The following is a 101725-nucleotide window of genomic DNA, read 5'->3' as shown; positions in this document are numbered from 1 at the left end:
CAACTGACCCCATGTTACAACACTCCCCGTCTCCTCCTATACGAATGGCAGTAGTTCTGTTATTCTGAATCGGAAACATGGTGTAAGCCACTTTTTTGAAGTTTCAAGGGGAATTAGGCAGGACTGTCCCATTTCACCTTACCTTTTTCTTCTCGCAGCTTAGCATCTTTCACATAAAAGCCAGTAATCTGAAAGGAAGAGCTATTGTTAAAGGAGAGGTGATCATCAGTCAGCTTGCTGATGATTCAACCCTTTCTTAGGGATGCTATGCAGATCCCTCTGGCAATAAATATTACTGATTTTTTTTCTCCAGATCCTCAGGCCTGCATTTAAATATGCCAACATGTGAGATTTTGGCCATAAAAATATATTTATATTTTAAAAAAACAAATATGCAAGGACTCCTTTATTCATAATACTCCAGTGAAAGAAAAGGACCGAAATAATAATAATAAAAAAAATATATATATTTTTAATTTTCAACCACTTATGGATAAAATTCAGATAAGGTTTAATCAGTTGCTACAAAGAGATCTCTATTTGAGAAGGCCTCTCAAGGCTTATTTATGTTGCACAATCTGTTCATTTGGAGCCAAAATTTGGTAAAATTATTGAACAGATATTCTGAAAATCTGTTGTAGGGTCCTTCTACAGAAACATCCACTTTTGGTATGGCAAGGTCATGGTCTTAAATGGTCTTAAAATGTATTTCTTTTTCTAACATTTAAACTTAGACCACATTATTAGATTACCCTTTGACTTTATGAATACATATAAATGACAGCTTAATGAAGCTTAATGATTTTTTATGTTTTTTTTTTGTGTGTTTGTGTGTGCATTTATTTAAAGACCGCATGTACCATTTTTGTCACTGGTGTTATCTTACTTCTCTGGTGATTTTAAAGGTTTTTATGAAATATTATTTCTCAATTTTTCAGCACATGCAGCCAGAATTACAGAAAAATAATGATAATGCAAAAAATGAAGAGATTATGTGTTTTTTATTTTAATCAGGTTTGTTAAAAGTGTGATTGAATGATGTTAGTTCATTTGCGCAAACATGTATTTGCTATAGCAATAAAAATACTTGAAAAACAGTCGTACCAATGAGTTCAACTAAAAGCTTCATTTGAAATTATGGTTTTCTGATTAAAATGTCTGATAACTGAAAAGAGACTGGACTTTCCATGGGCCTTTCTTCATAGATCTTCAAGAAATAGGAAAAGGGAAGTCAAGTGATGTCATCTTTGTATTTTTTATTTCAAAATAAGAGATTTTTGTTAAATGGAAATACCAGTGACACAACTGAAGGGGTCCACTACATTCATTATATATTTTATAATATTTTTTATGTTATATATTTGATATTGTATATTAAATGGCAGAAAAACCTGTTTCTGGCCTCAAAATAAAGCACTTTTTCTCTGTACATGACTGTGGGGACAAACACTTACGTGGTGCTTGGAACTCTTATAATTAATTAAAAAACAAATATTGCCACATTGATGGCTCAAGAAGGTGTAATTGTTCAAATAACATATTGTTTCATTTTAAAATATAACAAATTGTAATCCTAAAGTGTTTTTCAAGTGTAATATTTCTGTAAAGGCTAGGGACAGAAAAGTGGACGTTTCTGTAGAATGACCCTGTAATGAAAATTTCAAAGCTTCGAATCAAATGAACCAATTGCTTCTCAAAATGATTCAGTGTTTCGAAGCGTTCGAAACGCCACACGCTGGTGACCCCTGTTGGTCAGAACAGTGTAAATGCAACAAAAAAATCAGGCAGAACATGCATAAAACACCTTTTACAAACCCATTGCAAATGTTTTATTGAAAGTAAAATTTGTATATATATTTGAAATAAAAGATATATATTGTACTTAATGTCAGCTTGCTTATTTTTACAAGAAACTATGCTTCTAGCCAGAGCCGTTGAAAAAAATTCATTTTGGGAGCGATGGCTGAATGTATTTTTAGTAAAATGCCTGTATATAAGATAAATATTGGCAAAGTTTAGACTCTTTCATATATGTGAATCAACTTACTTTGTTGTGTATTTTCATCAACTTTTATACTGATGGATTAATTGCATTTTGAAAAAAAAAAGTGTCATGGATTTGTATTTTGGGAAAAAAATACGTTTTTTTAATAATTTTTTTAAAATCAAAATGTAGATTTAAATTTTTAAAGTTTTTATATCCAAAAGATGCTATGTGAAAGTTTGAAACAGAAAATAGGGGTTTTCATCTTGCAACACCTTTTTACTCAAATTAATCAAAATGTTAATCAAAGAGTTATTGCGTTTTGGAACCAAACTCTTCATATATATATTTAAAATATATATATATATTATATGCATGAAATATATATATATATATATATATATCACATCACACACACTTATATTACATACTACATGCATACACTTATGTTTGTATGTATGTGTGTGTTCTGATGAATGGTTTAGCCTATGTTTAGGGAAGGTTATGATGAAGGGGTACATCAGCCATACTGAAATGCGGCGAGATCAAAGAGTGTCGCAACTCTCATATTTAACGGCTCTAACCACAGCTCGAGAGCTGTCCTTCCAACCACACAAGTTGTTTGTTGTTTGTAAATGTTAGTTTGAACTGTGATTTCGGGAAACACCTGATCCCTGAACTATATGTTAGTTAGCTAACGATGCTTTTGGGAAACGCATCACAGGCCAGTATGAGACTATTAACTACTATTACTCCTTTTAAATTATACAAATGTCTAATTAAAACGTCTACAAAAATGTATAAAAATGATCAGAGATCAGGAAAAACCAGAGACTTGTACAATGGCTCGCCGCTAGGGGGCGATCTCAGTCAATTCGCAATGACTCATGCGTTCAGAGTTTTTGATGCAACTGATTCATGTGGTTAATTTTTTAAAATAAAAAAACAAAAAGGGAATGATTTAATATGGGACAGATAATACAATCGAGTAACATAAGTTTGTATATATTCTTAATGAATATTAGCTGGTTATTTAAAATGATTTGAAATGAAATCAATATTTAAGGAATGACTTGATAGGTAGTGTAGAACCTACTGTTTTGTTCATGCCTATCCTAGTATACAAATAAAATATAATTTTCTTTAATCATACCCTCATTCGGGGGCTGAGCTCCCCCAATACTAAAATCGCCCCTGCTTGCAGTTTAGACATATTCAGTGATTTAGTTTTGTTGCATTACTGATTGTGTAAAGGAGGCGTGACATGCGAGATGCACAGTACGGATGTCTCAGTGTTATTGTTCAGCTCTAACAAGATTGTGACAGTTCACTTAGCTAGGTTTAAAAATATATCCAAGTCTGCAAGTAACAAAAAAATAAAACTTTTTCTGAACAAACTACTCCTATGACTTGCATTTTTGCATATGCAATCTTAGTAATTATAACTGGAGCCTGACAAATACCACAACCAACCGCAAATTTACTCCCTTCTGCTTCACCATATTTATTTGCGAGCCATATGCTTTACTGTGGAAATGCAAAATCTTCAAACGGGTCCCAAACTCTCAATTATTATGATGGAACTGCATATGATCCATTAAGGGACATTTAGTAAACAAATCAACCTACTGGTTTTTCAACACATTTGACTTTTTAGTGGCTACAGTCTCGGTTGCCATTTTTACAGCTCCGCAATTTAAAATATTGCCCTTTGTGAGGGCAGTTTTTGCACTCAAGACCAACACATCAAAGGGGCAGATAACAGTAGAGGATAACAGTAGTTATTAACCAAATGTATTTATTTCTGCAACAACACGTTCTTGTCCTCCCCATTAGCACGCTCACACACACACACACATACACGCACATCCTTGCAAACTCCATTTAAATACATGACGTGAGAGCCAGCATTACCTCACTGTTTGCTGCACATGCTTTAATAAAATGATACACATATTTACAGAATCCACAATTTTTGAATTTCTCCTCATCCCCTCCCCAGCAAAGACAAAATATTCTTCCAAACTCGTAGTTCCCCTCTCCAGAAGAAAAACAAAATATAACACTTAAGGGTGGATTTGAAAATTACCCACAATTAAAAATAAATTTAGCAGAGACAAAAAAAAAAAAAAAAAAAGAGGGGAAAAAGAGATGGAAACAAAAAGAAAGAGCAATGGATCTTTTGGCCAGTACAACACAGCAGTGCGTGGAGTTTAATAACAGCGCAGATATGGCAGTAACACTGAAATAGCTCATATAGTCTATGTACAAGGTCACGATAATGGCGGTCAAGCCTCCCGTGTCTGATTCGCTCACAAACGTGAACACGCCTCGTCGTACGAACTGTGAGGAAATGGAGGGGAAAGATGCCTTGGCTTCTGAAAAAGCCCCTACGAGCAGATAATGTGGAAAGGGCAGAGCAGAACATTTTTTATCTTTGCGTTTTCTCCCTCTGGTTTTCATACCTGTAGCTTTCTACATCTCTTGACTATTCTGTAGTAGACTTAAACGGAAATAAGGCACAATAACTACGCTGACTGTTTCATTAACAGGGGGAGAGTTCTGTTGACCGACGAGCTGATCCAATTCAACTACCCTACTGATCTTCCCTTTTCATCCCAACCAGCCATTCAGATTCATACATTTCAAATAAAACAACAGTTTTATGGCGAGAATGCTAACGAGAATGCCCAACCCCCCACAAACATTTCCCATCCCTAATGTTTTACAATCACATTGTGACAAAAATCGCTACACACTAGTGGTGCACACAATACAAAAATTGCTAAGAGCACCCGCCCGCCCCAGACCCTCCCAACCTTTGGATTGATTGGCTGATGGCAGACAATCTGGCTTTTGGATTGTTTACAATTTCCGTTCGACATTTACTTTGATTTAAAACGACAACGTTTCCACAGTCAACGAATAAGCATGAGATTTTAATGCTCCAGAAGTGTTTGAGACGTGTGTTGTGGTACAATAACTACACGTACAACAACAAAACAAAAACAAAAAAACAAATGGAAACAAAAAGAATTAAAAGAGACCCCAGTTGCAGTTTTTGACCTGTTGTGTACTGAACTCCAGGCATCTGCCCTGCTCTATGTACGTGACCTATGAGGTCATGAATGAAGTTCCCAAAGAAAATGAATGTGTATTGAGTGTTTCCTCCTTCCTCCTTTTTATTCTTCTCTTCACATTGTCAGTCCAAGCCTGAACACACAAATGTGCAGGATGCTATAAAAGCCTCAGGCCGTTTCACTTTCCATTGGACTGTAGTGTAAATGACGGAGGATTTGGGGTTTATACTGCATGACTGATGATTTAGGTATACAGTAGTGTTTGATGGTATTTATGCTTTAAATTGATGCGACAGGAAGATGGAGGGGGGCAAGGACAAAGGAGCTGGATTAAGGAGAAGTATCAAGAGCAGACAAGAAGAGTACAGGAAACTCTGACAGGCTATTGGTCTGTTTTGGTAGAAGAACAGTCAGGACAGCAGGGGCTTTTAGACAGGCGCGTTTATCTCCGCTGTGATGGAGCAGTAGGGGGACACCGTACGACTGAGGTAAAGGGCAGATTCTGAAGGGTTTTTCTTGCTGGGGTTTAACAATTCTGGATGGTGGCCTTCTCAGTCCTGGGCTTCAGCTGCTGTAATAATTCAGCAGATCATTCGTGTTTTTGATGATCCTTCATGTCCTCCTCATCCGTGTATTCGGACGGCTCGTCTCCCGGCTTCAACAAACGGCCAACGTAGTCATATTTCTCTGGGAGAGACAGAGGGAAGAAAAATAATTCATTAATGATGCTATTTTTAATATAAGATTGCATTCATGCTATTTCTTGTTCATGCATTGTGCATATTTTAACTTTTATCATTTTTGGAAGGATCTGTTAGCCCCTGTTGGCTGTAAAAACAATCTGGCTGCAGACCATCTTTCTCCATCCATGGTGTTAATAACTAAAACCAAAACTAAAACTAAGATTTGTTTGTTATTTGAAATAAAGCTCAAATAAAAATATACATTAAAAAAAAAAAATACTAGATGTTCCAGAATGAGTGATTGTTTTATAGGGCTTTTAACCATGAACTCCTCTCTGGTAGCAAAGAGGCAAACAAACAGTTTGGTTTGGTTGAAAGTGTGAAAAAGTTGTGTGCTTTATCATCAGAGAACCTCATTTATCAAACAGCATTAATCTGTCATATTACAGCCCTGCTTTTCCCCACAGGCGAGTGACAGGAGAGTCAAGCAGCTTATCACACATTCACTCATCTCACATGGCAAAACAAACAGATATGAGACTGTGCTCGAATCATTCTAGATCAGCTCAATGTAAACTAGGGCTTGCTTGGCATTTCACATTTAAATTTGATTTCAATTCACAAGCTTGCGATCTGATTCCATTTCAATTAAATTTGATTCAATATCAATTAATTGGGGACTATCAGGTACAGTACAAATTTTCACAAGGGAAAAAAAAAAAAAAAAATCAACAAATGCTGTAAACTGTACAGGGAACATCACTCATTTAATTTGCATATAAGACAGCATTATAATAATACATTTTTAACGACAATTAAAAAGATATTTTGAAGAATGTCAGTAAACAAACAGTTGATGGGATGGAAGTCAATGAGGCCCATCAACTGTTTGGTTACCCATATTCTTCAAAATATTCTTTGCCATGTTTTATGAACTCTCTCTTTAAGTATGAGCAGGTCAGCAACATGATTTGAGGTCTTGAGCAGTCACGTACGCTGCAGTATTTTTAAACCTGTTTGATACCACCACATGATCTTGTAGTGTATGCAATGCAAAGACAAGATGGAACTAATCCAACCAATCACAATGCAGATGGTATAAACAGAAGATTTTTGAGAAATCTTTTTCTGCTGTTGGTCGGGACTGCCTCTTGACCAAATGTCTTGTAGTTTGAGAACCTCATCACTGTTGTGTTGTGTAGTATGCACGCTGCTGTGGCAATGTTTTGTAGTGTGAGCACCACAGTCCTGTTGTGCGAGCTTGCCTTAAACAGTTAAGACAACGCATGTGTACAATATCAGCATTATAGATCCATACATTGCCTTAAAGTGACAGCAAAGTGCTGTGGTCTGTGTTTTTAATGGTAATCAAACAAAAGACACTTTTTTTAATTTTAATTTAATTAATAACATGAACAGATTGATTAATTAATCTAACTGCACATCAAATTTAGGTAAGAAATTAGCCCCAAAAATATAATTTAAAGTCATTATTGTGTTAAAGGAGAAGAGCATCAAATAGACATTACAAAAAAGTAGTTTTAGAAATATTTCATTTGATGCAACAGACTATTACACAAACTTTGAGGCAGCAATGGCCATGATTTTTTTCAGAAGCTACATTTGAATTGGTATCTAGATACATTTACAGACCAAAACAGTTTGGTTACCAACTAGGGGTGTGCACAAATAGTCGAATATTTGACCTGTAGTTAATATTAGTAAAATTAGAATAGTATTTTTATTTTTCTATGTTGCTTTGCTGGCCATAAATGCAGTGAATCCATGATAAATCCTAAGCACTAAAACTCGCAGTTATAACTAAGGCTACGTCTACACTAATCCGGATATATTTGAAAACGGAGTTGTCTAAAAATGCTCTGCGTCCACACTATCAAACGTTATCCAAAAGTTTCTCATCCACACTGAAACGTATGAAAACGCTTACATCCCCCAATACTGCGCATGAGTAAAGCTTCGACCTGCATCATTCCGGCTAGGCGTTTATTTACTTTCCGGCTCTTTGAAACTTTGAGGCAATGTCGAGGAAAGGCACTGAGTTTTTTTTAATGGACCGACAGTGTGGTGGAGTTGTTGCTGCAAGTAACACAGGAGTATAAAGTGGCCAAAGCAAGCGAGAATGTAGACTGGGAGACGTGTCTTGGCTGAATTGGTCATATGACTGCATCACATGACTAAAAATGCGTCATCATATTCAAAAGCCTCCGTTTTCACAGTCCACACTACGTCGCGAAGATGGCATTTTCAAATGTATCCGCTTTGGAGAGCGTTTTCCAAAAGCTATGTTTTCGTTGACTTTAAACGCCGTCTCAGTGTGGACGGAAGGCCAAAACGGAGAAAAAAAATATACGTTTTCAAACGAAAACATATTAGTGTGGACATGGCCTAAATGCACCCGGTGGCGCTGTGGAGCATGTTTAACAAGTTCATTTTAATTGATCGTCACAATGTTGTCGTCCTCCTCGCGAAGTTTGGAATTACTTGGATGAAAATGATCTTACACAATTAATTTGATCAAAAGTAATTCAATTAATGAAACTGAGTTATCGTAATATCACCACCATAATGAGAAAGCACATGAAATCTAAACACCCGTCAAATGAGGAAAGACAGCTGTCCCTTAACTTACTGCATTCACGACAGTTAAGTGCAGCTGTAACCTGAATGAGTCGATAAGAACTTATCTGATAGCAAAATGATTGAGACATATGCTTCCTTTGAGTTTCGTCGAGGGAGATATATTTACTAACAGAAAACAAAGTGCTGCTGTTAGAAACTTAGCTTAGCATACCGTTATGTATTATCGTTATCTTGTTTCTGCAATGTCTGTTGCGGCTCGTTTTCTCACCTGAGGATGTGGATATTCATATTGTTTTTCTGAACATGAGCATGTGAAACAATATGAAAACGATAACCATACCATAAAACGTTACTGACTCCAGTGTATTATGAACGTTTGGTACGATAACTGGTGCTGTCTGCCTTATAAGCGTTTTTCCCGTTTGCGCTGCTTGAGCTTAAATGTTTTTATTCTTTATATATAGTATATATTTTTTTGTTTACACATTGTTTAATGCTTTGAATTAAACCTAATCGTATGCTTGTTCAGAAATGGTTACAAAATCTTGAAGAATTAAAAAAAAAATAATAACGTCCTTCTCATTTATCCTTATTTAAATAAACGAATATTCGAATATTCGTTTTTTACGAGCCCAAATATTCGAATACAATATTTTGGAAAAATGCCCATCCCTATTACCAACATTCTTTAAAATATCTTCTATACTGTTCTGTAAAATAAAAGAAAGTCATACAGGTTTGAAACTACACAATGATAAGTAAAAGGTAAAATTTTTTTTTCATTTTTGGGCAAACTACCCACAAAATAGGAAATTATTTTTATAATCATACACCGATTGGTCTGCGGCTTCAAGTCGAACACCTTTAATGGCCCTTTATAAATGGGCCATTGAATCATTGGTTTATCTAATTGATTTGCTCAAAATGTGGATTCATTCAGAAACTAAACAGCTGCGTGCTGCTCTGAGACAACAGTTCTGCTCTGGCTTTATCCACATTTTTCCTGCTGAGCCTACTGCGTTTTAGATTATAAGGAGGCACTTCTGTTTTGGGTTCCACTCAAAAAGACTAAAATCATTTCAAATCATATGGTTGCATTACAAATACTCCTTATCCATCAGTTTGACTGAATGAGCTGTAAAATTTCCTTCATGTTCTATTTTCAGAAGTCAGGAGAATAGTGTAATGCTTTGTATTTTAAATGCAGAATGGTGTAACAAGAATATTAATGGCAAGAGCTCTTTTCAAACACTGATTTTTTCCTCCTGGATTATTTTCTATTTTTCTCTTTCTCCCCTTTGTATTCTGCTGTAACAGTATGAAAAATACAATATACGGTGCATTCATGGTCTGTTCTCCCGATTTAATTTACGATATTTCCTATGAATGTTTCACTGGAATGCACTAAGGATCTTTCGTTTTCTCCCAAATCCTCACCTCTCTTTCCAGGTTTGTTTTTGCTTTAAAATGGTTCTGGTTAGGCCAGGTAAGGATCCCATTAGAAGTGATCAGAGATGTTTAAAAATCCCTGCGGTCAAGTCCAAGTCAAGTCTGTGTTTTTAGCTAGTTGTTATTGTAATTAACAGTGTATTTATATGTCAAAACAGATTATTTTTATTTTCAAATTGTCTAATAAAGCACACAAAATAATACTTTTTTTATTTCTAACTTTATACAAAATTATACCATTTAGAACCACTGCAAGGAAAAAAGTGCTGTGTATTTTGAGCTATATGAGTTGCCGTAGTTTGCTGTAGATCTCAAGCAATGCTGGAAAATGTAGTCTTCCAGTAAGCGCTGGCGGTAACAAAACCTGTGTATAGACAAGCGTTACAGTAAACAACACGACGAACAACATTTACTTTTGTGTGTCTCGTTTGTGATAAGGTGATATAATAACGCACTGTGACTTAATAAACCGATCTGTGGAAAAAAGTTGGACGGACAGGGTCATAAAATGCGCGTGCATGGAAGTGCTCATTCTAACCACCCAAATACAATTTAACATGGCAATCCGGATATTATACGCATTATTAAATACTTGGGCAACAATAAATAAAAAAAATGAAAATGACATGTACTTCTTGAAAATTGACCACAAGCAAGCCTCTGCAGCTGTGCAATATCGTAGCTTCCCTTCATATGAATTGATTGCTTCTCAAATGAAATTACAAAGTTTATCACAAGGTAAGGCTTGGCTATATTGGTAATATTTGTTTTCTAATGGGTGATGAATTCGTGTGCCTTCAAATGCGTCACACGCTCGATGGCTTGGTGTGTTTAGAGGTGATTTGTGATATTGACTATCCCATCGTGTGGGATAGTCAATAGAAAGCGTAATCGGGAATGTCACACCAAAAGACTTGTATTTTTCACAAGTCTCTGTCTTCAAGTCCAAGTCAAGTCTCAAGTCAAGTCTCGGGTATTTGTTCACAAGTCCAAGTCAAGTCGCAAGTCATGTTTGTTTATATAGATGACAAAAAGCAGAGGGGATAAAAGACCCCCCAAGGGAACACTAGCTGGAATTGGATAGGAGTTAGACACAGGATCACCACTTCACACTTTGCTCTATTACTCATAACTCCTTACAATGAGCCAAAGGGGATGTCTGATATGCATGTCAGCCAGAGCACGAAGCAATTGACAGTGCGTGTCAAAAGCTTGAGTAAAATCAAACAAAACAGCATGAATGTTCATTTTAGGGTGGCTATTAGTTGCTTAATGCCCGTATTGCAGAATCTGAATTGGAGCAGTGTCAGTTGATCTGTCCACCATAAAGAATGTCATCTCTGAGGATTGCTTCATATACTTTTCCAACACAGCTGATTAATGAGACCTGGCAGTGATCTACTGGAAAACTGGGTTTTGCTTTTTTTTTTTTTTTCTGGGAACAGCTTTAAAGGTGATAAAGAGGATCTTTTCGTCGACTGAGAAACCAAAGACTGTTAGTGAGTTTTTGAAATGAGCGCATGCGTAAGAACAGCCCCCCTCCTTCACAGCTCATTTAGAGGGAACGCCTCCCAAAACTCATGTTTACCACCGGCATTCGCTCTGTTGTGTTAGTGGATTCATTTTGTCGGACTCACCGCAGGTAACTCATAATCTGCAGTTGTTACTCCCGTCTCCTGACAAAAACATTGCATGCGGCGCCTGTGGAGTGTGGAAAGTTACTGGAGCACGCAGCCGCGCTCGTCTCTCACAAGGAACGTCACGACAGTGATTGACAAGCCGGAGGGCCAATCGTTTATGCGATGATCGCGTAAACGATTGGCTGATGTTTTTAAGGCCCTACCTCGTGCACAGATGATGTATATTAATATTATTCCTTTCAGTGCACCTAATAAATAGTCTTTTATCAGTTAGTAAAGACATTTTCAAGTAATATTGCAAAAATGTATAGAACAAAACATCCTCTTTAGCACCTTTAAAGGATTAGATCACTTTCAAATTAAAATTTCCTGATAATTTACTCACCCCCATGTCATCCAAGATGTTCATTTCGACTGAAGAAAGAAAGACATGAACATCTTGGATGACATAGGGGTGAGTAAATTATAAGGAAATTTTAATTTGAAAGTGAACCAATCCTTTAACCATAGCCTACTTCCATTGTTTTCTTCACGAGAGAGGTCTTTAAGAGCCCAGGAGGAATACAGTCGAGTCCAGCAACCTTCGCTGCATTCATTTTGTGAAGTCTCACTTTAACTTGCCCAATACTCAGGTGAGGTATTCTACCATTTGACAGCTTATGAGTAACATCTTCCTCAGAGGGAGAAGTGAAAATCATGTGATCCCACACGGAAGCAAAATGCTGAGCCAAGGTGTCACACTCATGTTGCAAGATGTTATAATCCTGAGCCGCCACATCTCTCCTATCTCCTTCCATACCCATTAATGCCTTCACAGACTTAAATTGTTTTGGCTTAGTGTAGCATAGTTCCTCCAGTGGAAATAAAGGCACTAACCTTAGCCTCAGGGTCAGTATGAATGAATGTGGGAAAAATCAGTAGTATTCAAGAGAAGGCCAATTTGTCTTTGTTTTTACAAAAGAAGTAATGAGTGGACTCGGATTTGGTGTCATTTACTCACACTCAAGTTGTTTCAAACCTGTATGAATTTCTCTATGTTTAGTTACAGAAATTCTTCAAAATATCTTTTGTAGTGAAGCTAGTTGATGCAAAACAATGCAATAAATCTAATTATTTTTGGCTTTATTTTGTGGTACCCACTAAACAGCCTTTTTTATCTCATCTCATTAATTTTAGACTGTCTGGCATGCCACCTCTGAATAACGGTGCAGGAAACACTGATAAAATATTGCCATATATTTTCTCAAGCAATTAAATGTTACTGTCACTCTTTTAGAGAATTTATACTGTAAACCATCAGCTTTATACTATAAATGCATCAGCTATCAGATTATAGTACATATACAGGGATGTGACGATACACTTAGCTCACGAGATTAAATGCGAGGTTCATGAAAACAAGACAAGATTTTTAAGAAACACTATTTTATCTATATTGTATCTTCAATGACAAATTTTGACTGGAAAAAAAAAAAGTTAATCGACAAAGTCACAAAATGAAAAAATTCAATGCATTTTACTTATTTAACTAATCTAGGGCTGCCATTAATGATTATTTTGGTAATCGAGTAATTGGTCAATTATTTTGACAATTAATGGAGTAATCGGATAATATTTTTTGTTGTAATAAAAATATACCTAAGTGAATACCCTTTAAAATGACTTAAAATACATATAAAATAAAATCAAGGCAATAATAATTTATATAAAGTATCAAAAGCAAGAAATTGTATGGTTTTATTAAACAACACTGTTATAATACATAATGCATTATACATAATATTATAAACAATCAACTTATGTACATTATGTATTATAACTAGGGCTGTCAAAATAACGCGTTAAAAAAATTAACACAGATTAATCCATCCCGTATTGACCTTTGAACCTGGAGCGCGCGAGCTCTCCGTCTTCATTGTCAGCACTGTCTTTGCTCCCTGTCTACATCACATATGATAATCTAAATCAACTGACACAATGCTAAAAGTTCATGAGACCGAATCCATGTTTCACAAGGTGCACTCGGACAATGTTTTTCCTGAATAACCGCTGGGTGTGAGCTCAAAAGATCATCACCTCATCTTCTCTGACAGGCGCCCTGCACGTGCAGCTGACATAAACCACACTTTCAGTAAACAAAAAGAAAATCCTATCCAGTGATGAAGTGTTTTCTGTGTTAACAAATCTTTTGTGATGTCCTAATAACAGTCGAGATTCACACGCAATGCGTCAACGTCCGCTAATGTCCAATTCGTGACCTAATGACTCATTTGAACAGATTCGTTTTAATGAATCATGACAACAACTGATCGGTCCACACGGTCTATAATGAATCCTTTACTCGAACAACTCTGAAATGAGAACACAAGTGTGCTTACCCCATTTAGCAAGAGTGGTTAGTAAAAATAAGCCTTAATAATCCACAATATTTTCAGGTTATTTAAATGTCAATGTGTAGTAAATTAGGCCTACCTATAAAATCAGTTAGTTTAGACTGGAGTGAGGTGAAACCAGAACAAAGCAAGTTGTTGTTAGCTAGGTGCATTCAATTGTATATGGTAGAAAATTATATTATTAGTTAATATAACTTCTAAATGCTACTTTTTATTACTTTTCAGGTTTAGCAAAAAAGCATCTTCTCTTACAAAGCTATAAAAGCACTTTTTTTTTTGCAAAGAGGGCAAGAAAGAATTACAGTAAGAGTGACGGGTACTTTATTGTCAGTATTGGGCTCGCAGATCACTTGGGTAGGACAATTTTTACTGTTTGTGTGGATGACCATGTCTGTCACTACCGAAGACCATTTTTGACCTAGAAAAAACCCTGCATTGATTCATTTGAATTGAAATATTTAATACTTTCACAGCAAAAATTAAGTATGCGATTAATTTAGATTAATTAATCACAGAGTATGTAATTAATTCGATTAAAATTTTTAATCGATTGACAGCCCTAATTATAACAAATGCCTGCAGAGGGTGCCAATGGCCTGGTGATTGTTGTTGTTACCCTTTACAGCCTGATAAAAACCTTGTTTAAAGCTGCAGTCCGTAACTTTTTTTGGTTAAAAATGATCCAAAATCAATTTGAGCAAGTACATAAACAGCCAGTGTTCAAAACTATCTCCTTACTTTAGCCCAATTCACAACAGTAAGCTTGTAATAATGTTTTATAATAAAATTATACTTGTGGATTTCCAAGGGAAATTCGAACATGCTGCAGTTCGTCTTTGCGTCATTAGGTACCAGCTAGACTATGCATATAGGATGCTGCTGATAGCGGATCATTTATAGCCTTTTCTCACAGCAGCTGAAATAATTAAACTTATCATTTTGATGGAGGACTGTAATCAAGAAAGGTCCAAATGACAATCATCAGTGACAACTGGAGATTCAGCCTTCAAAAAGCTAAAGACTTCGGACTGCGGAGTGGCTACAGAAATTGAAATCTACAGGTAACTAAATAAATAACACACTAAATAACACAGTCACACAATGCTGATGTTGTTAACATTAAAGGGGTGGTTAAATTTTTTAACTTTGGTTAGTGTGTAATGTTGCTGCTTGAGCATAAACAGTATCTGCAAAGTTACAGCGCTGAAAGTTCAATGCAAACGGAGATGTTGTCTTTTAAAGTTCAACGACTGGTTTTGGACTACAACGGGTTGGTGACATCATAAACCCTGCAAAACACATCCCCGGGAACACGCAACAAAGTGGGCGAGGCCACGTGGTGCAGCATGTGGAAGCAGAAGACGCATTGTGTACACCGGACGTGAGCGACGCGGCGCAGCGTGACGCATCAAAAGATAATAGAACCCATTATAATCTGTGATATTTTCTACACTGGATGCGGCGCGGAAGACAGCTTCCTGAATCTACACGAGTTTAATGCTATTACTGAATGCACAAAGGCTATTACTGAAAGATGAAGCAGTTCCCACTTTAAAAGCAAAAGCTGCTGTTTATTGGCTTCAAACTGTAAGTACATTTTATTGTTTATACATGTCTTTTAAACGTATAGTCCCGTTGCTATTTTTAGTTGCATCAAGGACATATACAAAGAGCAACTCGGTTTTGCTTCACTAGCCAGTTAGCTAAATTCTACAAACACCAACAAACTTCTATGTTCATAGACAAACAGCTGTTAACGCTATAAATTAAAAGCTACCTTTACAAAAATGCGACTACTCAGTCATGTATTCGGCTACAGTAAAGCTTTAATCAGAATAAGATTGTATATTGAAAGCTAACAAACAGCAGTGACAGCATCTAAACACTTTGACACAAATACAAAATGAAATACCATTCATAAACGTCCTTTAAAAGCCGTGATTGCAGCTTGACCCTCTTCATCTGGGTCTAATTCGGGCTCAATTTGATACAGCAATATAGACGCTATTTACATTTCACTGAAGCAATGAATGGTAAGGGGCGTGTCATTTCCGGACGCTTCAGCGAATCGCGATACACTGGGCCAGCTACCAACCTGCTGACCAATCTGAGCACACTGCGTATTTCAGAGGGAGTGGCTTCATAGAAGCAGGAAGTCAAACGAGCCGTTCATATGACAGTGGAAACAGAGGTGTAGAATAAAGATAAAATATATAAAAAATACAGTGTTTTCAAAAAAACGAAGCATTAAGACATGTTAAACTGTGCCCCAAGAACACAATCAAGCCTAGGAAAAAAAAAAAAAAACAAAAAAAAAAACACAACCACCCCTTTAACAATTTGAGAACAAAGTATTACAACAATAATTTGTAGGGTTTGATGCAATATGAGCAAATCAATCGTTAGATTTAAATCACGGTTGGCAGTGCGATTTATTGTAGGCTAATGCTTTTCCCCTCAGTTGGACAGAACAAAAGTGGCAGATATGTTACTTGTTCAGATGACATTTTCCAGTGAAAATTCCTACTTTGGTCATACTTCAAGACTACAATCTGTGATTCACAAGTACAGTATCCACACCGGTCTGGTTACTGACAGCAAACATAAGATTCATCCACGCTAAGGAGCTGTGCCGATGCACAACGCATGTAAAGATAATTCCGCATATCACTGCAATTGCAGGTTGCAAACAGAGATGGTGAAAGAGAGGCAAAACTTAAGGACTGCAGCTTTAATATCAGCAAAACATTTAATTCAAGTTTCCATTTAATATTAAATATTTGACCACTTCTTTTGGATATAAATGCTACAACTGCTGTAATTTCTCAAACAAAAACATGTGGACATCAAATCATGCAAATTCAGAGCGAGGGTTTAAACTGAACGATGAACAACGATGAACAACAGTCCGCATCAGAAACATACTGATGCATTCACCTGTGTTCGTGTAGGTTTATAAATGATAGCGCTATGCTATATTATGATTTTTAAAATTGTTTAAATATATCATGCAGCCTTAGAAAACTATCTAATAATGCGGTTCATGGATTCTCATCCGTCGAATGCGCCACTTCCGGTATTTAATTGTAATGAAGGTTACTTCAGTTCTACTTTCTGAGTTTGAATTATCATATGCTTTAAAAGACAGAACAATATAATGCAAGCACTGTAAAAGATTTTGCCACAAGCTCAACTCAGTCATGCTGATATCGCAAGACAGCTTTTCACCTCGATGAGAAAGTCACATTTTAATATTGCAAGATCTTGTGGCACGAGAGCTCATCACATCACTAACATGTACAGACCAGCCCTAACCAGCACAACAGGTAACACATGCAAAGCTTGTGGACAAGGAGGAGTGAGTGATAACTACCAACATAACTGCATAACTGTCCAACCTCCGTCTATCCTAGAGGCCCAAAACAATTCAAGACACTGTTAAGATTTTTTTTTTTGTTGTTGAGTAAACTACATGTTTTCTTTCTGAATTTACAGAGGAATTCTTTTGCTTACCCATGAACTGCATCTCCCATTCTCGAACACTTTCCATCTGTACAGCATTCAGGTCTGAAAGGTCATCGTACTCGTCCCGTAACGCATCTTTCTCTAGGCAGAATGTTGCCAAACCCCGAGAAGCATCACGTCCCGCAAAGATCCCGTAGGGGCCCTCTGGAATGACAGACATACCACGGGTATAAAGATCAGCAAGACAAATTTAAGATCCTCTACCATTATAGGTACAGGGACCAGAAATGAAAGTGCAATACTGGCAGGGCTCCAACAATTATTGTTTGATCTGAAATTATTTTGATGAATCTGGGAAAAATACGGTAAAGCTAAGCTATATGTCCCTCCCACATTAAAATGTATCTTTATAAAGAATAAAGCAAATTAACTTACATTTAATAATTATTTTACTGTCTTTGCAATGAAGTATGTAAATTAATTATTACTCATAATAAATAATAAACATTAACAATAAGGATTATTATTAACACTACTAATCAGTAGTTGTATTGAAGTAGAATTAATGAAAAATTAGAATTATTATTCAATAAGTATGATAAAAAGTTAAAGAACCCAGCTGAATTTCAATCAAAACAAAACAGCTGAGGGAAAAAAAAAAAAATAGAAAAAAAAAAAAAAGGTTTTTGAGTCAGTGGGTCAGACAATCCCAGACAAGCTGACACCAAAGCAGAGTGTTGCCTCAAAAACAACCATACAGCTGGGATGAATGGAGCTACTCACGCAAACCAGAGGAATGCAGGTATACACAAAGGTACTTCAAAACAGATGTGAAAGACTCTGTAAATAACACACCGCGCTGAATAAGGAAATGTATGTGAGGCGTCATGACAATACACAACACCACACCAACAAGAATCAACTCCAGCTGTGCAGACCGTTCAGGCCACACCTTTCTTCCCAAACCTGAGACATGAGAAAGCAGAGCACAACAGACTCACGAACTTCAGTCACCTAATCGAGATGAGATGATGTAATAAAAAGACAAACAAGAGGAAGTGCACGTCTCAAAGACTTGTTTTAGTTCATATAAGCTCCTGAACACGAACTAGAATCCATGATTTATAAATAATACGACTGCCAAAGCCAGATCAGGCCTGACGATGACTAGGCTGCTTCGGCATGTGCAATTTCTTCTGTTCGCTTTCATTTCATTGTTTATTCAGAACAGAAGGCAATAGAAAAGGAAAAAGGCCTCTTTCGATATTTCTTTTTTTGGTTCATCATCTGATCTTCATGTGCAAAAGCATGCTAGCTTTCCCTCTCACACACACACACACACACACACACACATTCTCTCTCTCTCCAGCAGTTGAGCAACAATAGTCTAACAAGGTACAAGAGGTCCAGCCAAACATTGACCAAAAAGATCAAGCTGCCCTATGGTCCAGTGATAATAACACCACGTCTGCCTACAAAGTTCAAACCTTTGCCACAGTCTCATTAGGTTATAAATGAACGCAGCAACAGGTAAATAAAACTGATATCATTTTCTGCCTGTGTGGAATGCACAAGTGTCTAGATGAATGACGCACTGGTCAGAGTCTTGTCTACTGCTGACACCACACCTTGAATGCCCGCGCTCCTCCATAAACACCACAGATGGTCAGATAACACCTCGTATACAAATATAGCCGAGGGAGATGTGAAGCCCAATCACGGGCCCTGGCTTGGACTGTGAATCAAAACTTGGTAAACGCAATCAAAGGCCATGATAATCCAGATTTTATGTGCACTCTCAGTTTCACTTCTGAGCTGGCTTTCCAAATATAGACTCCAGACAGACAAAAGACTGCTGTTCTGGCATTGAGGGCAAAATATTTCAAATATCATCTGCAGCAGACAGCTGTTTTGCAAAGCAGCTGCAACTCTGCAAACCACGCTTAAAGCACAGGGGAAAGAAACACGCAGGGGAGGGAGAAAGGAATGAGGCTCAGTGCTTGATTTCTTAACCAAGGATACTGCTAAACTTAGCTGACCTTATATCCGTCATACCAAATCAAGCTGTTCACTACACAGGTTTAAAATAAGCATATTGATTATTGTACAAATGAATGTGGTACCGGGTACAGTACATACCTGTTGGGTGTGCCAGCACATGGCTCTCACCCTGTTTGTCCACATCACATATGGCGCTTGTTCAAAAATGCACTGACATGACAGGTTGATGCCTGGGAAAGAGTTCACCAAGGCAAAATAGATGAAGGTGACCGCAGTTATGAATAAGACAGAAAGGACCCGTCAAGAGGTTGGCAAACTCCGATAAGACATCAGACCAAAGTGTGCATCACACCAAACTGTGCATCACAACAGAGGTCCCTGGGAGAAAGAGGCTTTGTGTGACTTTACTCTGACCAGTATTTACCAGTATGAGCTGCTCATTAGCTTTCCTCTGACCAGAGTATTGGCAAATATAAGCTGGTTAACACACAAGCTCTTCACCAATGAAAACCTTCAATTTCTGAAAACCTACCAGTATTTACTTTTATGTTACTATAGTAAATAAGTATTTTCAGTAATCTAACTGTATCTTCTACTATTTCACTTGTACCCACTGCAATATTGATAAGTATTTATTCAATATATTCCTTAAAGGGTTAGTTCACCCAAAAATGAAAATAATGTTATTTATTACTTGCCCTCATGTTATTCCACTCCCGTAAGAGCGTTGTTCATCGTCGGAACACAAATTAAGATATTTTTGATAAAATCAATTGCCTCAGTGAGGTCTGCATCACCAGCAAGACAATCAACACTTACATTGTCCAGAAAGCTACTAAAGACATATTTAAAACAGTTCATGTGACTACAGTGTTTCAACCTTAATGGTATAAAGCGACGAGAATACTTTTTGTGCAGCAATAAAACAAAATAACTTTAATCAACAATATCTACTGATGTGCGATTTCAAAACACTGCTTAATGAAGCTTAACAAATCTTTTGTTTCAAATCAGAGGTACGGAGCGTGAATCAAACTGCCAAAGTTATGTGAACCATTGAAATTTCAAAACACTTATGATGCAACAAAGCCTCGTTTGCTGAAATCACATGACTTTGACACTCCGAACCTCTGATTTGAAACAAAAGATTTGTAAAGCTTCGAAGCTTCATTAAGCAGTGTTTTGAGATCGTCCATTCATCACTAGATCTTGTTGAATAAAGGCGTTATTTTGTTTTATTGGTGCACAAAAAGTATTCTTGTCGCTTTATAACGTTAAGGTTGAACTGCTGTAGTCACATGAACTGTTTTAAATATGTCTTTAGTACCTTTCTGGGCAATGTAAGTGTTAATGGTCTTGCTAGCGATGCAGGCCTCACTGAACCATCGGATTTTATCAAAAATATCTTAATTTGTGTTCTTACTGGTGTGGAACAACATGAGGATGAGTAATAAATGACAATTTAAATTTTTGGGTGAACTAACCATTTAAAACTAACCAGTATCAATTTTTATTACTTGTACGATTTTTCTATAAGTAATCTGGTTACACTTATTATTTAAGTACTGAGAAATATTAATTAACAACATGTACTTACTATAGGTTTAAGATAGTTGTTTGCAATCATGCATAGTTTACTATTATTACTATAATAAGTACATGATTAGAAAGTAATCTAATTGTTACTTTCCCCATTTTACTAGTAACTAGTACTGCTCATTAGCTTTTAGTATTTAATCCAGTAGTGACTAAAATCTATTGACTAGTGACTACCTGAATAGATACTAATCGATACTGGAGTAAGTACTAGTATCCAAGCTATAGGATAGTTGCATGTTTACTATAGTTGCTTGTAATTATGCAAAATTTACTGTTAATACTATAAAAATTAAAATAAAAAGTGTTACCTTAAACATTAATAGGGTACGAATACATGTTTGGTATTAACCATCCCAATAGACACTAACGTTAATATGTATTACAGGTTTACTAGACTTTGTTTACTGAATACTAGCATCTTCTCCACTGCTCAAGTTAAAAAACACACCGCTTAATTTGAGTGCGAGCATGAGCCCTGAGTTCTCCTTACCGCGTCCGTAAAACTTTTTACCGCTGGTCACATCGAAGACCTTGGTATTGACTGCCATGAGGATGCGCGGGTTCTGCACCCCGTCGTACTCGCGCAGCTGCTGCAGGGTGAAGTCGCGTCTCCTCATCTTGGGCAGCGGCGAGGCCTCGCTGCCCCGGCCCGCGTTCGCACCCGCCCTCCTCCACCACCGCGCGTAAAACACGTAACACGCGGCCAGCACGAGCACTAAAACGCTGAGATTGAGCATCATGCCGCTTATACCGAGACCGGCCCCCGCATCCAACTCCTCCGTCGTCCCCTGCTCGTCGCTAGTGTCCGCCGCTGCACTCCTACCGTCCCCATCGTCCGCCATACTGCAACGATAGCGCCTTCCCACCGCACGCGCCCGCCCAGCTGGCACGTAGAAGCACGTCTGATTGGCTGACCGTCGCCGGAACACCGCGTTGGCTCCTGGGATTTGTAGTTTTCTGTCAGCATGGCGCCTACAAGACAACCGAGCAGATGCGACCAGACAAAGGTTTCAGATAATGAAAAGGCGGTTACTGTTATGATTATGTTTATCATTAGCTAACCGCGATAAAATACAACGATATTCACAAATATGCTTATTAATTAATCTGAAACTCAAGAATGTTTTAAATTGAAAAATGTATCACACACATTTAAAAAAATTAATGTGCATTACATACGAAACTGCTTGAAATATTACATGGCAGGCTATAATATCACTTTTTAAAAAACAAAAAAAATAATCTAATTATAATTCAACAAAGATAACAGTATCCCTTATCAGACCTTTATCTTCACAACCTAATTTCCAAGCTTACACAATTTGTTTCCATGTCCTTTGACTCCCAGTTTCTGGATACTTTTTTTTGTTTTGGTCTTGTTGTTTAAGTGTCTCAAGTAATTATTTACTGTGTATACTAAATGTATTGTTTACAACAAAGCAGCTGCATTGCTCTCAGTGTGTTGTGTTTATGTCTTTTTAAGGGTTCCCACAATCATAGAAAACCTGAAAATGTCATGGAGTTTTAAGAGGGCTTGCAGGCCTGGAAAATCTTTAAACAAATTCCTATAGCAAAAACACATGCTTCAGGTTATTCTTGGCTCTTTTTTTTTTTTTTTTTTTTTTTTGAGTGCAAATTATTATTATTGTTATTAATTTATTTTATTCTTTCAAAATCATTATCCAGTAATCCAAATGACTGGAAAAAGTTATGAAAATTCATCATTCAAAAACTCTTACTCAATACTCAGTATAACAACATTACACTGCACACTTTGTCTTTGAATTGAACTTGACAATAAATACAATATATATTATTTTGGGGTTTTATAAACAGATTTTAATATATTTTGTGTTTTTTTTACATTTTACAATTATGAGGAAAGAAAAAAAATTAAACCGACATGCATACCAACACACAAGCGCACACAAACAAAAATATCACAATAAAATGAATCAATAAAAATGAATTGATTGATATTAGAGAGTTGCTTCTAATATTTTTATGTACAGTTTTCATAAGCAAATATGATACAATCGGGACATCAATTCAGTGTCTGATTAATAATCATAAGTGAGAGAAAAAAACACTGATTTAATGTTATCAGCAAAGTTCCAACCTGCAAAATAAAAATGAAAATAAAAGTATTCTCTGGGCCACCACGTTTGCGGTCATCTACACTCTCTCTGTAATTTCAATAAAAAAGATTGTAATCAATTAAGTCTTCAAAAGAGAGTAAAACAATAAATTATCTCAAACTTAACTCCAATAGGATTCAAAATTTAAAAGGAAGGATAATTCTTCTCAAAAAAGATAACATTTCTTAGAAACTTAAAGTACACAGATGTTTTCCAATTTAAGTCAAAATTAATAAAAAGTTCAAAGATGTTTTCTCTTCCTGTACTCTGCACCTAAACTAGAGATGTGGCGTCTTTGAGATCACCACCTCCATGGCGTGAACGGCACAACAAAAAAGAAAAAGAAAAAAAAAAAAAGTTTAAAAGCAGGAACATTGTGTATTTCCTGATGATGTTAACACTTTTTACAATCCCTCACCACTTTGGCTTGATATCTATGTACTTCTCCGATACTCAGCTCAGACACTCAGATAATCATAAAAGCATAAAGAACTTAGTATTCCATCACTGTCATATTTCCTACATAAGCTAAAAGAGCAAAAAATGTAAAAAGCTATATAGTGTGTTACCTTGTGTCAACCTCAGTTCAAGTTAGAGATTTTTTTTTGTTTTTGTTTGATGAGCTTTTTTTTTTTTTGAGTTTTTAAAATAAATGAACTAAATATGTGTGATGTGCAGGACATGCACACACACAAATTAAAAACTTTTAAACACCAAGAGATTATTCATTATTTATGCTGACAATGCTTTAAAATATATATATATATTTGATGCTTTTGAAATGTAAGGCATTTGCAAAGATAAAATGAATTTTTAAAAGTGATAAAACTGCATTCGATGTAGGAATGCATCTTCTGTAAACTTTACAGCAAAACAAGTTCACCATGCGTACTCGATTCTGAAACTATTAACTGCAGAAAAAAAGGGGGAAAAAAATCTAATGAAAGTTAACCTGTCCAGAAAAAGTGTCTTGTACAACACAAAGACGTCTCTGGTTTACTCTTCAGTTTGTGAATGCAGCAGTCTGACAGTTGGTCTTTGCTATAACGGTTTGACTGGCTCACTTCCGAGGTTACGGTGTAAAACGTAAGCCTGCACCAGCACTGAAAATCTTTTCACAGCTCTAGATTTAGAATCACACTCAAATACTGTATATAGTGTAGTAAGAGCCTCATTTCTTTGGCTGTTGGGCATCTTTGTTTTTGCTGGTCGCCGCCTCTCCTTTGCGAACATCTGATGAGGTATTCTTCTTCACATTCTCTTTGGGTGGGGCTTTTGTAGACAGGTCATTAGCCGAGCTGCTCTTGGCGGTTAGAGGTGCTGGTTTCTGATTGATTGAGGCTGCCTTGGCTGATGGTTGACTGGTGGTTTTCGTTGTCGTCGGGGCAGTGGCCTGATCAGTCGTGGCTGTTTTTGCCATTCCTCCAGAGGTTGGCTGATTGTCTGAAGATGTCTTGGAGACGGGGGTCTGTTTCGATGATGATGTCGAGTTGTGTCGCCTACGTTTCACTTCATCTCCAGTGGAGGACGAGTGTGCTTTCCTCCTTACTCCTTCCTCTGTCATTGGTGGCTAAGAACAGGGAAATTACATTTGATTTAGATTGCAATAGACTGATATTAATAGTTAGAAAGCAGTTCACTGCACACTAATCCTATTAATATCATATTCTGGACTCAAAACCTCATTTCCCTTTGCAAGGGATGATGCCTATACTCACATCTACTCTGAAATCATCAATGCTCTTGAATTTGCTGAGGTATTCCTGGAGTTTGGGATCAATGGGCTGATTCTTCACCTTTGCGTATTTCAGGAAAGCCCAGAATTTCTCCAGTCCATAGAGCTGACCTATATAAACCCCACAAAAACATCAGCATGAAGAGTGAAAAAACAACACCACATGACTAAATGATCAAGAAATATATTCAGAATTAGTTTTAGTGATTGACATTTGATGTAAACATTTAAAACAGAAATACAAACATTGCAGTCATGCAGAGATGGTGGTTCAAGAACAAGTTTCCACCAATGGGAAGTGAATTTCATCAGCAAAACACCAAAAACTGATGGTGGGTGATATGCAAAGTTGAAACGGCAAAAACATTTCTGCCTTTGCATGTTTTTTTTTTAAGGTTTAGTGTACAAAAATGAAATTTCTGTCATTAATTCCTCCCCCTCATGTTGTTCCAAACCCGTAAGACCTTCGTTCATCTTCTGAACACAAATAAAGTTATTTTTGATGAAATCCAAGAGCTTTCCGACTCCCCTATAAACTGCAACATTATAACCACTTTCAAGGCCCAGAAGGTCTTACTGGTTTGGAATGACATTAAATTCATTTTGTCAAAAATTATGAGTGACTGACCTTTCTCGTAGTCTTGCATGGTCTCCTCCTGGAAGTCCTTGAAGATGTCCTGTCTGAATCGCCGCTCTAGTCCATAACTATAGAACCGGAACAGACACTCCAGTCCATACCTGTGACAAATATTTGAACACACATTAGGAAACTAGTGTTGGGCATCCTTTACCAGTGTAATCATTTTCATGTCTAAGAAAAACTGAAAAATACTATAAATGCAGGAAGTCAGTGCTGGTAAAGTTTGAACTTGTCTTAAGGCCTGTTCACACAAAGTAATTTTTTTGTGCACAGAAAAAAAAAAAAAAAAAAACCATGCACAAGATTCTATGAACTGATATTGTTCTGCAATGATCTGGGTTCCCAGACAATTTATCAAGATTTAATGTTATGAATGTTATAAATGTTTTGTTGCAGGTTTTTTTGCAGTTGTTAAAATCAAATATAAGATATAAGACCTAGGACCTACACAAATAAAATGAATACCACAGTATATTGTGTAACCAAATATTAATATCAACAATAACAAAAAAAAAAAAAAAAAAAAAAAAAGGATTTTCTGGATAATGCAGGAGTTTTAATTATAAACTAGCTCATAATACAACGGGACTCTTATTTTGAAACTCTGAAACTCTAAGCCTGTAGAACTTGCATTTTTACTTGGGGAGTAAAAATGGGGAGTTAGGTCCTATCATGATTCATTTTCTGTCCCCAAATTTAGGACCTCTTAAAATGACAATTAAGACTTTTGATATACCATTTAAAATATTTAAGACTTAAGAAATTGTTATTATTTATGGCCTTAAATTGGATCAAATTGAATTTAAGACTTTTTTAGGACACACTGAAACCCTGTGTTGGTAAGGTGTTTAATGTGACATGCTCTTATTAAATACTTTTCATTTTGCTTTATTGCTTGAAACATGATGGCCTTTATCGTTTGTGAATCTGCAAGATTTGTGATTTTCATAGCATTTGAAGTTCAAGCTCCTTTCGATATGGTGAATGATTTTAACTTTCCATTATGAGTTTTGTTGATCCAATAAATAACTTCAATAGGAGTTCAATAGGAGTGCAACACCTCTGCATTCAGGACTTTCCCAACAACCAAAAAAAAAAAAAATCTAATTCCTCTAAAATTTCTTGCCTCTTTGATAAGAACCAGAACCGAAATGAAAAACAAAATGTGCATACCAATTCACATACTTATGCACCATTCTATGACATTTTGTAGTATAGTGTGAGTAGTGTGTACACACTGAGGGGAAAAAAACCAAAAACAAAAAGCATTTCAAAAGATGCACTTAACCAAAAAAATGAAGTGTGGAATGTTGGGCACGTAAAGCACTCAACTTTCACAACTTTAATCACGAACTGGAGGGGGATGGGCTAACAAACTGCAATGCTGGATGACAAAATAACAACCGTATAAAATTAATTCTCTAGACAGTTGACTACACAGTGCATACTGTATAGCATGTCATATGAGACATAACTAAAGTTCAGACTAGGCAGCCATTTTGACGTGGGTGTTTGTATGTTGTGTAGGTCAAACATGAATGGCAAACTTATCACTCTCTTGAGAAACTGCTATGATATATATATATATTTCATCGTTATTTTTAATAGACGTTAGCCATTTTCTCTTCTGAAGCTTATTCAGTGATACAACTCAAAATCAGGAGATTTTTTTAAGATTTAGAGAGAACTAGAATACCTGTGGCTAATACCATTGGTTGTGTGTATAGTCACAAGGACTCATGAGCAGAAACCCTTTTTATTTCGGGTATGTCATTTATGTACCCTCTTGCTAAACTGGGAGGCACTTGAGAAGGGGTCAAATGAACCTGGCTGACTTACTGCCTGCTTAAGCCTCTGATTTCTCAAACTTCTCCAGACAAGATCTGCAGATAAAACACAGAATACAGGACCATGACTTACCTGTAGTTTTCCTTGGCGTCCTCCAAGGCAAACTGCTTGAACTCCTCATACATTTTTCTGTTAAAGTTGTCTCTGAGGAAGAAGGACCAGAATCTGAAGAGGGTGTTCATCTCCTGAGACTGACCCACACCTAATCGCTTCCTCTCTGAGGGGGAAAAAAAAAAAAAGTATACAAACATGAGAAATTCATTTAAAGCAAGTATAGCGTGGTGTAAAAATAAAATAATTATTGTACCATTGAGGCAGCGTCGGCGGTATTTGTGGTAAACTTGCTGTGTAAAGCCATTTTCTTTCAAAAGCTCATGGGATGGATGCCAGAACTTGGGCAAGGACTGTGGGGTGCAGCCATAACTGCCTGACAGTGTGGGGGCTCCTTCTGATGGAGACGCATTAGAGCTGCTGTACAGAGGACAAGGAAGAAAAAGAAGAAAGAGACACTGTTGAGCCAACTTTCACCTCAGTGCTGAGGGTGTGTGGAATAAAGAAGCCACAAACCTGATAGAGGAAGTGCGGGGTCTGTGTTCTCGTGAGTCCATTACCCAGCCTACATGGCATTCCAGAGGAGGGTTAGAACTGTGACGGGTTTTCCTCTTTCTGGGAGTCTAAAAGGGTGAGAGAAAAAAAAATATTGCAGAAATAAGCACCTGGTTAGAATATACTGTATATATTTATATATATACACAAGTTATCCTGAAAATCATGAAATCTGTTTGCCTGGTACAAACTTACATTTCCATCAAGGTTGCCACTATCTTCTTTGATGACAGGGTAGAAGCGTGGGGTTTTGGTGGGGTCCTGTCTTCCAGGGGTGCGTGGTGTGCGTGGGGTACGGGGGACACTGGGGGATTCTGGGACATCCGTGGGGAGAGAATGAGCCATGCTGGAATCATCTACAGAAAGAACAAACATTCAAAAATTAAATATCTGGAAACATTTGGAATTTAACATTATAGTAATTTTTTATATATAAAATCTTGCTTTCATCATTGATTTCCTGAACATGTCTGTACAAATGTGTGACATTACACAGAAAAAAATTTATTAATTTTAATTTAATTAAATAAATTACACTGAATAAATAATTTAAATAAAATAAACAAATAAAAGAATAAATAAATGTATTTGTTTATTTAAATATTTGTTTAATTAATAAAACAAAGAGAAACAGACATTCCATAGTAGAACAGAGATTCCATAGTTATCTCAGAGACATGAAGTGCGCAATCACCTGTTTGACATGGTGGAGGGGGTGGGACCTCCTGGTTGGGGTCAATGGGAAGTTTAGGGGTCAGAGTTTCAAACTCATCTTGGCTGATCATGTTGAGTTTTTTAAAGTTCTCCACATCCTAAAAATGTGAACCATATTGACACATTATACACAGAGCAAGAACATTACTACAAGAGCATGCAAGCATAAAAACTACAAGCGGAGCATCGCACTGTTCATTTAAAGACAAATGAGAGAGGAGGAAGACAAAGTGCCCTGATGGGCTTCCTGTTTCTGCCTGTATGAACAATGAAATCATATAACTGCTCTGTATATGTGCAGGCAGTGCACTTGAACAGGTTTATCAGCGGCTTAGAAATGATAACTTTATTGTCCATCATAAAGACTTCAGTCCATTTGGCCGTTTGGCATTAAGTCAGACATAACGTAGTCGATCAGAAGTTTTCCAAGAACATATTTTGCAATAACAGAGATGAAGTCTGGACTTTTCTTGACTAATATTAGGTTCTTAAACCTTAATGTCAAATTGATTTATACAAATGCATTGGCCATCATGATGCACAGAAAATATTAATGCAAAAATTCCACACTAACATCACAGCTCTCAAAAATGAGAAATCATTTCATTTGACTTCATCTCAGAGTGACATCACAAACTGATTTGAAGCAAATCACATGTGCTCATTTCTGTCATTTTGTGCAGCTGTTTATCAGGTGTCTGTACTATGAACTCCAGCCCACAGAGACCTTGGCACAGTTAACACAGGTGTTGTGGCTCCCATGAGCAGGAACAGATGGGCAACCCCGATACCACTGTATAGTTTAAATGCACTCAGTGTCTGACTCATTCGATTTAAATTTAACAGCCAAATTCTTTTAGAGTTTGCTAAGGGCTCAGATACTGTAAGTATGAATAGGCTCATACATCTAAATAAGTCATACTAAGTTTTTAATCCAGGAGGAGCCAATTGAGACCAGAGCTCTTCCTCTAAAGACATACACATATTCTATCAGAGAGCTCTTGTCTGAATGGCTGACTGTAAAGGGTACATACAGGTATTTGTCACTGTACTGTTAAAAACAAATAACAATTATGGAGTCTAATTAACCAAATGCAATTTAATCCCAATACTGTGATAAAATTTTAATGTACTAAAAAGCTGAATATTGTGATCACATGTTGAATCCTCGAGTGCACAGGTTGTTTGGGAAATAAGTCAGCGAAGACAAAATGTGTGATCTTCAGCAAATATTTCAGCATATTTTTGGTAACCTCAAAGCAATTCAAACATTTGCAATGGGAAAATTCCCATGTTACTGCCGAGTATGGACATTTATCTGAAGCCAACAGCTGCTGAACTAACACCACACTCAGCACAATCTTCTGAGTTACTACTCCTCACTCTTTAAAAGAAACTCTTTTTTTTTTTTTTTTACACTACTGTTCAATCAGTAAGAGTTTTTAAGAAATTACTTTTATTCAGCCAGGATGCACTAAATTGGTCAAGCTACAGTAAAGACTTTTACATTGTTACAAAAATATATATATAAAATCAAGACATTTTAACATTAAGACATTTTTAAGACATTTAACAACATTTTAAAAAATAAATACATTTTTGAACGGAAGTGTATTTTAGGGAATGACGGGGGAACGCAATAACACAAGATGTCAATATATGGATCAACATGCACATTCTCAAATTTCTATATATCCTAATTATTGTTAATATGTAATTAATTATTTCCAGGAGCTCATTGCTTCTACCTTCAATTAAACTGCTAACAGTGATTGTAAATTAATTGCCTAAATTATTACATTATTAGCTAACTGCATTCTCTAAATTGTAATGTTGACATGCATTCTCTGTAAAGCTGCTTTGAAACGATATGTATCATGAAAAGCGCTATACAAATAAATGTGAATTGAATTGAAGATGTCGAACTCAATTTGCTCATATGATGGCAACGCCACAGTACCATTGTAAAAAATAAAACTTTTCAACATAAGTTATATTCAGCATTCAAAATAAGGGGGAATGTTTATCAATTATGTAGTTAAAGGGAGACTCTCTTCCATACAACAAAAAAATGGATGCTGACCAATGATAGCCGTGGTCACCTTTCACTCTTACTACATGGAAAAGAGCACCTCGTACATTACTAAATTATTTATTACATTAAAAGAATAATTCTCAAAGCACAGCCACTCTTACCTTGGCATTGGCACACTCTTGCAGTCCTTCTTCCTTTGTCCAAAGATCCTGTTCATAGTAGAACAGTCCATCGTTAATGGCTTTGGCGAGGTCAGCTGTAATTTTGGCACGTGACACACGGTTCCCCGTCCGATCGCCCCCAGGGTGTTTCCGCAGGTGAGGGGGGGTCTGTGTAACGATCAGGATCTTGTTAACGTCTCGATCATCAAGTTCATCATCAGAATCGTCATCTGACCAATCAGTAAAGGTGTTCTTGCGAGGCGCTGCGAGCCGTTCTATTTCTTCATCAAACAGAAAGTCCAGTTCTTCCTGGACTGCCTCAGGTGGCTGCTTTGGGCTGGACTGAACCAATTCTGTGCTCTCCTGAAGCAAACACAAAACAGGTCTTATTTCTTTATATAAATACGGACAAAAAAATGTATGCAAACCGAAAGCAGTAAGCAGGACAAATACTCAACTGCACATGGGAACAACTCAAGAAGGGGAGGAGGAGGAGGAGAAGGAGGAGGAGGAAGAGGAGAAGGAGAAGGAGAAGAAGGAGAGCTAGGAGGAAGAGGAGTTACTGAGGTCTGCACACCCACAGGACAGGAGATGGAACAATGGATGGAGAGAGGAAATGATGGACGAAGAAATATGGAGGAGGAAAAGGAAAGAGGTGTTTGATCAAACAGTGCTAGAAATTCTCTAGCAGACTCATGAATTATAAAAGAACATGAAGTTTTATAAAATGATATATGGCTAAAGACAAGAAAAAGTTTTTTAGTTTTAAAATATTCTACAGTTGTGATGACTTTACAATGAATTAAACAAATTAATAGGGATGCACAACACATCTGTGTCATGATGGCTATTGGCCAATACTGAGATTCAGACGTCAAAAGTTGATCAAGTAGTATATGTTTAATTGGGCATGCTCATTTCCCATAGTTTTTTCATCACCTCTGTGGTCATCTTACACTCCCTCAAACACTAAAATATTGTTTTTAAAAAAGATCAAATAGTTAATCTAATTTAATAACACAGTCAAAGTATTAGTTCACCCAAAAAGAAAATTACCCCATGACCCTCAAGCCATCCTAAGTGTATATGACTTTCTTCTTTTAGACAAACACAACAAGAGTTGTACTATAAAATATCCCAGCTCTTCCAAGATTTATAATGGTAGTGAATGGCGCTTTTGATTTTGAAGCCCAAAAATCCTTCATAAAATCAGGAGTGCTATTCACTACCATAATAAATCTTGGAAGAGCTGGGATATTTTATAGTATAACTCACGTTCGTCTGAAAGAAGATGGTCATATACACTTAGGATGGCTTGAGGGTGAGTAAATCATGGAATAATTTTCACCAAAACTCTAAAATGAACATTCATTTTTCATACCTGTATGTTATAATGTTGTGATTCCTAAATTAACTTGATTTAAAATGACTGATTGTAGATTTTTGTTCCATTTTTACTTTATTTAAACAAAATAGTATTGCATTTTTATTTAAAATCAGCTATTACATATAAACTAATGTTGGCTTAATGTATCAGTAAAAATTACTAATGTTGGCTTAATGTATCAGTAAAAACACAAAACACTGACATTTATCACTTGACTCTGAATGGATCCGGTAGTACCTTATTTTTTCCAGAGGAGTTTCTGTGTCGTTTTTCCACCTGTATCCACGGCTGGGCATCTGGATCAGAGAGACTGCTGGAACGCTCTTTTGGGGTATTCCCATCTTCACTAGAGCTGCTTTTTGAGTCGGTGTGAAAGGATTCTTTGGACTGAGGTTTAGCTGTGTCTGTGTCATCGCTAGTTTGGCCATTCACCAGAGCAGGTTCATCGATGTGCTGACTGACTGGGGAGGACGATACTGTGACACATGTTGAGAGACAAAGTGTGAGTGTGAATGCTAAAGTCAGGGCAATGGTAACAGAATAATTCATCAATGCAAAACAACAGCAAGTACAATAAAAAAGCTACAACAGTAGAACACATCAGAACCTGTGCTGATGGAGGTGAACGTCTGTCCTGGGACGAACTCGGGGCAGTGAATGAGCTGGGAGAAATCTGTGCGAGGGGAGTCTAGTGGGGGACCCGGGATGGGCCAATGCTCCGGCTCTTCTTTCCTACGGATCTGCTCATCAACCAGCTCCACGACATCACTGTTCTTCACCGCCTGCTCATACACATAAAAACCAGATATAACACAGACTAAAGATAATAATCTGATGTGTGTCCAGAAAAAGAGGTAGGTCAGAGGTCAACGTCACCTCTTTAATGAGGTTGATATCAGTGGTGAGGGCCTGGACTCTGTGGAAACTGGCGATCAGGGAGATGGGCAAAAAGCCTTTTGAATCCATCTTTCTCCGCAGGAAGAAGTCACGCTCCAGGTTTGGGAGACTGAAGTAGTATTCACTAAAAACAAACAAAATCAGCAATCTGTAAACTCCAAAATAATAATTAACAGTAGAGTTTCACATTTTCTGCTTCTAATTATTGTGTATTAAAATAATAACCACAAAAATAGCTAGTGCATGTCACATATGCATGCAAATAAGATATAATTATAAGAAAGTCCTTTTCAGGCAAGTCATTTCACTCGGCGGCCATCTTTGAAACACCTCTTGGGCAGCTATTTCAGTCATGCAAGTACAGCCGTCTCTTTGAATGGGGAAACATCAAATTCTCCAAAGCTGTTCATGAAGCTTTCGATTAAATTTCAGATTTTAAATTACCAATGAAATCTGACAACTACTGTCTCATAAATTTAGTTTCAAAAATCTCAAATCATGACAAAAAATTTAATTTTTCAGGCTAGACCAGCCAATATACATGCGCAGTCATAATCGAGTGTCTCAGAACATTGATTGTTTCTATAGCAACCGGAGCTTCTAATGGCAGCCGCAGTGATGCAATGACTTTACGGCGGGAATTATTCCGCCATATTGCGCGTTGCACTTTCTCCCATTCATGGTAATACGAGTGCACTTTCTTTCTGTATATAAAGTCTTTGATACAACTTAGATATCATAATTACACATCACATATTTAAAGCCATGTATTTAATACACATAAATATAAAACAAATTAAATAAAAACCTCTGTAAAACAAACCAATATATTAGATGTTCATTTAATAGTTTTATTAATTTGTTCTATTCACATCTGATATAATGGCAGTGAAATATTTATTTTTTCTGCAATTATTTTCATGTGTGCAAAAAAAAGAAACAATCAGAAAACATACAAATAAAACACAGGCCTGAGATCACTAAAGCAAATTCTGTATTTTACTAATTTGATACAAATATGTTTATTACAAATGATATTAATCACCATAACAAATCAACTTAAATGTTGAACTGAAATATTAACATTTCAGAACATCTTAGTATTTGATGCATCTTTCTTGCTTCAATGACATCAGCACTTTTGTTGGGTATTACATTCTTGTTTTGTAACTGCTGCAGGCAAAGAGAGAACTGAATGGATGTCATGGGAATAAAAGAAAGAAATCTCACATCCCTTTAGTTATCCATCTTTTTTCCAGCAACATATGCATTCACGGATCAGTGCCCTTTCTCTGTCTATCTCTGTCCTCTGGGTTTTGGGTTTTGTGTATTGTTTAAGGTGAGGAACAGAGCAGTCCCACTGCAGACGGCACTGAGTCGCCCTCTGGCCGGATTCCAGTGAGACCAGGTGCAGCGAAACCAAACTGCAGACTAAACCTCCACTATCACAGCTGAATTTCACAATTAAATATTATACACTAAACATTTAGAGCCTCTGTGGACAAGCGGTTTGGAGAAAAGTTGATCAAATTTCTACTAACACAAGCAAGTTCCTAAAAAGTACCTTGATGAAGCATCTGAAGTTTGAACTTCAAAGACATTACTGATGATAAAATTCAACCAATCAAAAGCCTCCCATTAAACACTTCTTTGCATACAAGAAGATTTGTTAAATCCTCCCGTAAGAAGCAGATGTATTCTGGAAAGAACGGTGCGGCTTCCACCCAGAACACACCTTACATTCCAGCAGCTTTACTCAGTCGAGGTCGAAATGCCCCATAAGCCACACTGCAAATTAATCTGGGGAGTTTCAACCGAGGTGTTGTGCAAGTTTCACTCGCTGGTATATGTAGGTGTGAGGAAAAAACTGGTGACAAATGACGACACTTTACGCTTTCATATCTATATCTATATATATCTATATATTATATATATATATATATATATATATATTTTTTTTTTTTTTTTTTAGGGGTGTGGCGAGATCTCGTGTCACGAGATCTCGCGAGACTAACATGTGATGAGGCGAATTTCGACGAGGCGAATTTCGTCGAGGCGAAAAGTAGTCTCGTGATGTTGCCATGACAGAGTGTTAGGGTGATTAGGAAAGAATATGCCACCGCTACGTTTACATTACGCCTCCACTGTCGTTTTGCTTTGTATTTAAATAAATTACATTTAATTCAGTTGGATAACGGTCGCTGCCGCTCCTTATTTACAGAGTTACGCGTGATCGCCAAAGTGAAAGTAAACGCGAGCGCGCATTCAAACGCGATTTCAATACCCCGCATTTGAAAGCGGCTCCCTGATGAATACAGATATCTCTCAATATGAAAACTATTTTACGCTGGGCAGTGTAGTTGTAACCACCTCTTAGCTCTGTATCAAAGAAACATTTGGTCTTATTTGCACTTTGAATATTGAGAGAGTGTGTTTATGGTTGCACTTATTGTAAAGTGTTACCATAAAAATGAATAACAGTTTTCTCTTAATCTTATTAAGCACAAACAGTAAGGTTTCATTTGTTAACATTAGTTAATGCACTGTGCACTATCGTGAACTAACAATGAATTACTATTTTTATAAACTAACAAAAAAACAAGGATTAATAAATACTGTAGCAAATATATTGCTCATCGTTAGTTGATGTTGGTTACATTAATGTTAATAAATGAGACCTTATTGTGAAGTGTTACCATTTTTATTTATACTGTTTTTATTTCTATGATCAGTTTGTGGAAAGGAGTTCAGTTAGGTGGTCAAAAGTTGTAGAAGCTCATAAATCATGTGCAGTAAGGTCTGAAGAGACTGAAATCATACAGAAGAAAAGTCAGTCAGTTGAGTTAGTGGCAAAACCTTTTACAGTACTTGAGTATTGTTGTCTTTTACTGCATATGATAATTCATACTCAGAAAGTAGAACTGAAATGACATTCATTACAAGATGATTAGTTAAAACATTTCAAATACACCTGCAGAATATTTTTTTCTAGTCATGTATTTTGCCATTGAAGATTTCTTAAAAGGTGCCCTCGAATAAAAAATTGAATTTATCTTGGCATAGTTGAATAACAAGAGTTCAGTAAATGGAAATGACATACAGTGAGTCTCAAACTCCATTGTTTCCTCCTTCTTATATAAATCTCATCTGTTTAAAAGACCTCTGAAGAACAGGTGAATCTCAACATAACACCGACTGTTACGTAACAGTCGGGGTGTACGCCCCCAATATTTGCATATGCCAGCCCACATTTCCAACATTATAAAAGGCATTAGGCAAGGGCAGCCAGTAACGTCTGGATCTGCACAGGTGAATCAACAGACTAGGTAAGCAAGCAAGAACAATAGCGAAAAATGGCAGATGGAGCAATAATAACTGACATGATCCATGATAACATAATATTTTTCTTTCTAAATGTTTCATTAGCATGTTGCTAATGTACTGTTAAATGTGTTTAAAGTTACCATTGTTTCTTACTGTATTCACGGAGACAAGAGCCGTCACTATTTTCATTTTTAAACACTTGCAGTCTGTATAATTCATAAACACAACTTCATTCTTTATAAATCTCTCCAACAGTGTAGCATTAGCCGTTAGCCACGGAGCACAGCCTCAAATTCATTCATAATCAAATGTAAACAATATAACAGTATACAATACTCACATAATCCGACGCATGTATGCCGCATAGATGATGAACACTTTGTAAAGATCCATTTTGAGGGTTATATTAGCTGTGTAAACTTTGTTTATGCACTGTTTAAGGCAAGCACAAGATCTGTGAGCGGAGAGCACGGGATTTAAAGGGGCTGCAGCATAAAATTGGCGCGTTTATAATGATGCCCCAAAATAGGCAGTTAAAAAAAATTAATTAAAAAAAAAAAAATCTATGGGGTATTTTGAGCTGAAACTTCACAGACACATTCAGGGGACACCTTAGACTTATATTACATCTTTTAAAAACATAATCTAGGGCACCTTTAAAAATAGTGCATAAAAAAACTTTTCTCGTCTCGTGAACTCAATCTCGAGTCCCGTCTCGTGAGATACCTGTCTCGTCACACCCCTAATATATATATAAATTATATAGATAGATAGATAGATAGCAGTGGCGTGCAGTGGCGCTCTGAAATGAGGAGGCACATTTTTTTTTTTTTTTTTTTATGAATTATTGTAAATTCATGTGCATTTCTCTTAAAGTTGACAAATCTTCCTTGTTAAATGAACATTACTTTACAGTACATCAAAAATTAGTAATTTTCCATTAACAATGTAATGTTCTATTTATCAAAACCAAGTTAATCTCATCAAGCATCAAGTGTTTTAAGCATTTCTACATTCATTCCAAAATAATAAATAAAGGCAATAATAATTTAAACAATATATTTTATTTGTTTATTGCGGTTTTTCTTTTTAATTGTCAACCTAGGATATTTTGGATCATCAGTCATGCTCCATTAACACCGTCTGTCACAGACACGAATTGTATTTTTAATTTCACCAAGCTGATTGCACTAAAAAACCCCGCAGTCATCATGCTTTCAGTCCATTTCAAGTTTGATTTTGACGTAACAAAGTAGTGATATGTCTAACTGGGTGATCTGTTTACTTTTCGATTAGTCTTCCGATTGACGCCATCATTTGTTCAGTCAAACCTACGCGCGGAACGCGCACGTCAACAAGAGGCGGGATTTATCGCACAAACCAATCATATCCAATCATAACCAATTACATCCAATCATAGCGCGATGGAGACAAACCCTGCGTTCCAATGTCCATACTATCCATCCTAAATAGTATGTGAGAATAAAATAAATGTGTCCCAAAGCATAGTATGTTGAAAAGAGTATGCCAAAAGTCCCCAGATGGTCTACTATTTCCGGTAGATTTTCGAAGTGTGGATCCGTGCACACTATAGAGGCTAATACTGCCCACAACCCATTGTGGCTTGGACGAGGATTCAGTTCAGAACTACAAACACGAGTAAAAAGTGTTAAAAAACTACAAAACATGGCGGATATACGCGATCGATGCTGAGAGATTTGAGTGACTAATAATCAGTTTAACCTGATAGAAAATATATATTTAATGTTACCCGTGTTATTTTTCATCTGCAAATACCAATGTGGACTTTTATAAAGATCCGAATGGCCATTAACTTTTAAATGCATGCATTAATATGAGGACAGTTCTCCACATGAAAGACACGCAACTGCAGATCAACGTGCTGCATTTTTCTCCGATACGATAGGAAATTAACTAAATGAAATGTGTAGGACGTAAGATGACTGACAGGGCAGTTTACGGTGACAGGATGCGACAGAGAAAAGACGCGATTGTATGACGTGTTAGTATGTCCCAAAGCTTGTCTACTCTTTTACTACACACTCAAAAGTAAGTACTTTTTGTTCACAGAAAGAGTACATACTTTTAGGGCGTAGTATAAGTAGGCGAATTGGAACGCAGCAATTGCCTCCTCTCACGTGACTTTCCCCCATTCATTCTCAATTACCCCCCACAAAACCCACCGCACGCCGGGGTTCTGATGATTTTCTATAGATTCCTATGAGAGGAAAGGGAGGCATGACTCCTCTGTGTAACTTTACCTGCGGGTGTCGCTGTTGGGCAGTGTTCCTTTAAAAAGAGCGCAAGTCACGCGTATTTCTTATGTCATAATTTTTTAATATTTGTGTTGTTTTATATGTAATATGGATTATTTTCTCATCCTATTTTTTTGAGGAGGCACTGCCTCCCTTGCCTACTCGGAGGAAACGCCCCTGATAGATAGATAGACAGATAGAATCTCTGAAGTGTTAGCTCACTAAATTCAGCACTCTCGCAAAAACTCTTATAAGAAAAAAAAGCTGTCTTAACTGTACAATGAATCTCTTACATCGTGTTTACACTTTGTTGGTTATAGCGAAAAGATTTGTGAGTGTACGGCTCGCTTTGAACAAAACAAAACCTTGTGTGTTTTCAGTTAGGCCTAAGCGGATCCTGACTAACTTACTGACTAGTGTCTCTGATAGGCTATTGCGTTGTGCTTTCAACATATATATATATATATATATTTTTTTTATTTTTTTATTTTTTCCTACTCATCTGTTTACCCTCTTCATTTTCCACAAAGTGCTTTCCATCTCTTTCCAAAACAGACTCAACAACAGTTTTTATTTTGCTAATCTATGAGCAGTTTTTTTAGTAAGCACAGATCTTCACTGTTTTTAAAAGACTTCACGGTTTCAGATCAGTGTTAAACAGTCAGTCATCAACCACATGTCTCTGTGTGTGTGTGTGTGTGTGTGTGTGTGCGCGTATGTGCTCCCTGTGGAATCTCAGCTCGTTACTTTCACAGTGTTGAGTGAAGTAAGCTTGGCTGAACTCTGTGAAAAAGATTACATGGGCAAGAACGCACACACACAAACGATAAACTCATGCTGGGTAGTAGAGAAAAAACATGAACACACAGACTTTGACTATATGCACACAATACACATTTTCTTTTCCACATGAAAAGCAAAAGTCATTATTTCTGACTAAAAATGAAGCCACACGCACAATGCACCTAGTGTCCTCTGCCCTAATCTTTCTGACCCAGATCATCTGACCCCTTCCACATCATCCATAAGGCAGAGGAGCTATATTAAGGACACACATAGACAGGCAGTGCCAGGCCGCCTGATTCTGTAGCTGCTCCCCCTGCTGGTGGTAAAGCATTGAACACTTTAAAAAGACAGTGACCATAGAATACTGAGGTGCCCAATCCTGCTTCAGGAGATCTACCTACCCGCAGAGTTCAGATGTAATGATCCAACACATCTCTCTGTAATTATCATGTACTCCTGAAGATCTGGTTCAATTGTGTTTGATCAAGGTTGGAGCTGAACTTTGCAGGAAGGTAGATCTCAAGAAACAACATTGGGCACACCTGATATAATGTAACCATTCGGCCCTGTTCGGCTTATTTTACTAAACTAAAGATAAACTTTGAATGTACAAGTTCATTAATGTGTCAAAATATGACCAATAAAAAAATAAACCGTGTGACACGCTGACAGCCGGAGAGCTGGAAAAGCAAATGGTGTGCTGTATTTTGTTTAAATGCAAAGAGAAAAGAGATATGTAACTTACATTTGGCGTTTGATGTATTCTTTAAGCAAACTCTCCTCAATCGTATACATCTGCACACGATTACCGTCGTCATAGTAATAGATCATGTTAGTGCCGAACTCGGCTGGAACCGTGGACCTATCCAGGTAAGAGTCCCGGTAACTGTGGGAGTAATCATAGCGACCTGGAAAGAAAGAGATGTAAGATTATTACATGATGTATATTTTTATATAAAGTGCTTAACAAATTTATTAGACCACCACCCAATGTAAAGTTTGTGCCACAGCTGCCCAAAACTAACACTATTGGTGATTATTTTCATGTTGACCAAAATCATGTTATGTTTCTGTAATGGTTAATCCACACTAGTACGTGTGAGCTCTTTACTCACAGTAGTGTTTCTAATGCTAAAATATAATTATTGTTGGAATTTAATGGATTCAAAGATAGATCACACAAAAGCAAATCTTTCAGCTAGAAACTATTTGGAAGTCAATTACAATAGAGAATGTGGAAAAGTACATAAAAACAATGCCAGCAAGAACGCAAGCTGTTATCAAGGCCAAAGGAGGCCGTACAAAATTATGTGTGATTAAAGACTATTTCATTGTTTCGGTTTGTTATTTGCCTAATAAATGACAATAAAATGTTTAGGTTTAAACAAGTTTGACAAATTTCCAACATATTTGTGTATTCTCTTTATGACAGGTGGTCTAATAAATTTGTTACGCACTGTATATATACTTGATTTTGAATAAGTGAAACCTACAGTGAGGTTGTACAACTAAATCTATTTTTTATGCTGCAAATGTGACACAAAAAGCATCATAATTGCGGGAAACTATCAGGAGTTGATTTTTGTGCATAGCCAGCAGAAAAGAAGATTTGAAAGTGTGATGAATCCCCCCTGTTTCAGCCTCACACCTCAGAGCTGAAAAGTCTCAAGGAACGGGCGTGTAAAGCTGTGGAAATGTGGAAGAGTAGAAGGTGGGGAAAGAGGAGAAAATAACCAACAAAACACAGACCTGAAACACACTCATTATACAGACAAATGAATATTAAAATATGACCACAGAGGGGGAAAATGTAACCCTATATGACAACAAACTCCCAAGAATGAGGGAGGAATGCAGAAGAACATGTAAAAGTTCAAATAATATTTATTACATTTACGAGCACTATAGTCTGAACAAACGACACACAGAAAGATTAAAGGCATAGTTACTTTTTTGTCCATTGCTCTTTGAATTTTCAGACAGTCTACATCTGTGCATCTACTTCTGAGTATCAGAATAATTCATGTCATTGCTTTCATGATCAGACGTACGGCTGTATCAATGTCCTTATTTGCTCATATATTTCATTTGAAGAAGACGTGATTAAATATGTGTGCATACATGGTGCTGGTTCATGTTTAGAGCACTATAGTATATGAAATACGTCCGTATATGATCTTTTATCTGCAGTGCGATCATTGATAAACTTATCGCAGTGTTCCAAGCATAAGCCACTCTCATGATAGATTCATATTTTACCCCATGTGTTGGTAGTCAAACTCCAGCTCTGACAGCATCTTGCAGAAAATGAAACAACACTTTTGTGCTACTGTACTAAGGAAACATACAGTTAAGGCACATTTGTCTGCATGCAACGCTGAACAAGCAGAGGTGAAGAAACAGCGCTGAAATGGTCTTTCGTGATGTTTGGATTTTCTGCTGTAATGCGATCTCATCTATACTACAGTGCAGTAACTGGATTGAATGAGCGCTTTCTCGCGAATAAATGCAGAAAAGCGTTCAAAACCGGATGACGTAGATTCGTGCTCTCTAGCCCCGGCAGCCAATCACACACTCCGGATGCTCGCTTCTACAAGAGACTTTGAAAAACGTCTCTGGCGTCTACGTCAGATTCAGTGACGTTGCTTTGACTTTGCTTTTCAAACTGGAAGAAAGAAATTGCTCTGAAAAACGCAAAAATATTTTTTTATTCTTAACCAAAATTAGTGATAAAATTTAAAGGACTTTTAGTGTTTTTTTAGTGATGTGTGGCCTGTACATATCTGTTCACATCTTAAAAAAAAAAAAAAAAATTTCATGACCCTTTAAAGTTTAAGGCGACTCGGTTCCATTTAGCTTTGAGTGTGAACTTTAAAAATGTAAATACCGCTCCAAATTCACTTTAATTTTACATGACATCTATAATTTTTATGTATAAAAATGATTTAACAGACAGTCTGACTGTGAGAAACTATGTTTAGGTTGTTTAGGGATGTTTATTGGTTACCTCGTCCACGACCTCTGCCCCGGCCGCGACCTTTGCCCCTGCCCCTCGGGCCTCCACGGACATTGCTGCCCTCACTGCGAACACTTGCTGTGTCATCAAAGAAATCTCTCTCTCTTCTCCAGCCTGAGGGACACATGAAAGAAAAGTACAAAATAAGAGTTCAAATTAACAGTGCAGCGTAAAACATTTCCAGAGGTCTGGAACTAAAAACATTAACACTTATGTCTCACTGTTTGGTTTGTCCCTCTATTGCTTTAAATGGCAGCAGCACTTGAGCTGCATGAACTGATGATCATGTTTTCCATCAATGGGGAAGAAAGGTGACTTTGAAAATGGATGTTGGTGCCAGGCAGGCTGATTATTTCAAATTTCAGAATTTTCGCACACAACCATCTCTAGGGTTTACAGAGAATGAACAGAACAAGAGAAAATATCCAGTGAGCAGCAGTTTAGAGGAGAACATAGAAGAAAGGCAACATTAAATAAAAATATAAACACTTGCTACAACCAAAGTATGCAGAATAGCATCTCGTAACGCACAACACATCAGAACTACAGCAGGAGAAGACCACATCGGGTGCCACTCCTGTCAGTTAAGAAGGGGCTACAATTAGCACTGGCTCACCTAAACTAGACAATAGAAGATTGGAAAAACGTTTCCTGTTCTGATGAGTCTTGATTTCTGCTGCAGCATTCAGATGGTAGGGTCAGAATTTGGTATAAACAACAGGAAAGCATGGATCCATACTGCATTGTATCAACGGTTCAGGCTGGTGGTGGTGTAATTGGCTGGGGGATATTTTATTGGCACACATTATGAGACTTGCAAGTCTCACTTATTGGTGCCCCTCACTTACTATCAATAAGTAAAGGGCAGTTGTGGCCTAATGGTTAAAGAGTCCGACTTGTAACCCGAAGGTCACCATACTTGGCCATATGTCATGTCACTTTCACTTTCAATTGAGCATCATTTAAATGCCACAGCATACCTTATTATTGTTACCATCTCAAACTGGTGTATTGAACATGACAATGAGTTTACTATACTCAAATGGCCTCCACAGTCACCAGATCTCAATCTAATAGAGCACCTTTGGGATGTGGTCAAACGTGAGATTTACATCACGAATGTGCAGCCCAAAAATCTGCAGCAACTGGGTGATGCTATCATGTCAATATGGACCAAAAACTCTGAGGAATGTTTCCAGCACCATGTTGCATCTATGCCACAAAAGAATTAAGGCAGTTCTGAAGGCAAAAGGGGATCAAACCCGGTATCAGCAAGGTGTACCTAATAAAGTGACCAGTGTATATGGTTTAACGCACAGGTTATACAAGAAACAGAAACAGAAAGAAGCTTTCCTAAACAAGTCTGAGGGCTTTTAGTAATGTCTTATATCCTCCTGCACATGTCCTGCCACAACATTTAGACAATAATTCATTACACACTAAAATCTAAAAAGACATAATATGAGATTTATGATTAAAGAACAATTTAATTAAGTAATCAGTTGCGTGTAATACTTCAAGGATTTTGTCTGAATGTGTGTAGCTGTGTGCATGTGTTAAGACATGCGTGTGAGATTTAACGCATTTACGCGTCTGAAACCTGCCCAGGCATCATGAGAATTTCTAAGCTCTCAATCCTTTCAGTGTGTATTTTCTCTCTCTCTTTTTTATCTGGAGGTTGCTACAGACACATGTGATCATGTTCAAGTTTACAATTGTTTGTAAGGTGTGCCAAGTAATTTTTTTTCACTTCTCGTGTAATGAAACGCGTAGTAATTTTGACAAGTTTGTATAACCCTTTGATACATGACACTCAATACAGCGGACAGATGTTTAAAAGCCATTTTTAACCACTCAGGGTTTTATGTTACATTCAATCCACCATGGGTAATTACCTTTGACCCTTTACCCATAATTCTATATTACTGTCTGCTTTACATACCATTGTGTTTAGGTTTTTTGCTTGTTTGTTTAACAAAATACATAATTTTGAAAACAAATTTAGGAATGATCTTAATCTTGTTTAATGAATTGTTTTATTGAGATTAATTAATATTAAGAAGTATAACTGATTTCAACATTGATAACAATAATAAATGTTTCTTGATCACCAAATCAGCATGTTAAAATAATTTCTGAAGGATCATTTGAAACTGAGGACTGGACTGGAGTAATGATGCTGAAAGTTCAGCTTTGCCATCACAGGATTAATTTACATTTTAAAATATACTGTGGCTATACTATGGAAAATGGCTGTTCAAATTGCAATAATATTTTGCAATATTACCATTTAACTATTTTTGATCAAATAACTGGCATTACTTAGACATCTTTTATACTTTTGAATGTATATAGCATATAGTTCTGAAAATAATTTGATCAAAAAGGGAAAACAACTGAGTTTATTTCCAACAAGATAACTGCAATGTGATGAGGTCATGACAAATGACTTTCTTCCTCTACTCTCAAATGTTTGTGTAAAACGGTCAACTGTTGTTTAAGTTTTTTTTTTACACAGTAACACAGTAAGTAGCACACACTACACAGCTTGCAGCAAGTAGTAAGCTTGTATTCTATTATGAACACATCCAAGGACATCAAATATGGATATGTAGCTGACTGTGTTAGGGCTGTCAGTCTGTCTCACCTCCTCTCCTGCGGGGGGCACTGCTGTGCGTTTCCTCTCCATCCTCTGTCTCTTTCTCATTCGACAGTCCGGTTATTGGATCCGGCTGTGCTTCCCTGTTCTCTTTACTGTCACTCCCGTCACTTCCACTCTCCTTCTCTCTCTTCTCTCCCCCATGATCCTTCTTCCTCTCCCTCCATCCGGATGTCCCTTTTCTCCCATGTGCATTTATCACATTCTGCTGCTGCTGAGGAGTGTAATAAAATCAATCTTAGTGAAATAAATATTAACTCAGCATTGTAAAGCCAGCAGATACATACAAACCCAAGACAGATACATGATATGAACACTGTTCATGACGATGCATAAAAGTTTCTTGATTTCATGAGATTGTAACTCTGAACCTGAACACTGACAGACAAAGAGAGAGTCAAGACTATGGAAGTAAAATAATGCCAAATGTTTTTGAAATAAAAAGCTTGTTGAATTGCACTATTTGAAAAAAATATGCATTACATTAGCTGTACTTGCATTTAGATGCACTGTATTTTTAAGGCTTGCATTTTTATGGGCTGAAATTCAACATGGTCGTATATTTAGGCTGTGAATATTTCAATTAAAAATATTTCACACACATTTTCATTATTAAAAATTCAATAATTCATATTCACCTTTTAGATTTCACTTCCAAAATATTCATTCTGTTTAAAAATACAACCTATAAAATTCAACTAGCAATTTTCAGTCCATTTTATTTCGCTTTACAAATTCGCTTCCACAAATTCAGTGGCTCAAATTCGGCAGAAAATTCAACATTTCACATCCGGGAACTGCAGGAAGAGCAGTAGAGTGCCGATGCATCATCTCTATCTGCTGTTGGTCTTCTTCACCAGCAGGTGCCGCTAGCGGCTGTTTAAGACGAGATCACGGCTAGTAAGTCATCATTCATTCATAAAAACAGATTTACAGAAATGGAGCAAGCGGTAAGTGAATGTGTGATAATTATCAGGGCCAGTATAAATGCAGAAAAGCTGATAAAGACACAAAAGCTGCATTTATGTTTAATTCAGTGTATTTACGCTTACTTTCCCAGTGTAGCTACAGCTTTCTCTCCAGTGAACAAGATAACGTTATTGCCCGATGCTGGTGTATAGATCAAACGTTAAATCTGAGATAGACATATATTTTTCTCTGTTGTTTAGTTTCCTTAACTTTATATCGCGGCGCTGTGTTGTAATACTAGGGCTTCCCTCATCCGTCATAGCTGCCATCAGGACATATAAAACTCTTAACACAGCTTAATGGACTCGTACAGTGATATAAAACACCAAACTCGCACCTCATTTGTGATGTAGGTTAGACTATATAGGCTCCAAGAAAGCAGATACTGGCATTAAGTTGATTTGACGCTGAACGTTTGATTATGATATTCGCAAATTTAGGGACTGTCTCTAAAGTTACAACATTATGTATTCACGTTTCTACCTTCAATAGCATTTAAAGAGAATGACTTAGTCACAAAACCAACTGTAAATTGTTCATCTAGGTGTCAGGTATAATGCAAACCTTTTAGATTTTTGATGTTTATTAAAATAAAAGGTAACACTTTATATTAAATAGTTGATATGAACGAACAATGAACTGCACTTCTACAGCACTTACTAATCTTTGTTAATGTTAATTCCAGCATTTACTAATACATTATTAAAATCAAGAGTTGTATTTGTCAACTTTAGTTAATGCACAGTGAAGTAACATGAACAATGAACTGCTGTATTTTTATTAACGTTAACAAAGATTAACAAATACAACAACAAATGTGTTGCTCATGGATAGTTCACATTAGTTAATACATTATGAACCTTACTGTAAAGTGTTTCCAAATAAACTGTCAAGTAATATGTAAAGATTGCTATGTATTTCACTACTGTATTGGATCATACAAAAAAATGCCATAATTTAAAGCTCAATAGCATTTGATGAGAATGATTTACAATCACCAAAACTACCTGTGAAGTGTTCATCTATAGGTGCCAGGTCGAAGAGTGATGCACCCTTCTCTCTCTCTCTCTCTCTCTCTCTCTCTCTCTCTCTCTCTCTCTCACACACACACACACACACACACACACACACACACACACACATATTCAAACACACTCAACTCAAAGTACATGCACATATACTTTTTCTTTTTTTTACACATTCATCACACAATTAGTTCTACTTAGTTAATTTTATTTCTAAATTTAATTTAAAATTTGTATAAGCAGGATAATCTATGATCAGGTAAAATAAAAAAATGAACAAAGTAAAAAAAAAATTGTGTGATGAACGTGTAAAAAAAAAAGAGAAATAGTATATATGCACGTACTTTGAGTGGGGTGTGTTTGAATATGTATATGTGCATGTGTGTCTACAAGAGTTTGGTAGAAGGTAGAAACGTGAATACAGAATGTCGTAACTTTAGAGACGGTCCCTAAATTTGCGAATATCATAATCAAACGTTCAGCGTCAAATCAACTTTATGCCAGTATCTGCTTTCTTGGAGCCTATATAGTCTAACCTACATCACAAATGAGGTGCGAGTTTGGTGTTTTATATCACTGTACGAGTCCATTAAGCTGTGTTAAGAGTTTTATATGTCCTGATGGCAGCTATGACGGATGAGGGAAGCCCTAGTATTACAACACAGCGCTGCGATACAAAGTTAAGGAAACTAAACAACAGAGAGAAATATATGTCTATCTCAGATTTAACGTTTGATCTATACACCAGCATCGGGCAATAACGTTATCTTGTTCACTGGAGAGAAAGCTGTAGCTACACAGGGAAAGTAAGCGTAAAGACACCGAATTAAACATAAATGCAGCTTTTGTGTCTTTATCAGCTTTTCTGCATTTATACTGGCCCTGATAATCATCACACATTCACTTACCGCTTGCTCTAATTCTGTAAATCCGTTTTTTATGAATGAATGACTTACTAGCGTTGCTTTGGTCTTCCTAAACAGCCGCTAGCGGCACCTGCTGGTGAAGAAGACTAACAGCAGATAGAGATGATGCATCGGCACTCTACTGCTCTTCCTGCAGTTCCCGGATGTGAAATGTTGAATTTTCTGCCGAATTTGAGCCACTGAATTTGTGGAAGCGAATTTGTAAAGTGAAATAAAATGGACTGAAAATTGCTAGTCGAATTTTATAGGTTGTATTTTTAAACAGAATAAATATCTTGGAAGTGAAATTTGAAATGTGAATATGAATTATTTAATTTTTAATAATGAAAATGTGTGTGAAATATTTTTAATTGAAATATTCACAGCTTAAATATACGACTGTGTTGAATTTCATTCCATAAAAATGCAAGCCTTAAAAATACAGTGCATCTAAATGCAAGTACAGCTAATGTAATGCATATTTTTTTTTCAGTTAGAGCAATTCAACAAGCTTTTTATTTCAAAAACATTTGGCATTAATTTACTTCCATACAAGACGCAGGAATAAGGCAGGTCTTCTTAAAGGCATAGTTTATTTACTTTTCCTCATGACGTTTCAAAGATGTATGCTTTATTTTTTCTTCAAGGAACATCAAAGATGACGTTTAGCTGAACCAACTGGTTCTTTTCCATACAAATGTAAATGAATGAGGATCTATATTATCATGATCAAAAAATTAGATGTTCAAAAATAGTATTATAAAAGTGGTCCATATTATTTGTGTGCTAAATTTCAAGTCTTCTGAAGAAATATAATATATATATATATATATATATATAAGCAAATACATTATTTAAATGACTTGAATAATGCCTTAAATTTCAATGCCTTAAACACCTTTATATGATGTCTAAGTAACTGGAATATAGTACATGAATCATATGGGTCACTTTTATGGTATGGCATTTTTTATGTCTTTGGAGCTTCAGCTTGACAGTAAAAGTGAACTTGACAACTTGGAGATTGTAATTAATTCGTCCATTTTTGCTGTATGGAAAAGAGCAGATCAGATGTTCTGCTAAATATCTCCTTTTGCATTCCACAGAAGAAAACACACACACACACACGGATATGGGACAACACTAGGATCAATGTTGCCAGGATTTATTTTATTTTATAAAGTAAATAATCAATTTTATTTTATATTTTTTTATAATCTATTCCTTTTACACAGTTGTTCTCAATCTTTTTCCAAGACTCCCACTGTTAAAAAGCAAATATGAAGGCCCTGGATTTAGAATATTTTTGCTGTACTGACAAAGCTGCTTGTTTTAAAACCATTTTTATTTACAGAAACAAGGATATACTGTATTAAATGGGGATACTGTATTAAAGGGGACCTATAATGCTCCTTTTACAAGATGTAATATAAGTCTCTGGTGTCCCCAGAATGTGTCTGAATGTGTGAAGTTTCAGCTCAAAAATACCCCACAGATCATTTATTGTAGCTTGTCAAATTTGCCCCTGTTTGGGTGTGAGCTAGGGCTGGGTGATATATCGCATGCGACAGTCACGCGCTTTTCGTCAGTAAAACCGGTTCCCTGATTACCGCTAAATCGCCATCACCTGCTTTCAAATGGAGCGGCATTTAATAGACAGAGCTGTAGTTCACTGACAAACCACGCAATATCGCGTTCAATATCGAAGGCGCTTCATCCCTAGTGTGAGCAAAAACACGTAATTTATGTGTGTGTCCCTTTAAATAAAATTGAGCATTTGTGAAGCAGTCCGGGGTATAAAATTACGGCATGGTAACAACACTCTACTACAACTCTTCCACTTCTCTAAAGCAGCCCAACATGGCCTCGCCCCCCTTTGTTGCGTGTTCTCGGGGGCGGGGTTTATGTAAATTTTAGGAAGAAGCTTGTTGTAGTCCCTACCAGTCGTTTGTTGTAGTCCTTAAACAGAGAATTCTTTAAAAGAAAATATCTCCCTTTGCATTGAACTTCGTAACTTTGCAGACATTGTTTATGCTCTAACAGCAACATTACACTAACAAAACTTAAAGTGAAACAATAATCATCTACCCCTTTAAAATAAGAAATATGTCTTGATTTTTAGATGTTTCAGTTTTTGTTTTGTTTTGTTTAAAAAAAAGCTTGTTTTGTCTTATTTTAAACAATTTTAAGCCATTCTGAGGTATCCATGGAAGTGGGACGAGGACCCTTAGTGTGTCTCGGCCCTCTGGTTGAGAACCACTGCTTTAACATGTAACACACCCTCCAGAATTTCATTAATAAGAGACAATTTGTGACTGTAGAAAACATACACAGCTGCCCTTTAAGCAGGACATATGGAAAAATTGTCATAATGTGCCCTTCTAGGCAAAAAAACGATAACAGAAAAACCACATCAGAATCACACAGAAACTAAAGAATGTGACACTGTTTATAATATAGTCTTAAAATTAAACAAAATTCAATATCTATCAAGCTAAAACTAAATAAAGTGTCTTGATTTAAATGTCTTCCTCACCTCCTTATTGGCGAGTTCTCCTGGGGTAGGCCAGTTTGTGATGTCACTGAAGTCACTTGACTGCAAACAGGAATGAAGGAAAGATAAAAACAAAAGTTACATCTGAGTTGATATTAATCATCAAGTTCCTATCCTTCATCATGATCAACTTTCACTTCCTGTGCATGGACATAAGCGCAAAATGCACAAAACGAACAACCCCTTATTTGATTTGAACAAACATGATAACAAACAAACAACATTATTCCCTAATGATTCTCAACTGAAAGGCGATGTGCAGATGCATGCTCTCTCAACGCTCAGTTTGAATGATTTATGAACGGCAGCTGCTCCACTCCACTGACGTCTCCGTCTCAAATACTCCTCAAGTTGAGTTTCCAAACTACACATCAATTTTGTCACAATTTAACACAAAACATTATTCAGACACTGTGGGGGAAGTGTGTCTGTTTCTTTCTCAGAGATCATTTCACCTTCTATTATCGGAGGAACGTCAATCATTTCTCAAGCCGCGAAGCAAACCAGAATTCCAAGCAGCGTATCGGATTCCACTATCGCCTTGAAATGGGTCCTGGGTGTCCCAGATGCTAAAGCTAGACGGTACAAACTAAATTTGTGAAGGAGTGCCTTGAAATTAAATGGTGTAACCAACGTGAACTATCAAGGCATAAGCCAAACGTGTCACATTCCGCTCAAAAAATTAATACATGAGGGATGAACACCAAATAACATGCTAGGGGTCACGAACGTACAAGAGAACCTGTCAAGTGTTGTATATGTGTGTAAGTAGAGACAAACTAACATGCCTTGGAGTCAGTCATGGGGACAACTCTACTGCCCCTGTTAGGACTGAACTTGAGCCCTCTCTGGAATGTCCCGCTGAGGTAAAAGTCAAAAACTCAAGTGCTGACTCTCTGTTGACTATCACCCACAAAAAACACAGAACAGAGCGAACAAATATCCACTTAAATACAAACACAAGCTGAACTGCCGAGCTATGACTGGCTGCAGCTGACCCCTGATCCAGGACATTCAGAAGCTAGACTCTCTTACACAAACAGACTGGAGGAAAACACTGCAGATATACAGAAATAGACAGACAAAAAAGACTAAATCTGTCCAAATAGATTAATGTAGCAGGGATTCAAGTTTATTATTTTTTCTTCATTAAACAGATAAAAGCATGTCACATTGCTTCAGCTGGCGATAAACTACATATAAGAGTGCCTTACCTTACTGGTCTTCCTGGTTCTGGGTTTGCTGGCACGGACAACTTTGGCAGGACTCTGGGGTTCTGTTGACAAAGAACAAAAAACAGGAGATTGTAATTTGATTATGTTTGATGTAGTTCATTAGATGAAGTAAAAGAAAAGACTTATTAAAATAAACTTATTTATATTGTTGCTTTTATTATTACTACTACTACCATAACTTTCATGTTAGACTACTGCAAAGTTTAGAACAACATCAGTCAACCACCTGGCTTTGACGTCTGTCATAAATGCTTAAATACCACACTGTTATATATTACTATATTTAATTCATCTTTCAAAGGCAATTAGGATGCGTTCATTGAATTTAATTGCCATTGTATGAACACCTTAGCCATTCATAAATAGAGTTAGCATTTTTCTGTACTGTATAATGACTTTATTGATCATTGACTCAATAACTGAAGACTATCACCCTTACTGTGTACCTCCACAGCAGAGGAACTGGATTTTTGGTCAATATGGAGCTAGGTTCGTATTTGCCAGAGGACACGTGCAGTATGAACTGAACCTTCTAAGTTTAACTTAACTGATAATGAATCTTTAAAGGCATTTACACATTAAACCAACTCCTACATATATTATGCATGCACCTGTACAGTAACCACCAGTTAAAATGACTTGCGTACTGACACAGCAATGACCAGGGCCTAAAATTAGCACTCGCCAAGCACAAAATGCGAGTAAAAATCTGCGTTGGCAAACACATGAAACCGTGTCAATCACCAGTTGGACAGTAACATTTTTATGTATTCTAACATTGCAATGTTGCGAGAACATGAACTTGAACAAATGCAAAAGACGCTCGGGACAGTTGACAGGCCAGTGCTGTCACGAAAGTTTAAGACTTGTCAATTTAAATATTCAAGTGCAAGAAGACGTGAAAGGGAAGTTCATTCGTTACTCGCGCTGTGTGGGAAGTTTAAACATCTGAAGTGCGTTCCCAGAAAGCCAAAGCTCTCTTTCGCGTCCTCTTGCACTTAGGCAGAAAATGAGTATCGTAGTAATAGTCATAGTCAGTTATGTCTTAAGTGAACGTTAACAGTTGAGAAAGAAAACATGGACATGTATCAGTATTAGGGTTGGGTATCGTTTGAATTTGAACGATTCCGATTCCTTGTTTCGATTCCGGTTCCTAACGATTCTCGATTCCGATTCTTTTAAGAGGCAGGGTCAAAAAAAGTTTAGGATATTTTAAATGAGCTAGCTAACCAACAGTCTTTCTGAAGGAAATAGTCTGACCTTCTCCATCAATTTTAATTCTATTAACTTTTTACTTTTTATGAACTTTACTATGAATTTCTCACAGGGCTGTTTTCAACTACAATATTAATATCAAATCTATGAACTTGAATATAAATATTATAAATTATGAATATATTTTCACAGGGGTACACTTTCCTCAAGAGAGCTTTATTTTTGAAAACCTCATGAAAACACATTTACACATGAGTGTATGATGCTGCTGCAGGTACTTGAACATGTTACCGTGCTCCCACTGATGGGCTAACCTGGTGCAGAATAGCAAATAAGAAACAACTTGTAAAACCCAGTCCAGATTAGCAGCAGATTTTAACAGTATAAAATCAGAAACAGTTCTTGTTTAGGAAAATGATCATATCTGCCTTCTCAGGCAGGATGCGTGAGCTTTCTGGACAGATAGTATCTCCTGCTTTGGAGAAAACACGTTCGCTGGGTGTAGAAAAAGCTTGAACGCATAAATAGGAGAAAGCGAGATTTGACAGCAAAGGATAAGTCTTTTGATGGTTCCACCACCATGCAGCAGGGTCCTCATGTTCGACGTGCACCCTCCTATGCACGAAACAATCTTGCCCCAAATGTTGCATTTTGCCAAGATTTCGTTCTGTTTAGAAAAGTGAAGCCACACTTTGGACCGCCGACGTACACTATCCATGTTCGACTCGTTCGGTTATGCCATTGCCAAAACTTCCGGTGGACGCTTCTTCGTTGGTGTTCAGCGGTTTCTTCTTCCAGTCGGCGGACTGGGAATCGAAACTAGGAATCGAAATTTAAACTTTTGAACGATTCCGGGAAAATCGCAAAGCTAGTCCCGGTTCCAATCAACACTCGATACTCGATACCCAAGCCTAATCAGTATATTGGATCTGAGCATGCATTAGATCTTTAAGTGACAGCATCCTAATAATCTTGCTGCTGTCTGCATTTTTAAAGGGTTAGTTACCCTCATGTCGTTCGAAGCTTAACAAATCTTTTGTTTCGAATCAGTAGTTCAGAGTGTGCATCAAACTGACAAAGTCATACCCCCCAGTGGTGAACCATTGAAATTTCAAAACACTTATGATGTAACGAAGCCTCGTTTACTGAAATCACGTGACTTTGGCAGTTTGATATGCGCTCCGAACCACTGATTCGAAACAAATGATTCGTTAAGCTTCGAAGCTTCATGAAGCAGTGTGTTGAAATTGACCTATCACTAGATATTGTTGAATAAAGTCATTATTAGTGTTTTTGTGGTGCACAAAAAGTATTCTTGTTGCTTCATAACATTAAGGTTGAACCACTGTAGTCACATGAATGGTTTAAATATAACTTTAGTTCCTTTCTGGTAATTGAAAGCATTAATTGTCTTGCTGGCAATGCAGGCCTCACTGAGCCATCGGATTTTATGAAAAATATCTTAATTTGTGTTCTGAAGATGAACGAAGATCTTATGGGTGTGGAACGACATGAGGGTGAGTAATAAATGAGAGAATTTTCATTTTTGGGTGAACTAACCCTTTAATGTTGTTCAAACAACAAAGTGTGTGTGTGTGGGGGGGTGCTCACTGCTCTTGACTAATACTTAAAGTTACAAAACTTATTCAATCTGTTTAATACATACAGTGAAGAGTGAAGACTACGCAGTGTTATTCTACATTTGATTTCTTTATTCAATTTCTGTACTTAAAAACTACTGTTAGAGCTGAAAAGGACTTCAGGATTTCATTTGTATCTTTGCTCTATTGTATTTATTTGTGCTATTGCTTGTAATTTGATTATTTGTACTTATTTTATTACTGACTGTTTACTTATCTTTAATAATGTTTTAAATGTATATTACTAAGGCTAGTAGTTTTAGCTTTTGGTGTCATAACTGCCTATTTTTGCAAAACCAGTTTAATGGCCAGTAGATTTTTACAGTAAAAGTCACCGGCAATTGGCAGGTTTGGCAAAAGGTTTTAGGCCCTGCTTGTAACACTTTTTTCCCCAGGCATTTTACAAACTACATTATTTCAAAACATCTCCTGAATACATGAGCACAGAGTCTTGATTATCTATAAAACACCTCCAGGATACCAAAACAATATAACTTGAGTTAATAGCTCAAAGTATGAACATAAATACTGCATTTCTTTATTCAAGTGACTCATGAATGAACACTGTATTTTGGCCCTCTGAATATCACAGTTCTGCACTTAAAATCTACCAATAACTCTTATGGTGCGTCCAGTATGGCAGGTCAATACGGACCAAGTGCTGTGGTCAATTATCTGGGAACAGCTTCACTTAGATTGTAAAGCCACACGTCAGCACCTGCACAGCAAGGTCATGCATCCACACGTGTAAAACATTAACTTCCTCTGCGAGATGGAGCAGCAAACAACATTTCTATGAGAGCCAGTGAAAGTGGAGTCATCCGTGGTATTCAAATCCCCACCAACACAATGACATGGCCTCATATGGGTATTTGTACCGCTGTTCACACAACCAACAAAGCACTCTGCCTTATTCCTGACAAACTGGCCCTATCAACCCCACCAAAATAATAGCTCTAGAGAGTCACACAAGTAGATATAAAAAGCATTTTTTGTTGTTTTAAAATAGCAAAAGGAATACGAGTGCTAAAAACCATTAACCATGGTGTAGTTTAGCCAAATCTCTGGATTTTTAAAAGACAAGAACATTCTCGCAAAGGGATTTAGCACAATGTATGTGACAACAGTTTGTTTGCCTTTTGGTGAACGTCTGTCCATTCATTGCAACATCAGGGGCTTTACATTTGCACAAGAGGAGATTCAAATTCAAAATTTGTGGAAGAACAACCATAAAACAATTTGAGTGTGCCATTCTGGCATTAAATGATCATCAAACCAAACCAACTTTATTCTTCAGAAATACAGCAAGATTCAAAGCTTTTTCCTGTGGGAGAAACAAACACCACTTTATGTTATAATTGCCAACAAAAGTTAACTTTTTTGGCACTGTTGGGATTAAACAGGCAATAGAGAGGGACGCCCATTTCTGGGAGTGTCTGGGGTCCTTTATCATTACTGAAAGGATGGCCTGTATGATAAGGCACTGGGCGCTTGCCTTCAGTGTGGGGTGTGACCATACATACAGGCTTACTGATACTGTCCCGCCAACACCTTTCTGTCAGTAAGTGCTGCCTTGAGGCAGAATAAGTTACTTTGATGCAAACAATAATTTAAATCACAAAAATGTCAAGCCAGAAACATTAAGAAAAGCCAGTCGGACTGCTATTCAAATCAAAAGCTGCCACTGAATAAAAGGGGAGCAAAAGGTAAAATAACTTGCATCACTGACATTTAAGATTGTCCACGATAAAGAAAATAAAGTATATTTTAAAAATCTTTTAAAACACATTCAAGGCATATTCTTTTTATTCATGTTGGTTTCAAATGGTTTTGAAAAACTTACCATTTCAAGAAAAAAAAAAAAAAAAAAATCAAACTTTTTTTTAGTTCACCCAGAAATGAAAATTACGTCATCATTTACTCACACTAATGTCGTTCAAAAGACTTAAGACTTTTGTTCATTTTAGGAACACAAATTAAGATATTTTTTTAAAGGTGCCCTAGAACCAGTTTTTACAAGATGTAATATAAGTCTAAGGTGTCCCTTGAATGTGTCTGTGAAGTTTCAGGTCAAAATACCCCAAAGATTTATTTTAATAAATTTTTTTAACTGCCTATTTTGGGGCATCATTAACTATGCACCGATTCAGGCTGCGGCCCCTTTAAATTGTGCGCTCCCTGGCCCCCCCCAGCTCTCGACTATAATACAGTGCATTTACAAAGATCACACAGCTAATAAAACCCTCAAATGGATCTTTACAAGATGTTGGTCATGCATACTGCATGCATGCATCGGATCATGTGAGTATGGTATTTATTTGGATGTTTTCATTTGATTCTGAATGATTTTGAGGTTTTGCTCCGTGGCTAAAGCTAACATTACACACTGTTGGAGAGATTTATAAAGAATGAAGTTGTGTTTATAAATTATACAGACTACAAGTGTTTAAAATTGAAAATAGTAACGACTCTTGTCTCTGTGAATACAGTAAGAAACAATGGTAACTTTAACCACATTTAACAGTACATTAACAGCATGCTAACGAAACATTTAGAAAGACAATTTACAAATATCACTAAAAATATCATGATATCATGGATCATGTCAGTTATTATCTCTCCATCTGCCATTTTTCGCTATTGTCCTTGCTTGCTTACCTAGTCTGATGATTCAGCTGTGCACAGATCCAGACATTAATGCTGGCTGCCCTTGCCTAATGCTTGAACATGGGCTGGCATATGCAAATATTGGGGGCGTACATATTAATGATCCCGACTGTTACGTAACAGTCGGTGTTATGTTGAGATTCACCTGTTTTCCGGAGGTCTTTTAAACAAATGAGATTTATATAAGGAGGAAACAATGGAGTTTGAATCTCACTGTATGTCATTTCCATGTACTGAACTCTTGTTATTCAACTATCCCAAGATAAATAAAATTTTTGATTCTAGGGCACCTTTAATAAAATCTGACCAATTTCTCTCCCTCCATTGACAGCCCACTCAACTACCACTTTGATGCTTCAAAAAGTTAATAAAGAGATTGTAAAACTAATTCATATGAATTTAGCAGTTTAGTCCAAATTTTCTGAAGAGACATGATTGCTTTATATGATGAACAGATTTAATTTAGGCTTTCATTCACTTATAAACTTTTATCAACTCACATATCAGTTATGGTAAATGTTATGTTCATCATATAACGCGATCGTGTCTCTCCAGAAAATTAAACCGCTCAATACATATGGATTCATTTATGATCTCATTGTGAACTTTTTCAGAAAAGTGGTAGTTGCATGCTGTCAATGGAGAGTACAGGACTGGCTCAGATTTTCCCTCAAAATATCTTCCTTTGAGTTCCGAAGATGAATGAAAGTCTTACAGGTTTGGAATAACATGAGGGTGAGAAAATGATGCCAGAGTTTTCATTTTTGGGTGAACTAACCTTTTAATTAGTCTAAAAATATCATGTGCTGTAACTATTAAGTAAAAAATATGTTTTCTATTCACCTTGAATAATTGTGTGTTAACATCTTAACTAAAAAAAAAAACACACATTTTAAATGTTTTTTTCAGTGTATCTTTTTACAGATAATATTTATGAATTCATAACTGATAATATGTTTTTGGAGTCACACCACACATAAAGATACTGTCACAACAAAAAAGGGACAGGGGAGCAGTCTATTCTGAAATGTCAGCCAAGAAGTCATGTGTACAGACTCTAGGAGCAGTGTCATGGTTTTTAAAACACAGCCATCAGTCGATACATCATCTGACAGCATTCTGATCATTCAAATTGAAACACACATTCCTGATATTCAACATTGATCACAAAGGATTCAACCTGAGAGCTTCTTTCATATCGCAGTCCTAAATTACTTGGAATTATGACATATGTCCCACATTGCAGAAAGCACAAAGACCCTTGGCTTAACAAGGTCAGCAAGATCTACAGCTCTGTTCATTCATCAGAACAATGACATGTGCAATGCATATGGATTGACATAACTCACAGACTGTATTGGTTTGGTCAAACCACAAAGGAGAATGCTCATTTATGACATCTCCATTCATACTGAACACAACTGTTTTTTTCATAAGGAAAAACAGGAACTTGATCATGTAATTCAGATGCCCAGATATTCAGTTGAAGGTTTTCATCATTCAAAGATTGAAACAGAGGAATTTAATCACCATTTACAACATTGATTGCCCTGAAGTAGTTTGAAAACATCTCTATTTGACAAGATGCCCATCACCCAAAACGGTTTAAACCAATAGTTTTGGATGGCCAAAATCATTGACCGAAACAGCAGCGTTTAATTAGTGTTTTTCCAATGACGTGGTTTGACTGTGTTAGTGCCCATTTCATGCCCACAATGTGAGAAGGCAATAAAAGATAAACATGTCAGCAGTGTAGATGCATTTCACCGTCACCAAAAATGATGCCAGGGAAACAATATGTAGAATTTGTTTGGTTCAAATATCGAGAAGTGGCTCGTCTTAGTCTTAGCACCTTAGAACACAGCACCCCGAACAGAATACAGAGTTCAGTTATCCAATTATCCTGATTTAATTACAGAAAAATTATTTTCAATTTCTATATAAAAAAAGTAAATTTCTACTGTACTTTAGGTATCAGATGGGAACCCATCCAACCAAACTCATACTACTCCAGCTGGTAGCCAAAGATGCATGAAGGTGTGGTCACATTTACTATTACTCAGCTAAATTATCTGGGCAAAATCCAGTCATTCCAATAGGAAACATAAAAAAGACAAAAAAAACAACAACACAATAGACAAATGATCTTTTTTGCCTCCAAAATTTGTGACTTCATATTATTATATTTATACTATTTGGGAAGAAAAAGTTTGAAGGGTTAGTTCACCCAAAAATTAAAATAATGTCATTAATTACTCACCCTCATGTCATTCCACACCCGTAAGACTTTCATTAATCTTCGGAACACAAATTAAGATATTTAAGTTGAAATCCAATGGCTCAGTGAGGTCTGCATAGCCAGCAATGACACTTCCTCTGTCAAGATCCATTAATGTACTAAAAACATATTTAAATCAGTTCATGTGAGTACAGTGGTTCAATATTAATATTATAAAGTGACGAGAATATTTTTGGTGTGCCAAAAAAGCAAAATAATGACTTATTTAGTGATGGCCGATTTCAAAACACTGCTTCAGGAAGATTTGGAGTGTTATGAATCAGTGTGTCGAATCAGCGGTTTGGAGCGCCAAAGTCACATGATTTCAGCAGTTTGGCGGTTTGACACGCGATCCGAATCATGATCCGACACAAAAGATTCATAACGCTCCGAAACTTCCTGAAGCAGTGTTTTGAAATCAGCCATCACTACATAAATGATTATTTTGCTTTTTTGGCACACCAAAAATATTCTCGTCACTTTATAATATTAATATTGAACCACTGTACTAACATGAACTGATTTAAATATGTTTTTAGTACATTAATGGATCTTGAGAGAGGAAATGGCATTGCTGGCTATGCAGGCCTTACGGAGCCATCGGATTTCAACAAAAATATCTTAATTTGTGTTCCAAAGATCAGCGAAAGGTCTTACAGGTGTGGAACGACATGAGGGTGAGTAATTAATGACATTATTTTCATTTTTGGGTGAACTAACCCTTTAAAGTAAACTGATGACCTAAAGAAATCAGATCTCTTTTCTGAGGTGCACAATCTCAAAGTTGTTTTGACCAGACCCTGACATCCTCAACAACAAGCAAATTATGAACAAAATCTGTATATCTGTGAATAAAAATCTTGCTCTTTTGGTTTACAATATTTCAAGTGACTTTTAGTTATTTAAACCAAGTTATTTAAAGTGCACTTTTTTGCACTAACATTACCTGTTTTCAAACATGTTTCCCATGTTAACCATAGCCAGACAAACAGTGTCATCAAAAATCTACACCAGTGTTGAAGCCAATCTATCTAAAATTAATTCAGTTTTAGGGAGTGGTCTAATATTACATACGTTACTATAAAACTACACCATACTGTCATAGTCAACTCAACAGGTGAGCTGCCTGCACACTACCACAGACTCTATGAGGATCCAAGAACCAAAACACAATGCGTTTAGCAGCTGTATGAGGTTGAAAGTAACGTCAGTGCCTGTGTAAAGGCCTCTCATGAGCTCCTGCTGGAGTTGCAGTGCTCAGCACTGCACGTGCTCCCGTGCAACTCGATCAGATGGGATGGGGTGGGGTGAGGAGGGGGGTTGAATTTGCCCACATCAGCAAGTCTGTCCAAATACACCCAAATGATCGAAGCACACACGAGTCTGTAGGTAGAATGATGTGGGAACGGGCGTTTAGATGGGCGTTTATTCCCACTACCACCATATTTGGTCACATCACAAATGGCAAAACGAGCTCCGGGCTTCCTGACAGCAACATGCAGTGCGTTTAAACAATTAAAACACCTTGAACTAACCCAAAACCTATTAAAATACCACCTATAAATAAACATGAGTAAAAGAATATGGCCAGGGGTCTCCTATGTGTGTTTTATGTATTCTTTAACTTTAACAACAGCAGTGTTTTTAATCAGGCGAGCCAGGACAGCACAGCATATGTTAGCCAAACCGCAAACGCTCCAACACTAAAAGCATAAAACACCGTAGTGACAGCCACTTATAGAGCATTTTAAATGTGTGGATAAAGCAGAGCATTTTGATTCCCATTGTTTTCTACCCCTTCAGGGGATTAAACGAGCTCTGGGTTTAGCGAGGTGCTAAATAGTGGTGTCCGATTCGTGAATGAATCGTTCTTTAGAATCGAATCTCTTCAATGAATCGGTTGAAGAGAACAAAGCGATCTCTGAAAGATTTGTTTACAACTCCGAATGTTACGTACTGTACAATTTCTTTCCAACTTTACCTCACAACAGTTTTATGAACATGTATACGAAGAATAGCTGGTTTCAATAAACAGTGTTTTATTTGGTTATTATGAGCAAAGGCTGAATTATTAAAACTGGTTAATGTAAATGCTAATTATATTTAAGTTCCATATTAGCTAATAATAAATAAAATTACAATAAACTCCCTTATTAATAAAAGTACATTAAACAGCAATAAGTGCCCATGTTAAGTCTTTAATAAAAAGATAATAAGGGATAATTTCACGCCAGGTTGCCAAGGACGATGTCATAACTCACAAGACTGGCTGAATCAGTCCGAACTGTTCGAAAGAACCGACTCGCTGAATTGAGTCGGACGTCCCATCACTGGTGCTAAAGCTAACAGGCCACGCCCCCGTCGCTGATTGGCTCGTTTCTCTGACCATGTATGAAAAACACACTTTACGGATATGGGCACAAAGTTTATGAATTATCATTAAATGAGGGAATAGCCAACGTTACCGTATGTTTCAAAGCACAGGTGCACGAGAATGCAAAAAAGACTATTAAAGTGATCTGAAAGGAGTTTAATGGCCGCTCCTGACTGCAGTAGCACATGCGAGCTAACAGAGCACATGTGTGCATGAGAATAAATGCTGTTGGAGGTATAAATGTGTGTTGTGGGCATAAACTCTCTACCTGTTTGTAGCGAGCTGTTGGTGGCATTATTAGGAGGGCATGCGTTCCTCTTCGTCCATGGGTTCACTTTCGGCGGAGGAGCCTCGATCACTTTCTTCTTGGCAGTTTCTGCTTTCTGACTTGATGCATTCTGCTCGTTCTCCTTGTCGTTCGTGCTGTCCGTGCTTAACCCATCCGCTTTGCTTTCCATGTCCCCCTGTTTTTGATGTTTAGAGTCGACCTGAGGAGGATCCTGCTGCCCCTCCTCGTGGCTCGCTCGATCAGGTTTCTTGGGTCGATCCGCGTCCGACTTGTTTTGATTCCCTTCGCCCAAACAACTGACTGTCACGTCCAAGTCACTCGCAACTTCAGTGGTCATGGTTCAAAAGCGCAAACGCCCACGCGTTGTTATTTTTTCACTATCCCGCAATGTTTGTTTTCCAGCGCAAATGAAGAGAAAGACTCGGTGGAAGCTGTTGCAGCTAGAGCGCAAGTTGACAGCCAGCAGCTTGAAACACGGCGGAGAGCTGCATCGGACTTTTTCGTGCTTTTAAATGTCAAAATGCTCGATCTCTTAAAGAAGCCATGTTGTGCGATCACACTAACTGATTATAGCAAGCCAAACGAAGGAAATAAAAAAACTTTGCAAATGTTTTCAACCCACTTCACGATTTGGCTGATCGGCAACTCACCTAAATAAAAGGAAATACTACGAACGGCCACGAGTCATTGGACGAGTGCGTGGTCTCTCTGTCGCCCCTCGCGCTCAAACAGCGGTACTGCAGGACAGTAGAACGTGGTTCATTAGAGTCAGTGTTGCCATGTCCACATTTTTTGAACAAGGCTTGTTTTATTGCTTGTCGATAGGGGCAGTCGCCAGTGCATGATATGACTGACCATTAAAGGATTAGTCCACTTTTAAATAAACCTTTCCTGATAATTTGCTCACCCCCATGTCATCCAAGATGTTCATGTCTTTTTTTCGTCAGTCGAAAAGAAATTAAGGTTTTTGATGAAAACATTCCAGGATTATTCTCCTTATAGTGGACTTCAATGGACTTCAAATGGTTGAAGGTCAAAATTATAGTTTCAGTGCAGCATCAAAAGGCTTTTCGTTCCGTAGGTAGAATAGAGAAGGCGTAGGACGTTTTGAAGAATGCTAAAACCGGAAGTATGTTCAAGGTGATATTTTGTGTTTATAAAGCATACAGTTGCATTTTTTTTCTAAAATGACCGATCGTTTCACTAGATAAGACTCTTATTCCTCGTCTGGTATCATTTAAAGCATTTTGAAGCTTCACTGAAACTGTAATTTTGACCTTCGACCGTCTGGAGTCCACTATAAGGAGAATAATCCTGGAATGTTTTCATCCAAAAAAATTTTTTTATTTTCGACTGACGAAAGAAAGACATGAACATCTTGGATGACATGGGGGTGAGTAGATTATCAGGAAAAGTTTATTTAAAAGTGGACTAATCCTTTATTCTGTCTAATTTCTTTGTTTTTGTGCCTGTTTTGGGAAAGGTTGCATGCCGTTCATTGTTAGGCTATGTATAGGCTATACAATCAACTGCAAAGCAAACAAAAATTACAAAAATCCAGAGTATTCCTTACAAAAATCCCTTCCCTTGTTTTCCTTTTTCCCCAATTACGTGTAAGTGCACATTTTTTTTGCTTTTCTATAAGTGGAAGAGTGAGATGTATCCTTTATTCTGATGATCAGTTGTATATAATAGCTACAAGATGAAGTTTTAGTGTATGTGTTATGCAAATTAATTGTACGATATATCAGATCAATGAATTAAAGCAATTTTACTTGCAATTCTAGTTAAGAGGTTTTATGCTTTTTTCGAGTTTGTTTTGTCAGGTTGCTGTTTTTTTTCTAGCGCGATCTGGCAACACTGATCAGAGGCAGTCTGACGTGGCCTTTCCCCCAGTCAACATAGTCTCTCAGACTGTTACAAAAACCGAAAAAACACTAAACGTAACATCGCATAGATTTCATAAGCTGGTTTAGAGCCTTTGCCAAAATAAAATGTGAACATCATGTTTACAGAACGATATACGTAGCACTGAATTGAGTTTGGTTAAGCATCAGGCCGAGGGCACACTTACAACTAAAGTTATTATTTATCTATCAGAACTCGTGCTATATTATTGGAAGAAGTAACAATTATTTAAATGTATTATTTAAATCTCGTTTCCGACTCAACATTGGAAAAAGAACATAGTGGTTATAAGAAGATGTCTTCCTTACATTTGTCAAAGTAAAGCAATTCGGAGATAATAATAATGCCTGTAACACCTTCAAATGACTGATGCGCCTCCAGCGGCCACACTCTGCAACTACAGTCTAAAATGTACAGGTGACGTGTTTAATTTAATGCACATACGACTGTTAATCCACTGCTTTTTAAATAAAATAAGGTGACAGATGATATGAAAGATTTATTAAAAAATCTGAAATCACCAATACATTAAAGTACAATCATGTATTTAAATAAGCAGTATATTAATAAGCTATAATTAGGAGGTATTTACTGGATATAAAGCAGTCTCTTCAAAGATGTTCAAAGTGCTTTAATCATGAAACTTAACGTTAAATTAGTTAATCAGATTCTGCCATTTATTGTACACAACATGGTAAAGAAAAGAAAAAAAAAAGGTCCAATAAGCTTGAAGACAGCGTGCAGGTGACGGTTCTTTGGATCTTTTGTGTAAGAGTGATGATGTACCATGTTGTTCCAGAGTCTGCTCCTCGTGACATTTCACAGTGAAATGAAAAGAATTAGGTGTGAGGAAACTACTTACCCACCCCAAAGGTGCTGTTGGGTAATGACATGTTATGACATCAGTTCCAATCTCATACTTTTGAGACACATATAGCAAACCCAACAATTACAGTGACAAAGGTTTAAAAAAAAAATGCTGAATATTTTTGGACATTTTGGATAAAACATTGAATGCAATAAGCATGACAACCCCCCTCAAAATCTTCCTATCACCAACGATTTTATATCGTCTTACATTTCAGGCTCAAATCCAACAATTCCTGCAGCTCAGTTGTGGAAAAGTTTAGCATGGGGAGATGAAAAGAAAGTTGCAGTCTAAAGATCAATTTAAAGCACTGCAACAACCTCTTGGTATTTGAAGATAATCCTAATCTCAGGTCGTAAATTTGTAGGTCAGATCCAGGACACAGGACAGAAGGTATTGATGCCCTCTGCTGGCCAAATCAATCTGCTAATTTTAGCTGGCTTGAAACTTGTTTTAATTCTAGACCAACCTGGGGCATGTACCATGAAGCTGGATTAGCTGGCTAGCCAGGTAAGTTTCAGATTATTTTGCGCCAATCCTGGGTTTTAGGTACCATGAAAGTAACTTGACTTTTAGCGGTGTTCATCACCATAGTAACTTACGCTCCACGGCTAACCTGCTCCGGGGCAGGTTATGTTCTGGGTTAGAGATTTCAAACTGAAATTGGACCAATCAGATGTAAGCTAAGTGACAGTGACACACTCAACACAATAAAGTCACTCCCCCAGTTTCTCTTCCTCAAAATTAAAGGTCATTATATAGTAAAAACAAATATTTAACAATGACATTTTCTAGTTTTAATGATAATATAATTTATATGATTTGTATAATTATATGATCTATATTTTTATTAATCCATTACACACACGCAAGTTTAGTGTAACAGTAGTTATTAAGCACTTCGTTTCAATGAATATTAATATATATAGATCATATGTAATATAGGTCTAAATAGGGAGTAAATATACTCTTTAAAAATTATTACATGTGACCTTGTATGTTTAAGTCTCCATCGCTATATATTATCAACTATATAAACTAACTTCACAACTTTCATTTGCACTGATAGAGAAAGATCATTTCTTTTATTTGTCCTCTTTCACAGACAAGTATTTTCCATTAGTGTAAATGCATTTAAATTCTTCATTTTCAGCGAAAGAGTTTTGAATCACGCTGGCTCTCTCGCGAGAAGTGAATCACAGTTTATTTCTGTTGCAAGGCATGTGATTGGCTGTTTGCCACTGATGTCACGGATTCATGTGCACGCGCTCCACAAACTCAGGATCAAAGCCCGAGTTGACAGAGAAAGTTGATGATCAGCATCATGGTACCAACAAAGCCGGATTGGAGTGGTTTGGTTTTGTCAACTCGAAACTAATCCTATAACCCTGAGTTTGTTCATCTACCATCATGGTACAGGCCCCTGGCCTATACACCATGAAGCCAATTTAGGTGGCTAGCCAGTTAGGTTTTAGTTGAGTTTGCACCTACTCTGGGTTTTAAACTCCTTGAAAGTGGTTTTGCCTTTAGCAGTATTTATCACCATAGCATACACTCTTAAGCTCCATGTTCCAGGTAAGAGATCTCAAGTGAATACAAAGTTAATATAAATAAGCTTCAGAATCAAATGACTACACGAGAGCTTAAATGTTCAATTCTCTCTATACCTATATCAACTATAAACTAACTTCACAACTTGCACTGATATAGCAAGATTTTTTAGTTGTCCTCTTTCATAGACAGCTCTTTTCTTCTTGCGGTGTAAATTTGTTTAAATTCTTAATATTTTTCAATCTCTTAATATTCTTCAGAAGAGAACTGAATCGCAGTTTCACTGTTCCACAGCATGTGATGGGATGTTCGCTACTGATGTTTAACCTTAACTCAGGATCAAAGCCCAGGTTGACAGAGGAAGCTGATGATCAAATAGATCATAGATCGCATGGTACTAACAAAACCTGACTGAATTGGTTTGGATTTGTCAACTCGAAACTAATCCTGTAACCCTGAGTTTGTTCAAATACCATCATGGTACAGGCCCCAGGTCACTCAGCTAACTGAAACACTACAAACAAACCATGATAAACTCTCACAAACATTCAATTTAAAAGAAGTCAGAAAGCTTAAAATGTAATCATTTATTCCCCAAATCATGGAAAAATACATTCAACAATACATAAAAATAAATAAAATATGTTTTTTTTTTTTTTTTAATATCTTTTGTTTAGCTCTTTTTCAGAGAGATTCGTTTCTCTTGGTTGGTGGTCAGAGGTTTCTGATCTCCTGAGTATTATGGGAAAGGTCTGGATGGCTAGTCCTCCAGCAAGATGTCCACCTCCTCCATGGGCACTCTCAGACGCAACTCCTTCTCAGTCATAAGGTCTAAAAACTCTTCCACACGTTCAGGAAACAGCTGCACAGCATCCATGTACAAGCCCTGCAGATACACACACACACACACACACACACACACACACACACACACACACACACACACACACACACACACACACACACACACACACACACACACACACACACACACACACACACACACACACACAGATGCACTTAAACTGTAAATTAATTGTTAATTGTGAAGACATTTTCATAGTAACATACTTCTAATTGCCTGTGTGAGTATATTGAATCTTACCTTTACCCAGGGCACATCCTGTAGAGCCTTGTAGAAGATTCCACAGCCCCTCTCTGCATTCCCATCACATACCTGTGGAAAACACACAGGGCATCAAGAGATTTATTGCTGGGTATTTCTGAACATTTCTAAATTGTCATGTTTATAACTTTACCATGAAATTCAGATACATCCTCCACAGCAGAGGACAATGGGCCCCATGTTCTGTTGCTGTAGCAGTTTCAAACAGACAGCGGATACGGTTGCTAAGACCATTCAATTGAAGGGTGGGCAGAGCTTCTCCAGAAAGATGAGACCTTTGGATAAAGAAGACATCAGTTTGTGCTACTAAACCAGGGGCCAGTTGCATAAACTTAGCCACTATGTTAAGACTGTCTCTTAAGAACTAGTTTGACCAACTAGCAGTTAGCCAAGGGGTAATCAGTCTTACTTTTCTGATTCAATGTAGACCAAACTTCCTTTTTATGTAACTGACTTTAAAAAGTTAGGACCAGTCTTGAAGAAAACAAAATCAGGTGACTAAATTACAAGGCTAGTCTTAGCAGTTTATGTACCGGCCACAGATTATTGTAATTATTCAGGTAGCTAGCTATAAGCAAGTCGAGCAAGGCTAAAATTAAGTTGCGTTTCCACTGTCGGCACAGTAGCCCAGCTGCGCTACCCTAAATCCTGTCCTTAACATGCCTCCATAGAACAACGTCACACAACCTCACCATTTCACCAGCTGACTGAAAACTATCAAGATCGCAAAACTTTTGGTCTTTACTTAAAAACTTAAGATTCCAGCATTGATATTTGATCAATGTTTTAAAATACAAAGAGAACACTTACCTATTCAGTTGCATCTGCTTACATTTATTTATGCTCACAGGAATGCAAAAAACAACCCCATTAAAAGGATTTATTTCACTAATTCCATTCAAAAAGTGAAACTTGTATATTATATTCATTCATTACACACAGATATATTTCAAATGTTTATTTCTTTTAATTTTGATGATTATAACGGACAACTAAAGAAAATCCCAAATTCAGTATCTCAGAAAATTAGAATATTGTGAAAAGGTTCAATATTGAAGACACCTGGTGCCACACTCTAATCAGCTAATTAACTCAAAACACCTGCAAAGGCCTTTAAATGGTCTCTCATTCTACTTCTGTGTGGACAACACATGTTGTCCAAAAGACGACCATTGACATCTTGCACAAGGAGGACAAGACACAAAAGGTCATTGCAAAAGAGGGTGGCTTTTCACAGAGCTCTGTGTCCAAGCACATTAATAGAGAGGCAAAGGGAAGGAAAAGATGTGGTAGAAAAAAAGTGTACAAGCAATAGGGATAACCATACCCTGGAGAGGACTGTGAAACAAAACCCATTCAAAAATGTGGGGGAGATTCACAAAGAGTGGACTGCAGCTGGAGTCAGTGCTTCAAGAACCACTACGCACAAATGTATGCAAGACATGGGTTTCAGCTGTCGCATTGCTTGTGTCAAGCCACTCTTGAACAACAGACAGCGTCAGAAGCGTCTCGTCAGGGCTAAAGACAAAAAGGACTGGACTGCTGCTGAGTGGTCCAAAGTTATGTTCTCTGATGAAAGTAAATTTTGCATATTATTATATTTGGAAATCAGGGTCCCAGAGTCTGGCGGAAGAGAGGAGAGGCACACAATCCACGTTGCTTGAGGTCTAGTGTAAAGTTTCCACAGTCAGTGATGGTTTGGGGTGCCATGTCATCTGCTGGTGTTGGTCCACTGTGTTTTCTGAGATCCAAGGTCAACGCAGCCGTATACCAGGAAGTTTTAGAGCACTTCATGCTTCCTGCTGCTGACCAACTTTATGGAGATGCAGATTTCATTTTCCAACAGGACTTGGCTCCTGCACACAGTGCCAAAGCTACCAGTACCTGGTTTAAGGACCATGGTATCCCTGTTCTTAATTGGCCAGCAAACTCGCCTGACCTTAACCCCATAGAAAATCTATGGGGTATTGTGAAGAGGAAGATGCGATATGCCAGACCCAACAATGCAGAAGAGCTGAAGGCCACTATCAGAGCAACCTGGGCTCTCATAACATCTGAGCAGTGCCACAGACTGATCGACTCCATGCCACACCGCATTGCTGCAATAATTCAGGCAAAAGGAGCCCCGACTAAGTATTGAGTGCTGTACATGCTCATACTTTTCAGTTGGCCAAGATTTCTAAAACTCCTTTCTTTGTAGTGGTCTTCAGTAATATTCTAATTTTCTGAGATACTGAATTAGGGATTTTCCTTAGTTGTCAGTTATAATCATCAAAATTAAAAGAAATGAACATTTGAAATATATCAGTCTGTGTGTAATGAATGAATATAATATACAAGTTTCACTTTTTGAATGGAATTAGTGAAATAAATCAACTTTTTGATGATATTCTAATTATATGACCAGCACCTGTATATGTCTTATAATAAATATCCTGACTCATCTAAGTTTTATAAGGGCAGTGAACAGATCAACGAGTATGAAGCTCAAGAAATTGCCACACGGCTCCGGGGGGTGGGGGGTAATAAAGGCCTTCTGAAGCAAAGCGATGTGTTTGTGTAAGAAACTTAGGAAGAAAGTGTAATGCCTCTCACAGTTCAAAATGCTTACGCGACGTCAGTTACCCTTGAATATGGAAGGCAGTCATTTATTAACCCCCCGGAGCCGTGTGGAGTACTGTTATAATGGATGGTTGCACTTTCTAAAGCTTCATAGTCGTTGTTTTCCTTCATCGCCATTATAAACCTTGGACACGTCAGGATATTTAATAATAAATATAATTTATTAATTAAAAATTATTTGACCCCAGTGAGGCCCGATCAAGCCCCGGAAGTGACAGTGGAAACACGGCTACTGACTGTAGGAGAAAATATAAAAAAGGCTATAGTGGCCCTTGCTGCAACACTCAGAATGCAACACAATTGTGTTGTCACATTTTGAAATCTATTTCAACACATTAGCTACAATGTGTTAAATTGAGCATTGCCAGATGTGTACTAACAACACAACAACAAACAAAATCAAAACCAAATCAAAACATGAAAAAATGGAAATGGAACAAGAAAACAAAAAACGAAATGACAAGAAAACTAAAATTAAAAGGGAACATAAAAAAGGAGGGAAAAAAGTACAGAAAAGCTCACAAGAGCTTTTTTGTTCCTCACCTCTGCACAGAGTCAAGTTGCTGTTTGAGTTGTCGTTCTGCAGTGATGGCAAATAGATACGGCACAACACTGTCAGTTTTCTTTGCCACACTGTGGAAAAACCTTCGGGCACGGCTTGCACTGCAATAGCGATTCTCTGTTTGCAGGTAGAGATGCCATAACGAGGCACTGGAGGGCAGTAACGAGATAGCATCCGTAAGTGCCAGTCTTAGCCGAGAGAGAGGAAACACGTTGGTGTTGGTGTGGTGGCGCAGCAGTGCTACATGCTGCATAGCAACAGACTCCCATTCTGCAAAGACCTTGGATGTCCTCAGAGATACATCTGTCACTTCTGAATTCAAGTTGTTGGGAATCAGTTTTTGGATGGCATGACTGTACACAGCATCAGCTGCATCTATCCCCATTGTCAGGTACTGAAAAAGCCCAAAGCATCCTACTAGTCTGGATGTCCTGTGGAGTTTCTTTGGAGCTCCAGAATTGCTGCCTGTGCTCTGCTCAGGTAAAAAGTTTGACAGGGCCAGCTCATAGGCCTTTCTGGCCTTTAGTATGGCCACTGGGTTGATCTGGCCAGAGAAAGGAGTGTAAGCAGCACACTCGGCTAATTTAGTGAGAATGTAGACAGCTTTGGAGGAAGTGGACACTGTCCCACCATTTAAGGCCTGCTCTACCTCTAACTGGGCATAGAGAAAGCAGAGGTTGCAGAGAACAGGGTCATTAAGTCCTCTAGACATGCCCATGGCCAAGGCAGTGTCAAATACTTTGCGTGCCTCTTCCAGGTTACCCAGAAGCCACTCCAGATGGGCATACTCTCTCCAAAGTGCCAGACTGCCCCGGTTATCTGGCTCTTTTAGCAGCCGCTTAGCTAGTCGTTTACTACGCTTCCCCTGAGACTTCAGTTGCCTTTTATTTCTACTGCGTAAACATCTCAGCACCTACAACAGAAAAGCAATGAAGAAGGTTGACACAAACATTGAATTAAAGTAGTACAAATTATGGTAAATTTCACAATAATTTTTAAGAAATTTATATATTTATATTCATATAATTCAGATTAATCACATGATTATGATTATACATACATTATACATTTTTTAATTGTCATGAACATGTCAGTTTTTTTGTTTTTTTTTTGTTTTGTTTTTTAGATTTTGTATGTAATGTGACTCGGTCGATTCTTTCTGAGCTTGTATAATGACAAAAGTATATGAATGCAGAAATTATGGTTTTATAAAATTTTTCTGTCTCACACATACAGACCTTGAGTTTCTCATACTGCAGCCAGCAGAGTGTAATAACAGCTTGATCCTTTGCAGAAACGAGCAGGAGAGTTTGCTGTAGAACGTTCTTGAGAAACTCCTCCCCTGCTTTACACAGCCCTGCCTGCCTCCTGCAGTCCCCCAGAAATGTCATGTGACCCACTGCACAGATCCCAGCCACTGGGAGGTCATAACAGGTCAGAGGTCGCTCCGGGTCTGGGCCCTCTTCAAGGAAGGTCAGATCGTCCAGTAGAATGTTTGAGGAAGAGGTTGTAGAGAACCTTCCTGAAGGTCCAGGCAGACCTAGGAACTGCAGGAATGACAGGATCAACTGCAGCTGGAGATCTGGTCCGTCCACACGAATCACAGATGGGCCGATATCATCAAACAAGACCTGCACGGAGAGAAGGAGAGATTTATGCACAATTAGAACATTTATAATATCTTGCAAATATTATGGCTAATTTTGACTGCATTAAACAATAAAAACAGAGTGTAAAAATCCACAGGTTAAAATTCATTTTGCAGAATTTTCCCTCAACAAAAATGCAAAAACATCTGCAGATTTTATTTAGGCCTATTCATCAGGTAGTCAACAAACAAACATCGCACCTGCCTGTCAGGATCCTCACAGTCCTCATCTGATTGGCCCTTGGTTTTATCTGGTCTCCATGGCAACCAGTGATTCGCCTCACGGGACGCCTCTACATCTAACCAGATCTTCCATTTAGGCCTGGTCTTGTCTTTGATCTCGGAGTCCTCCGGCTCTTCTTCGTCATCATCATCTGCAGGCCATAGATTTCAATGCAATTTTAGCTCTCCAAATCGATAAAAAACATAATATATTTTACAGATTTTTTATTCATCATTTCTAAAGTACACTATAGTACTTTGGCAATTATCTACATCTATGTGTGTGTTTGGTTTGAACACCTGGCTCAGGTGGAATCACCCATCCTCCTCTCTCCTGCTGATGCATCCAAGCATTCCAACCCCGAGCCCCCCGCTCCCCTATCCTGGGCTCTCCACTGTCCCAAAATGGCTCAAAAAATTCCACCTGGACACACAAAGAAATAGAAAAGATTACAAATATCCTAAAAACACAAGTACAACAAATAAAAGCAAACATTACATCAAAGTTCACACATATTTAAACCGATGGATTTTCATGATTTGTCCATTCATTTAGAATTACTAGAATCTTTATAGAATTTATACCCTTTCTTGATGAAATATTTAGTGCTAAGCATATATAGAAAATTTAAATTTGCTACAAAAGGTTGGTTCATGCCTTTTTCGGTCTTGGATTTTAAAACACTGATACTTTCCAGGTTTTCACAGAGCGATCCATTTGTAGAATCACTAACAGCACCTCTCATTCACATAAAAGTGCAATAAAGTGTGTACTCAGCTGAATGTTGAAATCTAATTTAATTTGCAGTTATCACCCTAAGTGCCACTAAAAAAACTACCTCTTACTACAGTACCAAACCTTACCAGCACTAAGAACTTACTCAACCAATCACAGAAAGAGACCAGGAGTGGTCAGCCCATCACAGGATGACAGGGTTATTAATACAAGAGTGATGTGCGTGTCACTGATTGATATCTCCTAAAGTTCAAGGATAAGAAGAAATGAAAAGGTACGAAGGTTCACAGTTATTTATCATGAGTAATAATGTAGGATGGGTATAATCGGAGCAATCAATCACAAATTGAAATGAAAATCATGTTTTTAATAAATCACCAACAATCAGATTCTGAGCATATCAAGTTCACATTAAAAGTGTATGTGATCTGACTTTCTAGGACTCTTTAGGTCTTGCTCAGCAGAATGTGTACGTGTTTGTTGACAGGACAGATATTTCTGCTGTTTTAAAAAGCAACAGTGCATGTGAATATGCCTTTTCAGCAAATCCTGTGACTGAAAAAAAAGAGGCCAGAATGACCAGTTTCACATAAACATGCAAATACCTTCCTTTATTGTATACTGTGCAATATGGCATATATAGTTAGTCCTCTGTTCTATATACTTGTATATTGTTAAATATTACCACAGATATTTTATATTTATATTTTACCACAGATCCCATGTTTATCTTAAATGAACTACAGGGTTACAGTTTCACTACAAAAGCAGCTACATGTTTTGATTTGGTGGGCTGCCTGAATAATTACTTGATTATTCTGTTTTTACCTGAACCCAACTGGATACATTTCTTGGAGGAATGTAACAGAATACCAAAGACGTTCATCTTAACTTTTATGTCTGTAGCGGCAGTGCTTCAAAGGGGATGAATTAAAAGGATGCAACTTTTACAACAGGGTTTTAATACTTTTGTATTTGTGTAAGTACCTGCTGTCTAGTGGGCAGATCTTTCACACTGTCTGGCTTGAAGAAAGTGAAGTCCAGCAGGGCTTGGAAGAGACACACAGCTTTCTCTGTGTGACCTGCTTGCCGCAGGAAATGGCACTGCTGTAGAAAGATATCTGCCAGACAAGAGAAAATACTTTATTTCTCTTGAAGTTTGATCATTTGATCATGGATATTAAATATATATATGAGAATAAATGAATCAAATGAAGATTTAACCTAAAAACACTGAAATACGTAATATTGCACTGCCACCTCTGAGCACAAGAGGGCAGCACAGAATGACTGGAGTTGTTGGCTTCCAGGAATAATTTACCCCAAAATAATCTTTAATTCACCCTCATGCTGTTCCAAACCTGTAAGACTTTTTCTTGTTAAAAAAAAAAAAAACAGAATTTAGAACATCATGAGGGTTAGTAAATGATGGTAGTTTTCTGGATAAACTATCCCTAAGATGTGCTAGTATTCAAGTATTCAACACTGGCCCCTCACATCAAAATGACAATGTCAGACCTTTATTTCTATTTCACTATAGACCTCATAATCAGTCTGGTTCAATCTGTGTAAAATTAATTGCAAAGTTTGAATGTAAATTTCAGCTCAGCAAACGTGGGCCCTGGGACTGCTGATCCAGATACACGCTGCACATTGACCCGACCTATCAAGGTAATTGTTTAATTAGGCTAATTGAGAAGCCAGCGACCGAGAGCACAGAACAGCAAGGGGTCTGGCTCAAATTCTGATCACTCATCCACACACACAATGTCACAGAGATTTTAACGGCTGTTCATTTCGGCAAATCCCAGTGCAGGGAAACCCAGGACAGTGATGTTTGTGTTCTGACTCACTGTCTGTCTCTCTCTAAACAGACCCACACAATACACCCTCTAAACTAGCTGACAAACAACATGCCAATCCACTTCAAAAACACCACATCATCACCTTTTACTGTTACCCACCAGTCGATCCCTGTCTCTCTCTCTCTCTCTCTCTCTCACACACACACACAGCCCAAATGTACTCCAAATTGTTCACTTGCACAAACTGTACATGAGCTGCTTAACTCTACAAATATTTATGCATGTAATCAAAACAAGTTTACAGTTTCCACACAACTGCTGTCACAGCAACACGAAGGGAGGGAGAAAAAAAAACAAACAAAAAAACACGGCTGCAAAAAGAGGTGAAACCCAAACCATGACAATGCAAAATGATTTAAGGACACTAGGAGACATTAAGAAGAATGTGGTGGAAAATCTGGATAGTATTAAAATGCTAAATTTGGCAAGTATCTACAATTGACAAGTATAAAATATCACTGTACCCAAGAGGTCTTCCTGTGTGCCTGGAAGCGGAGGGTGAGACACCATACTGCCATCCTGGACTGCACTGAGCGTACTCAGACACTTTCCAAATACGCTGTTGACCTTTGACACAGAGAAAGTGCTGAAATGACTCTGTGTGAAGAGGAGGTACTTCCTCCATAAAGGGGCACTGTTTGGATGGACAAACACTAGTTTCTTCCACTCTTTCTGCAGGACGGCAGGCTCCCATAGTTCCTTGCACAGGCGGAGTTTCTCTAGTTTCAGGTCCACGTTGGCAGGGTTACTTTCCACCGCCTTGTCCACTATGGACAGCTTCTTCTCCAGCACAGCACGAAGAGACATTTTTCTCATGTCACTGTCACTGGCAACAGAATAAGACCCAGAACCGAAGGCCAGCTCATCCTGATCAGAGACAAAGAGAGAAATGTAAGTTAGGTAAAAAGAAACAATAAAACTGGTACATTTCACCTCTGGAGGCCTACCTGGAAGTGTATGAAGTCCAGCCACATCTGGATGTCTGTAGGATTCTCCCGTAGCTTCCTGTTAAACTCCTCCACTCGTGCGCTCAGAAGGGTGGTGTTACTTCCTTGAAACTCAACGTCCTGCTGATCTCCCTTGACCTCTGTTTGACCCTTGCCTTCCAACCATAAAGACGTTCCAGGGTCATAGATGCCAAGCGGATTGACCCATGATACGGGTGCCTGGGCGGAAGAGCCCTGCTCTTCAGTGCAGGCTGGGAGCTTGATGTAAGAATCAGAGTTGGCAGCACTGCCCTCAGAGAGTACGGGCAAAGCCGGCAGACTATCTGAACGGAGACGCTGAAGGGTGGAAGGACAGAAATAGCGCTCAGGTTTCTTGACCATCCGCTTCTTCTCTGGGCCACTGTCGTCCCAGTTTACAGCCTGCATCCTAAAGTCCAAACCTAGGCACGAGTTTCCCTTCCTCTTATACCTGAAAAGCAAAAGTTAACATAAGAAAAGCGACACCAAAAAGTGATGAGTTTGAACTAAATTGGTGGAGAACTATGCTTCCCCCCCAAAATCAGAGCAGAAAATATGAAGAAACTTTTTAGATTCCATCTGGGCCTGCTGACAGATGAAGGACAAAGTAAAAACAGGAGTTGGCAGGTGACTGAGGGAGTATGAGAACTTGAGAATGTGAAGGAAATAGATCGAAGATGAGGGATTTGTATCCTCTTCGGAGCAGCACTTGACCTTCTCAAGAAAAGAGCGCTGGGGTGCACCTCTGTAGAACACACTCTTTGTGCGTGATACTGATCAGCTTTAGAGCAGTGTATATGGGGGCGATGTCGGGAGAGAGGGACAGTGAGAGAGAATGTGAGTATTGATTGTGGTCTCTTAAGTTACAGATGGCAGCTCTGACACCAGATTAAAGCTGATAGAAGCTGGAGAACTGCCAGGTGTGAGATTTGTTGCCTCAGAGCAGCTAATAAACCCTGCTCTCTAGCCAGCAGTGCCAGAACACTGGAGTAAATAAGACCCAGAATGACACTTATGGAAAGCAGGGGCGCAGAACTTTAACTACAGCTGCATGCTGACATCAAAGTAAAATAGATTTACATTTCCAGAAGGAAACATCAGTGCTTGCAAGGCAGCAAAACAAGTTTTAGGCTTCTGCACAAATTAAATGAGCCATCAGAGCCGCTTTGCCATTGTCACTGCACTCAGTACACATCTTGATTTCTTACAGTTAAGTACGGGAATTAACACATAAAGTGATATCACTTTTTCAGTGTAAAAGTGGCTATAGAAGTTTGAATAAATGCAAGCCAGAGAAAACCAAAGATTTTAAATGGCAAACATTTTAAAAGTGAGTGTATTTACACTGATAACTACCAAAACCTATGAAAAAAAAAGCATAAAAACCAGACCATGCAAGAAAATGGCATTGAGCTTAATTTTTTCCAGGTTATAGCACCAAACCATAAACAGACATTCAAATTAACAGATTACCAGTAGAGGTGTTTACATGCAGCTCAAAACTAGGGGGAATTGGTAAAAAGCTCATCTCTTCCATGAGCACTTAACTGCAGCCTGCTAAAAGAAATAAAAATCTCTTCTACTTCACTATTCCTTCATCTATGCTCTCACTATTTCTTATTCCCTCCCTAATCTAACTTGTACTATTCTGAACAATGGCAGAAACTTTGTATTACTAGGACTTTTCGTGTTTATTGCCTCTTTAAGATCAATCGCTTGTTGTATTCCTTAATTGTAATTCGCTTTGGATAAAAGCATCTGCTAAATTAATAAATGTCAAATGTAAACATCTAGGTTTTACTCAGATCATTAAAAAACACTGTTAAAAGGTATTTACATAGCTTCACACGTCATCAAGTTATTAAGCACAATTGGTCCACTCAAAAAATGCACTCAAACTTTAGTCTTAATTACAAAATAACTTATTATAAAAAAAATAATACAATTCAATTTAGCAGACATTCACAAGAAAACCACTTTTGTGTACATACAAGAAACTTGCATTTGCAAACAAGAAGTTTCGTGTACACATTTAGATGCAAATATCACACTTTCAAAATTTAGTAAGTAGGGGTGAAACAATATATCCCAATACAAAAATGCAACAATCGTGGATAATGACAATATGTGTTGTGTATAGTTCACCCAATATGAAAATTACTGTGTGAGAAAAAAATTCAAGTTTACAGAGTTTTAGTTTCAGTACTACATTAATCTACTATAAAATAATGTTGAATATAATGTATAATAAAGCAATGGGGGAATATTTGTGGGTCCTGATAATGCAAAATGTCTTATGTGACCAGTAAAAAGTGGCCTACATTATTTTAAATACATCTAGTCAGTGACAGAATGCAAATATATTAATCTAAAATAAATTTGTTTCAGTGTTAGAATCATGAATATTTTTATTCTGGTGTCACCATTGTCCTGTGCATTGGGTTACCAGCACCAAGTCCAAGCCATAGGAGGCCATAAAGTGCTTTTGGAGTTGGAGTTGCAGACGATTTCTTGTGGATTTCAAAGGGTCTTTGCAAACAGAAGCTTAGTTATAAAAGCAGTTGTAAGAGACACAAGAGCACAATACACACTGCGGCTCGCTCGTATGCACAGTCGCAGTGCTCCCCTGGATTATGGAGAGTCTGGCACCTGCTGCTGCTGCCAAACATAAAGAATGAAAGAGGAGAGCATCTGTGTGTGAGACAGACAGACACACAGAGATGGTGAGTAAAGTTACCTGGCTATGTCTCCTCTATAGAGGGATTTGTATTCCCAGTTGGCACGGTCAGCTCTCCTGTCGATACAGAAGGGGGAGTCAGTGGGGGTCTGGAGGTCATCCAACCACATAAAGGTCTCGCTCACCCGAACCTGAGCTTCCTCTCTGCAGCAAAGAGGATGGAAAACAAGGACATTAAAACACACACACACACACACACACACACACACACACACACACACACACACACACACACACACACACACACACACACACACACACACACACACACACCCACACCCCATTAGTCACAAATCCGGGGTTAAAAGTGTCTCGGACTGTCTAGAAATGTGGCTGAAGTTTTGTACATTACAAAGTTCTAAAACAATGCAAACAAGGTACTTAACAAATCTTTTACATTTTGTTGGCTAGAAAACAGCTGAATTATCATTCTACTTTAATGTTTAATGGAAGAAAGTAAAGTGAGTATGAGAGTACATGACAATTTTTATTTTCTGGTGAACTGTCCCTGTTAAACTGTTTATAGATATAGGATCAGAGACTAACTGTAGTAGATCAACGTACTGCAGGATTTTTCTTTGAACACACCTGTCAGCATTGTCCTTTTTTAGCAGGTCGCTGGGGTAAACGGTGTCTGATTCAGAACCACTGCTCTCCGAGTTATCTCTGCTCCTCTTCTTGTGTTTTTTCTTCTTTTTTTTCTTGCTCTTCTTCGATCTGCCATGGCTATCTTCTCTCTCTTTACGCTTCTGCCCACTAAATAGACAGAGAAAAGAAAGTTATCTTCACTGATAAAGACACTTTTTTTTTTAAACAAGAAAGTTAATACAATAATGTGTTTAAATGCATATACGTGTACATAATTATAAAATTGTGTGCTGCATTTAAAGCCTGGTCCGGCATATAGTACTTTAATAATTAACATGCATATTTAGTCATGAAGCTTAAAAAGCTATTAAAAGAAACATTATTTATGTACAGATTAATATACTTGTGCAAGAGATTTTAATTTTACCTAGTACATTTTAATGTGGGAAGGACAATGAAATATTTAGCTCGGCTTCAGCTTTGGCTGAAAATTGTATTTTTGTTTAATAAACATTTTATTTTATTTTATTTGTTTCACAATAATTACTTTGAAATCAAATAATAACTGACATATCCCCTTTTGTAATCTATTATGCAAGTTCTTTAAATCACACATCAAGTTCCACACATGTGATGAAGTGAATTTATTGAGTCAATAACTGCACTGTGGTTTAAAGGATCAGATGACCTTGATGCTGGTTCCTCTGCTTGCACTCTTTCTGTGGCACGCCTTTGAGTCTTCAAAGCATCTTCTGTGAAGCTCTGATTACTCAGCCATTCCAGATCTGCTGGAGCTGAGAGAAGAAACATTCAGTCAAACCAAATTAGCTCTGCTGCCACTTAAGAACTGAATAAATCAGTCAGTCATGACAGACAGCCTGTCCAAATGAAGCGAATCCTCAGAGGAGCGCATCTGATGTGATTTGCACGCAAAAAAACTGTCAGTTAAAGAGGGTTGATTCCCTTAAGCAGTGAGAAGGACAGAAGCATGATGCTATCTGTTACTCAGCCTGGGAAGGAGCCAGATGCATTGCTGACCTGGCCGATATTCTGCACAAATCCCCCACGGCAGCAGAGGTGATCTGCATGCAAGAGCAGTTTGTTCTTTTCTACTGTACTCAGTGCGAGAATGGTCCTTTCTCAATAATTTGATATTGATTAGTTGGGATGTGCATCTTCATCTAGCTAACTGCTCAAAGATGGGAACCACTCATACAGAATGGCTGACTGATTACAGTGTGTTGAACTATTGCCAAATCTATAATGGCCCAGTTTTCAGCATACAAGATCATTTGTTTGTGCAGAATATGTAGTATCTAGTGGAGCGTCACTCAAACTATTGCTCACTTTGAACAAACCATACGCATTAAAATTTGCGGTGTAACTTGTCCAGAATGGTTGTGTATAGAGATGAATGACAGGTGTGTTTTGGCTGGAAAATGATAAAAAGTGAAATATCCCATTCACTTACATTGGTATATTGTCTGTACCCTGGCTGCCTGGCCGCCTGACCATATCTGGGCACCCAAATATCACAGAGACATGGAGGAGGGAACTTTGACGTGGGTCAATGTACACAGGCAAAATTGTTTTCAGAAAAAGTAAAAACCTACTTTACATGTTAACACTGCTAAAATTAAACAGGAGACAGATTTATTGTTAAAATGATGCATGTTTTTAGGTTTGAAATGGTTTACATTTTAAATTATTTGATAATGTTTTATATTTTAAGAGGATCGAAGAGTAGAGATGCTTCATAAAGGATTAGTATCTTCCAACAAATTCACCACAAATCAATGATCTAGAAATTTAATAATACAGATGCTTGTATAATTAATTTAATATAAAGACTACTATAGGCTACTACATGTTATGACTGTTGGTAAACTGTATTGCAGTTGCACACTGCTATAGTAAATCAAGCAGAAGTTGTAGAGTAATCAGCACAAATGTTAGGTTTCGTTTACAGGTTCTCTTTTGATGATGCAACATTAGGTACACCTGACCTGAAGTTGTATGAAGACTTAGAGCAGGTCATAGAGAGCTTACCTCTATCCTCAGCAGAGCTGTTACTGCCTGACAGTGCAGCGAAGGACGGAAAAAGAGCCATGTCGCTTCACTCAGATCAAAACAGACGCGCGCCGATTACGTCATCCATCTGCGACCTGGCAGGAAAGCATGCGGTGATGAGAAGTCCGACTCATTTTTGCGAATCGGTTCTTTCGAACCAGTTCCAAAAATGATTCAGCAATTCTTTTATGTCATGACATAATTACTACATACTTGCATTCTTGATTCAGCTCATTTAGAACATAAAAATAGTTTACAATGATTAAAATGAGCAAACAATATCTTATCTGAAATAGTTTTTGCATGTTTTATTAAAATACTATTAGTTGAACACAACTCTATTTCTTATGCGTGTTGATAAAAATGTCGCACAATATGTCATATTTCGATTTAAGTCATATTAAGTCTTAAACGTATTTTCAGTTCGATTAATTTGCAACATTTTCTGCCATTATAGTATTACAATAACCGTAATATTACTTAAATCCAATTACGAATCGGGCTCGAAAGAAACGGTCCTGGATTCAATGAATCGGTGACTGACGCTGAATTTTGGGGAATTCTTTTTCTATGGCGATTAGGACATTTTACGCACTTTTGTTTTGCAGTAGAATAAGAACAAAAGTTCGTCTATATAGTAATAGTTTTTTTTTTCATATATTTAGCAAGTTTGGTCCTAATAAGTATTACTCTTTAATTTTTTATCATAACAGATCGATAACGTTACTAGTATTTCTTTCCGCTGTCGCAATCTTAATTTCGTCGTGTTTAAACTGTTATTTATTTTTAAATCTACGACTGTAACGTTATATAAATCGGTTTATGTACAAAGAGGACAGCGCTCTTGTGCTTACCACAGCTTTCTAGGAAAACTCAATTAAACCTTAACTTTTTTGATGTAAAGAAGGCTCACGGTGAGTCTATATTATGAGATCTGATCCCGGGAGAGAAATTTAAGCAGCCCTGTCTTGTCTAAACGAAGGGCTTGTTGGCCCGCCGGTTCCAGTGCTGCGTGATCCGGGACACGCTGAGCGCAATGGCTTGACGCATTGCAGGTCTAACGTAACCAATCAGAGACGCCGTTACAGTCACGAGCGGATTGCAGGTCTCAGCTGGCCAATCATAAAAGCTGTGACATGCTGAGCCGAAATCTCTCTAGCGTCAACAAAGACAGTGGACTTGATGCAATAAGTAATATTCCGACGAAAGAAACTAGTGCCGTTTAGAGAAGTAGTCCCTCAAGATGTAAAGTGTTCTTAAACCGTTAATTGTAATGTGATCATAATAAATTATTTTTACTAGTTGTCGACTTGTCCTTATTTTTTATTTATAGATTCGGTGATTTTTAATTAATAAGTATTTTTTAATTCGTATCCTATATTCCTAAATGTATTCAAAAACACGTTAATTTAACTTGGTGTGATAAAGAACAGAAATAAAGTTAAGACAATAGTTATTTATAATATTATATTAATATAACTTTTAATTATTTGCATGTTTTATTTAAAATTTAACTGTTCACTTGGAATTATTTTAATTAATAAATTAATTAAGAGACCAAATGAATCCTTTATGTAAGACGGCTTTCTACTGTGACAATAAAAAAGGTCTTAATTCACAAAAAAGCTAATTCTTGAAGTTCATTTTTGAATGTGAATGTTGAATGTGTTTATTCTTCATGCTGTACATTTTGCCATAGTCCTGTCTTATGCATTACACTTAGGCCTATTTTTTGTTTATCACATTTATAGTTTTAATAGTGGCCCCTGCATTTTAAAGGGTATTCCTGTCGGTGTTATCCTTCTCATTACAAATGTAGGCTACTTGATGAATTTACTTTAGATTTTATTCAGGCAAACTTCTGTGTTTCTACACAACTTATAGAACATATTGATAGGTCATTTTGGGGAAGATTTTTGGGTCTGTGTAGAGATAAAAAACAGAATTATCAGCATATGAGAATGCTGTGAGAGGTTTTTAAATAATCCCATATTTGTATCTGTAAAATATCTTTGTAGGCCCACGTTATTTTTTACAACAATGAAGTGAAAATTATATAGCCTACTGAATATGTGAAGCTTTATGAGTGAGATGCATATTTTGTTCATATTATACTGCATGTTAGTATAATTAGTACCTACAATAGGACTAACATAAGTGATCCAAGAAATAATTACATTACAATACACATTATTGATCTGTATTGCGTGCTCATATATTTAAATTATTTTATGAGAAAATAATAAATAATATTACTGTTCAGATAAACCTGCTGGCTAACATAAAAAAAACATTTAGTAGTATGTAAATATGCTGTTTTCTTGCATCAGTGCTGAAAACTTTTTATACATTTAAAATATGTACTACACACTTTTCCTTTTCGGGACTGGAGTGGTTATGATAATTAGATGGGCGGGGCTTGTGACTGCACTATGCGGAAGTGAGTGATAAGGGTCCGTACGGCGGAGGAATACACCAATGTATATAGTACCGGATCACCTTCAATACTCTGCGAGCGACAGTCTCACGGTGGAGCTTTCAACTGGGAGCGGAGCATCACCGCAGTCTAGCGTAGATTAACAAACCTAGTCCACTCTCCACCCTCAGATATGGTACGTATAGGCGTTTGCCATACACTGCTTGTTTATGAAACTGTGTTAATCTGTCCTCTTGTTTTTAACGCATTGCGATTAATATACACGTAACGTAACCACCTGCTTGCCTCTGTTGCGTTTTGCGCTCGTGCAACAGCAAATTTGATTTCATATGCATTAGAATCTGTTGTGTATTTCAGTGCACTTCGCAGCGATGGTTGCGTCTGTCTATTATTTTGAACGTGTTGCAGTGTTATTGATGTCATAGTGCGGCAGGAAATGTGACATATGCGTTTTATTATGGTTGGTGTGATGTGCTGGACAGAAGCAGACAGATGATCAGTGCTGCTCACCACCTATTAAATAAGAACACCTTGTGCTTGCCTTCGTAATTGGCGTTTGAGACAATATTTGCTTTGCTTTAGCAAATTATTTAGACATAATTGACAGTGCCTGTACAAATCAGACCAGTCTGGATAGAGAGCAAGACCGTAAAGGATTAATTCACCTAAAAAATGTAAATTAATGAACCATTTACTCACCCTTATGTCGTTGCATTGCAAACCCGTAGGACTTTATTTCTTACCTGGAGCACATACGGAGATTTTTAGAATGACTTGCTCAGTCACCATTCACTTTTGTTGTATGGAAAAAGATGCAATGAAAGTGAACGGTGACTAGGGCTGTTAGCCTGTCAGCATCTCCTTTTGTGTTCTTGAGAAAAAGAGAAGTCATAAATGATGACACAAGTCCCATATTTGCTTGAAATTGATTTCTTTAAATGTTCAGTGTAATGAAATTAATGAGATTTATTAAGCAGTTGTCATGTGAGTTGTGTTGGCTGTAGATGGTCATTGTTTCATCTTTGAAGATAAAGCATTATTACATGTATGTATTACCATGTTATTTATCTCAGCTGCACTTTTTATTGAGCTTTTTTAAATTAAGGTTTGCATAACTGTCAGATCTGTCAAAATAAGCACCGTTAGAATCACACATTGGCTTTATTTATTGGTTTAGGTTGGCAAAAACATATTTGATTCATTTTGTGAGGTATTAACTTGTTAATGCAACAGGTCTGTTTGTTATCTGTGCTCTGGACTTTCTTTTTTTTTTTCTCATAAGAGCTCAAAACGGAGTGCATAAATCATACAGCTGGATACCAAATGAGAAAATAAGCAATCCTTTGTTTAAATGGTGTATTTTAGCTCAAGAAAGCAAACATTGTTTGTGAAGCATGGAAAGAATGTCCTGAGTGAGTTCAACAAAAGTCAATACTGACTCAATGAGTCCATACAAACGTTTCTGCTTCAGCTTCATCACAGCATGTTGTCAAAGGCGCAGCATAATTTTTTTTCTGGGTGTTATTTAACCCTGTCATCTTTGGTGAGAATTATCTCAGTTCTGTGGTGAACTATCAATGGTAGTTGCTGTGTGAGGAGTCTGTTTCCTCTCTCAGTTGCGTCTTTAGGATCTTTCTGGCCCGGTTGCAGCTCTAATTTTGTTGTGCCGCCTGTACAGGCAACCATGCTATGGGATTCATTGGGCACTTGTTGGGAAAATAGTCATGTTTTTCTCACCCATCATGGTCTAGAAACAGTCTGCACTACTTCATATGGGCGTCTCTGGGTTGAAACTGCTTGAATGCTAGAACAATAACGACATGGTCTTTTACTGTGTGTATATATAATCTGTCCAGTGTTCAGTATTGGATTAAAACACTTTTAAAGTTATTCTAAGGAATTTTTTATTGGGAAACTTGGGAAATAAAATGGACAGATTAGCCTTAAAAGTATGGCAATTTCATGGCTCGCTGACTTTATGGCAAACAGTTGGTTTGGCTCACAAGGAAGCTGCCTTCACAGTTGTGGTCATGAGTTTATATTCAGCCATCTTCCTGTCTTGGGTGCTAAGTTGTGGGTATATTGTTGTTTGTTTTGTGCAGAAAGATAGTTACTGGAACTCTGAAGAGCATCTGTCTGGCGGCATGAAGGTTCAGGGCTTTGGGGACTCCCATTTACATGGTGTGAAAGTGGCAATACCACACTTATTATCGTACACTGGGTGTCCTGAGTGCCAGGCCAGCCTTCTCTCAGCTGCTTCTGCCGGTTGGCAGCTCATAATTCAAGGCCAGATTCCAGGCAACGTTGCACAGCATTTCAAATCCAGGCCAGATTCCTGGCAGTGGTGTGCGATGTTTGAAGCCTTGCTGGATGGCAAACAGCCTGGAAGACTTCCAGTAGAGGTGCAGGATCTTGTTCTCCCCTCAACAGCTCAAGAGAAGTTATCCTTTATGGGCAGGTCCAATGGGGAATCTGCCGACGGTGCATTTTCCATGTTGATTTTGGGGAGAAATCTACATAAAGCTTGCCACACACTTGAAGATTTTAAGCCCGATTTGCACCCCCAATCGATTCTAGGCTTGTCGCAAATGATTATTTTTTTTTTTGTCCAAAAAATCCTCCATTGTGTGGTGTCATTACGATTATTTAGCTGCTCCTGATCGAGACGGAGTGTCCCCGATCTCAAAACATGTTTGATATTTACGACTCTTGATTGGGCTGCCTCTGACATGATGATAGCCAATGCAAGCGAGCAAGTGTCACCTACCGGATGTCGCATGCTTCTTTTAGCTGAAACTTGGCAGCCACAAACATGCCACGAAAATGGAGTATTGACAAAGAAGATCACTCATATTCTTTTTTTCTACTTTGTTTTTCAATGTAAAACAATTCGCTCAAGGAGAGACAGCTGACCACGTTGATTGTCCTCCACTTGTTTTTCTTCTCAAGTCACGTTTGATCTCGTGAGTCTCAGTGAGATCTCGTCTCACTCTGAAATCGTTCATGCGTTCGACAGGTGTGTGGTCTCACAGTCCGGTCGAATATCTAATGTGTGCGTTTAAAGGTTTATAATGTAAACCTCTAAATGCATGTCTGTGGTCTCCAACAGTTAAGAGATCTGTTAAGATTTGAAAATCGTCTAGTGTGTGCCTGGCCTGAAAAGAGTACTACACTTTTATTGGTAGCTGAAAGCTTCAAGTAGCTGAAATGTTTATTAGATGATCAATCATGGATATTGTTACAGATTTCTTTATTAGTTTTGAATAAATTTGACAATTCCAATTCTATTTGATATTGATTAATTTGGGTAGATTTCACATAAAATGTTCTTTCCCTCTCTAATAATGCTATAAATTATACAGGGCTGTGTTTCAGAGTGATTCAAACCAGTAACTATTTTTAACTATTCAATAAAATCTATTTTAATCAAAGTCAACCATTCCTTTTTTTAAGCATTCTAACGTTAAGCAGTGATTTTTATATAAATTACTTAGCCTTGCTCATCATCATCATCATTATTATTATTATTATTATTATTATTATTATTTAAAAGAAACAAACAAACATGTGACTTTGTAAACTTTCAATTGAAAATATTAACTCACCCTTCCCTCGTAAAAGTGTATATAATAGTGCCATTGCTGGGCAGTGAGGTTGTCCAAGAGCCAGAGGAGTTTCAATCCCTGCCCTCCAGCAATTAGGGCTGTCACAATGGCAAATGGCTGCAAAAACCAAATTCACTTTTTTTTCATTCGACAAGCCATATCACTTGAATATAGCCTATGTCTCAATAGGAAATAAAAGACAATCACAATTTCTGTTTCATGTTGACTTGAAAAGAATGGCCTCATAAGAAAATTTTTGAGCAGTAAGCTACCAGAGCTTTTTTTTTTTTACTCTGCAGGGATACTGCTGGTGCAGCCAAGGATTGAGTGGATTCATCACTCTTGCACATATCATATCACAATGTTTGACAACAAAGTTTGTTGTTTAAAGGGATAGTTCACCCAAACATGAAAATTCTGTCATCGTTTACACACCCTCAAGTTTTTCCAAACCTGTATGAATTTCTTTCTTCTTCATAACACAGAAAAATATATTTTGAAGAATATGGGTAACCAAAGAGTTGATGGGCCCCACTGACTTCCATAGAATGGGGGGAAAAAATACTATGTTACCGACATTCTTTAAAATATCTTCTTTTGTGTTCAGAAGAAGAAAGAAATTCATACAGATTTGGATCAACTTGAGGGTGAGTAAATGATAGCAAAGTTTTTTGGGTAAACTATCCCTTCAAGTCATTACAAAATGGAATTTCACCCTATTTATTTTATAAATGCATGTTATATTGTGAACTATTCATCCATGCATTTGTTTCATTCTTGTTGTTGTTGTTGACCTCATAATTTTTATCAGCATGTAGATTTTATTCTGAAACTTGATCTTCCCATGAAATTATAGACTTCTCTGGTGACATCAATCATCTCATCCTCATAAACCCCACCCCTTTCTTACAGTTCTCCCAAGCTTATATTCAGATCTCCATCCAATCAACAACAGATGAATTGAACCCTGCACTGCTCTTTTCCCCCCCAATTATCTCTTTCACCCTTTTATATAATTTACAATAAAGAAGAAAAGATGTTACTACTTCTGTTAGATTGTGACTTAACTAGCCAAGGGTTTAAGTAAGGATAAAGGACGTATGTTCATATTTAGGTTACATTTCAAGGGAGTTCGGATAGCACACTAATTGGAATAACATGTGCCCAGATCTCTTGCACAACAGCATAGTCATAATAGGGCAGGAAGGGACCTTTATAACTCTCCAGGTCATAGTTTGTCCCTACCTGGATTTGAACTCACAAAAACCCAGATTCTTAAACCTCAGGCTAAAGGACCCTTAGGGAGAGATGGGGGGAGAAAAATAAATTTGGTCACAAGGACATTGAGACGGATGAGACAATGCATCCACGCCGGGAAAGGTAAACCCTGCCGTTGTGTTTGCAGACAGAGAGGTGTTGGCACAATTAGCAGAGATGCGATGCCACTCAGATGAGCAGAGATATAAACGTAAACCTACGGCTTGCTGTAAACTGAGATGACCACAGGAGCAGGTAAAGTGATGAGCCGCTTGATTTTGACAGACGGACCTTAATACCCTCCTTTGATTTAGCTGTCACTCTGTGTACCTGCCGATCTATCTCAGAATACGTCCTACTTTGCTTGAGTGACCCGATGGGACACCCATTTGTCTAATCTCAAATAATGGAAACAATCCCTGACCCTCGGCTTTGTAACCGTAGTGAGCTGCTGACGTTAAGCTTCTCAAAAAACAGCCCAATATCTTGCTGTACGATACCCAATGCGGCCCAGGAGGTTGGTACAGTAACATCGGCCTCAAGGGTCAGGTGAGCTCTCTCGGGGTCTGTTGTTCATCAGCCTGATCAGCCAGACTCACAGCTACGTGCTTCAGGTAACGTCTACTCAAAGAGACCAGAATGCCTCCAAAGAGACCCATCGTCTACCCCGAGGAGAACTCTGTATCGTTATCCATGGTCTACGATCTCCTTGACCAGCAGCAGTTCTTTTATAAAGAGCTGATCGAGCTACAGGAGAGAAACTACAAGTCATTCCTGCACATGCTGGTGGACTCCACCAACAGCCGCATTGACAGCGTGGTCCGAGATGTACAAGATTTGAAGAACTGTCTGCAGCAGTGTAGGACTGAGCTCGGAGATGTCAGGCGCCAGGGCGCACAAAACGCCAAGCGGGCCGAGTGTCTGGCAGAAGGACTGGTGATTGTTCGAGGAGCGGTGGATGGCCTGACCTCATTGAAAAGCCCTACCGCTGAGGTCAAACCCAGGAAAGCACCGGTAAAAATGGACAGGCAAGATGTAAAGACAACTTATGGCTGGGAAAACGCACCCAAGGCAAAGAGGCTGGTGGCTGACCTGACTGATATTCAGTTTGATGGCATAAAGGTTGCGATAGCATTAAGACATTTTTTGTTTGTGTGTGTGTGTGTGTGTGTCTCTGAATAAATGTAACTGTTTTCATTGTGGCCTTTAAGGGGATATTTATTCACCATTAGTTTTTGAATTGGAGGTCAAAGTGGTATTTTGTCTTGTATGCTGGAATTGATTGGTTAATCTGGGACCTTGAGATTCTAAGTGGAAGCTTTAGAAGGGACGGTAGATGAAAGGGTTAGTTCACCCAAAAATTAATTACTCACCCTCATGTTGTTCCACACCCGTAAGAGTAAGGCCCCGTTTACACTAGTGCGTTTTCGGGCCGTGTATCGTTTCTGAACCGCTGTGGAAACGCCAGTGTAGACGACGATCGTTTTCATTTTAAAACGCCGTGAAAATGGGGCCTAAGACCTTCGTTCATCTTCGGAACACAAATTAAGATATTTTTGATGAAATCCGAGAGGTATATGACTCGTCCATAGACGGCAATATAAACGCCACTTTCAAGGCCCAGAAAGGTAGTAAAGACATCGTTAAAACAGTCGACATGACTGCAGTGGTTCAATCTTACAAACAAACAAACAAAAATAATGACTTTGTTCAACAATATCTTCTCTTCTGTGTCATTCTCATATGTTGTTTACATACAACGCTTCCAGGTTCTGCGTCAGAACGCCGACTCATTATTGGCTGGCTCCTGCGTCAGCATGCGTCATGCTGCTCACATGAACAGCATCGACCAATACTGAGTCAGCATTCGGACGTAAACACGGAAGCCTTCACTGTGCTTACTGCGTCAACTACGTAAGGATAAAGACAGGGAAGAGAAAAGATTGTTGAATAAAGTCTTTTATTTTTGTTTTGTTTTTGCGCACAAAAAGTATTCTCGTCGCTTCATAACATTAAGGTTGAACCACTGCAGTCATGTCGACTGTTTTAATGATGTCTTTAGTACCTTTCTGGAAGTTGAAAGTGTTAAATATATTACTTTCTATGGACGAGTCATATACCTCTCAGATTTCCTCAAAAATATCTTAATTTGTGTTCTGAAGATGAACATGTCTTAAGGGCGTGGAACGACATTAGGATGAGTAATTAAGGATTAATGATAGTAATTATGGTGCTGGTTTTTTTTTTTTTTTTTTTCTTAAGTGTATATTCACATATATAGCTCTTCTATTGTTATTTTTTGATATCTTAGACTCTGGGTGTACAGTGATTTGATCTTTCTTTTGTGACTTGTTTTTCTTGATGACAGGACATTTGTGGCATTAGGGTTTGTTCAGTTTCACAGTAAAGTGTACAATAAAAATAAAACGATGAGTTATATATTTATGACACCTGTTTTCTTATCACTTTTTTTTTCTTCTCTATTTCCAGGCTGACCAACTCACCGAGGAGCAAATTGCTGGTAAGCCAATCTGTATGCTTCTGTTGTATACAAGTCCTGAATTAACATCAGTGCAGAGGATGAAAGTCACATATTAGCTACTTACTATCAGCACACCTGCTGTTCATTCAGCCAGACACTTGAGAAAGAACTAATCTTGTGAAAATAGTTTCGAAAATAGGTCATATATGTGAAGTTTAAATACTGTTTTCATTCATTTCCTCACAGAGTTTAAGGAGGCTTTCTCCTTGTTTGATAAGGATGGTGATGGTACCATCACAACTAAAGAGCTGGGCACAGTGATGCGTTCGCTCGGTCAGAACCCCACGGAGGCCGAACTGCAGGACATGATCAATGAGGTGGATGCTGACGGTGAGTTGGATTAAGTTCAGACTTCAGAAATCATTGATGGATCTGATTGCGACAAACAGTGATGCTATCAGGGTGTGCTACAGATGCTATACTAAGGTTTTTGTATCAGTGTAGTGTGTAGGCAAACAGCTAAAGGGCAATTTTTGCACTTAACTGATTTGGGAAAAAATCACAAAACTCGCATTTTAATGTTAATTTATATTTTAAGTGTCTATCAGCAATATCAAGTTTTCAAGTAAACATCCAGATACACAAAAGATTTAGATCTTATTTTGATACGCATTTGATTTCTGTCTGACATTACTTAAGACTACATTTTCTTTTTTGTTTGATTTTTAAAAATATAATAATTCCTAACACTTCTGTAGATAGCATCTCACCTAACGTTCCTGCCTCGTAAGGTTGAACTTTGACCTGTCTCGCTCTGTCTAATTATCTTGTTATCTTTTGTAATTAGCTTGTGTGCAAGCAAGCTTTCAGATATCACCAAATGTACCGGTAATGTGCCTGTGATGCCTCTCTTGTTACAGAGCTGATGTAATTAGTGTTCCAGTATGCTATGGTGTCTTTAGAGTGTCTTTTAACGCTAGTATCATTTAAACGTGTTGTTAGATCACGCAGAGCACGCTAGGTTTCTGATTTACTGATTATTTGCAGATGGGATTGTGCGGTATGGAGTCATTTTTATAGGTCAGACAGCAGCAAAGCCCGTTGAATAACAGCAGGTAATAAAGACCTCATGGAATCCTTTATATAATCCACTTTGGCAGTGGCGGCGATGGAATCGAGAGTGTGTTTGTGAAGAGCTCCAGTAAGGAGAACATGTAATGTGAAGAAAAACACATACGCAAGCACGTGTCTACACCCACATTGTCAGATTACACACGCAGTGTGAACCCTCTGGGAATGGCTGGAGTGATCATTTTCACACACACATGCACGCAGGAGGACGTCATATTTGTTCTGTGTAATGGAAATGTCCCACCTCAGCTTAGTGAAACCTCAAGGGAAGCAAAACACACATTTCAGCCTGAACTGCAGAACTGTTATTTTTCCTGTCTTGTTTAGATTCAAATTAGAAATACACCAATATTAAGATCCTGGCCAGAAAGGTTTTATAAATGGCTGATAGTAAAATTCAGCATTATTTTGTCTAAATAAATGAAATTTAAAAGTCTAAACACTAAATGGTTCAAGTGAATTTAGGCATAACGTTATAATGTACAGTACAGCTAGTGTTTGAAATGGGTACTGCAATTGAATCAATTCGATTTCTAGGGGGAGCAAATCCGAGCAAACAGGAAGCGGAGTAAACCAATCAGAGAAGGGCGGATATGACGTTATCAAAGCGACAAGAGAGTCAACAGCGAAAAGTAAAAAATTAATGTGTTTTTGGTCATTTAAAACTGAATTCATGGCTGAATAGAACAAACTCTCGGGTCTCCCATGCGCAATCTTTCGCCGCACTAGAGTGACACTGTTTGCGTCACTGAAATAAACAAATCTTATTGCACGGTACGGTTTGGAGTTGACTCGAATCGTGACGGAGGGCGGACTGACCAGACTGATATATCTTGTAGAAGATATATCAGTCTGGCCTTGCCAGGCAACCCTGCCCCCTCCTCCTCAGACACAATGCTCATGCGGGTTGCCAGATTGAGGACATGCAGCAGGAATGAGCACAGTTGACAATAGAAAGCGACGAGCCATACACTGCATGCTTTTTAGGTTGGGTAGAATCTGCGATATCTGACCCAGGCTTCCATGGTTGCAATACGCTGTGTTTTCTGCCAACTGGCAACCTGTGGTGTTGAAATACTATTGGGTAAATTGACAGTGGGACAGTGGAACAGAAACATGTTCCAACACGGAACACACATTTAATGTAGAATAACTGGTTGTCGCATTGTTTTTCAGAGAAACAAGTATTCTGACTTAGAATATTTCCTAAATCTCTGCAAACACATTTTTTTATGCTTTAGTAGAATAAAAAAAAAAAACACATACAGCACCTTTTAAATGAGTGTAAGATATTACAGCAATGGTAATAAAAGTAAAGTTAGAAGGAATGAACATGAACAATTAAAATATAGTCTGATAATATATATATATATGTGCCTACACAGTGTTTTGTGCATCCTGGAGAGTGTTTGCTGTGGTTCAACTAGACTCAAACACACTAAATATGTGCTATTAGACCTCATTACTCCTCATTATGCCCTGTTGAATTTCCCCCTTTTCCTCTAGCTCTCTGCTTCCTGGATACTTCATCCGAGTTTTCAAACATCTCGGACCAGATCTGATGATTTTCTCTGTTTCTTTCAGGCAATGGAACTATTGACTTTCCTGAGTTTCTGACAATGATGGCCCGGAAAATGAAAGACACAGACAGCGAGGAGGAGATCCGTGAGGCTTTCCGAGTGTTTGACAAGGTCAGTGCTGAAAGCAGGGGAAAAATTATGTTTTTACGTCCATGGAAAGTGTGAGGATACAGGGGAAAAAACAAATAAAAACAAACCAAACTTGGAAAACTAAATAATAAGCCCTTATTCCACATAAAGTGGGTTTCGAGCGATTCATGGTGCAATCATTTCCACATTCAGACATATTTCCCTATAGGTTTGCAGGGACATTTGATTGTCAAACGTTTAAGAAAAATCACCATTGGCCTTTTTTGCTTCCATTTGTTGAATGTTACCTATGTTGCCCATTGTTCCTCTGCATTATGCCTACACGATACATCTTTACTGATTTCAAAATCGCCAACTTTGGATTTAGTGCTTTAATATTTTAACAGCTTGACACGGCTGACTTATTGATCTTGTCTGCCTCTGTCAGGATGGGAACGGCTACATCAGCGCAGCAGAGCTTCGCCACGTCATGACAAACCTGGGCGAGAAGCTAACGGATGAAGAGGTGGATGAAATGATCAGAGAAGCTGACATCGATGGTGACGGTCAGGTCAATTACGAAGGTACATCGCAGCTTTGTGCTTTCCAGATTACCTGAAAATGGGTGCCGTTTTATGCAGATTAAATATTACTTTTATAAATTGCCAATTCAATTACATTAATGTAGTTTGGATTTGGATGACGCAAGGTTATTTGAGTGTGTGTGTATATACAAAAAAAAAAAAAATGGAGATTAATTTAAAGGGGCTGTCTGGAAGCTAGTAGGTTTTGTAATATTGTGTCATGTCTGATGTGTCCACTTCTTTCTGTCCACAGAATTTGTACAAATGATGACGGCAAAGTGAAGCTCTTCTGTTCTCTCCTGACCTCTTTAGAAGACAAAAAAAATCAGTCAAATGTTTTACTTACCTCTTACGCAAAAATATTCATTTATTCATACTGTTTCTGTATAGAAAAAACACTGAATGTTAAAAAAGGAAAATGTCCATATATAGAAAAAATATATGAAAAAACAAACAAACAAACAAAAAAAAGACATAAACAAACATAAATGACCTGCATGTACTGGTTAGTGGTCCTGTTCCCAAAGAACTGCTTAGACATCTACAAAAAGATCAATCAATTAATCCTGATATCAAACCTTCAGAAACTAAAGTAAAAGCATCTGGTGAACTGCTTAACTGGTTCCATTTGCTAGTGGCGATGTTTGGGCTGGCCAATCATCTTCTACTTCCTGTTTCTGTTCTACATGCATGCAGCTTGAGTCCGGAGCCGCTATTGGGGCGGAAACCTCAGCGATGTCTGTCGGAGTGTTCTGGGGGTGAAATTAAAAGAGGGTTTAATATTGTTTGGGTGAGGTGGGCTCGGGTGGCGGGAGGGTTTTCAGAATCTGCATAGAGGACGAATGAATGGGACCTTTGCAGTTTGCTTCAATAACTAAATAAAGAAATATTTTTAAGAAAAATGAGCGGTTAAGAGATTTTAAACTATGTTTGGCATGTCAAGATATTTGGAGTTTTGTTTCTTTGTGCACTGTGCCCGATAGTAGGGGCGTTTAGCGGGAGGGAGTGGCTTTGGAGTTTCAGGGCGTGACCTTTCACCTTACATGGAAGCGTTTTTTGGGTAAGGGCAATGGTGACTGTATCATAAATGTTTTATCTTTAGTTTTTCTCTGGGCTCTGACTGTGAGCATGTTGATTACTCTGGAGAGTGCAAAAGAGGGCTTTGGCCGCCAGGGGTTTGTTTCGACTGCCCACCTTCAGTTCTGTTTATGTTCATTCCAAGTTGTATATGCTCGTCTTTTGATTTTTTTTCCAATAAAAGAACATGAACTTGAAGCTCTCAACCTTGTTTGTCCTTTTTGTCATACTCTATTGAAATGCACATTTAGGGAAGCTTTTGCAGCCAGCCTACAGACATCACCATGGCAACCGCTCTCTTTTTCTGTATGTCTCAGTGTATATGTGTCATATTGCATGAGCACTGATCTATCCAAGCGCAGGCTTGAGCGCGTCTGTCTTTGGGGATTTTAGGGGTTGCCTGGCAACCTGGATCTATGGCTCTGGTGGATGAGGGAGATATCAAAAACCATGTGGGAGCTGGAGAAGAGACCCTGGAGAGAGAGAACGAGAGTGTGTGTGAAAGTCTACAGCTGATTAGATCCACCTCCAGTAGTCAGGCAGAGTTTATCCCTGCAGCAGATCTGCAGCATGTCCCTTCATTATTGCAATTATTATTTTGCATTTCTCCTATCGATCACTTTACCACATCATTCGCATCAGATGTATTGTGAGTGTTTTGCGCACAAATTTCAGACTTGCTCTTAATTCACAGCTATTTAAAGTCTGAGCTCAGTGACAGTGTGCTCGGGGGGGCGTGGAGATGATTGCGCGTCTACTATGTGCTCAGCAGTGAGAAACAGGATACAGTGACATGCGTGTGGGAGGAGAGAGAGAGAGAGAGTGCTAACAGCCCACGTCTCTCTGCCCTTCTGACTTATGAGCTGCACGTGGCTAAGAGTGTGTATGTGTATTAAATACATCACTTAATCCAAGAAGAATCAGAGAATGGTTAAGGCTTCAGAAAATCTTCAGCTGAGTGTGCAGAATAGTCTTTTAGATGTGCCCTTCTCAGATCTCAAATTTTGTCATTTGGTTGCAGGCGCTGTTTGGTCACCACGCAAAGATAAATCACACACATCATGTAGGCGGGTCCAAAAGTCTGAGACCACATTTGAAATTGTTTGTTTTCAATTTAAAAATATTTAGCATATCTAATATTTATTTTTAAAGGGTTAGTTCACCCAAAAATTAAAATTCTGTCATTAATTACTCATCCCTCATGTGCACAAACCTGTAAGACCGCTTATCTTCGGAACACAAATTAAGATTTTTTTGATGAAATCCGTGAGCTATCTGGCCTCCGATAGACTGCAACACAATGACCACTTTCAAGGCCCAGAAAGGTAGTAAAGACATTGTTTAAAATAGTCGACATGACTACAGTGGTTCAACCTTAAACCTTGGGTATACTTACGCTAGTGTACACGCACAGTCGAACGTACAGCGTTGCAAAGCATACTTCATACTTCAAGCATACGTACACAGGCGTTTGACACATGCGCAGTTTCGAGCAATCTCTCGCCATGAGTTACAACCCCTGTAAACATCTTTGTACTCTTTCAGGCTAGAGTTGTACCATTAAGTGTATTTTCTAACCTCTTCGCACAATCTCTCGTCTAGGTAGGCATCCATTGTCGCTGTAGCTTGCATGTGTTCTGGTCTATTCTGTTTATGCAGTTTTTCCTTGACTACCTTGTGAATCGACCCCCCTGGGCACAGTTGCTACCTTGTGGATAAACTAATTATTGCAAAAACAAATAAATGCACATGTGCGTACAAAGTACACATGGTTACAAAAATCCAATGGTCCACATACAGTACAGGCATACTCTTCTGATGACGAAATTTGCGGCATGCGCACAATGACCCTCGCGTACACGTAAAAAGTGAACTATACTTTGGGCCTTAATGTTATGAAGCGACAAGAATACTTTTTGTGCGCAAAAAAATAAACAAAAATAATGACTTTATTTAACAATTTCTTCTTCTCCCATGTCAGTCTCCTACGCTGTTTACGTTGCATAGACAGTGCAGAGCTTCCGTGTTCTACATCAGAATGCTGACTCATTATTGGTCAGCCCCTGCATCAGGGGAGAGAAGAAATTGTTGAATAAAGCCATTATTTTGTTTTATTTTTTGCACACAAAAAGTATTGAACCACTGCAGTCACATGGACTATTTTAAATGATGTTTTTACTACCTTTCTGGGCCTTGAAAGTGGTCGTTGTGTTGCATTCTTTCGGAGGACAGATAGCTCACAGATTTCATCAAAAATATCTTAATTCATGTTCTGAAGATACACAAAGGTCTTATGGGTTTGGAGGTGAGTAATTAATGACAGAATTTTCATTTTTGGGTGAACACTTTAAGAATATATTTAAAATTCTACACAATTTCACTAATCAAATGTTAATTTTTCAAATAAACTTATCTCTCCAGTTGTTATGTTGATAATATCATTTGTAAGACTTTTTTTGCATTAAATTAGAAATACTCAAAAGATAAGCTTGCTCACTAGTGGTCGTTGGTTTATTTTTCATTTTCTTAATTTGCATAATCTAAATGACTTTGGGGGATTTTTAATTAATTTTGTGTAAAAGTCAAGTGTCAGCCCTTGGCATTTCAATCAAATGATGAGTTAAAAGAGATTTTCAAAATTGCAGCTGATGTTACTTCTGGTCCATTCATCCATTACATAACATGAGGTCAAACTGAGTGCATTGCATTGTGGGATATAGTATTACACACAACTAGCAAATACTAATTTCAAGTCATTAAAATATTCCATGCATATAGAAATTTGAATACTGCTGCACAATCCATGTACGAACATGCACGGAGGTGCAATTCTATACATAGTCACAGACACAAAACAAATTTTGTAAAGAGCTTGTTAGTGGTGTACACATATGAAAGGTAATACTGAAAACACATTGATTCAGTTGCCTTCAGTGATGCAAGTGAGCTACAGTGTCCTGCTGTGACCTCAACTGAGCACAGACAGCGAGACTCACAAACACATAGTGGATTAGGACATATAATGTGGTTCTATGTAGATTTAAGATGGCAATTAGAAGGTTATAGATTCAAACTCCGCTGTGATGCTGAAATTTCACACGGCTTTATCTCATGTTGCTCCAGGGGTTTTGTTGTGTGGCATTATCTATTCAAAAAACAGGACCCAGGCCCCTCCCCCTTAGCAGTGCTGAATATTGGCATCTGTCTAGTGTGCCACATTAAACCACACGGATAGACGACAATCTAAAGGCCTGTCATTCATTCATTTACTCTATATTCACACAGTGCCAATAAGGTCATCTTATCCCAATGGCTTCCTCCCGACCCCTGAGCTGGCAAATCATCCAGCAGAGGATTTTTAATTTATAACTGATCGGGGGTTCAGCACCTCCTCTGCAACATTAAAAGCACATACAGTTGTCCAAAAAAAAAAAAAAAAAAAAGTACCCTCCAGCTGTCCAGAGAGATGCATGAGAGAAATGTGTCACATGCCTGTTCTGAACAACTCACATTGCAACACAGCATGAAATGTATCAGAAGCATTTGTCATCTGTTAACACCCAAAACTACTCAGATGAAAAGAAAGGGATTTCAACCAGGGGTACATGGAGGAACCCCAGGGGCTAAGTAGAAAATCTGCAGTGGGAAAAAGTATTTGGACACTTCAGTCACACTTAAAAATGTACGGATATCAATAAATTATATGACAAGTTATATAACAAGATATCAAACCAAACGGAAGTGTGGCGAAGCAGGGCAGGGCCAAAAGCCGTGGGAGCAAAGCGAGGCCGGTGGAGAGAATGTTAATCAATACCTGTGAGACACACCGGTCTGGCTGTCTCAGTGTGTGTGTGTAGCCTATGCCAGTTAACCTTATTTGCGTGTGGACCATGTATGGCACTAAATACGTTTTTCCAGTAAAGCATAACGATAAAGGGGGGGAGGGGGGGGGGATTCAGGGGATAAAAACAAAACTGGAACAAAATCACTTTCAAAGAGGTGCCCTATGCAGACTGCAAGGGTCACTTGTTTTGGACGTTTCCAAACCTCTAGCGAAACTTGGTAACACTGGTGGGATAATGTCTAGTCAGTCATTATCACAAAATAAACCCAATATAGGGTAGACCAGGTACAGTTGGTTATAGGGTGCAGTTGAAACACCTTTAATAACTTGCGTTCGCAACAAGTCTGATCTGTGAAATTTTCTTAGCACATGTATATTAGCGCCCTCTTCAATCGTGTGAAATTTGAAGTACATGCGCTTCTCCAGTCCGAAGATTCTGAGGTAATTTTTTCACTTCACCACGTCGCTTCCACATTGAATAGCTTCTCATCCTTACATGACTGTTAAAGTTAACTTACATTTTCGTAAACCTTATTTTGTGCTCTAAACACTGACAATATTGCATGACTTTGTGTCATACAAGGTCATCGTAAAATCTAGAGAAATGTTCGAGGTGGTCAGCGGGGTACAGTTGAGATACATACCCACACCATAGAATCCTATTGCGACCCATGCAGTTTAGTTGCACGATGTAAGTTCTATTAAGATCTATTAATCTATTCAAATTAAATCTGTTTTATTATTGCTGTTTGCAATTGTTCAATGTTTTTTACTGTTACTCAACTTTTAAACTGTTAATATTAAATTTATGGCCTAAAATTAAATATTGTATCACTGTTTGCCATTACTACACAATGTTTTACAAATAGACTACTTTTAACTAAACAAAATAATAAAATAAAATACTAAATGGAAATAAAAACTGTTAAATTCTCATTTTTAAAGGTATTTTACATTTGTAGTGAATTGGTTAGGCAGCTTTACAGCATTCTGGATGGGTGTCTTAACTGTTTCAACTGAACCTGACTGTTTTCGACATGGGTACAGTTGGAACAAAAAAGCTTCTTGTGTTTATGAGCTAATTGTGAAAAATATGACCTACTTATGGATGTTAATAATTAATAATATTTTAGTAGGCAAGTAAAAGAAATGTCATATGAAAAATCACTTCGTTTCACTTCTTTTCAGTCCCATAATTTTGGTGTGGTAACGGTGAAAGCAAAAAGTGTACCAATTGTACCTGGTCTACCCTACACAATGTCTTGTCAGGCTTTGACCGGCCGACTGCTCTAAAACCTTTGTAAAAATGTATCTATTTCACTCATAAAAAGATTTCATGTCAACACAGCGACCTTGTGAATTTCCCAAAACCCATAATTTATTAGTCTATTTTGTGTCCTTTACCGCTTGTTTTTCTTTGTCTGTCAGGGCACTCGCAGACACACTCGTCGGTTCAGTTCGCGTGCGTTGCAGGTTCTGCTCTACGGAGCATCACTGTAGAGTTCAATAACCAGTCAGTGCACAGTGTGTGTGAACGTTTGGCACATCTCCAGAGTGGTCTGGGAAAGCCGTGTGTGTGTGCGAGGTGGGGAAGCCCATATGGCGGAAGAAAAATGTACAGCGGGGGAACGAGATATGAGTATATAGCGAGTGGGCAGTTTAAGAATGCAGCCATCAGCATTTGATCTGTTCCATTTCGTGCTTCAGTGTCTGCTTGTGTTTGTGAGGGAGTCCCTGCCCTGCCGCACCACCAAAAACAGAGAGAGCGAGGTCATCCTACAGAAGGGACGGGGCTTATTGATTGACAGGCTGCTCTGTGGGGTTAAATGATGTTGAAGTGAAACACTGCATTAATATTTCACACACACATACACTGCAGGGCAGCAACACACTGGCCACTGAAAGAATACTGGCTTGCATTAC

The 101725-nt window shown here is 37.7% G+C and overlaps 4 protein-coding genes across 7 annotated transcripts; 1 reads left to right on the top strand and 3 right to left on the bottom strand.

Annotated features, from left to right (window-relative positions):
- Positions 1 to 3442: 3442 nt before the first annotated feature.
- pgrmc2 (progesterone receptor membrane component 2) lies at positions 3443 to 21753 on the bottom strand. Its single transcript, XM_067367075.1, has 3 exons — positions 21386 to 21753; positions 17344 to 17499; positions 3443 to 5751 (listed from the first exon to the last, which is right to left on the bottom strand). The coding sequence occupies exons 1-3, from the start codon at positions 21735 to 21737 to the stop codon at positions 5654 to 5656; spliced, it is 606 nt and encodes a 201-aa protein (XP_067223176.1). The 5' UTR covers positions 21738 to 21753; the 3' UTR covers positions 3443 to 5653.
- A 965-nt stretch (positions 21754 to 22718) lies between these two features.
- On the bottom strand, positions 22719 to 62965 carry larp1b (La ribonucleoprotein 1B). 3 transcript variants are annotated; one of them, XM_067367292.1, is made up of 19 exons: positions 62248 to 62965; positions 51785 to 51846; positions 50553 to 50612; positions 45106 to 45331; positions 42450 to 42572; positions 40188 to 40350; positions 33036 to 33180; positions 32767 to 32941; positions 32397 to 32635; positions 31231 to 31341; positions 30773 to 31135; positions 28557 to 28674; positions 28058 to 28218; positions 27824 to 27930; positions 27564 to 27727; positions 27329 to 27473; positions 25397 to 25506; positions 24752 to 24879; positions 22719 to 24603 (listed from the first exon to the last, which is right to left on the bottom strand). In XM_067367292.1, the coding sequence occupies exons 1-19, from the start codon at positions 62603 to 62605 to the stop codon at positions 24205 to 24207; spliced, it is 3357 nt and encodes a 1118-aa protein (XP_067223393.1). In that variant the 5' UTR covers positions 62606 to 62965; the 3' UTR covers positions 22719 to 24204. The 3 variants fall into 3 exon arrangements, with proteins under 3 accessions (XP_067223393.1, XP_067223394.1, XP_067223396.1); XM_067367293.1 differs by having other exon boundaries at positions 45106 to 45328; XM_067367295.1 differs by lacking the exon at positions 31231 to 31341 and having other exon boundaries at positions 62248 to 62964.
- Positions 62966 to 66746: 3781 nt separating this feature from the next.
- Positions 66747 to 82748, bottom strand: nrde2 (NRDE-2, necessary for RNA interference, domain containing). Of its 2 annotated transcripts, none has more exons than XM_067368000.1 (15): positions 81950 to 82748; positions 81716 to 81831; positions 80355 to 80460; positions 79667 to 79834; positions 79079 to 79222; positions 76324 to 76792; positions 75841 to 76243; positions 74499 to 74632; positions 73076 to 73199; positions 72755 to 72927; positions 72144 to 72536; positions 70887 to 71818; positions 67855 to 67996; positions 67701 to 67772; positions 66747 to 67481 (listed from the first exon to the last, which is right to left on the bottom strand). In XM_067368000.1, the coding sequence occupies exons 2-15, from the start codon at positions 81774 to 81776 to the stop codon at positions 67356 to 67358; spliced, it is 3447 nt and encodes a 1148-aa protein (XP_067224101.1). In that variant the 5' UTR covers positions 81777 to 81831; positions 81950 to 82748; the 3' UTR covers positions 66747 to 67355. The 2 variants fall into 2 exon arrangements, with proteins under 2 accessions (XP_067224101.1, XP_067224100.1); XM_067367999.1 differs by having other exon boundaries at positions 82591 to 82748.
- A 1478-nt stretch (positions 82749 to 84226) lies between these two features.
- calm1a (calmodulin 1a) lies at positions 84227 to 96173 on the top strand. Its single transcript, XM_067367495.1, has 6 exons — positions 84227 to 84348; positions 91526 to 91556; positions 91764 to 91907; positions 94233 to 94339; positions 94746 to 94881; positions 95135 to 96173. The coding sequence occupies exons 1-6, from the start codon at positions 84346 to 84348 to the stop codon at positions 95161 to 95163; spliced, it is 450 nt and encodes a 149-aa protein (XP_067223596.1). The 5' UTR covers positions 84227 to 84345; the 3' UTR covers positions 95164 to 96173.
- The last annotated feature ends 5552 nt before the right edge of the window (positions 96174 to 101725 follow it).

This window comes from Chanodichthys erythropterus, chromosome 18, assembly GCF_024489055.1.
Source record: "Chanodichthys erythropterus isolate Z2021 chromosome 18, ASM2448905v1, whole genome shotgun sequence".
NCBI lineage: Eukaryota > Metazoa > Chordata > Actinopteri > Cypriniformes > Xenocyprididae > Chanodichthys > Chanodichthys erythropterus.
This window is presented reverse-complemented; position numbering and strand designations above follow the sequence as displayed.

What these genes read in the sequence shown, in the direction of transcription:
- nrde2 (XM_067368000.1), bottom strand. Translation starts at nt 81,776, where the DNA reads ATGGCTCTTTTTCCGTCCTTCGCTGCACTGTCAGGCAGTAACAGCTCT. An exon ending in AAAAAGGACAATGCTGACAG is followed by an intron (nt 79,223 to 79,666) that starts GTGTGTTCAAAG and finishes TCTTTGCTGCAG; the next exon opens with AGAGGAAGCTCAGGTTCGGG. An exon ending in CACACAGGAAGACCTCTTGG is followed by an intron (nt 74,633 to 75,840) that starts GTACAGTGATAT and finishes CTTGTCTGGCAG; the next exon opens with ATATCTTTCTACAGCAGTGC.
- calm1a (XM_067367495.1), top strand. An exon ending in CACCGAGGAGCAAATTGCTG is followed by an intron (nt 91,557 to 91,763) that starts GTAAGCCAATCT and finishes ATTTCCTCACAG; the next exon opens with AGTTTAAGGAGGCTTTCTCC. An exon ending in CAATGAGGTGGATGCTGACG is followed by an intron (nt 91,908 to 94,232) that starts GTGAGTTGGATT and finishes TGTTTCTTTCAG; the next exon opens with GCAATGGAACTATTGACTTT.
- pgrmc2 (XM_067367075.1), bottom strand. Translation starts at nt 21,737, where the DNA reads ATGGCGGACGATGGGGACGGTAGGAGTGCAGCGGCGGACACTAGCGAC. An exon ending in TAAAAAGTTTTACGGACGCG is followed by an intron (nt 17,500 to 21,385) that starts GTAAGGAGAACT and finishes CTGTCATTCCAG; the next exon opens with AGGGCCCCTACGGGATCTTT. An exon ending in ATGGGAGATGCAGTTCATGG is followed by an intron (nt 5,752 to 17,343) that starts GTAAGCAAAAGA and finishes TGTCTCTCCCAG; the next exon opens with AGAAATATGACTACGTTGGC.
- larp1b (XM_067367292.1), bottom strand. Translation starts at nt 62,605, where the DNA reads ATGACCACTGAAGTTGCGAGTGACTTGGACGTGACAGTCAGTTGTTTG. An exon ending in GAGAACTCGCCAATAAGGAG is followed by an intron (nt 45,332 to 50,552) that starts GTGAGGAAGACA and finishes TACACTCCTCAG; the next exon opens with CAGCAGCAGAATGTGATAAA. An exon ending in GGGCAGAGGTCGTGGACGAG is followed by an intron (nt 40,351 to 42,449) that starts GTAACCAATAAA and finishes CTTTCTTTCCAG; the next exon opens with GTCGCTATGATTACTCCCAC.